The sequence below is a fragment of the Apodemus sylvaticus genome, chromosome 9 (genome assembly GCF_947179515.1).
Source record: "Apodemus sylvaticus chromosome 9, mApoSyl1.1, whole genome shotgun sequence".
Lineage (NCBI taxonomy): Eukaryota > Metazoa > Chordata > Mammalia > Rodentia > Muridae > Apodemus > Apodemus sylvaticus.
The window spans coordinates 67,432,553-67,576,731 of record NC_067480.1 but is presented as its reverse complement, the minus strand read 5'-3'; the positions used below and the strand labels follow the sequence as shown (position 1 = coordinate 67,576,731).

Genomic DNA, 144,179 nt, shown 5'->3' with positions numbered 1-144,179 from the left:
AAATCGAACATATAATTAGCTACAAGACAGACCTCAACAAATATAAAAAGTTCAAAATAATCACATGCCTTCTATCAGATCACTATAGAGTAAAAGTGGTCTTCAATAGCAACAAAAACAACAGAAAGTCCACATACACATGAAAACTGAACAATATTCTACTCATTGATACCTTGGTCAAGGAAGAAATAAAGAAAGAAATCAAAGACTTTTTAGAATTTCATGAAAATGAAGACACAACATACCCAAATCTATGGGACACAATGAAAGCAGTGCTAAGAGGAAGATTCATATCCCTGAGTGCCTCCAAAAAAAAAAAAAAAAAAAAAAAAAAGAAGAAAGAAAAAAAAAAAGAAAAAAAGAAAAAAATGGAGAGAGCATGCACTAGCAGCTTAATGACACACCTGAAAGTCCTAGAACAAAAAGAAGCTATTTCACCCAGGAGGAGTAGAAGGCAGGAAATCATAAAACTCAGGGCTGAAATCAATCAAGCAGAAACAAAGAGAACCATTCAAAGAATCAACAAATCCAGGAGCTGGTTCTTTGAGAAAATCAACAAGATAGACAAACCCTTAGCAAGACTAACCAAGGGGCAGAGAGACAGTATCCAGATTAACAAAATTAGAAATGAAAAGTAAGATATAACAAAAGAAACTGAGGAAATTCAAAAAATCATCAGATCCTACAACAAAAGCATATACTCAACACAACTGGAGAATCTGGAGGAAATGGACAGTTTCCTAGACAGTTATCAAACACAAAAATTAAATCAGGATCAAATAGATCATCTAAAATGTCCCATAACCCCTAAAGAAATAAAAGGGTTCATAGAAAGTCTCCCAACCAAAAAAAAGCAGGGAACAGGGTGGCTTCAGTGCAGAATTCTATCAGACCTTCAAAGAAGACCTAACACCAATACTCTTCAAACTATTCCACAAAATAGAAACAGAAGGAACACTACCCAACTTGTTCTATGAATCCACAATTATGCTGGTACCAAAACCACACAAAGATCCAACAAAGAAAGAGAACTTCCAGCCAATTTCCCTTATGAATATCAATGCAAAAATACTTATTAAAATTCTTGCCGACTAAATCCAAGAACACATCAAAATGATCATCCACCATGATCGAGTAGGCTTTATCCCAGGGATGCAGGGATGGTTCAATATAAGGAAATCCATCATGCTATCCACTACATAAACAAACTCAAAGAAAAAAACCATATGATCATTTCAATAGATGCTGAAAAAGCATTTGACAAAATTCAGCATCCTTTCATGCTTAAAGTCTTGGAGAGAACAGGAATTCAAGGCCCATACCTAAACATAGTTAAAGCAATATACAGCAAACTGGTAGCCAACATCAAACTAAATGGAGAGAAACTTGAAGCAATCCCACTAAAATCAGGGACTAGACAAGGCTGTCCTCTCTCTCGGTATCTTTTCAATATAGTACTTGAAGTTCTAGCTAGAGCAATTAGACAACATAAGAAAGTCAAAGGGATACAAATTGGAAAGGAGGAAGTTAAATTATCACTATTTGCAGATTGTCTACTTAAGTAGTCTACTTAAGATAGACATGATAGTCTATTTAAGTGACCTGAAAACCTCCACCAGAGAACTCCTACAGCAGATAAACAACTTCAGCAAAGTGGCTGGGTATAAAATCAATTCAAGCAAATCAGTTGCCTTCCTATACTCAAAGGATAAGCAGGCTGTGAAAGAAGTTAGGGAAATGACACCCTTCAAAATAGCCACAAACAATAGAAAGTATCTTGGTGTGACTCTGACCAAAAAAGTGAAAGATCTATACGACAAGAACTTCAGGTCCCTGAAGAAGGAAATTGAAGAAGACCTCAGAAAATAGAAAACTCTTCCATGCTCCTGGATTGGCAGGATTAATATAGTTAAAAATGGCCATCTTGCCAAAAGCAATCTACAGATTCAACACAATCCCCATCAAAAATCCCAACTCAGTTTTTATCAGATTTAGAAAAAGCAATTCTCAAATTCATCTGGAATAACAAAAAACCTAGGATAGCTGAAACTATTCTAAACAGTAAAAGAACTTCAGGGAGATTCAATATCCCAGACCTCAAGCAATACTACAGAGCAATAGTGTTAAAAACTGCATGATATTGGCACAGTGATAGGCAAGTGGACCAATGGAATACAACTGAAGACCCAGAAATGAATCCACACACCTATGGTCACTTGATCTTTGACAAAGGAGCAGAAAACATCCAGTGGAAAAAAAGATAGCCTTTTCAACAAATGGTGCAGGTTCAACTGGAGGTCAGCATGCAGAAGAATTGGAATTGATCCATTCTTATCTCCTTGTACTAAACTCAACTCCAAGTGGATCAAGGACCTCCATGTAAAACCAGAAACACTGAAACTAATAGAAAAGAAACTGGGGAAAACACTTGAGGACATGGGCACAGGGGAAAAGGTCCTGAACAGAATTCCAATAGCCTATGCTCTTAGATCAAGAATTGACAAATGGAACCTCATAAAATTACAAAGTTTCTGTAAGGCAAAGGACACTGTTAAAAGGACAAAATGGCTACCATCAAATTGGGGGAAAAATCTTCACCAACCCTACATCTGATAGAGGGCTAATATCCAGTATATACAAAGAACTCAAGAAGTTAGACCTCAGGGAAGCAAATAACCCTATTAAAAATGGGGTACAGATCTAAACAAAGAATTTTCACCGGAAGAAATTCGGATGGCCGAGAAGCACCTTAAGAATTGCTCAACATCATTAGTCATAAGAGAAATGCAAATCAAAACAACTCTGAAATTTCACCTCACACCAGTCAGAATGGCTAAGGTTAAAAACTCAGGAGACAGCAGGTGTTGGCAAGGATGTGGAGAATGAGGAACACTCCTCCACTGCTGGTGGGGTTGTAAGATGGTACAAACACTTTGGAAATTAGTCTGGTGGTTCCTCAGAAAACTGGACATAACACTTCCAGAGGACCCTGCTATACTTCTCCTGGGCATATACCCAAAGGATTTACCGGCATGCAATAAAGACACATGCTCCATTATGTTCATAGCAGCCTTATTTATAATAGCCAGAAGCCAGAAAGAACCCAGATGTCCCTCAATGGAGGAATGTATATAAAAAAATGTGGTATATTTACACAATGGAATACTATCCAGAAATTATAAACAATGAGTTCATGAAATTTTTAGGCAAATAGTTGGATCTAGAAAATATCATCCTAAGTGAGGTAACCCAATTACAAAAGAATACACATGGAATGCAATCTCTGATAAGTGGATATTAATTTGTCAAGAAGCTCTGAATACCCAAGGCACAATTAGCATAAGAAATGACTCCCATGAAGAAGTAAGGAGAACGTCCTGATTCTGGAAAGGATTGATCTAGCATTGGAGGGGAGTACCAGGATAGAGAAAAAGGAGAGAGGTGATTGGAGAATTGGGTGGAGAGAAGAAGGTTTATGGGACATATGGGGAGGGGGGAACTGGGAAAGGGGAAATCATTTGGAATGTAAACAAAAAATATAGAAAATTTTAAAAAGGAATGAAAAAATACAAAAGAAATATGCAGATAAACAGGTCGTTGCCCTTAAAGAGGAAATAAAATTACCCAAAAGTATCACAGAGAAGCAAAAGCAAGCAGGTGAGGGAATTGAACAAACTCATCCGGTATCAAAAAACGGAAATAGAAACAATAAGGAAATCATAAGGGGAGAAAACCCTGGAGATAGCAAACCTAGGAAAGAGATCAGAATATAAGAGGTAGGATTGAGAATCTCAAAGGCAGAAGATAATATTGAAAACTTAGACACAACAGTCAAAGTAAATGGAAAATTCAAAAGCTTCTACACCAAAACATTCAGGAAATCCAGGACACAATGAGAATATCAAACCTAAAGATAATAGGTATAGAAGATAGCAAAGATTCCCAGCTCAAAAAGCCAGCAAATATCTTCAACAAAATTGTGGAAAAAAAACTTTGCAAACCTCAAAAAAGAGATGCCCATGAACATACAAGAAACCTACAAAATCCAAATAGATTGGACCAGAAAAGAAATTCCTCTGGTCTCATAATAATCACACCACAAAAGGCACAAAACAAAGAATATTAAAAGCAGTAAGGAAAAAAGGTCAAGTAACATATGAAGGCAGACCTATCAGAATTAGAGCAGACTATTCAGCTATTAAAAACAATGAATTCATGAAATTCTTAGGCAAATGGATGGAACTAGAAAGTGTCATCCTGAGGGAGGTAACCCAATCACAAAAGAACACACATGGTAGGCACTCATTGATGAGTGTATGTTAGCCCAAAAGCTCAAAATAAACAAGTTACAATTCACCCCGCACAAGAAGCTCAAGAAGAAGGAGGACTTAAGCGAGGGTGCTTTGTTTCCTCTGAGAAAGGGAACAAAATACTCACAGGAACAGAAAAGGAGACAAAGTGTGGAGCAAAGACTGAAGGAATGGCCACCCAGAGACTGCCCTACCTCGGGATTCATCCTATAAACAGTCACCAAACCCCTGACACTATTGTGGACAAGAAGAAGTGCACACCAAAAGGAGCATTTGATGGTTGTCTCTGGAGGGGCCCTGCCAGAACCTTACACATACAGAGGCAAATGGTAGCAGCCAGCCATTGGACTGGGTGTGAGGTTCCCAATGGAGGAGTTGGAGGGTGGTCCAGAGGAGCTGAAGGGGTTTACAGCCCCATGAGAAGAACAATTATGTCAGTCACCCAAATGCCCCAGAACTCTCAAGGACTAAACCATCAACCAATAGGTATACAAGGTTCCAGCCAAAACTGTGGCAGAGGAACACCTGGGCATCAGTGGGAGGAGTGGTGCTTGATCAGGTGAAGGCTCAATAGATGCCACAACAAAGGAAAATTGAGGGGGGAGGGGGTAGTGGGTTGAGTAGAGTGACATATACTTGGAGGCAGGAGGTGGGAGGAAGGGTTGGGACTTTTCAGGGAGGGGGAAACCTGGAAAGGTTTTAGTATTTAAAATGTTAATGAAGATAATATTTAAAAAAAATGAATTAGAGCAGATATCTTACCAGAGCCTCTAAAAGCCAGAAGAACCTGGAAAGGTTTTAGCATTTAAAATGTTAATGAAGATTATATTCAATTAAAAAAAATGAATTAGAGCAGCCATCTTACCAGAGCCTCAAAAAGCCAGATATCATACAGACCCTAAGAGAACACAAATGCCAACACAGACTATAATACACAACAAAACTCTCAATTACCATAGATGCACAAACCAAGATATTCCATAACAAAACAAAATTTACACAATATCTTTCCACAAACCCAGCCCTGCAAAGGATAATAGATGGAAAACTCAAACATAAGGAGGGGAACTACGCCTTAGCAAAAGCAAGAAAATAATCTTTCAACAAACACAAAAGAAAATGCTCACACAAACATTATTCCAACTCTAACAACAATAACTTTTCCTTAATATCTCTTAACATCAATTGACTCAATTCCCCAATTTAAAAACAAAACAAAGACTAACAGACTGGATATATAAGCAGGACCCAGCATTTTGCTACATACAAGAAATGCCCCTCAATGACAAAGACGGATACTACCTCAGAGTAAAAGGCTGGAAAAAATTTTTCCAAGAAAATGGTCCCAGGAAACAAGCTGAAGTAGCCATTCTAGTATCAAATAAAATCAACATTCAACCTAAGTTATCAAAAAAAAAAAATAAATAAGGAAGAACACTTATACTTGTCAAATGAAGAATCTACCAAGAGGAACTTTCAATTCTGAAAATCTATGTACCAAATGTAAGGACATCTATATTCCTAAAAGAAACTTTACTAAAGTTTCAAGCACACATTGGACCTCACACAATAATAGTGGGAGATTTTAATACCCCACTCTCAGCAATGGACAGATCATGGAAACAGAGTCTAAACGGAGATGCAGTGAAACTAAGTGAAGTTATAAACTAAATGTATTTAACAGATCTCTGTAGAACATTTCATCCTAAAGCAAAAGAATATGCCTCCTTCTCAGTACCTCATGGTACCTTCTCCAAAATTGACCATATAATTGGTCACTAAACAAGCCTCAACAGATACAAGAAGATTAAAATAATCCCATTCATCCTATCATATCACCACAACCTAAGATTGGTCTTAACAACAAAACAAATGAAAGCCTACATACACATATAAGCTGAACAACTCTCTACTCAATAATACATTGGGCAGGGAAAAAAATAAAGAAATTAAAAATTTTTAAGAATTTAATGAAAATGAAGTCAAAGCATACCAAAACGTATGGAACACAATGAAAGAGGTGTTAAAAGGAAAAACTCATAGCTCTGAGCACCTCCAAAAAGAAACTGGAGAGAGCACACAACTTGACAATACATCTGAAAGCTCTAGAATAAAAAGAAGCAAATAATCCCAAAAGGAGCAGAGGGCAGGAAATAATTAAACTCAGGGTTGAATCAACCAAGTAGAAACAAAAAAAAAAACAAACAAACAAAAACAAAACCCTATACAAAGAATAAAGAAAAATAGGAACTGGTTCTTTGATAAAATCAACAAGATAGATAAACCGTTAGCCAGACTAACCAGAGGGCACAGAGACAGCATCCAATCTAACAAAATCAGAAATGAAAAGGGAGACATAAAAACAGAAACAAAGGAAATTCAAAAAATCTTCAGATCCTACTACAAAAGCATATACTCAACAAAACTGGAAAATCCAGATGAAATGTACAATTTTCAAGACAGATACCAGGTAGGAAAGTTAAATCAGGATCAGATAAATGATCTAAGCATTCCCATAACCTTTAAAGAAATAGAAGCAGTCATTAAAGTCTTCCAACCAAAAAAGTCCAGGACCAGATTTGTTTACTGCAGGATTTTTATCAAACCTTCAAAGAAGACCTAATACCAATACTTTTCAAACTATTCCACAAAAAACCAAAAAACAAAAAACCAGAATAAACACTATCAATTCATTCTATGAAGCCACCATTGTTCTTATACCTAAATACAAATACACTGCAAAGAAAGAGTACTTCAGACCTATTTCCCTTATGAATATTGATGCAAAAATTCTCAATAAAATTCTCACAAACTGAATCCAAGAGTACAATAAAATGATCATCCATCATGATCAAGTAGGCTTCATCCTAGGGATGCAGGAATGGTTCAATATACTTAAATCCACCAACTTAGTCAACTATATATACAAACCCCCCAAAAAAAAACCTCACATGATCATCTCATTAAATAATGAGAAAGCATTTGAATAAATTCAGTCCCACTTCATGTTAGAAGCCTTGGGAAGATCAGGAATTAAAGGTCCATACTCAAACATAATAAAAACAATATAAAGCAATCCAATAGCTAACATCAAACTAAATGGAGAGAAACTTGAAGCAATCCCACTAAAATCAGGGACTAGACAAGGCTGTCCACCACTTTCTCTCTCTCCTCCCTCTCTCCCTCTCTCCCTCTCTCACCCCCTCTCTCCTTCTCTCTCTCTCTTCTTATTCAATATAGTACTTGAAGTCCTAGCAAGTGCAATTAGAAAACAAAAGGATGTCAAAGGAATAAATTTGGAAAGGAAGAATTCAAACTATCACTATTTACAGATGATATGATAATATACTTAAGTGACCTCCAAAATTCTACCAGAGAAATCCTAAACCTCATAAACAACTTTACCAAAGTGGCTGGATAAAAAAAAAAAATTTAACTCAAATTAGTAGTCTTCCTCTATTCAAAGGATAAACAGGCTGAGAAAGGAATTAAAGAAATGACCCATGTCACAATAGTCACAAACCATATAAAATATCTTGGTGTGACTCTCACAAAACAAGTAAACTATCTGTACAAAAAGAAATTCAAGACTCTGAAGAAAGAAATGAAAGAAGACCTGTGGAATAAAAGGTCTCCTATGCTCATGGACTGGAAGGGTTAATATAGTTGGGATGGGGTTTTACAGAGGGGAAACCAGAAAAGGGGATAATATTTGAAATGTAATTCAAATTAAATTAAATGTCCAGTTAAAAAAATAAAAATAAAAAAGAAATCTTCAACATCTTTAGTCATCAGGGAAATGTAAATCAAAACAACCCTGAGATCCCACCTTACACCAATCAGAATGGCTAAGATCAAAAACTCAGGTGACAGCAGATGCTGGTAAGTATGTCGAAAAAGAGGAATACTCCTCCATTGTTGGTGAGGTTGCAAGCTGATCAAAGGATTCTGGAAATCAGTCTGGATGTTCAAAAGATTGGACATAGTACTTCCTGAAGACCCAGCTATACCACTTTGGCCATATACCCAAAAGAAGCTCCAACATATAACATGGTCATATGCTCCACTATATTCATAGCATCCCTATAATAGCCAAGTGCTGGAAACAGCCCAGATGTCCTTCAGCAGAGGAATGGATACAGAAAATGTGGTGCATTTACACAATTGAGCACTACTCAGCAATTAAAAACAATGAATTCATGAAATTCTCAGGTAAATAGATGGATCTAGAAAATATCATCCTGAATGAGGTAACCCAGTCACAAAATAACACATATGGTATGCACTCACTGATAAGTGGATATTAACACAAAAGTTTGGAATAACCAAGATACAATTTGCAGACCATATGAAGCTCAAGAAAAAGGAAAAGCAAAGTGTGAATGCTTCAGTCCTTCTCAGAATGGGGAACAAAATACTCAAGGCAGCAAATATGGAGATAAAGATTGGAGCAGAGTCTGAAGGAAAGGCCACTCGGAGACTGCCCTACATGGAGATCCATCCCATTTAAGTCACCAAAGGCAGACACTATTGCTGATGTCAAGAAGTGCTTGCTGACAGGAGCCTGATATAGTTGTCTCCTGAGAGGCTCTGCCAGAGGTGGATATTCGCAGACAACCATTGGACTGAGCATGGGGTCGCCAATGGAGGAGTTAGAGAAAGGACTGAAGGAGCTGAAGGGATTAACCAGCAACCAGACTCCCCTTTCCCCAGAGCTCCCAGGAACTAAACCACCAACCAAAGAGTACACAATGGAGTGACTCATGGCTCCAGCTGCATATGTAGAAGAAGGTGGCCCTGTCGGGCATCAATGGAAGGAGAAGCCCTTGGTCTTGTGAAGGCTAGATGCCCAAATGTAGGGGAACACCATGGTGGAGAGTCTGGAGTAGGTAGGTAGGTGAGGGAATACCTTCATTGAAGCAGGGGAATGGGGGATGGGATGGGGGGTTCCACAGGGAAGCTGGAAAAGGGGATAACATTTGAAATGTAAATCAAGAAAATAACAAAATCAACAAAAGAAATAGAAGTATCATATCCTTTATATTTTAATATTACTACTTAATTTGTCCCTTTACTTTTCTCCCCCATCTGCTCCCATTTAACCCTATTCCATTGCTGTCTCAGATTCAATGCCTTTTCTCTTTAACTGTTAGCTTGAGTGTGTGTGTGTGTGTGTGTGTGTGTGCATGTGTGTATATATATATCCTACTCAGTTTGTAAATTATGAATTATAAGTTTATGATTTTAAGGGTTGGCTACTCTTTCCTCTGAAGATTATTTCTATCACTCTTGACAACCCTTTTTTTGCCTATAGTGCTTTGTCATATTTTGATGAGATAAATAAGAATTTTTTTAAAATGAGTTGCAAATGTCTGTATTTGATTCCAATGTGGAACTAAATTTGAAAAATACTTTTGCAGAGGAACAGAAAAAGTTTACTTAATTGATGCATCTTCTTAAATTTTAAAATGTTTATTTGTTAATTATTACTATGTGTTGTTACTATGGTGGAGGTCACAGTGTAACATAGAACACACATAGAGTTCAGAAGAAAACTTTGTGGAGTAAAGTTTTTTCTTCTCCTTTTTGTGAGTTCTCACAGGTCCTTGCTAATATGTCCTAAAAGCCAGAGCTAAACTTAAAGAGTTGATGAAAATAAAGATAATTGATTTGATCAGTTTTAGAATTTCTGAGAGAATAATTATTAATATTTAGGTTCCTTAATCCCAATAAGTTAAAGACTATTTTCAAACCACAGGAGAATTTTAAATGTGTCTTAGTCAGTGTTCTATTACTGTGAAGAAACTCTATGACATTACAACTCTTACAAAAGAAGACATTTAACTGTGGCTGGTGTATAGTTTCAAAGTTTCAGTCCATGATCATGGCAAGAGCATGGCAGCATGGAGGCAGACATGGTACTGGAGAAGAGCTGAGAGCTACATCCTGTGACACAGGAGGAGAGAGATGGGTGAGGGAGAGGGAGAAGGAGGGGGAGGGAGGGGAGGCGAAGGGGAGGGAGAGGAGGAAGAAGTGGGGGAGGGGGAAGGGAGGAGAGAGAGAGAGAGGGAGAGGGAGAGGAGAGAGAGAGAGAGAGAGAGAGAGAGAGAGAGAGAGAGAGAGAGAGAGAATCTGGGCTTGATATGACTTTTTGAAACCCCAAAGCCCATCCCTAATGACACACTTCAATAAGACTACACTTTCTAATCCTTCCAAATAGTGACACTCCATAGTGACTAAATATTCAAATCTCTGAGCCTAGAGGGCCCATTCTCATTGAAACCACCACAAAGTATTTTCACAGTTCTATGATAGGACAAAATGTATATTAAATATGAAAGAAGTTCCCTGGATTTTGGAGGACTCCAAATAACTGAGCATATTGGTTTCTCATCTATTACAATGCCAGGATGAAGGCAGAAAATCTTCACTTTTATATTCAGCCCCACAGTATTATCTAGAACTGATTTAATAGGTGTATTAAGTTATCACTTTAAATATTTTCTAAAATATACAACTTTTCATTTGAGAAACAGACCAATGGTAGATATAGAAATCCTTTGTTTTATACTTAAGAACTCCATTAAGTAAGAAAAATAAATCAATCTTTATTAGGTTCAGCAAAACCTTTTTCTTGGCTCAAGTTCTTTAAATTGATTCAAGTTACCAAAATTACTACCCATAGTCCACACAAATCATTCCAACAATGCTGGCTGCTGTGAATGGCTCTGTGAATCATATTTAATGGAGTAATATTAATTTTGAGAAATCCCTGAGAACTGAAGATAACTATCATAATTAATTCTAGGTGATAGAGACCTATAAAGATACTACATGGAAATTTTATGGTGCAACCCCTTCCCCAGAAAATTGTTGAAAATCTCCCTCTGACCATTACATTTAATCTTCTGTTTTTTCTATTTGTACAACTGTTAATTGGGGTAATTACTTCATACCAGCCTGATATACTTCTTGGTTTCTCATTTTCTTCATGTATACCTTAATACTTAAAAAGTCCATGGGGCTCTAAATATTTTTTTAAATAATTAAATAAGAAGGGTAAGGTTAAAGGTTACAAGAAATTCAACACCCTGTGCACCGTCTATTCAGAGTCAAGGCTATATCCTGTAATTTTTTTTTATTTCAAAGAATTCTTTTCTATGCCTCTATGACAAGAGACTATTACTCATATTACTTCTTATGTTTATTAGCATGCTAGTAGTTTTTAATTTTCTGTACAGTGACAACTTAATGATATTATTTTATGATAAAATAAATACAATCATAATTTGAAACTTCTGTAGTTAGAGGCATCAGAGATGATGTTAGCAATGTTAAAATTTATCAAAGGAAATATAATTCTGTGGTCAGAGATAGGAACTCTAGTCTAATCCCCCATTAATGAATATATCGTATTATACTAGTCATAACTTCTTTGAATAATTATTTAAATTTTAATGAGGTCTATGGGGAGCAGCGTTTTCTGTTTTACTTTCAATTTTTAAATATTAATTATATGCCTGCTAAGAACATAGATACCATTAAATATAATCGTGTTATTTCAATTTTCTTTTGAAATAATACAGAAATCAGATAAATATTTTTCTTATAGTGAATAGATATTACTACTATGATTCAAGTATGTTATGTGGCACAGTTGACTCTGAGAAAGTTAAATCATCCCAATGGTCCCACAAAGAAATATAAGCTACCTATAATTATGATTAAAAGCCGAAATATGCTTGTGAATTTTTACTACAGAGAAAGTCACAAACTCAAAACACACAAAAAAATCTTTACAATGCCATTGTTGGTTTGGAAATGTCAAAGATCATTCAGCCAATAATGACCATGACCTGTACAACCTGAACTCGACAGTGGAAAATGAAGTTCTACTGCTTAGGAAACAAGGATGAGTTTAGACATATTTCCACCAACACCCCAGAAGAAAATTAGACATTAGCTTTATGCACTATGATATAATTTGAGGGTAAAATCAAAGATTTTTTGATTGACTAAATTTTTCCTATTATGTATATTGTCTTAAGCCTTTTCTTGTTACAATAGAACTTGAAAACTAGTGAAACCAATCTTGACCCCAATCTTCTTTTGGTAAAACCAGTAGTTTAGTGTCTCTTCCCCCCTCCAGCATTGAGCTAGGCTTTTTAGCCTCTCAGGTCAACCTGTAACATTCCTGGCCACCAGCCTTGCCCCTACCTCCCCAACCCCCCCACCCCCCACCCCCCCCACCCTGCTTTGGTGTTATTCCTGGCCTGTGTTCTTCAGAGAACAATACAGCTGCTTTCACTTGGAAGTCATGGCAGCCTCAGGCCAGTCTCACCTGGAAGCATCCTGGACCTGTTAGATGTGAAGTGCTCTGATCTTAGAAGGTGACCTGCTGAGATTGGAGCCAATGAGTTCTTGGATCTCTCCTTGAAGTCTGGAGGGCAGGGATTTATTCCGAAGGCTATATATTGACTAAATATTATTAAAGCTTCTGTCATGATCGGCTAATGTCATCTTGACTCAGTTCTCTTTCATCGCTTCCCTGTATATCCCCAGAATTCTTTCAGGTCTCCGGTTCACCTGTAGCTGCAGGCAGCAACAGTTTAGATGGATACTTCATGGAAAATTGCTATTAAAAATGAATAAAATATATTTTCCATGTTAGAGACTAGTCTGGCTGGCATTCTTTCAAACTTTCTTTGGGCGAACATTTTCTAACATACTCCCTAAAAAGGATAAACTATTCCACTTCAAAACCATGCCAGAAACTCTTTTCCTAATGCAATTTTGCATGAAATATTCCTCACTCCAAATTTTTCTTAGTCTTTAGTTGCATACAGTGATAATTATCAGAATGAGTGCATATTGCTCTATATTTCCTAATACTCCCACTGCTTCTATCTTTCTTTTGAATATTTTTATAGTAGAAAAATGAGAAAAGATAACATTATTTAATTTAATATAACCTATTAGGTCCCAATGAGGCAACAATAAAAGATGCTTAAACAACAAAGTATTATATTTCCAAAGTATCATATATGTTCTAAATGTATCATATATGTTATATATGCATTTTATGTGAGCAGTCTATGAATATAATCACATCTTTAGTTGTAGATTAATGCAAACCTTCTATAATCATCAAAATGCAAATGAATAGTATAAGGACAATCTTTTAAATCTATAATAATTTTACATGTATTTTTTGGAATGTCAGGTGGTAAACCAGGTTGTAATGCTCCCTAAATTTCACAGTTTCATTAACCTTTTGCAAACCTTGCAAAAACCTTATTTTTTTCTTAATTACAAATATGGGTGAGTTCCAGGAGGAGTTAGAATCTTGAGCTTATGGTTGAATTGCAAACTGCCAATGTTCCATTAGCTTTATATATATTTAACTATAATTTTTAAAAGTTTAATTTTCAATATCAGAGCATAACTATAATTTGGGAAGGCAAACCCATTTTTAACAGTATAAACAATCCAGTCTCTCTAAAATAAATGCCAAGTGCTTTATTTTCATGTTACAAAGTTTCACTGCCAGTTCTTGTATATGAATGCATGATGGAGCAGCTTTTAATATCTCATTAGAGAAACATTGTTTTAAATCCTATCTTTTATAAGCCTGGTTTCTAGGACAGGGATTTCATAAAATATTATCCTAATTTAGAGATATTTTTAGAGACCTGTTTCCCTGGGTTTGCTCATGCCATGTGTTCTTGCCCAGAATGACTCCAACCCTGAGTTACCAGTTTTAAGCCAACTTTCTGTTACCAATGTTATAAATTTCTAAGCATACAGAGTAGTTTATCAGCCAATAATGTATAACTAAGACATGCAGAACAAGTTTATATATTTAAGACCAGTCAGAAACAAACACAAGCTGTCTACACACATTAACGTATCTAGACTAATCAGACAAATTTTTTTCTTACTTTTTCTAGCTGTAATTTCAAGAGAGGAGCACCCTGCCACTTGCCGAACCCAAATGTTCCAGCAGATAAACTTTAAGCTATTTTTTCTTTTGAATATGAAACACAGAGCAGCAATCAAACAATGAAATGAAACCACAGATGTGTTCTGACAGACATGAACAGACTGGCACACCAAGGACAGACAATAGACAGAGAGGGAAGAGAACCAGATGTTCCACCAAAGAGACCCAGAACCAAGACTGGGCAATTACCCAGAGGGTGCCAGAAAGGAAGCAGAATGTCTTCTGAACTCCTATTGACTTTAGCACAACTCTGAAAGCATATGTACTAAAAGCAGTTCTACCATTATCTTATCCCATTTTTACATAGTTTACTCACTGCTGTTCCAAACTTTCCGTTGAACGTGCTTCCTTTCCCTGTAGTTTCCTTCACTGTATGCCTTGTACTTGAAACTCAAAGTTGAAGTTACCAACTGACCAAGTTAACTCAGTCAGTCAACAGGGTCTCAATAGAGGGAGTGAGGATTAAAGAAAGAAAAGACAGTTAGACAACATTATAGCATGACACCAGCAAGAGGTAAGGTGGTTTTAATTTCTTCCAGTCTGCTTTTATATCATTCTAGGTACTTTCAAATAATATGGTTAGTCCTAAAGCATAAAAAAGTAGTCAGAGAACAAACAAGGCATAAATAAACTGAGCCATAATTCCTGGGGTCACTGTTTCTTGGGACTTATAAAGGTGATCAAGAGTCAAGGAATACATTCTCTGGTTGTATTTTCTTGAGCTTACTTCCTTGCCCTAGCCCAATGTCAAATATTCTCATCAAATTCCTAGAAACAGCCCCAAGAGCTCTCCATGCTTTCTCTTCTCTTAAAGGTCTTAATAGAAATTACCTGATAAAGTATTATACAGCATTTTCAGTGGAAACTAAAGACTATAGAACTTTCAATTTTCAGTACCAGTAAAGACAAATATATCCACATATCTATGTCATATTTAGTTTTACATATCAGTGTTTCAAAATTATCATATAAACAGTACATCAGCTATTTGTATATGTATACAGCTAATCTAGAGAGGAATATTTACTAACATTAGTCATATTTTCACTTTTACTTTGAAATTTTTGAAATTGCTTTTAAAGACCAATAGTTTACATATATTTCTTTGATCTACTTTGAGTTGAATGTGTACAGTGTGGGATATGTCTGAGGCTTATATATATATATGTATATATATATATATATATATATGCATTAGGATATCTTAATATTCTTTTAAATTTTATTTGAGATTATAAAATGATTACAACATTTCTCCCTTTCCTTTCTTCCCTCTAACCCCTCTATGTACTCATCTCAGTTTTTCTTTAAATTCATGGTCTCAATTGTTTTAGTAATTGCTATTGAATGCATATAGATATATGTATTTATATAAATATAAGCATATATATATATATATATATATATATAACATAACCTAAGCATAACAATCCACAAATATAACCTGTATGGTTATATAATGTTCCATATATACTATATACATACACACACACACACACACACACACACACACACATTTTCAAAGTTAACCCATGTGTCCTTGTGTCCATGTGGCACTGAACAAATAATTGATGTGCCCTCATCTGAGGAGGACCACATGACCAGCATCTCAAAAAAGGACTTTTATATTTTGTATTGGGATTTTAGTTAATTGGTCCTGAATCTTGGAGAAATAACCATCAGCTAAGATTAAAGTTAATTAAAACTGCATATGTATAATTAGAGTTCAAATTATGTGTACTATAGGGTGTTTTGTTAAATAGTTCATAATATGACTCCTCATATCTTTTTGAGGCATAATTATTATTATTTTATCACCTTCCAATTTTTTATTTACCCATCACTAAAGAGCCTTTTTTTCCCTTGTACATTTATACATGTAATAACAATTACTCAAAATAGGCTTGATGAAGTTGTAGCAGATCAAGGAGGGATATATGTTTAAGTCTGGATAAGTGAAAGTGTAGGAAGAAAAATGACTATAATCAAAAAATTAAACTGAACAATATGATATTGTATGATATATATATCACTTTATACATTGTTAACCCAAAACCAAAGATTGCTCTTGTATCTGTCAGATCCAAAGTAAATTCCAATACCCCAAAAAGCAGTTCAAATATCCAGAAATGAGCTACACCTGAACTATAGAAGGATTTTTGTTCCTTAGGTAACCTATAGTTGACCCTTCTGCCAGAGGTAAGGAAAATGACTTCTTTGGTAGATGATAACAAATTCCATACATTTCTGAGGAATGCTGATTTTTATCTAAGTAAGCATCATCAGCATATAAAAGTTCATGATACCCTCCAGACTCCTCCAAGATCACTGCACCATATTTCAAAATCCAAGTTAGTAGCGTCCTCACCCTTCCCACCTTTCCTCAACACAAAGTCCCTCCAGCTCACAGCTTCTTTTCCTCTAGCTCCTCATTTGCTTTAAAACCCTGATATTCTCAATATTCTCTCTGTCTCTTGTCTTTCTCTGTTTACATCTTTCTCTGGGTCTCTGTGTCTGTCTGTCTGTCTGTCTCTCTCTCTCTCTCTCTCTCTCTCTCTCTCTCAATGTCTCTCCTTCTCCCCTCCCCCACTGGCTCCTGCTCCTCTCACTATATTTTTCCACTCCCTATCCTGTAGAACCTTGAAAGGAAGTCTGGTTCCTGGTTGAGCTAAGAATAGAAACCCTGAGGCAAAATGTTTTCCATATCTTTAGGGCCACACCTTCTGCTAGAGACCTACATAAGGAGTTGTAAGAAGAAAGAATCATTCTCTCTTCCTCATCTGCTTGCCTTGTGGGACTGAGCAACTGCTAGATCCTTGGATTTCCACTCATAGCTTCTGCTGACTATTGTTGGGAGTTGGACTACAGACTGTAAATCATCAACAATTTTCCTTACAATTTAGAGACTACCCATAAGTTCTGTGACTCCAGAGAACCCTGATTAATGCAGGTACCTAAAGGTCTGGAGGACTTAGCCAATCTACTCTCCTTCCAAGACACTCCTCCCTGCAAAAGGTATTTAACCTCAGACCCCCTCTGAGAGGTGGGATACTCATCCACTATCTGCCATGACTACAAATGCCTTAAAACTATGAACTGTCTTTTTTCATCAGGATCCACCATGTGGAGCAATGGAGAAGGCTTTCACCTAAAGAGCCACCGTCTAATCTCCTGTAGAAGGCCTCTCTGTGCTTCCAGCCAGGAACAAGCCAAGCCTGCTGCCATTGACAAGCCAAGGACTCATTCCCTAAGGTTCAAGTTGAAGGCCCCTCTTTATTCCCCTTGGCCCTTGGCTAGATCCAGCCTGTGTATGTGTGTGTGTGGGGGGGGGGGGGGCTCCACTCCATTCTCAGCTCTTCTGTGGCTCTCAGTTATACCTAGATGACCAAGAGCCTGAGAATCAGATGGCTCTGGACTCTTTGAAGGCCTGAGGATCCCGCCCAAGTTAGCTCCAGCTGTCCCCAGGACCTCAGACTGCGTTTTCCCACTCTGAGCAATGTTTCTAAGTCTGCACTAGAGCCCAACACCTGCCTGGTGAAGGCATTGGGTAACCATGGTCAAAACTCCCATGTACTGCCTCCGCAAGCAATTTGAGCCCTGTAGAAGAGCAGATGAGAGACCCCGGTAACCCTACACTACCCCTCTTCTGTTCTCCCCTCTCTTACAGTCATGACTGTGTCCAGTCTGCTGGACATGTTCAGCCTCCTTCTTTTCCCTCTCCTCTGTACTCTTATACATGCTTGTAGCTGTTTGTTGATTTATATCTAAAATAAAACCTTCCTGTCAACTATACTATAGAGTGGTCATGCCATCAGTTTATACATCTGGTGCTGAATACTCAGGAGGGGCAAAAATGAACCCTTTTGCAAAGGTCTTGTCCTTTTATAATCAAACAAAGCTGTTGGTTAACTTCTCTGAGAATAAGGATTATTTGTTTCTGGGGCTCTGCTCTCCAGCTGTTTCTTTCCTCCACCTCCTCTGCTCAGGAAAGTGTCCCCTCGGAGCTGTCTATTCTATCTCCATCTACTCCTGGAGTCTACTACTACCACAAAAATCAATTTGTTGGTTGCCATTTTGTCTGCTTGACAGTGTCCTTTGCCTTACAGAAACTTTGTAATTTTATGAGGTCTCATATGTCAATTCTTGATCTTAGAGAATTGGCTATTGGTGTTCTATTCAGGAACATTTCCCCTATGCCCATGTCCTCAAAGGTCTTCCCCAATTTCTTTTCTATTAGTTTCAATATGACTAGTTTTATGTGGAGGTCCTTGATCCACTTGGATCTCTAACAAAGAAAGTCAAAGATCTACATGACAAGAACCTCAAGTATCTGAGGAAAGAAATGAAAGAAGACATCAGAAGATGGGAAGATTTCCCATACTCAAGGACTGGAAGGATCAACATGGTAAAAATGACCATCTTGCAGAAAGCAATCTACAGATTCAATACAATCCCTATGAAAATTCCAACTCAATTCTTGATAGAGTTGGTAAGAACAATTTGCAAATTCATGTGAAAAACACAGGATAGCAAAACCTATTATCAACAATAAAAGAAATTCTGTAGATTTACCATCCCTAACCTCAAGCTGTACTACAGAGTAACAATCATACTAAAAACTGCAAGATATTGATACAAAGACGGGCATGTAGATCAATGGACTAGAGTTGTAGACCCAGAAATGAACCCAAAAACCTATGGCCACTTGATCTTTAACAAAGGAGCTAAACCATCCAGAGGAGAAAAGACAGCATTTTCAGCAAATGGTGCCAGTTCAACTGCCAGTCAATATGTAGAAGAATGCAAATCGAACCATTCTTATTTCCTTGTACAAAGGTCAAGTCCAAATGGATCAAGGACCTCCACTAATAAACAGATATGATGAATCTAATAGGAGAGAAAGTGGGAAAGATGTTTGAACACTTTGCACAGGGGAAAATTTCTTGAAAAGGATACCAATGGGTTATGCTCTAAGAACAAGAATAGACAAATAGGACCTCATAAAATTGAAATGCTTCTGTAAGGCAAAGAACACTGTCAATAGGATAAAATGGCAACCCACAGATTGGGAAAAGATCTTTACCAGTCCTACATCTGATAGAGGGCTAATATCCCAAATATACAAAGAACTCAAGAAGTTAGACTCCAGAGAACCAAATAACCCTATTAAAAATGGGGTACAGAGCTAAACAAAGAATTCTCAACTGAGAAATATCAAATAGCCTAGAAGCACCTAAGGAAATGTTCAACTTCTTTGTCACCAGGGAAATGCAAATCAAAATGACCCTGAGATTATACCTCACACCAGTCTGAATGGCTAAGATAAAAACTCAGGTGACAGCAGATGCTGGCAACAATGTGAAAAAAGAGGAACACTCCTCCATTTTGCTACATATGTGGCTGTATGGGTGCCTCCATGTGTACTCTTTGGTTGGTGGTTTAGTTGCTGGGAACTCTAGGGGTACTGGCTGGTTAATATTGTTGATCCTCTTATGGAGTTGCAAACCCCTTCAGCTCCTTTGGTCCTTTCTCTACATCCTCCATAAGGGATCTTGTGCTCAGTAGAATGGCTGCCTGTGAGCATCCACCTCTATATTTGTCAGGTACTGATAGAGCCTCTCAGGAAACAGCCATATCAGGCTCCTGTCAGCAAGTACTAGAAAATAAAAGAACAAAATGGGCTCAGGAATTACCTATTCAATCCAAAGAACAAAAGGTAAGATTAAGAATACTTTGTAACACCAAAACCATATAAAACCTATAAATTGCCTTTGAGCATGGAGCAAACTTGAGGTGTAAAATCAATAATTCTACTCAGGCTCAGTGAGTTTAAACAAATGTCTCATTTTAAACAGTGTCCATAGAACCTAAAATCAAGAACAGAACAGCAGGAGAGAAAAAAATAAGTATGGAAACACATGAACCTTGTAGTTTAGAGAACTGTTGCAAAAAAAAAAGTTCCCAATCCATTAATTAGCCCAAGGCTTTATTTAGAATCAGATAATAATTTTATAGAAATTTTTGAGAGAATAGTACTTTCAAAGGAGCCAGTGGCCTGTTTTTTAGACATTAAGTTCCTTCTATATCCAGTCATGTGTCAGCAGGAAATGGGTTAAGGGATAGCATTGACTGTTTCCCAGTACTCACTTAAGATGTGGTAAAAAGTATTTTGAAAAGAAGTATCTTTCCAGAGGTTAGAGCAACAGAGGAGTTCTTTCCAAGGCATAGGGTCAGAGTATAACTAAGAACCATTCCATAGCTGTGGGGTAGACAACCTAATCATTCCTTCCCAATGGGGTTTTTGAAGGCTGTGACTCATACATAGTCAGCAGACAATCCCTTTTTCTTTCCCTTTAGAATGAGACTGTTCACTCTTTTTCTTTCTCATCATTGCATATGATCTGTCTATGTGCAGCTGGTTATACAGGTGATGCATTTCAGTTCAGTATCAATCTGTACTCTCCAGATAAGGCTAAGCCACACTCAGACACGAAGATCCAGAGAACATCAGAGATCCTGTCTTTTAAGGCCCATCTTTTGTCACTTTGGATTGGTGCTATGTTCTTCTGTGGTAAAGGAAGATCAGAATAATTGTTGGGGGCTGGAGAGATGATTCAGGGGTTAAGAACACTGACTGCTCTTCCAAAGGTCTTGAGTTCAATTTCCAGCAACCACATGGTGGCACACAACCATCTGTAATGGGATCTGATGCCCTCTGCTGGTGTGTCTGAAGAAAGCTGCAGTGTACTCATATACATAAAATAAATCTTTTTTTTTTCTTTAAAAAAGAAAAATTGTTGATCCAAAAGGCAAACTCTGGTAGATACAATTAATGTTTTTACCCATTGCTCAGCTTCCCCATTTGGAGATGACCTATTTGTTTAAGCCTAGTACAGGATTTTCTCTGGTCAGAAAAAAAATGTGAGCAGAAATGAAATGTCACAGAAATATGGAAGCAATTGAGCATGTATTATTACCTTACTACTGATGAAGCTGAACTTTCCTATTTTGGGGGTTCAGGGCTACTCCAGTGTCCAGTCTCTACTTAGAGATAGATATTATATTAATAAATGAGATATAGAAAGTTTATTGAATTGAAAATAGAAAGACAGGATAATTTCCCATAATTACTGTGCCAGACAAATGACATTTGACATTTTGCCAGAAATAAATCTAATAACTTTATAAATAAAATAGTCCAGATCATATATAAAAGAGTAAGAGGTGGAAATAACTTAGTATCCATGTCCATTTAAGGCACAGGATTTCAAGTATTTACTCAAGAAGACAGAGATCTGGAGTTAGGAAATCTAGCCACACTTGGTTTCTGAATTTTCCCATTTTATGTGAATAAATTGAGATATTCCTAATCAGTCCTCTCCGCCACAACCCACTAAGAACATTGTTTATCCAACATGGAACACAATAGGTAGAGAGTCAGGTTATATAAAAATGGAGGTACCATTTGGAGTTAGTAGAAATTGTGTGCACCATTTGCTTTGAAAATCTTGGAGAAAACCATGTTGGATATGAAAATTATGATGAACTTTAGATTCCTAGAACCAGGATTCCATCATATTTTTTGTACTAGCCTTTCTCATAAACCCTATTTTATTTTTCCCTTTACATATTCTCTTGCTATGCCTTTGAGATGGTAGTTTTCAACTGAAATGCAGAAACATGACATGACATCAGGAAAAAAATATACAGTGGTATGATCTTCTAGAGTACTTTCCCCAAAAGAAACATATTTTAAGGTGTCTGATACACAAGTGTCAGAACAAACTTCATTTTAGCAGCTGTAAATTAATGTGTGCTATTTTTAGATGGTAGAAATTGCTATGCTTAAATGATGATATAGAACCTCAGATTACATAAGCCCTGTCTGTGTCAGTTACTATAGTAAGGATATTTACTAAATGTTAGAGGCAACATTACTGTTTACTACAAATGACAGCAGCTGCTTTATAAACGACCACCTCATTTTTCAGTTCTCAAGAATACTATTTTCCAGTCAACCATTTTCTTGTTGAATTCTTAAGACTGTACCATAACTATAATTCCTAATATTTTCAGCTATGAGAACTTAAAGGCTTAATATACTAATTTTCAATAAAAATTAGCAAATACTTGTGTATGCATAGTATCATGTCCAGCATCAACTCAGTGCCAAAGGGCCTGAATATTGATTCTGATAAATATAACTTTAAAAGTATAAGTAAAAATCTACAAACCTAAAATGTGTCAACCCAAAGTATTCAGGGCAAAGTAGCACCGTCCATGGAGAGCATTTTAATCTCTGAGAAATATGTCTCCAGGGTCAGACCACTCTGAGTCCTTTTTTCCGTGGCTGTGACGAAAGTCAGCTGTACCACTAATGACCTCCTCTGGGAGCTGGCAAGTAAAAAGGGGATTGCTGTAACTGAATTCCCCATTCCCACCCTTATGTCACTGCCCTTTGTGAAACTGGCTGTCTGGGAAGACAAAAGTGAACTGACAGAGAGTTTAATATCAAGTTTAAAACACTGCCAAAACCCACTTTATTTAATGTAGACAGTGAATTTCCACCCACGACTTCCATCTCCTCTCCAGTGTTGCAGTCCCATTGGCTCATGAATAATCTTTCCTGTGGATAACTGCCAGTTACTTGATTGTTATACTTTTCTTTCTAACTTTGAACTTGAATTATCTTCTGCTGGCTGAAAATCTTTCAGAAATATCCCCAAATAAAATTTAGCTCTGGGGTTCTCATCTTTTTGTCTCTTATGTCAAACTCAAAAATAAAAGCCTGGTTTAACACTAAATTAAACTTGAAAGATCAAATCAAGTCTGCATATTCTCTTGGTACAGGAGATGAATAATTGCTGAAGGGGACGTGACTGAACTTTGATACTGACTGCTTTTCAAACCTCCAACTCTGAGACCTTAAATATGTTTTTTAGATTTTTTTTCAGATATGTACATTTAGTATCTTCTCATGCTTATTCCAATTAAAAGTGGGCTGTAGAGCCCACTTTTGCCTTTTAGTAGGTTGTCTCAGCATTAGTAATCATAGTTCATCATCAGAGTAGAAGATACCTCATGTGACTGTCTATAATTTAACATGACTCTAAATAGACAAACAAAAATGAAACATTAATTATTTTTAATGCAATGTTACAAAAACCATGGTAAGAATATGGCAGGAGTGGCAAGTGGTTCAAGCATGCAACATAATTAGCCAATCAGGTGATACCACACTAACATTCTTGAATTTCCAACCTCTATGAAAAATTGTAAAAGTACATTAAGGTTTCCTTAACCTAAACCCCTTGAAATTTACTGCATGATGAATGTCAAGTTTTTTTTTTATTAGATATTAGATATATTCTTTATTTACTTTTCAAATGATTTTCCCTTTCTTGGTTCCCCCCTCCCCGAAAGTCCCTTAAGCCCTCTTCCCTCCCCCTGTTCTCCAATCAATCCCCTCTCACTTCCCTGTCCTGGTATTCCCCTACACTGCTGCATTGAGCATTTCCAGGACCAGGGGCCTTTCCTTCCTTTTTCTTGGGCATCATTTGATATGTGAATTGTGTCTTGGGTATTTCGAGCTTCTGGGCTATTATCCACTTATCAGTGAGTTCATACCAAGTATGTTCTTTTGTGATTGGATTACCTCACTTAGATACTCCTCAGGACTTCCTTCCACCGCAATTACCGGAGTTGGTGGGTGATGATGCAGGCAGGATCATTCTGCAGTTATCTTCGAGACAATGGCTAAACCAATGCCCGCGGGAGAGGCTCTAGTTAATTGTTCTTATATTTTAGCAGCCACCACCTTAGGGCCATGAGTAAGCAATAGTCCGAATAGCTCAGGATGGCTTCCCACACTCCTGGGCATATACCCAGAGGATTCCCTGGCATGCAATAAGGACACATACTCCACTATGTTCATAGCAGCCTTATTTATAATAGCCAGAAGCTGGAAAGAACTCAGATGTCCCTCAATGGGGGAATGGATACAGAAAATGTGGTATATTTACACTATGGAATAGTACTCAGCTATTTAAAAAATGCATTCATGAAATTCTTAGGCAAATGGGTGGAAATGGAATTTCAAGTTTCAAAACTCTATTTAATTAAGAAAGTAATTGTTTGCTACAAATCTCATAATGAGTACCTAAATTGTTAATTTTCTTACATGTCTACATATATATTGATCCAAAGTTGTGAAAATATCCAATCAACAAAGACAGGAATATAAATGTATCATACTCATTAAGTAAAAATATTGAAATAATCAGTAGTCAACCTTTAAAGATAAGTAATACCCCCAACATTCTGTGTCATGTTCTTATGACACACATACTAAATTCAATTCCCATATAACATGTACCATATAAAGTCTCAAGTGGAGTAAGAACTAGATACTATTACATTCTGACAGCAATAAACATGATGTCTGGATGAAAAAAAAAAGAGAAGATAGTGTATTTCCATCTAGAATATCACTTTTAAACTGCCTTTGATGATGGTTGCAACTGGGTGGGGAGGAGCAGCATGGTTTTCTTTTGATTGGTACTTTTCAGTGTTTCAATAACATACACATTCTTCTAAATAAATCACTCAGTTTTCTTACAGCATTAGAGAAATCCGAAAATTTGAATAACAAGCTTTACTTGGAAAAATCTAAAAGAAAATACTAGCTTTCAATAAAGAATAAAGGCATTAAATTGGTAAAGACAGTGTTATATTTGTCAAGAGAAGCACTCAAAAAAGTTCTTAGCAATCTGAACTTGCTTGAGAAGCCATTTCTTTTCCTTGGAAGGTAGCAGGATGTTCTATATTTATAAAAATTGAGCATTTTTTTTAAAAAAATCAAAACTATAAAGCAACAAAAATAGTTGTCTCCTAACTTTTTTAAGCAATTAAAAGATTTTGAATAATGTCAAAATTTTTCATTTTGCTTTTTTATTAGCTCATAAACTTCTGTGTAATGGAAGTAGGTTATCTGGACAAATATTTAGAGAATATTATGATCATTGCATATAATTGCCTTTCTACAAACTCATTCATGATATATAGTTCAATGTCATATTTGCATTGATTTTTAAGTTGCCAGAAAGCACAGAGAGTATTTTTATTGATGTCAATACTCTATACCAGTTTTCAATAATTTCTATAAAATATGCACTATTATCTTATGATTCCAAAGATCAAAAGTCCCTTATGGGTCACAGGCTGAAATTCAGATGTCAAAGAGCTGTGACTCACTTAGGATCATCTTGGATAAGCTGTGACTTCATAGTATTCAGGAGTTTGATCTAACCATGTGTTTCTGGGTATCTCAAGCACAGTCCTGGGCAGACTCGATGCCCAGGAGTAGCTTATTGACATAAAGTAGACTTTGTGTTTTATTTATGGGATTGTTTCATTTTTTTAGATATTTGTTTTATTGATTTTTCACTTGTTTTTATTTGCCTTTGAGAAAATAAACAAATAAATATGAAAAAGAACATGAATTTGGCTGCTGAAGGAGGGTAAATCTAGGAGGAGTTAGGGGAAAGGAAATCCATGATCAAATATTTTGTAGGGAAAATGAGAGGACATAAAAAAGCTACACAAAGAATTTAAAAGTGCTGTGTAATCTCACATGTTTATAAAACAGTCAAAACTGTTAAAGTGGGATACAGGGGACAGAGATTGTAAAGGAGAAGAGGCTGGCCCATTGATAAAAAAGATCAGCTTGGTCATAGAAACAAGGTCAAGGACTCTGTTTTCAACATGGTAATGATAGTGAACAATATCTAAAAAATTATAAAAAGAGTATAATTTAAATGTGCCTACTACAAAAATATTACATGTAATTAGAAGTCAATTAGGTGACTTAATCATTAAAAATTGAATATATATATCAAAACAATTTTATACAATTATAGGAGTCAACATTTGTTTTTAAATAAATTTAAATTTAAAAATTTATATTCTCCCATAAGAATAAATGTATGCATATTCAATAGAAATAAATCCACACAGTAGGTCTCTATTATATTTTAATATATTCAGACATTTAATATTATTTTTATAATTTTATAAGCAGTGTTATGAAACTTTGTATTTATGTGAACATCTATTTTTATATTCATAGTTGGAATAAGATGCATTTTAGCAATGCTTGGTAACAAAGATATGTCATTTCAGCTACTCAGGTTAAGTATCTGCTTGACATATGCAAGGAATTAGGTTCAGTCCTTAGTAACACACACACATGCACACAACACTCAAAAAAAAAAACCCACTGATTTAAAATGTATATGTTTCATCTGCTTTTTGAGTGCAGTAATTCATGGATCTCAGATTTGTACTTTTGTGTCTAAAACAATAATTTACATGTTTATTAATGTTTATGCAGAATGTTAGGGAATTTTCTTAATTTCTTATGCTTATAATGCTGAAATCATTAGTGAAATAAATAAATCAGCTAAAAAAGATTAAGATAAAGCCATGGGAATGCTCATTCCTATAATGCTGCCCAAGGGAAAGGAAATCAAAGCTTAACTTGCTTATTACGTGTTCATAATTTATCTTTTTTCTGTTTCTATAATAGACTTTTTTAAACAATAAGAAAAAATCTCTACGAAAATAAGTAATTATTAGCTACAATTACCCATATTAAGAAAATGCTTTGGTTTTGGGAAAATAATGAAAAGTTATTTATTTTTTTAATTTTATCTAATCTTTCATTTTATACTCCAGATTTTATCCCACTACAGGTCCATTGTCTGACTGTTCCATATACAATATCTTTTCCCCACCCCTAACCCCTACCCAACCAGACCTCTAAACTCCCTGGGGTCTCCAGTCTCTTTAGGGTTAGGTATATCTTCTCTGACAGAATCCAGACCAGGCAGGCCTCCTCTGTGTATGTGTTGGGAACCTCATAACAGCTGGTAAATGCTTGGTAAATGTTTGGTATGTGGTCCAGTGTCTGAGAGATCTTGGGGTCCAGGTTAATTGAGACTGCTTGTCCTCCTACAGTGTCACCCTTCTTCTTGACTTCTTCCAGCTTTTCCCTGGTTCAACCACAAGGGTCCACAGCTTCTGTCCACTTGTTGGGTGCAAATATCTGCATCTGACTCTTTCAGTTGCTTGTTGGGTCTTCCGGAGTGCAGTCATAAAGGGTTCCTTTTTGTGAGCGCTCCATCACCTCATTAATAGTGTCAGGCCTTGTGACCTCCCCTTGAGCTGGATCCCACTTTAGGCTTGTCTCTGGACCTCCTTTTCCTCAGGCTCTTTTCTATTTCTGTCCTTGCAGTTCTTTCATACAGAAAAAAATTATTGGTCAGAGTTTTTGGCTGTGGGATGTTAACCCCATCCCTCACTTCCTGTTGGAGTTGGACTCTACAAGTTCCCACTCCCCACTGTAGGGCATTTCATCTAAGGTCCCTCCCTTTGAGTCCTGAGAGTTTCTAACTGCCCTCCACCCTGTCTCTGGCTCACAGCCACCTGTAATGTGATCCAATACCCTCTCCTGAAGGAAAATTATTTTCTATATCTCTAGTATCTTCTCCCTATATTTGATGCAATTTACCTCAGGGATAAAATTTTTAATTTACTTGCACTTGCTTATGCCTCAATAGCTTTTAAAGATACAAGTACCACACATAGTCACTCAAAATCAATAAAATTGAACTATTTCTCCTGAATTCTAAATTGTCAGTCTCTCAAAAGGAACTCTACATATCCCTGTGACCTCATTTGTGTCTAGAACATTACCATATGTCATAGGATGGACATACAATGACTAAGCTGAAGCAAAACATATTGTAATAAAATTAACTTAGCTATAATTTTAAAATAATCAATTATCCTTATTACAAAAATATATAGTCCATTCTGAAAGGCTAAAGAACAGATCGGGAGAGGGATAAGTTGTGATCTTATACTAGCTTAAAGTTCACATTAAGAGTTTAACTTTTCATTCATTATTAGCTCTCTAATGAAAGAATAATGTGCATACTACAAAGATGAGATGCTGTACTTATAATTACCAAACTCCCTTTTGTTTCCTAATTTTCCACTTAATCCATACACTTAAGGTATGCTAGTCAAATACTGTGAGTACCTACTCTGAAAGAAGTGAAAGGTGAACATTAAATTATTGATTTCACCTGTTAAAAAATCAGTTTAACTCTGTCTATTTCTGTTGGTTTTCTTTTATTTTAGGAACCTGAAATAGAACATTTCTGACAAAATATAGTATTATTAGAATCAAGGAAATAATCAAGGGGCATATAATAACTCACAATTGTGATTTAAGAACATCATGTTCCTTCTGAAAATGTAAGCCCTCCACAAGCATTCTCAACACATTTTTCTCGAATTAACAGTGTCAAATTGAAATTTTTATTGAAAATAATTTAAATCATGTAAATTACAATCTACGCAAGTGCAATAGTATACGCTATGCACTCCAACTATTCTATTCTTGGATACACACAAAGGAAATAAAATCAATATTCAAAAGAGATATCTGACTGTCTATGCCTACTTTAGCCTAAACAGTCGTATGAAGGGAGTCAGCCCAGGTGTCCATTGACCAAAAGCGTTTAGCATATGTATACAATGGCGGATTAGTCAGCCATATGGAAGAATAGTCATGTCTTTTTCATGACCATGAATAATACTGGATATTGTGTTAAGTAAAATAAACCAGACACAGAAAGACAAATGCTGTATATTTTCTTTCTTATGTGGTAAATACAAAATCAAAGAAATAGATAACTTATATAAGAGTAATTTAAATCTGGAAAGGAAATTAAGAAGAGGGAAGTGGATTGGAGGAACATATGGTGTATTTATGAATGGAAAAATCTCAGTAAATCCCAATAGAAAATATGTATAAGCAACATGTTAATAATTATAAGAAAAAAACAAAGAAAAATTAAATGTAAGGTAAAAATTGGCAGAACCATGTGTGCTTAGTATATGTAAAACACTGGATTCGATGCAAAAGTAAAATGCAAAACAAAACAGGAAACTTGTTATCAATGTTCCCCAAATTGCTTGGCAAAATGTCACTTTGATATGGTACAAAGTGCCAGTGTATATTGGGTTTGATTTGAATTTTAACATTGCTGAAACTGAACTTTCAATCCACATATTGTAAAAATAGCTATATCTTCCATGTGCTACCTATAAAGTGACTGAGTGTAAACATAAAGATAAGGTCAGTGGTGTTCATTAAGGGATCTGAAGTGGGCAAGGAATGTCCTTGTGTGTTTTTCTACATTTAAATCTCAAAAGTAGTTCTGTATTCTTATCCCATTAGTTTCTCTAAATCATCCTGTGTTTTAATTTAAATCATTATGTTCCAATAGAGGCAATGTCTTTGAGATTCTAAATTTCCTCACAGTTTTATTGGTAACAAAATAATGGATGCTTAATGATTTTTTTTAAAATTTGTTTTTAAACAACATTGATTTGTATTTTACTCAAGTACATACATTCAACCTATAGAGCAATCTCCCCTGTGTGCATGCATGCACACACACACACACACACAAACACACATATACCACCCTACATACAGGCTCACAAACAAAGTGCTTTTTTGTCATCTGTGTCATGATCACTTCTTGGTCTTCAATACCTCCTGGAAATCCCCTGGAGAATTAGGCTCTTATCCCACCTAATGTATTCAGATCTATTATTTGTAAAGTATTAGCCTAGAGATTGAACAGAGGCCAACAAAGCATAGCATAGTGATAAACACTTAAAGATTGTAAATAAAGTTGACAAAGTGTTAATAGATTATATTTTATCCTGTATCATTAACAAATTATTCACTATAATTATTATTAATAAACAGCCATGTATGATAAGTCCATATCTGTCATGGTTTATATATGCTCCTCCCAGGGAGTAGCACTATTAGAAGGTGTGGCCTTGGAGATCTTCCTCCTAGATACCTAAGCATGCCCTGTTTGTTCCTGGCTTCCTTTGGATAAAGATATAGACCCCCCTCAGCTCCTTCTGCACCATGTCTGTGTGGCTGCTGCCATGCCATCCTTGATGACAATGGACTGAACCGCTAAACCTGTAAGTCAGCCCCAATTAAATGTTGTCTTTTATAAAACTTGCCTTGGTCAGTGTGTCTGTTCACAGCAGTAAAACCCTAACTAAGACAGAAGTTGGTATCAGGAGTGGGGTATTGCTGTGATAGGCCTGACCATGATTTTGTTTGGAAGAATGTGGATTTTGGAACTTTGGATTTGGAAAGCCATGGAATTCTCTAAGTCGAACTTAATGGGCCAGCCTTGTAGGAATATGCAGGACAGTGGTGCTGAGCGTCATTTGAACCCTAGAGGCCTAATGGCTCAAGAGGTTTCAGTGGAGAACTTTAATATGTGGCCAAGAAACTTTATTGTGATGTTTTGGTGAAGAACATGGTTGCTTTTATGCCATTGTCTGAAGAGACTGCCTAAGGCTAAGATAAGAGATTTAAATTAATTGCATTGACAAAGGAAGTCTCAAAAATGCGCAACAGAGACTTTGCTCTCTGGTTAAGTCTGACGAAGAACATTTTGAACAAACATAGTAAAATGAGAAAGGAAAAATACAAAATATATAGTTTGGGTATTAAAGGGGTGAAATGAAGTGAAATGAAGCAGAATTCAAGAATATTAAATTGAATTAAGGGAGTGGTGAACTTGGGGCAAGATTCTACCCAGCTAAATTTGGGCCTATGTGTAGTTGGTAATACAAGCCTTTAATCCTAGGAGGCAAAGATAAGCAGATCTCTGAGTTCAAGGCCAGCCTAGAACAGAGCAAATTCTAGGCAAAGAAAAACTTAAATCTAGGCTTGGTGGATCACACCTTTAATGCCAGTGCTTAGGAGACTGGCATGTAGATCTCTGAAGTCAAAGTCAGGTTAGGTAGCAAGATCCAGGACATCCAAGCTTAGGCAATGAGGGAGTTAGAAAAAAGGAAGCTGGTGACATGATAATGTAATAGAACAAGGGGGACAATGTTCCAGCTCCTGCAGGCAGCATAACTCAGCAGCTTTGGCCATGTGTCTCTGGCTTTATATTCAAGAAGAGAAGGAGACTACTGGGACAATTGAAGCTGGTTTGCTGGAGCTAAGAAATTACCTGTGATTAAGAGACCAGCATCACTTAGGTGAAATCTACTGGGAAGTGTTTTCTGAGAGCACAAAGAAGCTGTGTTCCAGAGATAGCCAAGTTTTACCTCATGCTGCAGCTGTACTTGGTAGTGGGTAAGAAGTACCCAGGTGGTATTGGTTTTGAAGGCATGAAGGCATCTTGAAGAACAACTGAGGCTTGGCACTGTGAGAGGCCATGGAAGGCCACTGGTGAAAGTTCAGCCTCAATTTTAATTGAAAGCCCAGGACTGAAGGGGTCATGCAAAGGAGTTGAGACTTGGCACAGTGAAGAAAGCCTATGAAAGGTGTTGGTGAAGCCTAGTTGTGGTGGAAGACCCCAGCATATTGTAGATGACAATACCATGGGATGACCACCAAGAACAGCAATGGCAGAGGAGTGAATTAACCTGAAATCTTCGGAGATGCACAGAAGACCGTGTGTGGATCTCAAATTGGAGCAAGAAGCTATGAAGCTGAAGTTGACTTGGGGACCCCAAGATATTAAAGATGCCAGAGCCACAGGATGCCTGCCAAGGAAAGCTGCAAACGGGGAGTAGAACCAGCCCAAGAGACAGAAGCTTGTTGCAGTCAACAAAGATGAAAAAGGAGTTGAAGATCTGAAGACTGCATTGCCATCAGACATGAAGATGCAGAGTCTGGAGTTTGCCCAGCTCATTTCCTGTCTTTCTTGAGATGAGTAATTGGATTAATCTCAGAATAGAACTTGAACTGTTTTTTGTTGTTGTTGTTGTTGTTGTTGTTGTTGTTGTTTGTTTTTGTTTTTTTTTTGTTTTTTTTGGGGGGAAACAGTTTTATTTATTTGCATTATCCAGAGGTTGCACTGCTAAAAGACAGAAGAAGGTGATACAGAAATCTGCTGGGCCAATCTGCATTTAGATGGCACTGAGCTCACCTCTGCCTGCCTTCCACCTACTGTTTTTTTCTTATATTTTTATTTTATTAGACATTTGCTTTATTTACATTTCAAATGGTATCCCCTTTCCTCATTACCCTTCCAAAAAACCCCTATCACATCCTCTCTCCCCCTACTTACCAACTATCCCCTTCCCCTTTCCTGGTGTGGCATTCCACTACACTGGGTCATTGAGCCTTCATAGGACCAATGGCATCTCCTCTCATTGATGTCTGGAAAGGCCACATAGGCTACATATGAAACTGCAGCCATGGGTCTCTCCATGTGTACTGTTTGGTTGGTGGTTTTTCCGTAGGAGCTCTGGAGGTACTGATTAGTACATATTGTAGCTCCTCCTATGGGGTTTCAAACCTCTTCAATTCCTTGGGTCCTTTCTATAGCTCCTCCATTGGGGACCCTATACTCAGTCTATTGGTTGTGTGAGCCATGGATATTGGCTAAGATAAAAAAAAAAAAAAACTCAGGGGACAGCAGATCCTGGAGGGGATGTGGAGAAAGAGGAACACTTGTCCATTGCTGGTGAGATTGCAAGCTGGTAAAACCACCCTGGAAATCAGTTTGGCAGATCCTCAGAAAATTGGACATAGTAATACCTGAGGAACCAGCTCTACCACTCCTGGGCATATACCCAGAAGATGCTCCAGCATGTCATAAGGACATGTGCTACACTATGTTCATAGCAGCCTTATTTATAATAGCCAGAAGCAAGAAAGAGCCCAGATATCCCACAATAGAGGAATGGTTACAGAAAATATGGTACATTTACACAATGGAGTACTACTCAGCTACTAAAAACAATGAATTCAAAAAATTCTTAGGCAAATGTATGGAACTAGAAACTATTATCCTGAGTGAGGTAACCCAATCACCAAAGAACACACATGATATGCACTCCATTGTGTATATATAACACATTTTCTGTATCCATTCCTCCATTGAGGGATGTCTGGATTCTTTCCAGCTTCTGGATATTATAAATAAGGCTTCTACGAACATAGTGGAGCATGTGTCCTTATTACATGCCGGGGAATATGCTGGGTATATGCCCAGGAGTGGTATAGCAGGGTCCTCCGGTAGTATCACGTTCAATTTTGTGAGGAACCTCCAGACTTATTTCCAGAGTGGTTGTACCTTCTTGCAATCCCACCAGCAGTGGAGGAGTATTCCTCTTTCTCCACATCCTCGCCAACACCTGTGGTTTCCTGAGTTTTTAACCTTAGCCATTCTGACTGGTGTGAGGTGAAATCTCAGGGTTGTTTTGATTTGCATTTCCCTAATGACTAGTGATGGTGAGCATTTCTTAAGGTGCTTCTCAGCCATCCGAATTTCTTCAGGTGAAAATTCTTTGTTTAGATATGCACCCATTTTTTGATAGGGTTATTTGGTTCCCTGGGGTCTAACTTCTTGAGTTCCTTGTATATATTGGATATTAGTCCTCTATCAGATGTAGGGTTGGTGAAGATCTTTTCCCAGTTTGTTGGTTGCCATTTTGTCCTTTTGACAGTGTCCTTTGCCTTACAGAAACTTTGTAATTTTATGAGGTCCCATTTGACAATTCTTGATCTTAGAGCATAAACTATTGGTGTTCTGTACAGGAACTTTTCCCCTGTGCCCATGTCCTCAAGGGTTTTCCCCAGTTTCTTTTCTATTAATTTCAGTGTGTCTGGTTTTACGTGGAGGTCCTTGATCCACTTGGGGTTGAGCTTAGTACAAGGAGATAAGAATGGATCAATTCACAATCTTCTGCATGCTGACCTCCAGTTGAACCTGCACCATTTGTTGAAAAGGCTATCTTTTTTCCATTGAATGTTTTCAGCTCCTTTGTCGAAGATCAAGTGACCATAAGTGTGTGAATTCATTTCTGGGTCTTCAATTCTATTCCATTGGTCCACTTGTCTGTTGCTGTGTCAATACCATGCAGTTTTTAACACTATTGCTCTGTAGTATTGCTTGAGGTCTGGGATATTGATTCCCCCAGAAGTGCTTTTACTGTTGAGAATAGTTTTAGCTATCCTGGGTTTTTTGTTATTCCAGATGAATTTGAGAATTGCTTTTTCTAACTCTAAGAAGAACTGAGTTGGGATTTTGATGGGGATTGCATTGAATCTGTAGATTGCTTTTGGCAAGATGGCCATTTTAACTATATTAATCCTGCCAATCCAAGAGCATGGCAGATTTTTCCGCTTTCTGAGGTCTTCTTCGATTTCCTTCTTCAGAGACCTAAAGTTCTTCTCATACAGATCTTTTTTATGTTTGGTTAGAGTCACACCAAGATTCTTTATATTGTTTGTGGCTATTGTGAAGAATGTCATTTCCCTAACTTCTTTCTCAGCCTGTTTATCCTTTGAGTGTAGGAAGGCAACTGATTTGCTTGAGTTGATTTTATAACCAGCCACTTTGCTGAAGTTGTTTATCAGCTGTAGAAGTTCTCTTGTGGAGTTTTTTTGGGGGGTCACTTAAGTATACTATCATATCATCTGCAAATAGTAATAATTTGAATTCTTCCTTTCCATTTTGTATGACTTTGACGTCCTTATGTTGTCTAATTGCTCTAGTGAGAACTTCAAGTACTATATTGAAAAGATATGGAGAGAGAGGGCAGGCTTGTCTAGTCCCTGATTTTAGTGGGATTCTTCAAGTTGCTCTCCATTTAGTTTGATGTTGGCTACCAGTTTGCTGTATATTCCTTTAATTATGTTTAGGTATGGGCCTTGAATTCCTGTTCTTTCCAAGACTTTTCGAATGAAAGGATGCTGAATTTTGTCAAATGCTTTTTCAGCATCTAATGAAATGATCATGTGTTTTTTCTTTGAGTTTGTTTATGTAGTGGATTACATTGATGGATTTCCTTATATTGAACGATCCCTGCATTCGTGGGGGCATCCCTGCCTACTTGATCATGGTGGATGATCATTTTGTTGTGTTCTTGGATTCGGTTGGCAAGAATTTTATTTAGTATTTTTGCATTGATATTCATAAGGGAAATCGACCTGAAGTTCTCTTTCTTTGTTGCATCTTTGTGTGGTTTTGGTATCAGTGTAATTGTGGCTTCATGGAAAGAGTTGGCAAGTGTTCCTTCGGTTTCTATTTTGTGGAATAGTTTGAAGAGTATTGGTGTTAGGTATTGTTTGAAGGTCTGATAGAATTCTGCACTAAAACCATCTGGTCCCGTGCTTTTTTTGGTTGGGAGACTTTCTATGACCCCTTTTATCTCTTTAGGGGTTATGGGACTGTTTACATGGTCTATTTGATCCTGATTTAATTTTGGTGTTTGATATCTGTCCAGAAAACTATCCATTTCCTCCAGATTCTCCAGTTGTGTTGAGTATAGGCTTTTGTAGTAGGATCTGATGACTTTTTGAATTTCCTCCGTTTCCATTGTTATATCTCCTTTTTCATTTCTAATTTTGTTAATCTGGATACTGTTTCTGTGCCCCTTGGTTAGTCTGACCAAGTGCTTATCTATCTTGTTGATTTTTTCAAAGAACCAGCTCCTGGTTTTGTTGATTCTTTGTATGGGTCTCTTTGTTTCTACTTGATTGATTTCAGCCCTGAATTTGATGATTTCCTGTCTTCTACTCCTCCTGGGTGAATTAGCTTCTTCTTGTTCCAGGGCTTTCAGGTGTGTCGTTAAGCAGCTAGTGTATGCTCTCTCCATTTTCTTTTTGGAGGCACTCAGGACTATAAGTTTTCCTCTTAGCACTGCTTTCATTGTGTCCCATAGATTTGGGTATGTTGTGTGTTCATTTTCATTAAATTCTAAAAAGTCTTTGATTTCTTTCTGTATTTCTTCCTTGACCAAGGTATCATTGAGTAGAGTATTGTTCAGTTTCCATGTGTATGTGGGCTTTCTGTTGATTTTGTTGCTATTGAAGACCACTTTTACTCCATAGTGATCTGATAGGAGGCATGGGATTATTTCAATCTTCATATATTTGTTTAGGTCTGTCTTGTGACCACTTATATGATCAATTTTGGAGAAGGTCCCATGAGGTGCTGAGAAAAAGGTATGTTCTTTTGCTTTAGGATGAAGTGTTATATATATATATATATCTGTTAACTCTAATTGGTCCAAAGCTTCAATTAATTTCACTGTGTCCCTGTTTAGTTTCTGTTTTCTTGTTCAGTCCATTGATGAGAGTGGAGTGTTGAAGTCACCCACAATTATTGTGTTAGGTGCAATGCGTGCTTTGAGCTTTAGTAAAGTTTCTTTTATGAAAGAGGGTGCTTTTGCATTTGGAGCATAGATGTTCAGGATTGAGAGTTCTTCTTGGTGTATTTTTCTCTTTTGATGACTTCAGGTGAAAGTCAATTTTATCTGATATTAGAATGGTTATTCCGGCTTGTTTCCTGAGACCATTTGCCTGTAAAATCGTCTTCCAGGCTTTTACTCTAAGGTAGTGTTTGTCTTTGACACTGAGGTGTGTTTCCTGTATGCAGCAAAATGTAGGGTCCTGTTTACATATCCAGTCTGCTAGTCTATGTCTTTTTATTGGGGAATTGAGTCCATTGACATTAAGAGATATTAAGGAATAGTGATTATTACTTCCTGTCATTTTTGATGTTGGTTTTTATATTTGATTGGCTATCTTCTTTTGGGTTTGATGAAAGAAGGTTACTATCCTGCTTTTTCCAGGGTGAAGTTTCCCTCCTTTTACTGGTGTTTTCCTCCTATTATCCTTTGTAGGGCTGGGTTTGTGGAAAGATATTGGTTAAACTTGGTTTTCTCATGGAATATCTTGGTTTCTCCTTCTATAGTGATTGAGAGTTTTGCTGGGTATCATACTTTTGGCTGGCATTTGTGTTCTCTTAGAGTCTGCATGAGATCTGCCCAGGATCTTGTAGCTTTCATAGTCTCTGGTGAGAAATCTGGTGTGATTCTGATAGGTCTTCCTTTATATGTTACTTGGCCTTTTCTCTTACTGCCTTTAATATTCTTTCATTGTTTAGTATATTTTGGGTTTTTATTATTATGTGAGAGGAGGTATTTCTGTTCTGATCCAGTCTGTTTGGAGTTCTGTAGGCTTCTTGTATATTCAAGGGATCTCTCTCTTAGGTTAGGGAAGTTTTCTTCCATAATTTTATTGAAGATATTTGCTGGCCCTTTAAGTTGTAAATCTTCACTCTCACCTATGCCTATGATCCTTAGGTTTGGCCTTCTCATTGTGTCCTGGATTTCCTGGATGTTTTGGGTTATAAACTTTTTGCATTTTGCATTTCTTTGACTGTTGAGTCCATGGTTTCTTTCTTTCTTTCTTTCTTTCTTTCTTTCTTTCTTTCTTTCTTTCTTTCTTTCTTTCTTTCTTTCTTTTTATTCGATATATTTTTTATTTACATTTCAGATGATTTCCCCTTTCTTAGCCCCCCCACTCCCAGAAAGTCCCGTAAGCCCCCATCTCTCCCCCTGTCCTCCCACCCACCCCTTCCCACTTCCCCATTCTGGTTTTGCTGAATACTGCTTCAATGAGTCTTTCCAGAACAAGGGGCCACTCCTCCTTTCTTCTTGTACCTCATTTGATGTATACATTATGTTTTGGGTATTCCAGGTTTCTAGGTTAGTATCCACTTATTAGTGAGTGCATACCATGATTCACCTTTTGAGTCTGGGTTACCTCACTTAGTATGATGTTCTCTAGCTCCATCCATTTGCCTAAGAATTTCATGAATTCATTGTTTCTAATGGCTGAATAGTACTCCATTGTGTAGATATACCACATTTTTTGCATCCACTCTTCTGTTGAGGGATACCGGGGTTCTTTCCAGCATCTGGCAATTATAAATAGGGCTGCTATGAACATAGTAGAGCATGTATCCTTATTACATGGTGGGGAATCCTCTGGGTATATGCCCAGGAGTGGTATAGCAGGATCTTCTGGAAGTAAGGTGCCCAGTTTTCGGAGGAACCGCCAGACTGATTTCCAGAGTGGTTGTACCAATTTGCAACCCCACCAGCAGTGGAGGAGTGTTCCTCTTTCTCCACACCCTCTCCAACACCTGCTATCTCCTGAATTTTTAATCTTAGCCATTCTGACTGGTGTAAGGTGAAATCTCAGGGATGTGTTGATTTGCATTTCCCTAATGACTAATGAAGTTGAGCATTTTTTAAGATGCTTCTCCACTATCCGAAGTTCTTCAGGTGAGAATTCTTTGTTTAACTCGGTACCCCCATTTTTTAATAGGGTTGTTTGGTTTTCTGGAGTGTAATTTCTTGAGTTCTTTATATATATTGGATATCTGATGTAGGATTGGTGAAGATCTTTTCCCAATTAGTTGGTTGCCGATTTGTCTTCTTGATGGTGTCCTTTGCCTTACAGAAACTTTGTAATTTTATGAGGTCCCATTTGTCAATTCTTGCTCTTAGAGCATACGCTATTGGTGTTCTGTTCAGAAACTTTCTCCCTGTACCGATGTCCTCAACGGTCTTCCCCAGTTTCTTTTATATTAACTTCAGAGTGTCTGGCTTTATGTGGAGGTCCTTGCTCCATTTGGATTTGAGCTTAGTACAAGGAGACAAGGATGGATCAATTCTCATTTTCTGCATGCTGACCTCCAGTTGAAGCAGCACCATTTGTTGAAAAGGCTATCTTTTTTCCATTGGATGTTTTCAGCCTCTTTGTTGAGGATCAAGTGGCCATAGGTGTGTGGGTTCATTTCTGGATCTTCAATCCCGTGCCATTGCTCCTCCTGCCTGTCACTGTACCAATACCATGCAGTTTTTAACACTATTGCTCTGTAGTATTGCTTGAGGTCAGGGATACTGATTCCCCCAGACTTTCTTTTGTTGCTGAGAATAGTTTTAGCTATCCTGGGTTTTTTGTTATTCCAGATGAATTTGAGAATTGCTCTTTCTAACTCTGTGAAGAATTGAGTTGGGATTTTGATGGGTATTGCATTGAATCTGTATATTGCTTTTGGCAAAATGGCCATTTTAACTATATTGATTCTACCGATCCAGGAGCATGGGAGGTTTTCCCATTTTTTGAGGTCTTCTTCCATTTCCTTCTTCAGAGTCTTGAAGTTCTTGTCATACAGATCTTTCACATGTTTGGTAAGAGTCACGCCAAGATACTTTATACTGTTTGTGGCTATTGTGAAGGGGGTCATTTCCCTAATTTCGTTCTCAGCCTGCTTATCCTTTGAGTATAGGAAGGCCACTGATTTGCTTGAGTTGATTTTATAACCTGCCACTTTGCTGAAGTTGTTTATCAGCTGTAGAAGTTCTCTAGTGGAGTTTTTTGGGTCACTTAGGTAGACTATCATGTCATCTGCAAATAATGATAGTTTGACTTCTTCCTTTCCAATTTGTATCCCTTTGACCTCCTTATGTTGTCGAATTGCCCGAGCTAGTACCTCAAGTACAATATTGAAAAGATAAGGAGAAAGGGTCAGCCCTGTCTAGTCCCTGATTTTAGTGGAATTGCTTCAAGTTTCTCTCCATTTAGTTTGATGCTGGCTACCGGTTTGCTGTATATTGCTTTTACTATGTTTAGGTATGGGCCTTGAATTCCTGTTCTCTCCAAGACTTTAAGCATGAAAGGATGCTGAATTTTGTCAAATGCTTTTTTAGCATCCACTGAAATGACCATGTGGTTTTTTTCTTTGAGTTTGTTTATGTAGTGGATTGCATTGATGGATTTCCATATATTGAACCAACCCTGCATTCCCGGGATAAAGCCTACTTGATATTGGTGGATGATCGTTTTGATGTGTTTTTGGATTTGGTTGGCAAGAATTTTATTGAGTATTTTTGCATCGATGTTCATAAGGGAAATTGGTCTGAAGTTCTCCTTCTTTGTTGGATCTTTGTGTGGTTTAAGTATCAGCGTAATTGTGGCTTCATAGAAGGAATTGGGTAGTGTTCCTTCTGTTTCTATTTTGTGGAATAATTTGAAGAGTATTGGTGTTAACTCTTCTTTGAACGTCTGATAGAATTCTGCACTGAAACCATCTGGTCCTGTGCTTTTTTTGGTTGGAAGACTTTCTATGAGTCCTTCAATTTCTTTAGGCATTATGGGACTGTTTAGATGATCTATTTAGTCCTGATTTAATTTTGGTATTTGGTATCTGTCAAGGAAATTGTCCATTTCCTCCAGATTCTCCAGTTGTGTTGAGTACAGGCTCTTGTAGTAGGATCTGATGATTTTTTGGATTTCCTCAGTTTCAGTTGTTATATCTCCCTTTTCAGTTCTAAGTTTTTTAATTTGGATACTTTCTCTGTGCCCTTTGGTCAGTATGGCTAAGGTTTTATCTATCTTGTTGATTTTCTCAAAGAACCAGCTCCTGGTTTTGTTGATTCTTTGTATGGTTCTCTTTGTTTCTACTTGATTGGTTTCAGCCCTGAGCTTGATGATTTCCTGCCTTCTACTCCTCCTGGGTGAAATAGCTTCTTTTTGTTCCAGGGCTTTCAGGTGTGTCATTAAGGTGGTAATGTATGCTCTCTCCATTTTCTTTTGGAGGCACTCGGGGCTATGAGTTTTCCTCTTAGCACTGCTTTCATTGTGTCCCATAGATTTGGGTATGTTGTGTCTTCATTTTCATTGTGTTCTAAAAAGTCTTTAATTTCTTTCTTTATTTCTTCCTTGACCAATGTATCATTGAGTAGAATATTGTTCAATTTCCACGTATATGTGGGTTTTCTGTTGTTTTTGTTGGTATTGAAGACCACTTTTACTCCATAGTGATCTGATAGGAGGCATGGGATTAGTTCGATCTTCTTATATATGTTGAGGTCTGTCTTGTGACCAATTATATGGTCGATTTTGGAGAAGGTACCATGAGGTGCTGAGAAAAAGGTATATTCTTTTGCTTTAGGATAGAATGTTCTATATATATCTGTTAAATCTAATTGGTCCAAAGCTTCAATTAGTTTCATTATGTCCCTGTTTAGTTTCTGTTTTCCTGATCAGTCCATTGAGGAAAGTGCAGTGTTGAAGTCACCCACAATTATTGTGTTAGGTGCAATGTGTGCTTTGAGCTTTAATAAAGTTTCTTTTACGAAAGAGGGTGCCCTTGCATTTGGAGCATAGATGTTCAGGATTGAGAGTTCTTCTTTTTGTATTTTTCCTTTGACCAGCAAGAAGTGTCCCTCAGAGTCTCTTTTGATGACTTTGGGTTGAAAGTCAATTTTATCTGATATTAGAATGGCTACTCCAGCTTGTTTCCTGAGACCATTTGCTTGTAAAATTGTCTTCCAGCCTTTTACTCTAAGGTAGTATTTGTCTTTGACCCTTAGGTGTGTTTCCTGTAAGCAGCAAAATGTAGGGTCCTGTTTACGTATCCAGTCAGTTAGTCTATGTCTTTTTATTGGGGCATTGAGTCCATTGATGTTAAGAGATATTAAGCAATAGTGATTGTTACTTCCTGTCATTTTTGACGTTATTTTCTAAATTTGATTGGTTAACTCCTTTTGGGTTTGATGAAAGGTTACTATCTTGCTTTTTCCAGGGTGAAGTTTCCCTCCTTTTACTGGTGTTTTCCTCCTATAATCCTTTGTAGGGCTGGGTTTGTGGATAGATATTGGGTAAACTTGGTTTTGTCATGGAATATCTTAGTTTCTCCATCTACAGTGATTGAGAGTTTTGCTGGATATAGTAGTTTTGGCTGGCATTTGTGTTCTCTTAGAGTCTGCATGAGATCAGCCCAGGATCTTCTAGCCTTCATAGTCTCAGGTGAGAAGTCTGCTGTGATGCTGATAGGTCTTCCTTTATATGTTACTTGGCCTTTTTCTCTTACTGCCTTTAATATTCTTTCTTTGTTTAGTACATTTGGTGTTTTGATTATTATGTGATGGGAAGTATTTCTGTTCTGGTCCAGTCTGTTTGGAGTTCTGTAGGCTTCTTGTATATTCATGGGCATCTCTCTCTTTAGGTTAGGGAAGTTTTCTTCCATAATTTTATTGAAGATATTTGCTGGCCGTTTAAGCTGTAAATCTTCACTCTCATCTATGCCTATAATCCTTAGGTTTGGTCTTCCCATTGTGTCCTGGATTTCCTGGATGTTTTGGGTTACAAGCTTTTTGCTTTTTGCATTTTCTTTAACTGTTGAGTCCATGGTTTCTATGGTATCTTCAGCGTCTGAGATTCTTTCTTCTAGCTCTTGTATTCTGTTGTTGATATTTGCATCTATGTCCACTGATTTCTTCCCAAGGCTTCTATCTCCAAAGTCCCTTTGAGTTTTCTTAGTTGTTTCTTCTTCTGATTTTAGATCCTGGATTGTTTTGCTTAGCTCCTTCACTTGCTTGTTTGTGCTTTCATGTAATTCTTTAAGAGATTTTTGTGTTTCCTCTTTCATGACCTCAGCCTGTTTACCAAAGTTCTCCTGTATTTCTTTAAGTGTTTTTTGTGTTTCCTCATTATTGGCTTTTGTATTCTCCTGGATTTCTTTCAATGATTTTTGTGTTTCCCTTGCAAGGGCTTCTAACTTTTGATCCATTTTCTCCTGAATTTCTTTCAGTATGTCCTTCATGTGTTCCTGTACCAGCATCAGGACCAGTGATTTTAAATCCAAATCTTGTTTTACTGGTGTGATAGGGTATCCAGGACATGCTTTTTCAGGACCTGGAGATGTGGTGTTGCTGCTCAGGCTGATCTGGATCCGGAAGCGGAGAGGTCTGAGGGCTACTGCCAGAGGCCTCAGGACTGAAGCCTAAGCTCTGTGCCACAGGAACAAGCTGTGCTGTTAGCTCCCAGACTGCCTCTGGGTGCACACCAGGTCTCCTGCACTTCCTGGAATTCGAGTGCTGTGGCCCAGGCTGTTCAGATCCCAAAGCAGGCGCCTGAAGGCTCCTGCTGGGGCCTGCTGGATTCACAGGAGCACACAGACTTCTCCCCGCTGGCTGCTGGGAAGCCCCACTTGCCTCTTTCAGGACCTGGAGATGTGGTGTTGCTGCTCAGGCTGATCTTGATCCGGAATAAGAGAGGTCTGAGGGCTACCGCCAGAGGCCTTAGGACTGAAGCCTAAGCTCTGTGCCACAGGAACGAGCTGTGCTGTGAACTCCCAGACTGCCTCTGGGTGCACACCAGGTCTCCCGGCGAGTCCATGGTTTCTATGGTATCTTCGGCATCTGAGATTCTTTCTTCTATGTTTTGTATTCTGTTGTTGATATTTGCATCTATGGCTCCTGATTTCTTCCCAAGATTTTCTATCTCCATAGTTGTCTCCCTTTGTGATTTCTTAGTTGTTTTTAGATCCTGGATGGTTTTGCTTAGCTCCTTCACTTGCTTGTTTGTTTTTTCCTATAATTATTTAAGAGACTTTTGTGTTTCCTCTTTCATGATCTCAGCCTGTTGACCAAAGTTCTTCTGTATTTCTTCAAATGATTTTTGCATTGCCTCCTTATTGGCTTCTATCTGTTGACCATATTCTCCTGAATTTCTTTTAATGATTTTTGTGTTTCCCTTGTAAGGGCTTCTAACTTTTGATCCATTTCCTCCTGAATTTCTCTAAGAAATATATTTATGTCCTTCATGTGTTCCTGTAACAGCATCATGACCAGTGCTTTTACATCCAAATCTTGTTTTTCTCTTGTTTTGGGGTATCCTGGACTTGCTGTTAATGGAGAATTGGGTTCAGATGCTGCCATATTGCCTTGATTTCTGTTAGTAAGCTTCCTATGTTTGCCTTTTGCCATCTAGTTCTCACTGGTGTTATTTGATCTAGTCACTGGCTGGTGCTTCAACCTCCTTTGAGCCTATAAGGCTAATTCTGCAACACTGGATGGCTGGGTTTCTGCTGTCACAGATTGCTGATGTGCTGATGTGCCCTCCTCTTGGGTGCAGTTGGAGCCCTGGTGTGTCCTGCCCCAAGCAATGTTATGCTTTGGCTGTCTCTGTGGACTGAACCTGGTACTGCCTGTCTGCTCTGTCAGACAGGGAGAATGGCAGTGGGGATCCCTCAGGGCACCGGCCCCACGCCTGGCTGGCACACAGAGGAACCACTGCTTTCCCAGTTCCTGGGCACAGGTGGCAGCCAGAAGCTCAGTTGCCTGCATCACCCGAGGTCTTCCACTCGGTATAGCTCAGTACCTGTGGTGGCCTGTCTTCACTGGCTGGGAACAAAGATGGCAACTCTGCCTCAGAGGAACTGCTGCTCTCCCAGTTCCTAGGCAGCCCGCAGCTCGGTTATCTGTGTCCTCCGAGGTTTTACACTCGGGTTAGCTCAGTACCTTGGGTGGCCTGTCTGGTCCTGCTGGGGACAAAGATGGAGACTGTGCCTTCTCTGCAGGTCTGGCCCATGGAGGTACCGACTGTCTCCCAATTCCTAGGTGCAGGCCGCAGACCACAGCTTGGTTGTCTGCGTCCCTGGAGGTCTTACACTCGGGACAGCTCATTACCTGGGGTGGCCTGTCTTCACTGATTGGGGACAAAGATGGCAACTCCGCCTTCTCCACAGGGCAGAGTACCCAGGTCAGGCTGGCCCTCAGAGCTAATATTTTGTTAATAAATAACGTCTGGATATAATTAATTCATTATCTTATATAAGGTCCATGAAATTTTCTTTATTTATTTACATATCAGCACAATCAATATTATGTGACATCAAAACGTAAAATAAAATTTAATTGTAATACAAAAATATTCTTTACATTAAAACATAACTTCTCCCTTATATTTTTTCTTATACAATATATCTTGGTTACAGTTTATACATCATCTACTCATTATAACTCCTCCCTACATCCCTTCCCATCTGAATCTCATCTTTTTTTATCTCTCATTAAAAGAAGAATAGATTTCTAAGAGATAGCAACAACACAGCAAAATAAAATATAGTAAGATAAAACAAAACCCATCATATCAAAGTTATACAAGGCAAACCAACAGGAAAAAAAGAGCCCAAGAGAAAGTACAAAAACCAGAGACCCTCTCATTCACACCCTCAGCACACTAATGAATCCCATGAAAACACTAAACTGAAAGCTACAACATATATGCAGAGGACATGATGCAAACCTGTAGGAAGGAAGGCCCTCTACTTGATGCTTCAAGTCTCTACGAGTTCATATGAGTGATTCAGAGGCTCAGTTGATTCAGAGGGCCTTTTTTTCCCTGGTATCCTAATCCTCAATTTCCGCTGACTCTTACAGGCTTCTCTTCCATGGGTTTTCCTGACCTCTGAGCTCTGAGGAGAGGGATTTGATAAAGTCAACCCACCTAGGGCTGTTTGCTCCAAGATCTCTCTCTCTGTCTCTCTCTGTCTCTCTCTGTCTCTCTCTGTCTCTCTCTGTCTCTCTCTCTCTCTCTCTCTCTCTCTCTCTCTCTCTCTCTCTCTCTCTCTCTCTCTCTCTCTCTCTCTGTAATGTCTGGCTGTAGGTCTCTGTATTTATTCCCCATCTGCTGCTTCTGGAGGAAACTTTTCTGATGATGTTTGAATAAGGTACTGATCTGTGAATATAGCAGAATATCATTAGGATTTACATTATCCCTGCTTGGTTTTTTTGTTTGTTTTATGGGTTTTTTTTTTTTTTTTTTTTTTTTTTTAGCAGCAGTATTTGTATTTACTCAAGATATCTGGGGTATATTGAGAGGTTTCTCAGCAGATGTCAGACAGTGAAATGGACTGTGAAGATGTGAGATTAAAATCCTAGTTCAGATTAATTTTGTAAACCTAGATCAAAAATTCTAAAGACTGATAAAAAGTTTCCTGATATAATACAGGATGGATCAATTTGTATTCTTCTGCATGCTGACCTCCAGTTGAACCAGCACCATTTGTTGAAAAGGCTATCTTTTTTCCACTGAATGGTTTTAGCTCCTTTGTAAAAGATTAAATGACCATGGGTGTGGGTTCATTTCTGGGTCTTCAATTCTATTCCATAGATCACTGTGCCAATACCATGCAGTTTGTGTCACTATTTCTCTGTAATACAGCTTGAGGTCAGGGATGGTGATTCCCTAGAAGTTGTTTTATCGTTGAGAATAGTTTTAGCTATTCTATCCAATTATATGGTCAATTTTGGAGCATGTACCATGTGGTGCTAAGAAGGTATATTCTTTTGACTTAGGATGAAATGCTTTGAGCTTTAGTAAAGTTTCTTTTATGAATGTGGGTGCCCGTGCATTTGGAGCATACATGTTCAGAATTTAGAGTTCTTCTTAGTAAATTTTTCCTTTGATGACTATGAAGTGTCCTTCCTTATCTTTTTTGATGACTTTTGGTTGAAAGTCGATTTTATCTGATCTTAGAATGGCTACTCCAGCATGTTTCCTGGGACTGTTTGCTTGGAAAATTGTTTTCCAGCCTTTTACTCTGAGGAGGTGTTTGTCTTTGACATTGAGGTTCAATTTCCTGTATGTAGCAAAACACTGGGCCCTGTTTACATATCCAGTCTGTTAGTCTATGTCTTTTTATTGGAGAATTGAGTCCATTAATGTTAAGAGATATTAAGGAACAATGATTGTTGCTTCCTGTTATTTTTGAGGTTAATTTTATGTTTGTGTGGTTATCTTCTTTTGGGTTTGTTGAAAGATTATTTTCTTTTTCTAGTGTGTAGTTTCCCTCCTTGTATTGGCATTTTCTTGTATTATCCATTGTAGGGCTGACTCTGTGGAAAGATATTTTGTAAATTTAGTTTTGTCTTGGAATATCTTGTTTTCTCCATCTATGTTAATTGAGAGTTTTGCTGAGCATAGTACTCTGGGCTGTCATTTGTGTTCTCTTATGGTCTGTATGAAATCTACCCAGGATCTTCTAGTTTTCATGGTCTCTGGTGAGAAGTTTGGAGTAATTCTGATAGGTCTGCCTTTATATGTTACTTGACATTTTTCCTTTAACTGCTTTTAATAATACTTCTTTGTTTAGTACATTTGGTGTTTTGATTATTACATTACATGAGGAATTTCTTTTCTGGTCCAATGTATTTGGAGTTCTGTAGGCTTCTTGTAGGCTCATGAGTATCTCTTTCTTTAGGGAAGTTTTCTTCTATAATTTTGTTGAAGATACTTACTGGCCCTTTAAGCTGGAAATCTTCACTCTTGTCTATACCTATAAGCTAATGTTCTGGGTTAAGAGCTTTTCGCAATTTGCATTTTCTTGGACTGTTGTGTCAATGTTTTCTATGGTATCTTCTGCATCTGAGATTCTCTACTATTCTTGTATTCTGTTGTTGATAGCTATGACTCTTGATTTCTTTCCTAGGTTTTCTATCTCCAGTGGTGTCCCTGTTTTTGATTTCTTTATTATTTCTACTTCCATTTTTAGGTCCTGGATAGATTTGTTCAGTTCCTTCACTTGTTTTTTTGTGTTTTCTTATAAATCTTTAACAGATTTTTGTGTTTTGTCTTTAAGGGATTCTACCTGTGTATCTGTATTCTCCTGTATTTCTTTAAGGGACTTATTTATGTCCTTCTGGAGTCCTCTATCAGCACTGTGAGATGTGATTTAAATTGAAAATCTTGCTTTTCTGGTGTGTTGGGGGTATCCAGGACTTGCTGCTGTGGGAGAATTGGGTTCAGATGATGCCATGTTGCCTTCGTTTCTATTGGTAATGATTTTGTGTTTGCCTTTTGTCATATCTCTGATGTTAACTGGTCTTGATCTCTCTGACTGGCTTATCTGTCCCACAAGTCAGTTTATCAGTACTCCTGGGAGACCAGTTCTCTCTGGGGAGATTTTGGTATGTAAAGCTGTGGTACATGGTCAGCTCAGGGGTGCAGACAGAAACCACAAGGATCCTGTCCACAGCTGATCTTTGGTTTCTATGTCCTGGTGGCTCTGAGCAGTTCCCTCTTGGGGCAGGAATTTGAAGAGAAATGGTGGTCTTACCTGTGCACACAGGTGTGTGCTCTCTGGTGGTGGTATTTGTGCATGTAGCTCTGTGGACCAGGATCAGCTCTGGGCTCAGATGAAAATCAGAAGACTCCTGTACCAGGCTGTCCCTGTGTTCTTGTGTCCTCAGGGTTTTGCTGTCTAGGGGTGGGTTCCTCTGAGCAGCAGGGGTGATCCTACCTGTGCTCCCAGGCCTGTCCACACTCCTGGGAGGCTAGCTATTTCCCTGTGCCACCTGGATATGGAGCCCTGTGGCAAAAGATCCATATTGTTTCTAAAATACTTTATCTACATTATCAATATCATTAGCACTTAGAGGCAGAGTACGATTATATTAATTCTATTTGAATTCACACAAACTGCCAGAACACAAAAGACTTTACAGGTTCAAGCCAATAGTGCGCCAGCACTGAGAGAGAAGTGGATGCTCAGTCCTACACCTAATCAAAAAGTTGTTTACAATTGACATCATTTAGCAAAGGGTAAATCAGTTTTCTCCAAAAGAGTGTCACTGGGGTATATCCACCACAAGAAAAACAAAATAAATAAATAACAAAATTCAAATTGGATATAATCACTTAATATATATCTAATTGCTTAAAGAGTAATAGCATGTTCCCATCTAGTTCTATAAAAAGCGAATAGAGCAATATGACTTGTTTGAAATTTCATGATATCACTCAGCTGACATGCATATCATTTATGAAGACTAATAGTTGGGGAATGATTGCAAAATAGCATTCTAGAATACAAATGGAAACAATATGAAAATATTAGCACTACTTAGAAAAACCACTATGTTAGACTAGGATATGTTTCAAGTACGTTATTTTCATAAGAAAATGATAAACTGACCTTTTTTTTTTGTCTATACTCTGCTTTTCAATTTCTTTGAGTATCCCAGAGTTTTATAGGTTCTCAGCTATGGCACCACACAAAGCAAGGTGTGAAACATTGAAGATAGGTTGACTTTCATTTCCCAAGCTTAAGGCTGCATATACCCAGATTTTCTGTAGTGTGAAAAAAGTTGGTAAGTTTATGAAGACTTGGCAAAATTAGTATACCACTTATATGGTGGTAAATGCTTAGTCCACGAGACTCAAGTATTTCCTTTTTTTCTATTTTTTTTTTACACTCTAGCTTTTATTACCCTCTTGCTGTCCACCCGGCAACTGTTCCACATCCCATACTTCCTCACCACCCTCATGTCTCCACGTGGATGTCCTCAAACATCATTTGACCTCTAAACTCCCTTGGGCCTCTGGTCTCTTGAGGGTTAGGTGCATCATCTCTGATTGAACACAGACACAGCAGTCCTCTGCCGTATATGTGTTGGGGGCTTCACATCAGATGATATGCTGCCTGTTTGCTGACCCATAATTGTTCCTGTCTGAAAGAACTACAGGGATGGAAAGGGAGAGGAGCCTGAGGAAAAGAAAGCCCAGCAAAAGGCACAAAATGGAATCCTGCTGAAGGGGAAGTCCCAAGGTCTGACACTATTAATGAGACTATGGAGCACTCACAAAAATGGACTTAGCATGACTGCACTTCAGAAGACCCAAGAACTAGCTGAAAGAGTTAGATGCAGATATTTGCACCCAACCAATGGACAGAAGCTGCTGACCCCTGTGGTTGAAGTAGCGAAAGGCAGAAAGAAGCTGAGGATGAGGGTGACCCTGTAGGAAAAACAGCAGTCTCAATTCATCTGAATGCTGGAGATCTATCAAGTATTTCTTAATGCACAGTAAAGAAACAATTTTAACTGAACATGTATCTGGTTCTCATTCTTAAGTTCTGGGAATTAATCTCCAAATCACCAAATAAGAATGTCTCTATTTTTCTTCTTTTTATACACACACACACACACAATTTGTTGAGTCAGTTTAGCTGTGGCATGTGCTTTAGCTGCAGGCATTTGAGATTTAAGACCCTCTATAGAAGTCTGTCCATAGAAAAGACTGGTTCTCCCTATCTTAGCACCACTGGCCTACTGTAATTCTTCCTTCAGAGGCAGGATTACATGGTATTTCCCTTATCTTCACTGGAATGTCAAATGGTTCTATCATTTTGCTGTTCTTGCTCAGGCTATCATATTGTTCATGAATACATTTTCCCTGTCATGTCTGGGGCACAAGATCTTTCAACAAGCATCCTTAGCCTCTGGCTCTTAGAATCTTAAAGCCTTTCTTCCCTCTGTCCAATGATTTTCCCAGTGTAGTAAGTGAAAGGTTCCATTATACATGTATGAATTGCGCTTGGACATCCAAAAATCACTTGTATTTCATTCTCTGTATAAAATTCTCTGTATTTTATTATTATGTTTCTGTAACCATCTCCATCTGCTGCAGAAAAAAATCTCCTTTGATGAAAGTGACAGTTGCTCTTCTCCAGAAACCATAACTATTATCATAGTGCTTTGAAATGTAACGCAAGAGAATTTCAAGTTTGAGGCCAGTCTGGGCTATATAATAAATTACCGTAAGCAATGGCCTATGGATCCCTTTCCAATTCTCCTTTATTGTCTTTATTCTCTCTTTATCAGAAAATTAATTAGTTGCTTTGTAATTTGTAGATGAGCTAGCATTTTATAAAAGCTTATATAAATGAAATGAAAAGTCTAGATTCTTTCTTCCAACATTCTCATACTGGTATCTATCAATTGATTAGTGATACTTCAGCTCTTTAATTTTACACAGAGTTATTTGGATATACAAAATACCCATGTTTGTATGTTAACCATTAGCCTGGCATTGTGGACCTTTTAAAATTAATTAAAAATATTATTATTGTTGTTATAAATAAGCACAGGTGCATGTTTTCAATGTAATTGAGTTAAACTGCTACATGTAGACATAATAAATATTTAACTCCTTAAAATTTAGAAAAATCTTCAAAGAAGTTGTGTTCATGATGTAAGAACCTTTCAATGGCTAATCATACTAAACTATTTAAATTTTATCATAGTATGTGTTTAATTATTGCGTAAGGCCTTTTTCAGGTAGGACACTGATCACAGATTAAAAAATTGATTCTAAAATGTTCAGTTTGAGTAATCATTCTGTTTCTTGAGTTAACTTGCAAGGGTGTAAGTACGGAGTCACTTACAGGATTGCAGAGGACTTGAAGCAACTGTATCATCAAAAAGCCTACTCTGGTAAAGATGAATGTTTGGTAAAACACAACACTGTAGCTCTCTTCACAACTTGCCTTTGGATCTGGGGCAGTCAGTCTCTGCTTATGCAATCACGAGGAAAAGGGAGCCTTGTGAGTTTTTTTGAAAATTTAGTGGCTTCCTGAGAGACTGTTAGTTGTCCCATGTTTGAGTATTAGGAGCATCCCTTCAGGAGGGAAAATATTGCTATACACTATTTTCTAATCATTTTTGTATTTGTGTTTCTCCAGTGACTAATGATATTGTTCATTATTTCGTATGACTCTGGCTATCACTATGTATCACTTGGAAAATTGTTCTAATGCTTAAATTTTTAAAAATTGAGATGCTAATTATCTTTCTAGCGTTTAGCATTCTTTAGTAGACATGAGGTTTAAAAATAGCACCACTCCATACTAGAAAGATAGTCCAGTGATAAAGAACATAGGCTGCTGTTCTAGAGAACCCCAGCTTTGATTTCCAGGACCCACATGCTGACTCACAACCATCTGTAACTCCAGGCCCAGGTGATTTGCCACCCTCTTTGTCATCCTCCGGTATTATATGCACATGGTACACTGATGTGCATGCAGACAAAATACCCAAACACCAAACAAATGGAGCGGGGGTCCATAAAGCCAAGTGTCTTCCCTATGTAAGATTTCTTTTACAATTTCTTTAATAATATTGTTTAAAGATCCAAAGTCCTTAACTTTGATGGTTTTCCATTCTTTCATTCTATTCTTAATGTATTGTGATTCAAGAAGTAATAGTATATTTAGGAGCCATTTATTCAATAAAACAAAAAGAAAAGTTTCCTCCATCTTTTCCTTCAGTTGTTGTAGAATTGGAGGATTACTTTTGGGTAAAAAAATTCTTTCAGTGTTCTTTCAGGTCTTTAATTACATTTTCCTATTTGTACTGATTTAGTTTTCAGATATTTAAGGTATTATATACTGTCAGTATCAAAGCTATACAAAAGGACACAAGAAAGCACCTCTCTCACACATGCCCCTCCCACTGTCCTCACAAGTTCTGCCACCTGAACTCCTGTCTTCTGAACTCTGAAGAAATTTTGACTCAGTGGCAGTTCTGATCACATGTGAATAAGATTGCTCCTTGGTATAATTCAGTTATGAAAAGGTGGTACACCCTAGTCAGAGAATAAATATATGTATATATGGGCCCATGTTTATCCTCAAAATGAAAACATAAGCCTAAGAAGTCTCATATGGAATTGTCTGATTTCTGAGAAGCAAAATGCAGATCTATGAACAGAGAACATGTAAACTTTTCCAACATCTTTAAGGAACCATGGTGCAGTAGAACAAAAGAAAAGAAAGAAAAGAACAGAGAAGGAAGAGGAGAAGGAGGAGCAAAAAGAGGGAAGAGTGGGAAGAGAGAGAAGAAGGAACAGAGATAAGAAAGGGACACTGGGTACAGATACAGATAGAAGAAGCATTGAGAGATGAAGGATGGAAAGGGAACACATAGAGAAAAAGATGATACTGCTGCCTTGGTTAGTTTTCATAGAAACTATTGTTCACCATTCTGCTACAGGATACTTTTAATGGCCACACAAAGCATTTTAATTTGAAGGAAGAGTAAGAAAGCAAAATGTAAATATGTTCTCTCTAGAAAATTCTCATTGGTAATATATGGAAGCTCCACATCAGCACATTTAGTGTAAGCATGAATATCAAGTTAATTCTCTAATAATACCAGATGGTCTACTATCCTGATGCATTAGCTCATGGTCTGCAGAGAATTACAACACGTAGCAGGCTCAGAAACAGATGTATTCCAAATCCTTTGCAGAGTTCTGTTAGATGGGAATAATAATTTGACAAAGAAAAATTATGCACATGGCCTTGGCAGCAGTCTCTCCAGCTCAAGTTAGTCCCACCCTTTCCTAAACTGAATCCCAACATCATTTCACAAAGATCGCTGCAATTCTGAAATGAGCGAACAAAGAAAAGACATACACAGCCAAAAACATAAAGACCTGTGAGGCTATAACTGCTTACCACTGCCCTGTTCCCTGTCCATATCCAATACAGATTAATAATTGAAAATATCTCCCTAACAGTAGATAATAAAAATCTTAAAGTTAGGGGAAAATAAGAGGGAAGCTAAGAAGGTTCAGTTTTGGAGTTGTTCAGAAACTCTGGAATATTTCAAAAATCAATGATCTCAAAGCTTGAAGTAGAAGTTTACAAAAATTAGAACATTCAAATAAGACAAAACTAGTGACTAGGGTACTGGGTTATTCAAGATCCTGAGCTGCATGCGCACTCAGCAATTGCTCCCCTTGCCTGCAAAGACGATAAGTTTACTCAACCAATAATCTGCATGTTTTCACAAAGATTATATTTTATCTGACTGCAGAAGGAACAGACACATCTGGTACTTAACAGATACTTTGGTGGTATCTGCTCTTGACAAGAGAGTATTTGTTTTACTGCCAGAGTGACATAAAATAACTATTCAAATGTTTTCAGCTGTGCTTTGGATAATCATTTATTTTCAACTGACAATGCAAAGATAAGATAATGTGGGAACCAGGGGCAATATAGGCTGTGTGTTCCCTTACTGAAAAAACAACACCTACGTCTGTCATACTACAACTATTCATTATTACCTTTCCTGTTATATTTGATAACTCTTTATAGCACTGGCTCTCTTTGTTGGTAGGTTCTATACCAGCATATCAATTTATGGATAAAAATTATTTATAAAAATCACATGTATATTAGAGATACATGGATTTTTTGTCATTTAACTCCTAAACAATACAGAACAGAAACTATAACATAACATTTATTGTCTCTGAGGTACTTTGACAATCCAAAATTATGCAAAATATTCATGATGGAAAGTAATTGATTAATATATTCTATATTACATTGTGGTAATAGCAAATAATTCTGATGCACTGTTGGAAAATTTGCTACAAATAGGTTTAGAGATATATCAAATACTTACAAATTTAAAATGCTTGCTGCACAAACATAAGGATCTGGGTTCCTATTTCCAGTACCTATATAAATGCAAAGCACAGTAACATATGTCTCTTACCACAGCTCTGGGACAGGAGGATTTAGATAAGTAGATATCAAAAGCTCACTGGTTAGCTGGAATGAGAAGTTCCAAGTACTGAAAGACTCTGTATGTGAGTTGTGTCTTGGGTACTCAGAGCTTCTGGGCTAATATCCACATATCAGTGACTGTATTCCATGTGTGTTCTTTTGTGAATGAGTTACTAGGACAGAGAGGGGGTCCTAGTAGGAGGGGGTTGATTGGGGAATGGGCAGAGGGAAGAGGGCTTATGGGTCTTATGGGGAGGGGGCAACTGGGAAAGGGAAAATCATTTGAAATGTAAACAAAAAGGATAGAAAATAATAAATAAATAAATAAATAAATAAATACATAAATACATAAATAAATAAATAAATAAATAAAAGACTCTGTATCAAACTGTAGTGGAGGACTCACTGAGGAAAGCATCCTGGCATCAATATCTACATGTGCTAATTGGTTAAGTATGTGCTCATGTGTGCTTGAACACACACACACACACACAGAAAAACACACACACACCACATATACCCATGACTAGAAATAATAAACTATATGAAAGACAAATGGAAAGGTAATTCCTCAATAAAAATGTCTTCTTTCTTTGTCTAACCCTATTTATTGTGTCTTAGCTAAATGGATAAAAAGTATCTGCCAATGAAAGATGAGTAACAATTGCTTTTAAACAATTGTTTGAATTGTGGAGGCTTTATCAGGCAGCTGATGAAAACAGATGCAGAGACCCAAAGTCAAACATGAGGCACAGCTTGGGGAATCCTGCAATTAGAGGAAGGAATGACAGGAGGCACTGGAGGAGTCAGAAACACCAAAGAAATCCCACAGGATCGACTAATCTAGGGGCAAAGGAGCTCACAGAGACTGAACCCACAATTTGGGGGCTGGCCTGGGTGTCACCTAGGTCCTCTACATACATGTAATGCTAGTGTACCTTTATCCTCTTGTGGGACACCTAACAGTGGGAGTGGAAAGTGTCTCTGTACCTTTTGACTGCTTTTGAGATTCTTTTTCTCCTCACACTGTCTTGCCTTATTCAACCTTAATATGAGGGCTGGTGCTTAGTCTTATTGCAACTTGATACACCATATTTCGTTGATGTCTATGGGAGACCTGCCCATTTCCGAAGGAATAAACAGGAGGTGTAGGGGGAGGAACTAGAAGGGGATAAAGGAGGAGTAACTGCATTCAGAATACAAAATATGAGAAAATAAGAAAAAAAGTTTAAAAAGGAAAGAAAAAAAAAACATGTTCTATGACTGCCTGCTATTGGGACTCTTTCCCTCCTTCTAGGTTTCTGTATCCAAGTTTAGTATGAACGTTTTTGCTTCGTGTTATTATATTTGATTGTGTCATGTTTAGCTGTTATCTTATAATGATTTCTTATGTAATGATATGGGGAATAAATTTAAAATTGAGAAAATATTAGTTTCAACACTAGACACTGAAAGGATGGTCCACAAATATAGGCAAAAGGCAGGATGTAGTGACTATCTTAGGAATAGAGAGACAGGTTTGCATTAATGGATGCTTCTGTTCGAGCATAGTTGCTTATGTGTTTTCCAAAATGTAAGAGGCAATATATACCTACTGAGAACAAAGTGTCTAGGTAGGTAAAGTATCAGAGATTATACAGTAGAGGAGAATTAGGAAAATAGAGGAAGACAGAGGGAAAGAATAAAAGAAAGTAAATATCTTTTTTTCTTAAGTAAATGATAATAATTTTGTAGTCTCCCATTTATCTGTAGTTTTATTGTCTGAGATTTTAATAACTCTTGTTCAACTTTGGAAAGTATCAAATAGGAAATTCAAAACACAGAAAATTCAAGTTTCAAATTGGGCTTTATACTAGAAAGCACAATGAAACAGCATATTATTTTGCTGTCCTGGCATGATAGTGATCCTCATATTCATCTACAATTTCCATGCTTTATTTGTTACTCTTCCATATAGTCACTTAGTAGTCCTCTTTTTTTGTCAAATCTTCATGCATGTGCTCAACAGTAACTTTTATTTTATCTGCCAGTGCCACAACAGTACAGGAGTATTGATGCTGCCAATCTGAATACACCAAGGAGAAGCTGAAAATGTCCTCTCTTGTAAGTTTAATAAAAAGAGTTTGAGGAAACCTACAGGAAGCATGAATCTTGCATTCATGAATGTAAGAATAATGACTAAAGTCATGCGACGTTTGTAGCTGCATTTCAAACTGCAAATATTGCAGCAATGGCTCCTGACTGATTGCTGCATGTGGAAAAAGCATTAAATATGTGGAAAGAAGATAAAAGGAGGAGATATGTTTATGTTTGTATCAATGTATTATGGATCATTGATGCTGCCAGAAAGCCTCAACCAGAGATTTTCTGAAGCAAATGACACCAAACCAGGTATCTGAAATAAGGAACAATTAAACTAAGGAAATAATGGGTTTGAACTAAAAAAATGCAAAAAATTACTGGAATTCTTCACATCCTATTGAAGATTTGAAGAATGTGATGATACAGAATCCTTCTAAAGCAATCTTTTGATTACTTAGAAGTCAAACTCTTCAAGAAGATGCCTGGTAGATTCTAACTTCAAAAGAATCAACTGGAAATATTAAAGCATAAGACAAGGAGAAAAGTGTGGGGCTCTGCTACCATGTGACAACCTTACACTGCTTGTGATAAAGTTAGATACGGTGCAAAGGGAAAAAGAGGGTACTTTCCAAGGCAACAACAGAAGTTATATTCTGAGACATCATTCTCATAACTTTTATTCTAATATGTTTTAAATTTTTTTCTAGTTGACTAGTAGTGGTTGTTAATCATATGATTTAAATACATACACATATGTATACAAAAAGTAAACATTATGGCTTTCATACTCTTTAAGATTTCAGCCATCCTATTAGGATCTTCATTGTATCTGTCACAAATCATTGCTAGCAAACACTTAGAACTCTTTTTCAAACGTACCACTCTCATCTTTAACATTTTATCTTTACTTAAATATTATTGATTAGATCATAATATAAAGGTTGCTAAGAGACAAGAGCTTTTATAACTTTATTCCAATTCTGAAAATGGTAGAGATGTTGGATTATGAACTAAAGATAGAAAAACAACAACAAAGCACTGTGCCTTTTTGTGTGCTCTTATTTGTCACCTCTTCTACTTTATCCCATAGAAAACTGTGTCATGCCTTACATGAATATAATGCTAGTATTATATATAATATATACAAGTTTATATAATATATAAAATTTTATTTTATATATATATAAATTTGGTGAGAGAAATGTATCATCAAGTCTCTGCTTCTCAGAAACTTTCATTAAACAACTGCATATTCATAAGGTCACTAAGGATGGTTGAAGAACTTAGGAACAATACTATGTTCAAATTTTTCAAATAGCATAGAGGATAAAGATGAGCAAACTATTATAGAGGTGGCAAAGGTCGTGCTGTACATATAATTATATGAATTACTTTGTATGTCACTGAAAGAGTATATGAATTGTCACCTTAGACAAATTTCCTCTAGATGACATATTTCATTTTGACAGAGCTGTCATTTTATACAAGTCCATAACTCCTCTACACTGTAGATTTTATCATTCTTATTCAAAACTATTTGTTAGCCCTCTGAATCATTCTGTGGAATATGTTATGGAAATGTATGCCAGGTTAATTCCTCTTCCTGTTACTGGAATGAGCACACAAGAAGCTCTCAGCAATCATATGACCAAATGCAGAAATACGATCTTAGATATGACCAAAGGCAGAAGCCAAGAGTTGACAACAGTTACATGTTGGGATAAGCTAAAATCTACCCACTCTTTTTTTCACATAAACTAATAAGACAGCATATTTTCTTTGCTTTTATCTTGTAGATCAACTTTTCCTACCAATTCTTCACTTTAGATACAGCTTTACTGTTTTTGATTTATCATCATCTAATAATTTGCTACATATCTCTGTAATGTTTTTTATTCAGCATTCTATAGGAATGTTAGTAAAACTTCTTTCTGTATCAAATCATTACAAAATAATGTGTTTTTAAGGTGAACTTAAAAAAAGTACAACAAACAGCCTGAATCCACCATCATCAGTTTTGACACTTCAGAAACTGAGCTCTACTTAGCTCTACTTAGCCCTCAAAATATGAATTTATCTGAACAGCATGGCAAATATATAAATGATAATATTATTTATGCTCTGAAATTTTAGTACATTTATTCTACACAAATTAGAACTATAGTATTTTTCAAAACCTTTCTGGATTACTTAAGTTAAAAAATAATATGCAGATAACACTTTGGTTCCTCAGTTCAGCTTTAGTGTTTGTCCCCACCAAACCAAATAATATTGGTGCTTGACTTTTAACACTGGGATTTTGAGATGTGCAGGAGACTCTAAGAGCCATAGCTGACTATGAATGAGTTCAGAGTTGAATTAGTGATGGTTGTCTCACTGGCTCCATTGTTCTGTAGCTGCCACTTTGCTTTTGCGCTTTCGTTGCTATGTGTGGAACAGCACATAGCCTTCACAATGGCTGAATACAAAGGGCTTCCAGAAGAGTGAGAACACTAAACTTCACTCCTTTACAAATTTCTTGTTCCCAAGTGTTCTGTTAAAGAAAAAACATTATCAAGACACGCTCCTATTGAACAGTGTAAGACCCAGATTCTGTGTCTGACAGTGTGGCCAAATGGCATTTTCATAACCTCCATCTTTTTTTTAAATATTTTTATTTTCTATATTCTTTGTTTACATTCCAAATGATTTCCCCTTTCCCGGATCCCCCCTCCCCGTATGTCCCATAAACCTGGCACACGAAATATTATAGTGGAGTGCAAAGAAAAGAACTACACTTCTTTCTCACCTTATTCTAGTAAGCCATTCCAATGGGGAAAGGTTTAAGTCATTATGAGTGAGAATTGTTTTATTCTGAAGTATCTTATTTAAAATTAAACTTATCAAATACTCAAATCTATGTAATAGAAAATAAAGGCTATCTCAGCCGAAGAAAATTGGTAACAAATAAAAGAATGTAGCCTGAATGTATATAGCATGTTTTGTGGTTAAAAACACATCTATAAGTCTCCATTTACTCACTTAAGATTTACACTTGTACAATGTAGCATTTCTAACTTGAGGCACAGAATATATTGAGCAGCATAACTAAATAACTCATTAAAATTGTTTGAATTATAGGTTAGATAACAATGTTTATGTAAGATGCATTTACATAAACAATTGGAAATTAATTTTGAGATAATATAAAAAGTGTCCATGAAAATCCAGATTTATAAAGTCAGAGCATATGGTATATATTTCAGATATGTAATGTAAAACATAAATGAATGAAGAAAATTTGGAATTTGATAAGCTGCCTTGATTTATTTTACTGTCAGTAATTGACAGTACCCCATACAGTCACTTCTTTGAAGTATTGCAGTTGCTTTGGGACACTGAGTAAATATTTCCATGCAAATGCAATAGTTAGATTTTTCTTTACATGAGCTAATTATTGCATAAGAATACTTGTAAAGATATGAAAAAGACAGAAAGTGATAACAAGGATGGTCACATTGAGAAATGTTGAAACATTTAGGGAATCATGATGAAAAAAAAAGACCATGATCCCTTGGAAAATACTTGCATAAGGATGTCATTTCGGGATAGCTTCATGCCACATAATGTAAGTTTTTCTGGAAAATGTGTTCATTTCTGCACTGTCAGGATGGGATCATTTTATATGGTTTACAGCATGAACAAACCCTCGGGGTAGGGAAAACTTAACTTTTCACTTTCTGATTTAACTTGGCTAAGACAAGCTAAACACTAACTGTAATATGTGAATTATAATATGTGGATTGTAATATATGATTGTACATAGACAATCAAAGAAAATTAAGAAACTCAAATTAAGGGAATGAAATTATATTTAGATTACTGATGTTTGTTGCCTAGTATATATTTACACACTTTTGGCCCTAAGTAAAGAGTTATGAGATTTCTAAGTCCTATAGTCTACTGCATTTTTTTTTTTACTTTTATTTTTTTAACTGCTACAGAAACAATGTATCTTTGGTTAAATCCCTCACATGAGCCTTTCTTCCTGCTACAGGATTTCTCTTAAAATCACTTAAGATATGCAAGAAGACTGGAGTCATCGTTCCCACTTTTTCTTTGTAGTTTCACAACGTATGCATCCCTTTTATTTGTTTTGCTATTTTAAAAAATTAAGCTTACCTACATGTATCACAAGAAAACCACAAATGTCTCTAATTAAATATATATATATGAGAATAAAACTTAGCTAAATATATGTATAAAAATGTTCAAAATTATTTCACTGAAGAGTCATTTAAACAAGCGAATTCGAAGCATGTATTCTGGAAGTAGATTTCTGGGAATTGCCTCCTACTTCTGCCGTTTGCTGACCTGTGATCTTGGACAAGTATTACTCATCTGTAAAACAGGTATATAAGTTTTGCATGCTCCTGAGCCATAGTGAAGGATCAATAAAAAGCATGCGTGTGTATGTCGTGTATATTTGTACATGTATATACACGTATATCTAAAACATATGTAGTACCATCCATGTGAGCCATACTTTATATATACATTTACACATACTTTATTAGACTGGCACAAAGAAATTACTGCATGAGAATTTCTATTTCTACCCTACTATTAAGAGTAGTTTTTTGTTTTAATTACATGGAGCTGGAGAGATGGTGCAACATGTAAGAATACTTGCTGCTCTTCCAGATGATCTAAGTTTAGTTCCTAGCACCCAGATCAGGTCAGTCACAACACAACCATCTGTAACACCATCTCTAAGAAACCCAATGTGTCTGGCCTCATAGGGCACTTGCACTCATGTACACATACCTACATACAGCCATACATATTTACACGTCAATAAGAATATAAAAATCAATCTTAAATTATGGAAATGCACTTCACATATATTTTTTGTAATTGTTTTATTTTTTTCTTTGAGACACAGCCTATTTCCTACAATTCTTGGTTTTACCTGGCTTTCTATGACAAATGTTTGTTTCATACTAATAAAATCAAAACATGTAACCTATTTCATAGTTTATTACACTGGCATTCTTAGACTACCATTCACTCATGGCTCAGTGAGTGAATGTACTTGTTGCACAAAACAGGTACCAGGACTCAATTCCTGGATTCAATGGTGGAAAGACAAATCTAAATCCTAAGGGCTGTCATCTTACTGCTACATACATGTTTTGTCATGTGTGTGCTCACTCACATGCAGGTATCACATATACATACACAAATAGGGAAACCCATAGTCCTTGTCTGAGAACCCTAATTGTCAGGAACCGCATCTGGCCTTAATATGTCAGACTGCATAATGAGGTAGTTAAGGCTGTAAAGGACATGTCACTGCTTAAATTTCAAACAATAAAACAATTTCTGAGACTATTTTAATTGTGGGAGACTCTCTTCTTCTTCCTTACTTAATCCAACTCTTTGCTTTTATCTGTTCGAATTGACATTTACTAGCCAAGTATTTTCTTACAAGTTTTTGAGAAAACAATTTCTCTTGAGCAGTGTTCCAAAATAAGCAGTTCAAATAAGATATGCTTTGGGAAAATGTTAATAAACTCGCCTTTAGCAAATGTTTTGAGTTTCCTTGTATTTCCTTGACTTGGCAGTGATTTTATTTTGTGTTTCTATAATGAAGAAAAAATTGTGACTTTAAAAGTGGATACTGCTATTATAGTGACAATTTTCTTATAAAACCAATATCTAATACTGAGGGTTGGAGGCCTTTAATTAAAATTTGTTGTTTAAGTTAGGCAGGAAAACAGTAAATTCAAATTTTAAAAAATGAACCATGAATATTAACTAGAATCTGAACATGTCACTGGTCATCAGTTCCATCTTTTGCTCCATCGATTATTTGTTAAACAAGACAGAAACCCTAAAACACTGTCTCCATCCTTGCAACCAAAAGCAAACTAAAACCTTGCAAGCAAAATAAAACATTGGCGGTGGGCCACCAAGTCAACTGTCATAATAAATGAGCATAAGTAACCAAAGAAGGACATGTTGAAATGTGGGTGGCCCATATCTTGGCAATGTTCTTTTTGTGTTTGTTCTATATCTTTGCAGTCATCTATGTTTAAAATATTGAGATTAATTTTCCTTGAACTTTTCCTCTAAGTTCTAGGACATTAGCTAAAAAAAGAAAGGGAGAAATGCTATCTCAAATCTCTTTTTTACCAAAGAGAAGAAAAGTTAATCACACCAGTGCAGTGTTAGGGATAGTAACAAAGAAACCCAGCACAGTGGTGGGTGTATATGGCACTGGAGACTGAATGGTTGTTATTGTTACTGTTGTTCCCTCTGTTTCACATAGCACCTATTTTCTTAATGACAGCTAGGAGTAATGTTGCTAACTAGGGTAACTATAGTCATTAATGATTTGATGAGAATCCAAAATCAACAACCACTAGGAATTTTCCTGGATCCTCTACTTGGAGAACATTACAAGCAACTTACAGCACACTAAATCAGCAAGGTTGGCCTGGAAAACACTTTATGTAATTGCCCTGCTTTTGTTTTGGAGAATCTTCCAAAAGAAGTGTCTAGAGAATCAGATATAATTTGAGCAGGGTATGCTAACGTGGCTTCAACAATGATCTTACTTTTCTTGTAACTGTATCCTAGCCAGTCATTTTTTCCAGTGGTGTGTCATACTGTCCCAATTGGCTGTCTGGCCGTATTTTGTTCTGGTATTTTCTGTACCAAAAAAGCTGAAGATATAAAATTGCCATCTTAGATTTTGTGTAAATTTCAGTGAAATTTCTCCAGTTATATCCCCTCCCATTTCCACTTCTAAATCTATATGGTTCTTTGAAGGGTCTGTCAGGGGTTTATCTTATTCTGAGAAATTTGAAAAAAAAAACCAGTTGATTGTCCTAAAATAAATCTTAATTTAGCTATGAATTTCTTCCCAGTTAGTCATCATAATAAATAATCAACAAGCAATCATTTCTTTCTTCTTGCACATCTCACCATAAGTGGATGTGGTACATTATCAATTTAGTCTGAGAAACAGAAGTTAGGGAAATAAGCCCTTCTCAACTGGAGCACAATTTAATCTGATTGCTTTCTACTGTTGACCTACCCTTAACAACGACATTCAAGTTAGTGTTTTACTCTGATTGCATGGGCTGGACTCTTGGCAGTCATAAGGGTGACACAACCCTGATGCTGAATGTAGGTCAATGTGCATGTCCCTTACAGGCTAACCTTCCCCTAATAACCAAAAATGTGAACTGGAACTCCTACACCCAAGAGCCTTCACCAGAAAAATATTACCTGCCTTGTAAATATCCTTGGCATACTCAACTAAATCAGTTGAAGTTTCCACAGTTCTCTAGGAGATTTAAGCCAAGAAATCTAGTCACAAAAGAAAGCTTTAAACATTACTAATTCATGTAAAGTGTCTTAATTTGAGTGATAATAAGGTAATTTTTAATACTTTGATTTGAGAGTTTGTATTTTTGTTGCTGTTGTTTTGTTTTGTTTTTCCCTTTTAGAATGTTTTAACCCCAAGGAAATTTGGTTAAGAGTATTTAAAACAATTTGAACAAAAGGTGTAAAACTTGTATTTAATTCATTATATTTTCATAGTATTCTTTGTACTCCCCATTTAATTTTTAGTCTTAAAATAGGTTTTAATATAGACACTTTTGTGTTTAATGTGCAATTTATTTTGAAATCAACAAAAGTTTTGTGTCTTTTAAGTGGTCCTTCATTTGACACACTTGTGAAAACAAGTTTTATTGCTTTCAATTTGTTTGTGAACCAGCCCTATTGTTTACTTTTTCCTATGTTAAAAAAATAAATTTATAACATCTGGAAGGCTTTTCTTTTTAATTGAAAAGGGAAGTAAAATACTTTATGATAAAATTAAAAATTTACATGTAAAATATTTCACAAAACATAGAAGAGATACATAGAAAAACACATTAAAATTGACAATTTTCACGGAAAATTAAAGAGTAGAGTGGTAGATATGTAAAACATTGCAAAATTAATTGAAATATGAAATAGAAACACTTTTTGATAGAATTGAAGATTTATATGGAAAATATTTCTGATAAAATTGTAGAAAAATTTTAGGTGTTTAAAATTTTTAAACATGTTAGAATCGAAGATTATCATGGAAAGTGTTATACAGATGTAATAGTGGTAGGCATGAAAGTATTCCTAAGTTGATTGAAAGTGGAATTACAAACATATTCTGATAAACTTGAAGATTTACATGGAAAATATTTCTGATAAATTTGAAGAAATATGTAGGAAAAACATCTTAAAATTAATGGAAGGTTTTTCTTTGATTGATTTTATTTATTTAATTTTACATTTATTTTTATTAGATATTTTCTTTATTTACATTTTAAATGTTATCCCCTTTCCTGGTTTCCCCTCTAAAAACCCACTATCTGATCTCTACTCACACTGCTCATCAACACACCCACTCCCTCTTCCTCGTCCTCGAATCCCCCTACACTTGGACATGGAGCCTTCACAGGACCAAGGGCCTCTCCTCTCATTGATGTCTCACCAGGACATCCTCTGCTACATATGTGGCTGGAGTCATGGGTCCCTCCATAGGTAGTCTTTGGTTGGTGGTTTAGTCCCTTGGAACTCTGGGCATACTGCTTAGTTCATATTACTGTTCCTCCAATGGGGCTATAAATCTCTTCAGCTTCTTGGGACCTTTCTCTAGCTCCTCCATTAGAGGCCCTGTGCTCAGTCAAATGGTTGGCTAATAACATACCCCTCTGTATTTGTCAGGCACTGGCAGAGCCTCTGAGGAGACAGATAAGTCAGGCTCCTGTCAGCAAGCACTTGTTGGTATCCAAAATAATTTCTGGATTTGGTAACTGTATATGGGCTGGATCCCCAGGTGGGGCAGTCTCTAGATGGTCTTTCCATAAGTTGCGTCTCCAACCTTTGCTCTGTATCTCCTTCTATTGGTATTTTGTTCCCCCTCTTAAGAATGACCAAAGTATCTAAACTTTGGTCTTCCTTCTTCTTGAGCTTCATGTGGTCTGTAAATTATATCTTGGGTATTAGAGCTTCTGGCCTAATATCCACTTCTCAGTGAGTGCATACTATGAGTGGTTTTGTGTGTGTGTGTGTGTGTGTGTGTGTGTGTGTGTGTGTGTGTGTGTGTGTGTGTGATTTGGGTACCTCACTCAGAATATTTTCTAGTTCTATCCATTTGCCTAAGAATTTCATGAGTTCAATGTTTTTAATAGCCGAGTAGTACTTCATTATGTAAATGTACAATATTCTGTATCCATTGCTTTATTGAGGGACATCAGGATTCTTTCCAGATTCTGGCAATTATAAATAAGGATGCTATGAACATAGTGGAGCATATTACATAGTGAAGCATGTAATAAGGAACATAGTGTCCTTATTACATGTTGGAACATCTTCTGGGTATATGCCTAGGAGTAGTGTAGCTGGGTCTTCAACCAGTACGATGCACAATTTTCTGAGGAACTGCCAAAATAATTTCCCAAGTGGTTGTACCAGCTTGTAATCCCACCAGCAGGGGAGGAGTGTTCTTTCTTCACATCCTTGTCAGCATTTACTGTCACCTGAGTTTTTGAACTTAGCCATTCTGACTGGTTTGTGAGGTAAAATCTCAGGGTTGTTTTGATTTGCATTTCCCTGATGCCTAATGATGTTGAACATTTCTTTAGGTGCTTCTTAGCCATTCCATATTCGTCATTTTAGAATTCTTTGTTTAGTGCTGTACCCCATTTTGTAATAGGATTATTTTATTCTCGGGAGTCTATCTTCTTTAGTTCTTTGTACATATTGGATATTAGCCCTCTATGAGATGTGGGGTTGGTAAAGATGTTTTCCAAATCTTTTGGCTGCCATTTTGTCCTATTGATAGTGTCCTTTGTCTTACAGAAGCTTTGTAATTTTATGAAGTCCCATTTGTCAATTCTTGAATTTAGGACATAAGCTAACGGCTTTCAGTTCAGGAAATATTCCCCTGTGCCCATGTGCTCAAGGTTCTTCCCTACTTTCTTCTCTATTAGTTTCAGTGTCTCGTGTTTTATGTTGAGTTCCTGGATCTACTTGGACTTGACCATTGTAAATGGGATAAGAATGGATCAATTTACATTCTTCTACATGATAACTGCCAGTTGGACCAGCACCATTTGTTGAAAAGTGCTAAACAATTCTTGATCTTAGAGCATAAGCTATTGGTATTCTGTTGAGGAAATTTTCCCCATGCTAATGTCCTCAAGGGTATTCTCCAGTTTCTTTTCTATTAGTTTCAATGTATCTAGTTTTATGTGGAGGTTCTTGATCCACTTGGACTTGAGCTTAGTACAAGGAGATAAGAATGAATCAATTTGCATTATTTTGAATGCTGACCTTCAGTTGAACCAGCACCATTTGTTGAAAAGGCTATTTTTTCCACTGGATGGTTGTAGCTCCTTTATCAAAAATCAAGTGATCATAATTATGGGGCTTCAATTCTATTCCATTGATCTACTTGCCTGTCACTCTACCAATACCATGCAGTTTTAAACACAATTTTTCTGTAGTACTGCTTGAGGTCAGGGATGCTGATTCCTCCAGAATTTCTTTTAGAGTTGAGAATAGTTTTAGCTATCCTGGGTTTTTTGTTATTCCAGATGAATTTGAGAATTGCTCTTTCTAAGTCTATGAAGAATTGAGTTGGGATTTTGATGGGAATTGCACTGAATCTGTAGATTACTGTTAAAAGATGGGCATTGTTTATCAGCTGTAGGAGTTCTCTAGTGGAGTTTTTTGGGTCACTTAAGTAGATTATCATATCATCAGTAAATAGTGATAGTTTCACTTCTTCTTTTGCAATTTGTATCCCTTTGACATCTTTATGTTGTCTAATTGCCCGAGCTAGTACCTCAAGTACAATATTGAAAAGATATGGAAAGAGGGGGCAGCCTTGTCTAGTCCCTGATTTTATTGGGATTGCTTCAAGTTTCTCTCCATTTAGTTTGATGTTGGCTACCAGTTTGCTGTATATTGTTTTAACTATGTTTTGGTATGGGCCTTGAATTCCTGTTCTTTCTAAGACTTTAAGCATGAAAGGATGCTGAATTTTATCAAATACTTTTTCAGCATCCAATGAAATGACCATGTGTTTTTTTTTTCCTTTGAGTTTGTTTATGTAGTGGATCGCATTGATGGATTTCCATATATTGAACCATCCCTGTACTCCTGGGATAAAGCCTACTTGATCATGGTGGATGATCGTTTTTATGTGTTCTTGGATTCAGTTGGCAAGAATTTTATTGAGTATTTTTGCATCGATGTTCATAAGGAAAATTGGTCTGAAGTTCTCTTTCTTTGTTGGATCTTTGTGTGGTTTTAGTATCAGCTTAATTGTGGCTTCATAGAAGGAGTTGGGTAGTGTTCCTTCCATTTCTATTTTGTAGAATAATCTGAAGAGTATTGGTGTTAGGTCTTCTTTGAACGTCTGATAAGAATTCTGCACTGAAACCATCTGGTCCTGTGCTTTTTTTGGTTGGAAGACTTTGTATGACCCCTTCTATTTCTTTAGGGGTTATGGGACTGTTTAGATGATCTATTTGGTCCTGATTTAATTTTGGTATTTGGTATCTGTCTAGGAAATTGTCCATTTACTCCAGATTCTCCAGTTGTGTTGAGTATAGGCTTTTGTAGTAGGATCTGATGATTTTTTTGAATTTCCTTAGAATCTGTTGTTATATCCCCATTTTCATTTCTAATTTTGTAAAATCAACTCAAGCAAATCAGTAGCCTTCCTATACTCAAAGAATAAGCAGACTAAGAAAGAAAGTAGGGAAATGACACCCTTCACAATAGCCACAAACAGTATAAGGTACCTTAGTGTGACTCTGACCAAACAAGTAAAAGATCTGTATGACAAGAACTTCAAGACTCTGAAGAAGGAAATGGAAGAAGACCTCAGAAAATGGAAAAATCTCCCATGCTCATGGACTGGCAGGATTAATATAGTTAAAATGGCCATTTTGCCAAAAGCAATATACAGATTCAACGCAATACCCATCAAAATCCCAACTCAGTTCTTCATAGAGTTAGAAAGAGCAATTCTCAAATTCATCTGGAATAACAAAAAACTCAGGATAGCTAAAACTATTCTCAACAACAAAAGAAACTCTGGGGGAATCAGTATCCCTGACCTCAAGCAATACTACAGAGCAATAGTAGTATTTAAAACTGCATGGTATTGGTACAGTGACAGGCAGGCAGATCAATGGAACAGGATTGAAGATCCAGAAATGAACCCACACACCTATGGCCACTTGATCCTCAACAAAGGAGCTGAAAACATCCAATGGAAAAAAGATAGCCTTTTCAACAAATGGTGCTGGTTCAATTGGAGGTCAGCATGCAGAAAATGTGAATTGATCCATCCTTGTCTCCTTGTATTAAACTCAACTCCAAATGGATCAAGGACATCCACATAAAGCCAGACACTCTGAACCTTATAGAAAAGTAACTGGGGAAGACCCTTGAGGACATCAGTACAGGGGGAAAGTTCCTGAATAGAATACCAATAGCGTATGCTCTAAGATCAAGAACAGACAAATGGGACCTCATAAAATTACAAAGTTTCTGTAAGGCAAAGGACACCATCAAAAGGACAAATCGGCAACCAACAAATTGGGAAAAGATCTTCAGAAACCCTAAATCAGATAGAGGGCTAATATCCAATATACAACGAACTCAAGAAGTTAGACCCCAGAAAGCCAAATAACCCTATTAAAAATGGGGTACAGAGCGAAACAAAGAATTTTCACCTGAAGAACTTCAGATGGCTAAGAAGCATCTTAAAAAATGCTCAACTTCATTAGTCATTAGGGAAATGCAAATTAAAACAACCCTGAGATTTCACCTTATACCTGTCAGAATGGCTAAGATTAAAAACTCAGGAGACAGCAGGTGTTGGTAAGGATGTGGAGAAAGAGGAACACTCCTCCACTGCTGGTGGGGTTGCAAATTGGTACAACCACTCTGGAAATCAGTCTGGCGGTTCCTCAGAAAACTGGGCACGTCACTTCTGGAGGATCCTGCTATACCACTCCTGGGCATATACCCAGAGTATTCCCCAGCACGTAATAAGGATACGTGCTCCACTATGTTCATAGCATCCTTATTTATAATAGCCAGAACCTGGAAAGAACCCAGGTATCCCTCAACGAATGAATGGATGCAAATAATGTGGTATATATACACAATGGAGTACTATTCAGCCATTAGAAACAATGAATTCATGAAATTCTTAAGCAAAAGGATGGAGCTGGAGAACATCATACTAAGTGAGGTAACCCAGTCTCAAAAGGTGAATCATGGTATGCACTCACTAATAAGTGGATTTTAGCGTAGAAAATTGGAATACCCAAAACATAATCCACACATCAAATGATGTACAAGAAGAATGGAGGAGTAGCCTGGTTCTGGAAAGACTCAGTGTAGCAGTATAGTGCAAAAGCAGAACAGGGAAGTGGGAAGAGGTAGATGGGAGAACAGGGGGAAGGAAGAGGGCTTATTGGACTTTCAGGGACTGGAGGGCCAGAAAAGGAGAAATCATTTGAAATGTAAATAAAAAATATATCAAATAAAAAAATATATTAAAAAAAGAAGAGTCATTCTCACAACCATGGCTCTTAAATAAATAAATAAATAAAATAAAGATGGGCATTTTTTACTATATTAATCCTGCCAATCCAAGAGCATGGAAGATTTTTCCATCTTCATAGGTCTTCTTCAATTTCTTTCTTCAAAGGCTTGTAGTTCCTGTCATACAGATCTTTCACTTGTTTGGTTAGAGTCACACCACGATACTTTATATTGTTTGTGTCTATTGTGAAGGGTGTCATTTCCCTAATTTCTTTCTCAGCCTGTTTATCCTTTGAATATAGGAAGGCTACTGATTTGCTTGAGTTAAGACTCAGTGCAGCAGTGTAGGAGAATACCAGGATAGGGAAGTGGGAAGGGGTAGATTGGGGAACAGAGGGAGGGTTGAGGGATTATGGGACTTTTGGGGAGGAGGGATCCAGCAAAGGGAAAATCACTTGAAATGTAAATAAAGAATATATTGAATAAAAAATGAAAGAAAGAAAAGAGCTAAACAAAGAATTTTCACCTGAAGAATTTTGAATGCCTGAGAAGCACCTTAAGAAATGTTCAACATCATTAGTCATTAGGGAAATGCACATCAAAACAACCCTGAGATTTTACCTCACACCAGTCAGAATGGCTAAGATTAAAAATTCAAGAGACAGCAGGTATTGGGGAGGATGTGGAGAAAGAGTAACCTTCCTCCACTGCTGGTGGGAATGCAAGCTGGTAAACCACTTGGATATCAATCTGGCAGTTCCTCAGAAAACTTGGCATGACACTTCCGGAGGACCCTGCAATACCACTCCTGGTCATATACCCAGAGGATTCCCTGGCATGCAATATGGACACATGGACTATGTTTATAGCAGCCTTATTTATACTAGCCAGAAGCTGGAAAGAACCCAGATGTCCCTCAATGGAGGAATGGATACAGAAAATGTGGTATATTTACACAATGGAATACTACTCAGCAATTAAAAACAATGAATTCATGAAATTCTTAGGCAAATGGTTGGAACTTGAAAATATCATCTTAAGTGAGGCAACCAAATCACAAAAGAACACACATGGAATGCAGTCACTGATAAGTGGATATTAACTCAAGAAGCTTTTAATACCCAAGACACAATTCACATAGCAAATGATTCCCTTTCCTGGAAAGGCTTGATGCAGCAATGTAGGGGATTACCAGGACAGAGAAGTGGGAGGGGGTTGATTGGGGAATGAGCAGAGGGAAGAGGGCTTATGGGAAGGGGGGAGCCAGGAAAGAGGAGATCTTTGGAATGTAAACAAAGAATATAGGAAATTTAAAAAAAAATAGAAAAGAAAATGCTGTCTTTTTTTTTTTTTTTAACAGTGGATGGTTTTAGCTCTTTTGTCAAAAATCAAGTGACTATAGGTGTATGGGTTCATTTCTGGGTCTTCAATTCTATTCCATTGATCTACCTGCCTGTCACTGTATTAATATCATGTAGTTTTATCATGATTGCTCTGTAATGCAGCTTGAGGTCAGGGATGGCTATTCCCCAAGAAGTTATTTTATTGTTGAGAATAGTTTTTGATATCCTGGTTTTTTTTTATTCAAAATGAATTTGCAAATTGCTCTTTCTTAATCTATGAAGAATTGATTTGGAATTTTGATGGGGATTGCATTGAATCTGTAGATTGCTTTAGGCAAGATGGCCATTTTTACTATATTAATCCTGCCAATCTATGAGCATGGGAGGTCTTTCCATCTTCTGAGATCTTCAATTTCTTTCTTCAGAGACTTGAAGTTCTTGTCTTACAGATCTTTCATTTGTTTAGTTAGAACCACACCAAGATATTTTATATTATTTGTGACTATTGTGAAGAGTGCTGTTTTTCTAATTTCTTTCTCAGCCTGTTTATCCTTTGAGTAGAGGAAGGCCACTGATTTGCTTGAGTTAATTTGATATTCAGTCATTTTGCTGAAGTTCTTTATGAGGTTGAGGAGTTCTCTGGTGGAATTTTTGGGGTCACTTAAGTATACTATCATATCATCTGCAAATAGTTATATTTTTTCTTCTTCCTTTCTGATTTGTATCCCTTTGACCACCTTTTTTTGTCTAATTGCTCTAGCTAGGACTTTGAATATTATATTGAATAGGTATGGGGATAGTTGGCAGCCTTGCCTAGTCCCTTATTTTAATGAGATTGCTTCAAGTATCTCTGCATTTAGTTTAAAATACAGTTTGCTGTATATTGCTTTTACTACGTTTAAGTATTGGCCTTGAATTCCTGAAATTTAGAAGACTTTTTTTATGAAGGTGTGTTGGATTTTGCCACATGCTTTCTCAGAATCCAACAAAATGATCATGTGTTTTTTTTCTTTGAGTTAGTTTACATAATGGATTACCTTGATGGATTTCTGTATATGGAACCATCCCTGCATCCCTGGTATGAAGCCTTCTTGATCATGATGGATGATCATTTGGATGGGTTCTTGGCTTTGGTTAGGGAGACTTTTATTGCATGTGTTTGCATCTATACATATAAGGTCTGAAGTTCTCCTTCTTTGTTGGGTCATTGTGTGGTTTAGGTATCAGACTAACTGTGACTTCACAGAACAAATTAGGTATTGCTCCTTCTGTTTCTATTTTGTTGAATAATTTGAATAGTATGGTATTATGTCTCCTTTGAAGGTCTAATAGAACTCTGCACTAAACCCATCTGGTCCTGGGCTTTTAATGGTTGGGGGATTGTTAATGACTGCTTCTATTTCATTAGGAGTTATGGGACTGTTCAGATTGTTTAATCTGATCCTGATTTAAGTTTGATATCTGGTATCTCTCTAGAAACTTGTCCATTTCATCCAGATTTTCCAGGTTTGTTGAGTAAGTCTTTTGTAGTAGGATCTGATGTTTTATTGAATTCCCTCAGTTTCTGTTGTTATGTCTCCCTTTTCTGATTTTGTTAATTTGTATACTGACTCTGCGATCTCTGGTTTGTCTGGCTAAGGGTTTATCTATCTTGTTGATTTTCTCAAAGAACCAGCTCCTGGTTTTGTTGATTTTTTGTATACTTCTTTTTGCTTCTACTTGATTGATTTCAGCCCTGAGTTTGATTATTTCCTACTGTCAATTCCTCTTGGGTATATTTGCTTCTTTTTGTTCTAGAGCTCTCAGGTGTGCTGTCAAGCTGCTATTGTATGCTCTCTCTAGTTTCTTTTTGTAGGCACTCAGAGCTATGAGTTTCCCTCTTAGCACTGTTTTCATTGTGTCCCATAAGTTTGGATATGTTGTTCCTTCATTTTCATTAAATTACAAAAACTCTTCAATGTCTTTCTTTATTTATTCCTTGACGAAGTTATCATTGAATAGAGTGTTCTTAAGCTTCCATGTGCATGTGGGCTTTCTATTGCTTTATTGTTACTAAAGAACAGTCTTAGTCCATAGTGATTTGATAGGATATATGGAATTATTCTTCTTGTTTCTGTTGAAGCCTGTTTTGTGTCAATTTTGGAAAAGGTACCATGAGATGAAGAAGTATATTCTTTTGATTTAGAAGAAAATGTTCTATAGATATCTGTTAAATCCATTTGCTTCATAACTTCTATTACTTTCATTGTTTCTCTGTTTTGTTTCTGTGTCCATGATGTGTCCATTGATGAGAGTTGGGTGTTGAACCTGATCCACTATTATTGTGTGAGGTGCAATGTGTGCCTTGAGATTTAGTAAAGTTTTTAATGAATGTGGGCACCCTTGTATTTGGAGCACACATGTTCAGAATTGAATGTTCTTTGAAGATTTTTCCTTTCATAAGTATAAAGTGTCCTTCTTTCTCTTTTTTGATAACTTCAGGCTGAAAGTTGATTTTATTTGATATTTTCTTGGGACCATTAAGCTTTCCACTTTCTCTTCAATAACTGTCCAGAAAGGAACCAGCTACAAGCACATATGTTGTAGGAATGGTGGAGCATCTGGGATAGGATCTGTTAGCCTCCATCTGCACCCAGGAGCTGGGGATATTCCAAGGCCCACTGTACACAGGTCCCACAAGAAGAGAGCTGGTTTACCAGGAGTGCTGACACAGGCTTATAGGCCCACAAGAGGAACAAGCTCCAGCAAGTGACAGCAAGACCAGCTAACACCAGATATAACCAGAGGGTGAAATGCAAGCTCATGAACCTTATCAACAGAAACCAAGGTTACTTGGCATCATCAAAACCCAGTTCTCCCACCACAGCAAGTTCTGGATACTCCAACACATTGCAAAAGCAAGATTTGGATTTAAAAATCTATTTTCATAATGCTGATAGAGGACATTAAGAAGGACATAAGTAACTCCCTTAAAGAAATACAGGAGAATGTGGCTAATCAGGTAGATTAAGCCCTTAAAGAGGAAACGCAATAATCTTTTAAAGAATTACAGGAAAACACAACCAAACAGGTGAAGGAATTGAACAAAACCATCCAGAATCTAAAAACAGAGGTAGAAACAATAAAGAAATCACAAAGAGAGACAACTCTGGAGATAGAAAACCTAGGATAGAGATCAGGAGTCATAGATGCAAGCATCACCAACAGAATACAAGAGATAGAAGAGAATCTCAGGTTCAGATATACCATAGAAAACATTGACACAACAGTCAAAGAAAATGCAAAATGCAAAAAGTTCCTGATCCGAAACCTCCAGGAAGTCCAAGACACAATGAGAAGACCAAACCTAAGGATAATAGATATAGAAGAGAGCAAAGATTCCCAACTTAAAGAGCCAGTAAATATCTTCAACAAAATTATAGAATAAAAGTTCCCTAACTTAAAGAAGGAGATTCCCATAAACATACAAAAGGTCTACAGAACTCTAGATTGGACCAGAAAAGAAATTCTTCTTGTCACATAATAGTCAAAACACCAAATGCATGAAACAAGATGGAATATTAAAAGCAGTAAGAGAAAAAGTCAGGTAATGTATAAAGGCACACCTATCAGAATTAAATCAGATATCTTGCCAGATACTGGGAAAGCCAGAAGATCTAGGGCAGATGTCATACAGATCTTAATAGAGCATAAACGGGAGCCTAGGCTACTATATGCAACAAAACTTTGAATTACCATAGATGGAGAAACCAAGATATTCCATAACAAAAACAAATTTACACAATAGCTTTGCACAAATCCAGCCCTTCAAAGGATAATAAATGGAAAACTCGAACACAAGGAGAGAAACTACATCCTAGAAATAACAAGAAAATAATCTTTCAATAAATCAAAAAGAAGATAACCACAGAAACATAATTGCACCTCTAACAACAAAAGTAGCAGGAAACAACAATAATATTTTCTTAATATGTCTTTATATTTGACATTCCCCAATATGACTGACATTCCCTTTATATGAGTGAATTCCCCAATAAAAAGACAAAGACTAAAAAACTGCATATATAAACAGGACCCAACATTTTGTTGTATACCAGAAAGCCAAGTCAGTGACAAAGATAGACACTACCTCAAAGTAAAAAGACATCTAGAATTTTTTTAATGCATTATAAATCCAAGAACTTCCTATGCTAGAAAGAGTAATCATTCATTTGTAGAGAAATGAAAATCCTGAGAATAGTTAAACTATTGAAAATTTATAGGCACTCTAAATCAGGGGCATAAGAGGAATGCATTAATTTCAGATGTGTACTGCTTAATTAATGGCTGCAGTTCATGCCAGTTAGTGTTTTTGTAGCATCTATGTGCAAGGTCATGGTCCAAGTACCAAAGGTTATTTTATAAAGGATGTAGGCTAACCTTAAATTGCAGTAGCATTCAGTCTTGAAAAGAAGTCTTTTAAAAATGTATTAAGATATACTAAAAGCTATGAGAAACAAGAGTAAAAGAGGATTCACCTTTCAACAAAAAAAAATCAGATTTTCTAGACTTCTTATCAGAAAAACAACAATAGCAAAAGCATGGAAACCACTCACTATAAACAATGCATGATCAAAAGATAGCCCTTAGACTTACTGAAGACACTGCTGAATCCAAATAGATGGTATACCAGGTGGCATATAAAAGAGCATTTAGTATTTTATTATGGCGGTAGTAGGAAATGGAGAGGTTAGCTGGTGATAAGAATATAAAGTAATATTCAACTATTCATTATAGTCATCCAAGATTAGCACAGTGAACTATCAATATAGCAACTTCTCATTTCTACCATCAGTTCATATGTGCACTGTAATTCTCCTCTCTGTTTATCCTCATATATTTCACCCAATTGAATGGTTTCTGTGTTCTGAAGTTAATCCAGGTTATAGACACATTGGAAGATTTTGTAGCTAGAAATATCACATGAGAGAGAACTTATGACTTTTTTCTAATTTGACAAAAGGGAGGGCATTAAATAGAAAAAGGGAGAAGATAAATACAGAAAAAAAGTGGGAAGATAACTGTAGGGACCTCTGAACAATTCATGAGGAACCATATTATTTATTATATTGCTTAAAATAAATTATAATACAGATAAGCCTGTATATAAATATACATATATAGTTTATGTTATGTATACACATACACATATGTGTGTGTGTGTGAAATTTCTCATCTATGCTGATAATGCCCCTTCAATGAGCCAAATCAAAGACTACAAAAATTATTTATTAAACAGACTTCATAGACTTACCTAGACTTCATAGGAAAATACAGTATATATCAAGGTTTTCTCTTGATTGCTTGTTTATATAGCATTTAAGGTATGTTGGACATAATAAAGTACATTTATATATATATCATAAGGTGGTAAGTCCCTGAGCTTTCATTATACTAGAAGATGCCATGTAAGCATCCAAGAGAGGCAAGATACCCATAGTTCTACAGTTATGATGTTGATTAATCATAACAAAAACAATTATGGCATGATAACCTTAAGTGTGCAATGATAGCAATCACACTTTTCAGATAACCAATAGCTCTCTAATTAGACTTAAGTCCCACTCAACAAGATAAAAATTATGGCTGGTACTGGAAACATAACCAAACATTCAGGGCTAGTGAAGTCATAGATCTTGGAGGAGAACCTATCAATACCACTTTAATAATAATCCCTAACTGCATTCTAAATATCTGGCCTTATATCCACAGATAAATATAGCTCTCACTTCTCACCAAGCATAGTTCTATCTGTGACATTACAGAAAATTACAATCAAAACACAGAGTTGTGGAGCCCAGTCCCACTGGATACATCTACAAAACACTGCTTCACCTAAGGTTTAGGTAATATTGAAGAAGAGGAGTGGATATATTGTTTTTGTTTGTTTGTTTGTTTGTTTGTTTGTTTTCGATACAGGGTTTCTCTGTGTAGCCCTGGCTGTCCTGGAACTTACTCTGTAGACCAGGATGGCCTCGAACTCAGAAATCCACCTGCCTTTGCCTCCTAAGTGCTGGGATTAAAGGTGTGCGCCACCCAACCCGGCACGAGGAGTGGATATATTGTAAGAGCCAAAAGATTGGAGGCTTTCCTGTGAAATAATGTCTTCTATTAATATGACAAGCTACACTCACTAAGTATCACCAACACGACTGCCTAGACATGAGCTGAACAAGGATGAAACCAACAGACATGCCAATGTAGATGGGAGAAAGACTCCGAGTCCTCAACCTACACAAAGAATTACAGACAATTGAGGAATGCCGAGAATGGGAAAAATAGTCTTCTTGAGGGAATAGCACACCAATTAGTTATCGAATAGCAAATGTACAGCCTTCAAAAACATGCAAACAACATTATATAAACAGATCAGGTTGTATTTATGTATTTAGGAATAGATGATAGATAGATAGATAGATAGATAGATAGATAGATAGATAGACAGATAGATAGATAGACTAACAATAATCATTATAAAAAGGGCATAAATTTGAAGGAGAGTAAGGTGTGTATAATATGAAATGCTTTGAAAGGAGGAAAGAAAATGTAAAATAATTAAATTATATTATAATCTCAAGAGTAAAAGACAAAATAGCATAAATTTTGTCCAAAATTTTATTTGGAACTTTCTACGTGGATTGATTTATTTAATATTTGATTCAACCCCTTCAATAAATGGTTCATAAAATCTTTTAAAAGGGGAGATGATTATAAGGACTGATTTATGATCTTAATCTTATATATGTCTAGAAATATTTATATATTAATTTGATATATCAATTCTAGTAAATATTGATTTTTACTAGTATTGAAAGTACTACTATCTCAATTTACTTCCTACATTTATCATCACCTATATATTTACTAGAGTGTACCTTCTCATAACTTTTAAAGCAGATTGGAACAGAAAAATCATAAAATAAATATATAGATTAAAGTATAAATATAAATGAAGGCAAAACTACCACCATGGCCATTGCCATTTGAAAGTGAGACTCTGGATTAGTGGTTTTCTCCCTGTGAGAAACCTCTGTCTCCAAAAAATGTTTACATTATGATTGATAAAAATAGCAAAATTATAGTTATGAAGTAGCAACAAAAAAAATTTTATGGTTGTTAGTCATGACAGCATGAGGAACTGCCTTAAAGTACTGAAGCATTATGAAGGTTGAAAACACGCTCTAGGTGGTCACACTACTAAGATCCTGAAAAGAAAGTCCCATTTGACATGTTTCTAGCACCAAGAATCTAATCTTGACATCAATTAATATAAGAGTAGCATATATAAATGTGCACTTATTTAAGCATAATAAACACCCATACCTCCATATACACAGATATATACACATACATAACATTATATAGACAGTGTAATTTACATAATTACATTTATGTGTATTCAAGTATATTAAACTCAGTTCCCACTTCAAGCGTGAAAATTCAGTTAGTTTTTGGCCTACCTCATACTTCTATCAGAAGACTGTGTTTTGGCCTTGTATTTATCTTCAGACACAGTTGGCTATATTTGAAGAGCTGTTGCAGCTGTGTTGGATACTGGTGAAAATTCCTAAGTATGACTCAGATGACAAATTACATTTGATAGGGAGTCTAGTGGAATTTTTAGAGTGGAGCTTCCATTATGAGAATGGTTGAGTTAGCCAAAAGCCCAACAAAGAGACCCTGGAATCTTACAAGAAGATGTTTTCCAGTATTTGTCAGTGTGTAACACACATAGTCACACTGCTCAAGAATAAATTGTCATGGTAAAAAAAAGAGATTAATTAAAATTTATAAGAAACTTCAAACATAATCACATAAATTATGATAATGGTAAATAATGCCACCACATAAACATGGATGAAGACTTCATTTCAGGTAGCACAATTATAGTACTTCTGGAATGTCACAATTAGATAAGTAAAAGTCTATAGCTTTTCTATCAACGATTATAAGTCAAATAAATAAAAGACTGGTGATAGCCACATAAAAAGAAAGTCATATTCATCCACTTCTATAAAGAGAAAATTAACATAGAAAAGATGAAATATACCTATTAAGGAAGTTTCTAGAAACTTCCCTTGATTTTCTTCATACTTTAAGACTATATATTCATATATATCTAATTACTGGATACAGTATAAAAAACGCAGGAGGAAATAGGGGAAGTCAAAGTGCTGTAGATACAGTACTTATGTACAAAACTCTCAAAATTATAGAGAAATAAGAACTTACATCATAACATTATCAATTCTTAATCCTTATAACAAATAGCCATTGTTGGGAATTTTTCTCCTATAAGTCATATAAAATTGATTTTTTGGCAATCTTAATGTCAATAGAATATACAACACTAACCTTATGGATGGCAATTTAACTTGCCTAATGTTGACTAGTAAAGCCTTGGTTCAAAACTCAATAACCATGTTTTTATGATTATAAACAAAATAGAACAGCAAAAACAGACACTTACAAAGATGTACACATTCTTTCATACCTTTCAAGCCTTTTTTCTAAAGTTAAGTATAAATTACTAGATATTTAATTCATTTAAAGTCTACTCAAAAGTTGGTGGGTTCTTAACACTTGGTAATTAAAGGGATTTTCCACCAAGCCTGATGACCTGGGTTCTAGTCATGGAACACATGAGATTGGGAGAGAAATAAGTCCTACAGCTTGTCCTCTTAACTGTGTATATAAACTACAGTTCACACACATACACACACAACCACACACACACACAACCACAGAAATTAAACTAAAATAAAATTTACTTAAATGAAATACTAATATTCATTAACTCAAACATTAATAATAAAGTTGGAAATCCAAATAATGATGATTTCTTAAACAAAACTGATTACTTACTCCGACTTTATTCCTTTCTTTCCATCTATTTTAGTTTCTCAAAGACAAACACAAAATTATGTGCTGGATTTGTATTCACACAATTTCTAAACTGAAAAAAAAAGAGTATACTTGCCACCATCAGTGACTAATTCAAGTGGAAAACATTTTGAAAACTGTGGAAAATATGTAGTTAATTCCAATTCTAGTTAGTAAATTGGAGAGGCACACAACCTATTTGAACTTTCTTTTCAAAATGAGGTAAATTTTATCAAACTAAAAGTCATATATTTAGAATCTTGGGTATAATTCAAATAATAGATCACCATGGAGTTTCTTAATATTTCCAAACTATTTGACCAATATCAAGGCAATGTAAGATTTGTGCAAAAGAGTCCCAGAGAAGAGACCCTTAACACAGTTCTATAGACACAAAATAAGAGCACAATATTCTGTACCACGGGGAACAAGTTAGTTACCAAACTATTGGTTGTCATGCCCAGAATTACTTATTTGCTGTGTTTTGAAAACATTGTTTAATTTTGGAAACTTTATGATCCGGTATATTCAAGTTTTTCAGTTACAATATGGGTTTTTCAAGACAATCTCTGGATTTAATAAGCACATATTATTATTCAAATTCTTTTCAAATTTCCCAAAGATAGTAGCACCCATGAACACTGAATAGATAGTTCCATTCCTTAGAAACAACAAAAGCTTACAATCCACTCCACTCCACAGCTGTGTAGGTAATTAGCAGCTCATTCTAACCATTCTGCTGAAGATTTGGCATATTTTATGAATGATGTGACAGGTACATTTTAAAGGGTCATATAGTGATTCAAACTGATCATAAAAATAAATAAAGTATACAAGGTCATGAAGCTGAAAAGGAGTGACAAGGCACAGAAGACATTTAAGGGTGGGAGTTTTGAGTAGAAATGATATAAATATAGTATGTATATGATCTACACATAGTATGACATTTTTCCTCACAAAGATAATATGAGTAAAATATTTCCTTATTCGCTAGTGTCACAAATAAAACTTCAGACAAAGGATGTGGAAGAAAAGGAGAGAACAGAAAGTCATGGGCAGAGGGAAAAAGAAAGAAACAGAATGGAGAGAGTGGAGGGAGAGTGGAGGGAGAGAGACAGGGAAGAAGGGAGAGGAGACACAAGTTTCATGTGTTTTGAAGGATGGAAACAATTGATTTTCTTATTGCAATCCATTGCTGAGAACACTGCTGACATTCCTTAGCGTGCAAAGTTCATCACAGCTGGGCTTACAGAATCTCCCCCAAGCTCAGCTTTCCACTGAAGATTTGAATTCTTGGTTGATAACCAGCCGCACCCTTGCTTTGAGTCATCTTTCCAGCCATTCTTGCCCAGAGACAGATTGAGCACTGATTTAGCTGGTGCAGAAACTTATGTTTTTGACATGATTCCAGATGTAAATAATAAACTAACTTTTTAATGCATCTTGTTAATATCAGACAAATGTATTTGTTAAGTCACAAATGTATAGGAAGAAATTTGTGTAGGTCACAACAGTGCTGGATTTGCCTGATATAGTTTTCCAGGACACATGTTTCAGCTATTGTAACAACAGCTCAGATCCACACCCATCTGGACACTGCATCATGAAACACTTGGATAGGAGGAGACCAAAACTCTAGGACATAGAATACAAAGACTTGTGAAGCAGAACTTCCAAACACACTCAAAGTAGAGAAGCTTGATAAATTAGCTGATCTGGAGGATTAGTTCTCCGGGTCTCTCCCAAAGCCTTAAAATGGAGCAAGGCCTTTATCTGTAATCATCAGCCATATGTCTGTAGTGAGCATATCAATCAGGATTTTTTCTTATGCATGAAATGCTACTTTAAGTTTTTTTAGAAACTTAAAAATATGATAGGAATCATGTATAATATTTATGAAATGTGCATACAAAATTTTAAATTAGTACAAAATAGTATTTCTTTTTTTAACTCAGAAAAAGAAATCTCCTGACAATTTTCAATATACCTCAATGTTTATATTCTCCATTTAGAATAAAGAGAGATGTACTTATATATATATATATATATATATATATATATTTGTTTTTGTATACTGCAAGTATAAGAAAAACTTATGTTTCTGACATGGCTTGAAGAGAAAGAAACAATGAGGTAAAGGATGAAGACTGATAACAAGAAGACACACACATGTTTGTCCCCAGCTCCTTCTCCCTGACCTGAGCCCAGCCAATCTCAGTTCTCTTCTCTGCCTCTACCGGCAGCTCTCCTCCAATCCAAAATCAGAAGACACACAAGGGGTGCATTTTGTCCTGTTTTCTTGCTTCTTGTCACCAAATGACATCACTTTTTTACCTTGAACATCTCAGTGTGGGCAGAGACATATGGAGGAAGGCATAGCATGATCCATGCTTATAGCATTGATGTCTATAAAACACAAATTTAAAAAAATAGTATTACACATTAAGAAAAAGAAAATGATAAAAAGGAATTCTAAGTGAGATCGTTTTCCTAAAGAGGAAAGTTTTGAGCTGGACCATTAAGAAAGAACATTAATGAATTGATATAATGGGAGAAATTTTTAAGTGTACATGCACAGAAAGGGCACAAATCTATGAAGTTATGTAAAAAAGAATATATTTAATAAAAGAAAAAAGACTAAAGAAATAAATGTATGTGACCTTGATTAGGATCAAAATATATAGATTTTAAAGATAAATGAAGGAATAAGGGACTGAAGGATAGGGTATCAAGACATAAGTTGGTCATCAAAATAAGAGTAACAAATACATTTTTCTGCAGAGATTTAATCTGAGATATAGTGGTATTTATTCCTCAGCTAGATCTAGAAATACATAGAAAATGTTTCAGATGAGGACTTGGAACATAAACAGAAAAAACTGAATGTAGACATATTTGTAGTAATTGTTACATTAGAAATTAGAAATTCTATTTTACACATTGAACTTGCTCTTGTAGTTTCTTACAAGGACAAGACTTGAAAAGTTACATTTTTTTCTTTAGTAAGGCCTGTTCTGATTTCTCCACATAACACAAAAACTGGAAATTTTACAAGGAAGCAGCCAGGTTTTCTAAAGAAATTTGTGAGAAATGGAAAAAGGGTAACAACAACAGATAAGAATCTTTTAAGATCTGTTCAAACATTGCTAAAAGACAGTTTTGTGACAATTGCCTCCAGTCTAACATTCAGAATGCAAAGTCAGTGGTGAGTTCAGGGCCTGCAGAGGATTTCCCTTTATTGGTCTCTTACAGTTTCCTGTTAAAATTGAGTCAGGGTGGACTCTGGCAAAACTCAAGTATAAAAGTTCTCTAGAAAGATAAAGTTTACAAAATGACCATGCCAGAGAATGGGAGTCAAACACTTTTTCAAATTCAAGCCGGTTTTTACTGTTTCAGAGAGAAATTTAAAAAACACACAATTGTTGTAGACTATCACAAAGCACATTCCTATGTGTTTCTGTCATGCAAATATGTATTTAAGACTAATGCATGTTATAAACATATACATAGGCTGATGTGCACACACTCCAGATGTGCTGTTTCTCTAAGTCTGTGGGTTGTGTCCTCTATACGCAGGGAAAAAAATATTAATCATTGCTTTTACTGCTGAGGGGATGGGTTCGGCTCTCATATTTCAGAAAGGGGCTGGAAAGCAAGGGAAGCCAAACTTTTTCCTATTTAAGGCCAGAGCAGAGGGAAGCGAGTGGCTGAGTTTTATGACGGGCCCGGTGCTGAAGGGCAGGGAACAACTGATGGTGCTACTCTGAGCTGCTTCTTCCTTTCTCCTCCTTTGCACAAAGAGTCTCATGTCTGATATTTAGACATGATGAGCTTTGTGCAAAGTGGAACCTGGTTTCTTCTCACCCTTCTTCATCCCACTCTTGTTTTGGCACAGCAGTCCAATGTAGGTAAGTAGGTCGTGATTTCAACAGGCTTTCTGGGTTAATTTTGCCTTAACTTCTTACAAAGAGTAAGATAGGGAGAAAAAATCAGTCTCCTAAGAATTTCCTGTCTAGCCTTTCTGACTGTGGAATGTTTTGCTAACCTTAATTTTGTTTTCTATATTTGTTTTTTTTTTTAAGTAAATGTACATGTATAATATTCTCTAGTTGCTCAAAGAAAAAACTGTTCTTAAATTAACTTGATTTCATGTACACCTTTTTAAAAAACTGTTTTCAAGTACTTCCCTTCTGCATTGTGAACATTTTGGAATGCTCCCAAGACATCTGGAATTTATTGGTCTCTTGTAATAATTTCACGTTCTCCTTTGTACACTGCTCTCTTCGCAAAGATAGTATATTTAGCCTTGTTTTTTCAAAGAAAATAATGTACTAGAAATGTCTCTGGCATGAATAGCCCATAAGAAGATACTAGAAGATAAGTAAAATCTCTTTTGTGTTTCTGTAAAACTGTAACTGTGGATTATCTATAGACCTTCCAGAAATGAGCCCAGGCTGCTAAAACATGTCATTGTTTCTGTTTTTATCACATTCCATGACTGCACATTTTCGATGTGCTCAGTGTTTTGCCAAAAGTTGTTTTATGTTCTACATGTTCTGTGTAGCTGGAGTTCCACTAGTGAAGATAACATGTTTCAACAGGGATATTTTTGCTTTCCCCAAAACAAGGTAAAGATACAAGTTTTGCTCAAAAAGACTGACTGGAAATAGTGTTGGTAGCCAAATATAGGGATCTTTATTTTCTTGTTCCTCAAATTAAATCAATTGTCTCATTATTTACTTAAATACTTTTAAAAGTGCATATGTTCCTCCTCATCATGAAAAATTGGGGTGCACCCTTTCCTCAAAACAATTGTGTTGATGTCAATCTTATCTGTGGCTAAAAGAAGTTGTTGGCAATTACTTTTATACATTATCACACATGTTTGTCTTTAAACCTTTAATTTTGGCAAGTGTTTCATAAGTATTCATTTTTCCACTTTATTATTTTCATAAATTATTTATGCAAGAGTAGGTGAAGGGGATACATGATATTTCTCTATGTTCAGTCCATAGATACACAGAGAAAGAACTTCCAGATTTCTTGTTTCTTAATTCTCTTCCCCTTAACCCACCCTTCCAACCCCCCTCCATCTTTTCCCTCTCCTTATCTCTCCACCCCTTTTGGCTCCTTAGAAACTCCCCTCCCAGTTCTTCTTCCTCACTCATCACCCCACCCCCATCCTAGGCTTATCCACCTCCCTCCCCCCAACCCCACCACCACCCCTCCCTGTTCCCAGTGAGTCACCCTCTGCTTCCCATCTTCATTTTCATCCTCTCTCCTCCCCAGCTAACCTCACATTTTCTTTTCTTTGGATAGTCAAATCCTTTTCAGCTTTCTGTTTTCACTTTCTCCCCCCATCCTGCCCTCCTGGAAGAAGTAACAATCCCAAGCTTTCCCTAGAAATACAAGACATGGTCCAAAGGAATGCTAATTCCTTAGCAGCCCAAACTTATATTCTGATTTCTAGTCGAAGAATCATAGGATCTTATTTAAAATACAAAACAAAACAAAAAAAAACACCTATGTCTTTGGGACATTAATTAAAATATCTGCATAGTATCTGTAGTTTCTTAACAGTTATACGACTATGAGAAATAGTGTTGGCACAGTGAGTGTGTTTCTTCACAATCTAACTCCAGTAAGAAAAGAGCATGTTTGGTTCTCACCATTATCCTAAGCTCATTTGCTTCCACCTTTGTGCTATGGTCTTTGAAACTCCAAGAAGGATAAAGGAGATTTAAAATCATATATTTCACATTCCTTGTAGGTTTTTAGTAAAAAATCTGCTGTACAATTAACTTTGGGAAGACTTCAGTAAGAAGCAGATATTCAGCACACTGGGGACATTCAGAGAATTCTAAAGGGGTTATCACCTATATTCTCTAGAAATCCTAGTTATTGGACAATAACTTATGGGAGTTTTCTGGGATATAAAACATGTCTCCACAAATAATTCTTGTCCCCTTACAAATCTGTGCAAGTCTTACTTTATTCATGCCTTTTATTTCAGCTATGGAAAAAACATGGTCTGTTTTATATTTCCTGTGGTTTTTAAGCATGCTGGATTTTTAAGTGCTAAACCATGCCACCTAGTGGCTAACAAAGACACCATTTCCATTACCAGTGCCAACATGACTCTTGAGCCACAGGATCCTCCCTGTGTGTTTGTGTGTGTGTGTGTGTGTGTGTGTGTGTGTGTGTGTGTGTGTGTGAAAGAGAGAGATATAGAAGAGAGATAAAGAGAGAAGAAGGGAGAGAGAATTTTAAAAATTAAATATTTCTTTTATAAGTAAAACAATTAGATAATGAAATGTTACCAGACATACAAATACACAAACTAGTAATATATTGTAAGACTTTTGAAAAATGAATGTAAAAATTATAGACACTTCCAGTTAGACATGGTGACACAGACCTTCATTCCCAGCTACTTGGGAGGGTGAGTGTAGGTGCATACAAGTTGAAAATCTGTCTGAGTTCAATGTGAGCCTCTGAATGGGAGTGAAACTCTTGTCTCAAAATGAAAAGTTTACAGAAGTCTGAGGATATAGTTCACTGGTGGACAGTTTGTCCAAAACATATGAGACCCTAGTTTCAATCTCCAATACTGCCAAAGAAAAAGTATAGGTTATCTAAATTCATTGTGCCATTTAAATGGATTACTCCTACTCATAAGCTAATTCCATTCTCACTTATTACTTGCAGTTTGCTGACTACAGGTCCATATATAGATGTTAGTAATATCGCTTTCTTAAGACAGGGACAAAAGAACTAAATGTCTTCTAAAGTTTAAGCTTCTACATTTGCTATGTTGATAATTTCACAAAAATTAACTGTGAATCATGAAGTAATTTTTTATTTCAAAACTGTAAATGGACTGAGAAAATGAATTCTTGTTTCATACTTTTGAGTTGTATTTCCCATTATGTTTAAAAAGGGAAGTTATAGCTAAGATTAACATTTGAATTTTCTCTGGTTTATATTGTCCCAATTACTAACCACACAGAACCAATGGAATGAAATGTATTATAAAGTCACTGTAGTAACCTTACTTCTAACAAGAAAAAATGCACAATTATGTACATATCTCAATATCAGCCATATAATCAACCATGTGTTTGTAAAGCTTAAAAACAGGAAAGGACATGGTTAATACTGGAACTGAAATTTAATGAAATGTTATATGATTTGAGAGCAAAAGCATAAATCTTAAACATCTGCACTCTTTTGCTTTTTTTAAGTATTTGTAAATAAAACAGAGGTTCCAAGTTCCATACCATTCTAGAAAATTTATTCATAAAGCTTTTTAAAAAATGGTAGTCCTTTTTTCTATTTAGTATTCAATTTTTAACAGAGTAATCTGGCATTTTAAGCAAAAGGCTCATAAGCTAATGACTTAACCAGAAATTATCATCCTTTCTGTATCACTGTACATCGTAAATAAATAAAGTTTTACCAATTCAAGATTTTGTGTTTCTCTTCATGACCCCTTTTATTTCCTCAGCACTCCACAGTGCTCAGAACGAAGGGTGAAGGGCCTATAACTGACCCTGCATCACATTTAGATCTAGGATGGACCAGTTGAACATTGTAGAAGAGAGCAAATCTTCTGAAACCATGCTGGGAAGGAGAAGTGGAGAGGAAAGGCCTATTAATGAATGAAGAATCTTTGGTGTCTTGCCTTTGGATTTCTTTTTAAAAGGATTTGTCCAGAAATGTAGTAAATGCTAAAAGAGAGCAGGGCCTTTTTAGAAACGTCTGTTTCATACCTACTGGCTCAGGCCAGGCCTGGATAACTCAGAAAAGACTGCCACCTACTGAAGTTCTATGGTGTCCACTGAGGATGACTGTAGTGCAGGGTTCCTATGTCTACATTGTGACAGACAATAACTGATAGCTCCATCTTGAAGCCATTAAAGTGGATTGCTTGCAAGTCAGATCTGGGAAGATGAAAGACAAGCTAGCCTTTGCTGGACCTGGCAGACATTGAAGCTTCGGGTCCGCTGTGACTTTCTGGCAATGTGGGTGAGCTAATTCTCATAAAATGTTTCATTCTGTTTCTTAGGGCTAAAAGCTTAGTGTTGTTATTTTCCATGCTTAGAAAAAAAAAAGCCACATTGTATTTTTTTTTTTATCCAAAAGTTTTAAAGGAGGAAACTGCCTGTCAGGAAAGCAGTGGAAACTCTGATCTAGCACAGCACAGCAGTCATTTGTTAGCTGCACTTTGGAGAGTTACATTAACCACTAAGAGTTCTGTCTATGCCTAACAAAAACACAGCCCAAGTGGATTCCTTTCCGATTAACTAATCAAAGCCTTGCTTTTTCCATGGCTGAGGTCAATGTAATTTAAAATGCAATCTCAATGAACAGAATGGAAAGTTCAACCAGGAGAAATACTAAAATTGCTCCAAAGAAGTAAGATAAAAACACAATTAACCCAAAACTTATTAATAGTTCAATTAGCTTTGATAATTAGCACCGAGAGATGACTTTTTCAGTTAACACAATTTTGAGACTTTTTTCTTGTGTTTGTTATTGTAGAGGCAGGCAAACTACGTTTCTCACAGGAACACTTTATGATGTTGCATAGAATTTATAGTGCCCAAGTAACATTCAAAGGATACTTGTGCTCAAATTAGAAGTTATCAAATGTGAATCATGCAGAAACTATAATTTCTGAATTGTAGTGCCTTAGCCATCCTAAATACATCTATGTATCTGATGCAGAAAGTTTATTTTTGATTTTGTCAAGTCTCAGTGCCTGGCTTCCAAATCGCACGTTCATCTCGGTGGTGGTCTGGATTCCATCAGGGTGGCCTTGGAAATACAAACCTTTTTCATAAGGTCAAGAGAAATAAACAGTAAGATTCAACTCCAGATGGTATCTTCCCATTTTAAGATTAGAGAAAAAAAAGACATTTTGCAGATCACTGTTATTCCTTTTAAAAAAAATTGTCTTCATACTTGTGAGGGTACAGAGTTTACAAACCATATGGGACATGGTATTGAAACTGGTTTCTTTCATTCTATATTATTCTTGAAAGCAGAAAAAAATATAATGAAGTTAGGAGTATTAGAATCCAGAAAAGCATTCAAATCTTATTTCTTTAACTATTTTACCTGGATTATGACTTAGTTTGTCCCAAGTTCTTTGTGTGCATTGAGGATTGTGACAGCATTTAGCTGAAATGTCCTTCATATGCAGGAAGGGAATAATAAAACTGATATAAAGCAACAGGTATAGTGGCACACACATGCATTCCCAGTAGTCTAATGCAGTGATACATAAGTGCATTTCCAGCAGTTTGACATTAGGGATGCACACTTGCATTCCTAGCAGGCTGCCTCGGTGATGCATACCTGCACCTATGTTCCCAGAAATCTGAAAACTCAGAGCAAGGATGTGGTTTTAGGGCTAGCCTGGGTTACGGGTGGCAGCCATAATCTGAAAGAAAACAACAAGATGTCAGCCACTCAAGAGTCGTTTCTAGAACACAGGCTTGAACTAGCATTAGTTTGCCAAACATTGTCAACTACCATGACATGTTGAAAGAAATTAAAATACTGTGTAGTGATTGAAAAGATTACATGAAGATCTGCATTCTCAAAGCATAAAACTAAAGTTGCTATACAATAAATTAAATATATTAAATATTTTCATAATTTGGTAGGTTATATTATAGATGAGTTTGATGATTATACATACTTGAATTTTCCATTTATCTGTTTTTTATTTTGGCAAAAGAGATATCAATCAAGTCGTAGAAAAATTTTAGAAACATAAAAAGCATGTGCCTGTATAGAATAAAACAAAGAAATGCCTAAACATCATTCATGAAGTTGTCTTTGTGGGAAGTAGAGTGATCAGAATTTACCCATCCATGTAAAACAACACGTAAAAATAAAACTCATTTCTATTTCCAAATACTGTCTCTTCAGCACCTCTGTGCCGATGCTAGACAGGTGTCTCAGGAGTGCAGAGGACATCCTGCACTTGCAAAGATCCCAGCTTCAGCTCTGAGCAGCTTCCTCTATTACTGTGTACAGAATTGAAAATACGATAGTCTTTTATTTAATAATTTTTACAAAAGTATTCAGCTTCCCTTTTTATCAAAGCTTCTGTGAACACAGGACCCTAATAACTGAAAGGGACATTGTGAGTTAACTTAGTCCTGAATGTCAGGTGTTGTCCTATCTTTAAATGCTGCAAAGCATAGAGCATTCCAGGAAATGTCCTCTTTCCCTGCTTTACAATGGCTTCCCAGGCTGGTACTGAAGTCAGGGTCATGACGTATATATATCAGAGGCCCAGCTTCTGGTATACTACTTTGATAACAGTAGACAGTCACATATGAGGTGATAAATTCGACCCCCTTTTCAGCAAAGATGACTAAGAGAAAGAGGAAATGCTAGTTTTCAGATGCAATATCTACTTGTGACTTTTCAGAATCTGATGTTTCAAGCATGCCATCTTTGTTCCAAGTGGATATGAGGTAAATTTTGGCAACAAATTAGAGTTATTAGTTCTTATTTTTTTTAGACGTTCCAAGTTTATTTATAGAGAACAACACAACTTTCTAAAGCAAAAGAACACATGCAATATCATTTTAAATGTTCTAAACAGATTAAAAGAAAGAACTCACCCCAAAAAATGATGCCACATTAGGATTAGAATGGTGGTCTTTAGAGGCAAAGGACAGCAGAAGAACTAAGGATTATGCAGAATGGGTACCAATGAAACTGACCATTAGATAACACTAAAAAATTCTGTTATAGTATTGCACAGTAGGACAACTATTGGCAATAAAAGTGTGTGATGCATTTTAAGAGCTAGGTAGAAGAATTCTGAAAGGTTTTACCATAAATTACAAATTTTTGAAGAGATAAATATGCTTAATCTGGATTAAACATAGTATTTGTTTATATGTGTCAATATAATACATGAAACCCCATTAAAGTGTAGAATTTTTACAATTTGATATATTAATTAGAGAAAAGTAAAAATATTTTTAAAATATAAGAAGTAAAGATATACTACAATCCCCTCACTGGTCATTAGACTAAAGTCTCCACACTTTAAAAAACACTCAGTATGATTTCTAAGAAAAACTTAGAAACAGGAAGCCAAATAACAGTTTCATTAGGTAACCCTAGGTTTAACATATCCATTTAAGCTTTTAATGAGTCAATATCAGTCTTACAAATAATAAACACCGTTATTCTTCTGATGTGAGAATATTCTCAATGAGGTATGTACTTAGGAAGAAGAATGGAAGAGAGAAAAGTTTTAATAATTCCAAGATCATATAAAAATACTATGTTTTTAAAATATGAGGACTGTAAATCTATTTTAATTATATTTTTAAATAAAAAATAATTTTACTAATAATTATAATGAAATAATAAAATAATTTTAAATTTATTGTAATGTATTTTATTGTATCTTTACTTTAGCATTAGTAGCCAGTAGTTCCTCTTAATAACCTACACACTTTATTAACTGTAGAAAGATATTTCTGATGCAAAGATAAATTGCTGAAGGAATCATTTGCACAATCTACCATTATTTTCAACGAGTTGAGATCAGGTGGTTTGATGTCCACATGTTCAAAGAGAATATCCGAAGTTGAAGCTAATCAAATGAGAATGTGTCCATCTAATTCAAAGTATCATACATTTTTGATTCACATTAAGAAAGGGGGACCCATGCAAAGATTTTAGTGATTTCACTGATAATCTTCCATCTCAGCACTTTAATTTCATTTTTTTCCTTAAATACAAAATATCAGTTCTAGGTAAATACAAATGGGATTAGGATTTTGTTCTTTCTTTAAACAGCACCCCAGACAGCCCTACATCAATCACTCAGAGGTAACCAGTTTGGTATTTAGCTTTTATAATCTCTGAGAATGAAGTTGTGTTCTTTAAGGCCTTGGGAAGATCTGTCCTGTCCTCACAGTCTGCTACAGATACAGGAGGATTTAAGACAATTTTGCTACCGAACACTGCTTTGGATTGGTTTGGTTTGGTTTGGTTTGGTTTGGTTTGGTTTGGTTTGGTTTGGTTGATTTGACTTCATAATCTTTGTTCCCTATTGAAAAATGTCAGTAGAACTCTCATGTTTTGTCTTTGGTTGGCTGTTAAATCAGTAAATAGTTAAGATTAAAAGACAAAGACTTAACTCATATGAGAAGCTTGAGCTATTTCATAAGATGATTACATACATACATACATACATACATGCATACATACATACATAAATGAGAATTGGAAGCAACTGCATAGTCTGTGCAGACTAGATGTTCTGAAATTTCTCTTAATGGTAAAGTTTTAGATTTTTTCAAAGTATCTAAATATGATAATAGGGTATCTGAAATTTTAAATTACAATTGTGCTTATGAGAAAATAAAAGTTTTACTGTCTGAGAAAATGTAAAAGAACTCAACAAGACATCATTTATGTTCAAAATTATTTGCAGATGTTTCAAAACCTATTATTTATTCATTCATTATTGGCAAATTCTCATAGTAATTTTCAAGCTGTATTTAACCATACTTCACAGTTAATGCTTCGAGAATTCAGACCACGTTTTATTTTGGCATGACCTAAGTTGATTCACTATAAATGACTGCTGAAATTTCAATTCCTTATATATAATTAAGAACCAAGTCTAAAATTTTGGTTGAAGTTATTTCTCTTACCATAGTAAGCCACAAATACACAAGCCATCAACTATACTTCACCTATTAATTTTACTTATTCATTGTCAATATTTGTTTTAAAGTATCAATTTATTTTGGGCATTTGGAAAAGTCATTCTTTCTATGTTTGACATACAGTACATTATGTGATATAGTGTTGACCCACTAATGTCCAACAGAGTGAGCAGTGACATTCAATACACAATCAGGTTTGTTAGTTCTCCCAGGACAATACGGAAGAGGTTTATACTGCCAAGATTAGCTCAAATTTTCCATGGATTTCTGAAGTAGGTTAATAAAATCCAGAAGGTCCCAGAATTAGTAACAAAAGGCATCCTTTTAGTTGAATGTTCCCATATGCTATTAGAACATAGACTAGTAATTGGGTAAAAGTGCTTATTTCCAGCTGCATAAGTAATAAACAAGATTTTTAATGTTATCTACTGGTGTTAAGCATTTTAATGTAAATAACATTAAAACAATTGATTTTATGAAAATTGCAATGTGCCAATTTTATGTTAATAAGTACTATCTTGGTATATAGACATTATAGAGGGGAAACATAATTTATTCTTAATAAAAGAAGAAAATTGCTTGTCCCAAACCTTCTTCATTTTGATTCTTCTTTGCAAATAGTCATTACTGCATAACCAAAAACAAAAGCACATTTTATCAAAACATATTTTTAAATGTCATATCTTCTCATTTATCTTTCCACAGATGAATTGGGATGTACCCACCTTGGTCAGGCCTATGAGTCTAGAGATGTCTGGAAGCCAGAACCGTGTCAAATATGTGTTTGTGACTCAGGATCTGTCCTTTGCGATGACATAATATGTGATGAAGAGCCACTAGACTGCCCCAACCCAGAGATCCCATTTGGAGAATGTTGTCCAATATGCCCACAACCTTCTACACCTGTGAGTTTGTAGAATATATAAACTCTTCAAATACTACATCTTCAATAATCATATTTAAACACATAAATGGCATCTATAAGACAGAGGCCTGATAGAAATGCAAGCTATGTCTGTTGCCAGGACGAATGAATGATGTCACTTTTAACAGAAAGTCAGAGATTGGGTATAATCAGAGTTAAGAATTTAAGGTGTAAGTTGTGCTACAGTTTACATATGTTGATCTCTAAATCCTTTATATGTTATAGGCTCCTGCCCTTCCTGATGGTCGTGGACCTCAAGGACCCAAGGGAGATACAGTAAGTAACATTTCCCCAAGGACAATGGTTGCTAATGACATTTGGAGAAAAGGCTGGTTTTCCTTGTTCCAATTGAATTTTCATCATTCTGAATTTTCTTCTGTCCTACATATTTGAAAATTATGCCAAACTCACACTAAAAGTCTATAACTGATCATGTAAAGATTCAGTTTTCCCAAATTTGTAAGTCTTCAACCCTTTTTAAGATTTTTTAAAAAAGAAAATGTAGGTCAAGAAAATAATTAACTTCAGTTATTCATAAGACAATTTGAAATATACTTTGGCACAAGGATAGATCATTTTACCTATAATTAGTTTGATAAAGCATAGAAAAAATTCTTAATAATGATTCTGAACCACTTCATATTTTCCATGTTTTGTTGTTTTGTTTTCTTTATTTTGTTAGGGCCCTCCTGGCATTCCTGGGAGAAATGGTGACCCTGGCCTTCCAGGACAACCAGGTCTCCCTGGTCCTCCTGGCTCCCCTGGAATCTGTGAATCATGTCCAACTGGTGGCCAGGTAAGAAATTACAGAATTAAAATATTTTCTTTATAAGTGGTTTAGTTTGTCTTTGGCCAATATTTTATCTCATAATGCAAACGTCTGTCCTCTGGTTTTCTATGTTCATCAAACCCTAACTTAGTGTTTCTATATGCTAAGAGCCTTAAAAGTATTCCACTGTCCCCATGTAATATTATTGCTACTATAGCCTTTTAAAATTTCCCAATTTCTCAACATTTACATGTTACACACACTATGTTGTATAAACAGAATATTATTTCCTAAAATAGGTAAAGTATTTAGAAAATGCAGTAATTATAGGCTATTCCCTAATTCTATCCTAGCACCAATGACAAAGACTTTCCAAGTTAGGCACTAAACAGTTAGCAGCTCCAAAAAACTGCCTGTTAGATTCATATAAACAGAGTTGCCCATGCTTCTGTTCAGACATCAATGCACATCTTTTTTCCTTCTGCGTCAGGGCAACCAATCAGTCTGGAAATAAAATAAATAGCCAACAATACAATTATTGCAAAATTCTGCTGTGTGGGTTTAAATGAACTTAGAAAACTATACAAACCAATATGTATGATTTATAAAAGCTTATTTCCAAAAAAATTCAGCAGCAAGGAGCATCCTAGAAATCAAATAGAGCCTAGCAAGCCCTAGAACTCAAAGCAAGCTCTGAGTCTTTCTGATTTGTCTTCTTGTTTACAATGATTCATGACTGTTTGGGGTTTCGGCTTTTATTATATTTTATTACATTAAATCAGATGATACACACACACACACACACACACACATAATTTTATTGACTTCTTGAAAAATAATTTTATCACCCAACTAAACTTAGTTGGAGATTAGAAACTTGGATTTTGTGACTTCAAAGTTATTTTGTTCTCAAATATTTCATGATTCTGTGTATAATGCTGCAATTGTGTAGAAATAATGGTTTCAGTAATAGCATTTGAGGCCAAATTGAAAGGACAGTTTTTATTTAATACAGTTGGTTAAAATCTCCATACATTATACAAGCAAACATGTCTGCAGTGGGTCTAATATTTAAAGTCTTAAAAAGACAGAATAAGCAAGATATACATATCACATATAGCAGGCAGAAATATCAGCAAACAGTACATATTGCATGCACTAACCACAAATGCTTTGGAAAATAACTATAATCATTATATTAATGTGTTTAATCTATGTACTTGACCCTTTTGCTGCAGAATTATTCTCCCCAATTCGATTCATATGATGTCAAGTCTGGAGTAGGAGGAATGGGTGGCTATCCTGGGCCGGCTGTAAGTACAAAAGTTTCTAGGCATTTTGAAGTATTACATTGCCTTTGTTTCTTCTAGAAACACAATATTATCATGCAATTTTATAAAAATGACCATTGACTACCATGACTGGAAGAGAAAACAGCAACCTATCGATGATTCTTCTATCCTAACTCATTCCTTCCCTGTGGTGTTCTATGTCATTCCATGTTGCTGCTTCCTGCTGCAGATCCTTTCCCACAGCCATCCTCTGGTCCATACTTTTCTCATCTACTGTCTAACTGAACGTAGTTTTGTTAGGGATTTCTTCTACTTTGCATCTTCTCATCTAAGATGCATCTTCTTTTGATCTTGTTCAGTGACTTTTATATTCTAAATGGAGTTTGAGTCATGAATGTTCAATATCACAGTCCATTTTTCTTTCAAGTTTTAAATCCAGTATTAATATCTTTAGAATGTATTGATCTTTTATGTTCTACTACATTAAGCAATGCTAATCCACCTTGAAAGTAAAGGACTTTCAAAACTTTCTAAATGGCCTAGAATTTTAATAATAGAAAAGAACAAAAAGACCAAAAGCTGGATTTGAAGTCATCTATTTGGTGTCTTTTGCTTTGGAATAGCTCTCAGGAAGTACAAGAGTATTGAAGCCTATAATTCACTGCATGTAACAGAAAGATTAGTATTAATAAACACAATATGGCAACGTATTTGTGACTCTTCAAATTAAAGAAAAAACTTTTATCAGTAGATCCAAAGTACCTATAAAAAAGTGTTGTAATTGGCATAAAAGGAATTGAAATATATGTTCATATTTTCTATAATTTTTGATATGATTCTTAAAACTATTTGAAAATTATATGGAGATTCAACTACTTTGTGAATATTGGATATTATTACACTCAGGTTATAAATCCCCCTCTATAAGATTAACACAACCAAATAAAACTAAAATTTATTGACATTTCAGAAAGATAACCTAAAAGTAACTTAAAATTTTGTTATCAGAATATAAGAATAATATAAATCTGTTTTTCTAGGTTAGTGTGAATTTGTGAATAATGTCTAGATCAATGTGTTTTAAGTTGTGAGTGCCTCAAGCATAATGATTCATATTTAAATCTAAATCTTTACATCAACATGACTGTGGTATATCAATATAGCTATGAGGTTTGGAGTTGACTGGCATGGTTATTTTAGAAACTTGCATCATATGATCTACAGTATAAAGATATTTTCCCAACATGGTTAGCCAAAAACATTGTTTATAACCTAGAGATATATTATAAATATCATCACATTTTATACTGACTTTCACTGAATTCCCTTTCTTAAGTGTTAAGGCTAACATATTTAACAATGATTGGAAATCTAGATTGTCTCTCTAATTTCATTTGAAGTAAAGTTTTCATGTAAAAATCTATTGAAAATGTCTCAGAACTAAACATATTCAAGTATATTATCAGATAACAAGATATGAAGTTGTTTATATTCTAATACATATTTGTATTATGTGTGAATAGACATCACTCTGCAATGTGGGAGTTTATCTACTGTGTTTGTTTATCATTCAAATTTACATTCCAGGGTCCACCAGGCCCTCCAGGACCCCCTGGCTCTTCTGGACACCCTGGATCTCCTGTAAGTAATATTCCTTCTGGTGTTTTCTTCTTCATGAATATGTGAAGCAAGCTAACATAGTTATGGATGTAATTCAGCTATTTCAAGCATTCATAATCCCTGAAAATAAACAATTCACTCCCCAACAATTATTAGAAATTAAAACTTTGGTAAAATTAAAATACATATTACATTTGTATATAACAGGCCTTGGAGTTCATAACCACTCAATTTCTGTGAAATAAAATAAAACTAATTGAATGTACTAACTTTAGTCCAATCCTGAAAACCTATTAAAACATCATAAAATATAATAAAATTACTACTTACATTCACTAATCATGACTTCTTATAATAATCCAGATGTAATTTACTCATGTGAAGCTCTTGTTACTCTAAATATATTTACAATATTGTTCTATTTTAGGGTTCTCCTGGATACCAAGGTCCCCCTGGTGAACCTGGTCAAGCTGGTCCTGCAGTAAGTAACACTTAAGTATTACTGAACACATTGAAAATTCATTTCTCACATGAATTCTATCATCAGTTTCTAAGTCACCATGGGTTCATCTAGAGTGTAGATTGCACATGTTCTTGAGTTTTTCTATGACAATTTAGCTTTTTTTGTGAAGTATGAGGTAAACGCAAAGATCTTAGAGATTCTTGACTGGTTAGCCAACAAAACCATTCATTTCCCAGACATATCAAAATTTCCTCTCTATAAAATACATGTCTAATTTTTCTGTAGATTTATTTTATATGTATTCTACCATGGTGTCTACATATATACATCCATCTGCATAGAGCAGAAAGATAAGAATATCCCAGAATAATATGCCATATAAGTATCCAAAAGTAAAATAAATGGGTTTTTTGTTTGTTTTTGTTTTTGTTTTTTTTTCGAAACATGTTTTTTCTGTATAGCCCTGGCTGTCCTGGAACTCACTCTGTAGACCAGGCTGGTCTGGAACTCAGAAATCTGTCTGCCTCTGCCTCCCAAGTGCTGGGATTAAAGGCGTGAGCCACCACCGCCTGGCCATAATGTTATTTTAACACAATATTTTGAAATGTTGAGGAATGTTTTTATATTTTTATATAGTCAATATCTCAAAATGTAGAAATACAAATACAAATATACATATTTAGTATGACATAGATAAATGATATTTAAATATTTCACTAAAATTTAATCAACACTAAAACTTAAAAATAATAAAGGTATAATATTAATTCAGAGTAATTTTCATGATGAGAACAGAGGAGTGTTTCAAAGATACATTTGCTTTCAGAATGCATATATCATACAACAACAAAATGTACACAAAATATTCATTATTTCTGTTTCTGTTTTCTTATTTCAGGGCCCTCCAGGACCTCCTGGTGCTATTGGTCCATCTGGTCCTGCTGGAAAGGATGTAAGTAACTATAAGTTGATTAGAAATATAGCAACATTCAAAAACTACCTTAAATGCATCCACTACAGAGGAATCATAGAAATGCAAACCCTTTTCAAAAAAAGTGTACCAACAAACATTTTAGCTCATATTAGAGGCTGGGAGGATTCCCACAGCATTTAAAACTGGATGTCTTAGCTTCAAGTACCTTTCTTAATGGTTATGTCTAGCACTGATTAGTACTTCTTATTACTTCTAGGATAATTTGATGGAGAGTCACATTCTCTTACTGAAATCTTCATTAGAAATCTTGTAAAATGTATTGTATCTCTGAATCACCATGTGAGGAGATGGCTGTTTTTTTTTACTTTTCAGGATATTATCATTGCATTTGAGTAGTAACCTCTGAGTTGTACTAACAGAGTTATATATCATTTGATAAGTTCTAAACTAATAGAAGCCTCAGATCCACTTTATTTTCATTCCAGGTTTTTTTCTTTATATTCTGACACATAGACTCAATATATTAATATCACGTCTCTATAAACATAAATTTATAAATGTTAAATATTCTCCCTTGTTCCTTACTTAGCTTCCAATGGTAAATTCTTTTTACTGATTTGGGAAAGATCTGAACAATTCAGAAATGTGAGACATTTGTACTATTTCTTCATAGGTTTATGCAAAGGTGGGAGAAGCCTCCCTCAGTCCTTCTATTGTGAAAACTGATGTTACACTGAGCAGGTGACACTCACCTGTTATGTGAGCACTCTAGAGATGTGGCTGGAAGGTTCAGGAGTACAGCACTAGCCAGGGTTACCTAGGGAGAGTGTGTCTTAAATAAATAAATAATTGAAAAAATATGATCTCACAACTATATGCTCAGTCCTACCAGATTACTCTCTGTTCCACATTTCCCCCTATATAATCCCATATATATTCTTTCTTTCTCTGCCTAGGGAGAATCAGGAAGACCCGGACGCCCTGGAGAGCGTGGACTGCCTGGACCCCCAGTAAGTCTTCAGTAAATAATCTACCTAGAACAGTCACAGTATTTTAATCTTAACTCCAAAAAAACCCCAAATAATCAAATTGAAATAAACATCAAAATAAAATGCATTTTATCATTCAATGTTGATTTGAATGAGAGTTAACATTTTCCCATTCATTACTTTTAGGGTATCAAAGGCCCAGCTGGCATGCCTGGATTCCCTGGTATGAAAGGGCACAGGGTAAGTGACCCTAATCCTAAACCTGTATTCATGAATTTAGGTATAATTTATAAATGGACTAAGAACTTTTAGTTTTAACAAACGTTAGGTAAAGTCAATCCATCCAAAATCTATCAGCCTAAGAACAACATCCACCAAACTAGGTGTTATTCTCCTATACTTAAGGCAACTTTTAATTGTACTAAGCTGAACATTCTCATTAGCTTTACTTCTTTTATAATACTATGACAAATGTCTCCATCAGTTCAAAACACTTTACATGACTTAAATATCATTACAGGTAGCCAAATATAATAAAAATAGTAATGACAATTCAATGTAAAATTTACCAACTACACAGAGTTGTTAACAAATATTAATAATTTTTTAAAAATATTTCTAGGGCTTTGATGGACGCAATGGAGAAAAGGGAGAAACAGGTGCTCCTGGATTGAAGGTAATTTCAGCACACTCTGTTCACGCGTAAACTCCTTTCGAGTCTGGAACTGTGTTAAGATTTATCTTATGGGACCTAACTTTGTCTTACAACTGTTCTTTTTACATAGCCAATGTTTAGCTATATGTAAATATTAAATCTTCCATGAAAGCTAATAACAAAGAATCTGGCATAAAATGTTTGCATATTTCATTGTGTCTAATAAAATGTTTAGCCCTTGTGTATTAAAATGAAAGAACTTAAATATCTGGTAATTAAAATCAAATTCATTCAGCAAATTGATATTACTAAACTACACATTTTTTCTTAGTATTTTCTGTGATACAATGTTAGTAATGCCAAGGTGTCTGTTGCACAAAATAGTAACATTTTGCATATCCCTAGGGTGAAAATGGTCTCCCGGGAGACAACGGAGCTCCTGGCCCCATGGTAATTATGTTTCCTTTCATGTGATTATCAATATTAGTATTAACCTTTCTCCTTTCTAGCTGTTCTCACACATGTCACATTTACAATAAGACTGTACTTTCAATTTTGGTTATAGGGTCCCAGAGGAGCTCCTGGTGAGCGAGGACGGCCAGGCCTTCCTGGAGCCGCAGTGAGTATTGGCATAGCATACCCAGATGAAAGTAGGAGTTGTCTTTAATGAAAAACTGTACTAAAATTGAGCCCAGTCAAACTTAGGATATAATGATATAGAAAAGAATGTCTTGCAGATGCTCTCTCTAGTCATAATTTAGATTGCTGTTAGGGTGTTAGTTTCATATATTCATTAGAGACACATATTCATGTTCAATTCTAAAAGCCCACAATCTAGTCCCGACACATGCCACTAATGTGGTGCCTCAACATTCTAACACTGACTCTAAAAATGTGTGATGAGTAAGTGAATATATTAAATATATTATATATATTTATTAAAATATATCTGAGGCAAATTCAACTCAACTGAACTTGTAGTTATGTTACTTGTAACTAAACTTTTGTAACAAAGAAAATGTTTGAGACAAACTTTACTTTCTATAATATATTTGAGAAAAATTCAGTTTAATTGATCTTGAATCGTAGTCTAATGTTACTTTTAATTAATCTTTCATGAGGTTATTTCATAAGAAAATATTGAGACAAACTTCTCCTTGTAGGGTGCTCGAGGCAATGATGGTGCTAGGGGCAGTGACGGACAACCAGTGAGTAACTGCATCCAATCTTGCTTTGTTTTACAGTGCTTAGAAATTGTGAATTACACATTATATTATACTGCATTATATTATATTGTTATATAGCAAATCCATATTGCTTCTAGATGATTATTTTTAACCTTGAAAATGGAAACAATTTGTAGGTGTCATACTAGATAGTAACTATCAAAATGCAATTCACAGTGATACTGACCCTATAAACTATACCTCCTCCCAGCCATGCCCATGATTTTCAGTCATTTGCTGTCATGTGTATGGCACTTGTGTTTAATATCCAATATTGTACATGTCAATTAAGATAAATAAAAAATAGATTTTGATATTATCTCTATGAGGTAAATAGTACAAAAGCTCAGAGGTAAGTATCCCGTAAGTCACTTTTAGGAAAAAGTGGATAGGAATGCTGGTGTTCTAACTTAAGATTTAATCCTTTTCTTAACTTATACAGCTTTCATTATGTGAAAAATTGTACATTGTTTTTAGGGTCCTCCTGGTCCTCCTGGAACTGCAGGATTCCCTGGATCCCCTGGTGCTAAAGTAAGCATATGGTTCTTTAGAAGAATGTGAAAATATAGACAAAAAAATCATTGGATTGCTTCTCAAAATTGACCAGTAAAAAATAATCAAATGTGTATTTTCATCCACAGAGAACTTTTTAAAGCCCCAATCTAGTCTCTATTCTCTCTCTCATACATATGTGTTTATGCATATGTAGTATATGATATATAATATATATGATGCATAATATAGTCTCATTAGCATTCTACCATCCTGATATCTCTTTGAGGCTTCAACTTTTTCCAACGTCTTTTCTGGGGAACACCTAGAACGTGGGCAGACCCATATTTACTTTTGTCCTTTGTTCTTATGATTAATAATTCTTTGTTTTAATTGCAGTATATAACTGTAGTAATACAGCTTTAGGGAAATGAGTTTAAACGGAGCTGAAGGCTTATTAAAAGTGGAAAGGAAAACTGATGTGATGGAATTTGTCTCTTTAGGGTGAAGTTGGACCTGCAGGGTCCCCTGGCTCAAATGGATCTCCAGGACAAAGAGGGGAACCTGGACCGCAGGGACATGCTGGTGCTCAAGGACCTCCTGTAAGTAGCATAGGAGAAGCCAAACTGCTAGGCTTAGTCCATCCGTGCAGGTTGCTTACACGAACCACCAAGCAGAAAATAAACAAAACTAAAATTCTCTTTTTCTTGTATTTTTTATAATTACATGTATATATATACATAATATATATATACATATATATATACATGTAATTATATATATATATTACTTCTGTTGGAGAAATAATATATTCTCTATAATTCATAATACCTGTCAGTAAATATATTCTGACAGAGAACTCCAAATACGTGTGCTCTTGGTATTTCTGATAATATGCTCTCTTACCTGTGTGCCTAGGGCCCTCCTGGGAATAATGGCAGTCCTGGTGGAAAAGGTGAAATGGTAAGCGGCCTCACCCTCCGCTCATCCTCACACAGAATTAATTATTTAAGCCAGAGAGTAGAAACAAAGGCCCGACCTCGACTAATGATAGCGTTTGTGTTGTTTTAGGGTCCAGCTGGCATTCCTGGAGCCCCTGGACTACTAGGAGCTAGGGGGCCCCCTGGACCAGCAGGAACTAATGGTGTGCCCGGACAACGAGGTCCTTCAGTAAGTTTGTCTCTCCTTGAATGCCTGGAAGTTTATGTTTAATTCTTACACCAAAATATTGGCATTCCTTTTGCTCCTTCTCAGTTTAATTTACAAAACTCTCGCTCTAGCTGTATCCTGTCTCGCTAATTATGATTTTGTGAGTCAAATCCTTGTTATTTTTACATGGAGATTTTGTTTCATTTTAGGGAGAACCCGGCAAGAACGGTGCAAAGGGAGAGCCAGGAGCTCGCGGTGAACGGGTCAGTACTAAGCCAACAGGACTTCGCTACTCAGAAGACAGCAGAGATGAGAAAGTAAGGAGTTAGTTTCTCAATGAAATCTAGCCACAATTCTTTATGTCACTAGGGTGAAGCTGGTTCCCCAGGAATTCCAGGACCTAAGGGCGAAGATGGCAAAGATGGATCACCTGGAGAACCTGGTGCAAACGGACTTCCTGGAGCCGCAGGAGAAAGGGTAGGTTTCAGTTTTACCAGCTTCACTATTGAAACAGAGTAACCTTTGATAATATTTTGCTGTTTATTGAAAACAGGGTCTTACTTATAGACTAGGCTGGCTTGGCCTTTACTCTGTAGCCACAGCTATTCAAAAACTCATAGCAATCCTCCTGCCTTAGCTCCCCCTAGCACTTCGGTTAGAGGTATGAACCACCACAACAGTCTAAGAGACCACAAAAGCTTGTGATAGTGAATTGCTTTACGCAATGACTCACTACAGGCTGGCTGCAAATTTAGGGATTCTCCTAACAAATTTAGAGATTAAAGGTGTTAACAAGGGATATAAAGTGTGAACAACTCTGCCCTTCTCTCCAGTGCTTTTCTTGGCCTGTCTAGTTAAACTTAAAATCTGAGTTTTAAACAAGGTTGGTTGATTGGTTTTCCTGTGATTCAGTATATTTCACTGTTTAGAAGTTTTTGGTTTGTCTTTTGTTTTATTTTTTCAGTGCTGGAAACTGATCCCATGACCTGTCTTGTGGCAATGCTCTACCACTAAATTAGTTCCCATTTAAAGAACTTAGTAATACAAGAATAACTATATTGCAATCTATGAAGTATCAACAGGTTTTAATCTTTTAAACTGAAATATTTAATTGTGGTTGTTTCCAGGGTGCTCCTGGCTTCCGAGGACCTGCAGGGCCAAATGGCATCCCAGGAGAAAAGGTAAATACTTCAGCTCCTAAATGCCATTACTGCAAATAGGTATTTCTTTCATATGTTTTACCATTAATGGGAGAATAAATATCTGAAGGAAATGTATCAGGATAATAAAATACAAATCATCATCTTGTGGCTTTGCTCCTACTTTGATACTTCCATGGCTATGTGATGAACTAAAGCCACCTGTATGTCATGTCATGAGTGAGAAGTCACTAACCTTGGGGTCATTGCAAGAATCATAGAAATTATCAGCACATAGGGTGGAAGCTCCAAAGGAACTTCTAATCATTAAATTTCCTTAATTAAGTGCAAATAAGAGATAAGTCCAATTGATAATGTTGATCGTGAGCATGGAATATTCATCATAGTTCCCTCAATTTTTCTTCAAGATGAAAACCCAACTAAAACAGATGATTTGTACTGAGCAGAACTCTGCAACACACAAACTATCCTTGAGAGGCCAAAAACTCCAAAAGTTTCAGATTAAGTATTGTCAATGTCTAAGTCAATCAAAAAGCTTTAAGATTTATTATCTCACAACTTAGGGTCCTGCTGGAGAGCGTGGTGGCCCAGGTCCTGCGGGGCCCAGAGGAGTGGCTGGAGAACCTGGCCGAGATGGAGCCCCTGGAGTTCAAGGGTTACGGGTAAGGAGACACATGTGTTTGAATAATGCTGTGATGTAGTAAGAAGAAAGACAATACAAATAATAACAGGTTAAAGACAACTTCAACCAAAAGTCTAAAAGAAAACAGACCAAATTCCTTTAAGAAAATATGGGTCAAGACAGATTAAGGAAGAAAATAAAATAAAATATTCAACCAGGATAAGTTTTTAAACAGAAAATAGAGAGTACATTTACAAAGATACATACAAACACTGGAATCTCAAAGTTAAGTATGTTGTACTTTCAGATTTTAAGTCACCTGACTGCTATATTTCTCATTTAGGGTATGCCCGGAAGTCCAGGTGGACCAGGCAATGATGGAAAACCAGGACCTCCTGTATGTACAATTATGATATTTCTTTTAACTACCCAGTTAAAAAAATGGAAAGCACACGATGGCCAGATTTGAGTGTGTGTATATGTATGTATATTATAATTAAATTATTTATTCACCAAGTCCTGTTGTTTTTCTTACTAGGGAAGTCAAGGAGAAAGTGGTCGCCCTGGTCCTCCTGGCCCATCTGGCCCAAGAGGTCAGCCTGGTGTCATGGGTTTCCCTGGTCCTAAAGGAAATGATGTAAGTTCTATAATTACTTTCGTCAATAAATATTTCACAGATGAATAGTCTTTAACCTCTATATGAAAATGCAAAAACACCCAGTACTTAGCCTCTCCTCTAAGCACGAAAGAATATGTGACAATTGAGTGGCATGTAAGAATAGAGACAATTATACAATTGGCAATGGGTGTGTGTATGTGTGCGGCTTCGCATGTGTAGCAGGATCAAAAAATGGGGTTTGGACTTTGATAAATGAATTGTGTTTGAGTATGTAAACCCTTGATTTTTTTCTTTAGGGTGCACCTGGCAAGAATGGAGAACGGGGTGGCCCCGGAGGACCTGGCCTTCCAGTATGTGCCTTTCTATTTCAGGCTTTCTAATCATTTCAGTCCTCTTCAGTCTCAATACTTCCTTGTTATGTGTATTCATTCTGTTTTCCTGACTGTCATTTTTGTAGGGTCCTGCTGGAAAGAACGGGGAGACTGGACCTCAGGGTCCCCCAGGACCTACTGTAAGTATTCATATAATTAAGATAGAGGTAGGGTGGAGATAGAACAAGGTCAAGAGTTTAGAAAGTATGGTATCTCTATCACTCTGCCATAATATTTCACAAAGCAGTTACTAGACTTTCATATTTTATTATCAAGTTAAATGTTGGCATTAATTATATGTTGTATTAATATGCTTGAATATCTTCTATAGACCAAGATTTCCTTAATCTTAATATTCTTACCTTTTAAAGTAAGCAATAGGCCTGCTGAGAAGTGCACTGCAGACTAACAAATGACAATTTTACAATGGAGTATATAATTGTGCTTCTGAATATAGGGCCCATCTGGTGACAAAGGAGACTCTGGCCCCCCTGGTCCACAAGGATTACAAGTAAGAGCTTATTCTTCAAATGTTATTAGTTTTGAACAGAAAAGTCCATATTTCCTTTTTATACCTATTTTTATTGCATAAATATAAGTCAAAATTTTATGAGCAGGTTACATGTTCATCTGAAACTTAATTTTTAAGTTTTTCTTCCATCCTGAAATAAAACATTAATAGTAGTTTTCTTCTATTGGTATTCTAGAATGCACATATAAACTTATAAAAACTGATTTGAACTCCTAAAGTTCTACATGCACATACTTTTCTATTATAATAAAAACTCATATAGCTAAATTCATCTGTTCTTATCTGTCAGCTCATCTGTGTACATAGAAAACAAAAAATACAGATGTGAGCATAGGTTTCTAAGGTATAAATATCCTCTATCTGTCACTGGATTGAAGAATGCAAACATTTGTACCTTAAAATCATGAAAATCATGTCATTAACTATCTGGAAAAATACATTTACCTATAAAACCTTTCACATAGGTTTTACCAAACACATAGGTGTTTGACATGATCACACACAATGTAATTCTGTTTATTTATAGGGCATACCCGGTACCAGTGGTCCTCCAGGAGAAAATGGAAAACCAGGTGAACCAGTAAGTTGAATATTATTTTTTTTAAAAAGAGCAACTAAGTGAAAAAATAAAAATCCATTTATCTATTATTAAGTTTGTATGTTCTAATAGCTGAGGTTTGATTGTGTGGGTCAATTGGTAGAGTGCTTGCTAGCATGCATAAAACACTTGGTAAGACCTCTAGCAGAATATAAATCAAATGTCTGCCTGCCTTTCATTTCCTTTGGGGAGGAATGCAGCATTATCAGAAGGTCAAGGTCATCCTTGGCTAAATGAGTTTAAGTTGAATGAGACCCTGTCTCAGAAATCACAACAAAACCAACAAGAGTTACTTATAATGTCACATACAGAAAGTTTAAATTTCATATAAAACAACAGAACTAAGATGCATAGCTTCATGATTTAAACAATTGCACAACATACAGGCATGACAGATGTCAATGTTGTTTATACCTGTGCAGTGCATACTGACGAATGCTTACCATATATAATGTCGACCTCCTAGGGTCCAAAGGGTGAAGCCGGTGCACCTGGAGCTCCTGGAGGCAAGGTAGTTTCTTTCATTTTTTAACATGTTATGGAGCAACTTGATTAGAGGAAATTTTTAAAGTACATTGAACTAAAGAGCACTTTGCTTAGAAAAATGAGATTGCAAATGTTTAGTTAATCCATATAAGCAAACTGCAAGTACTTCCAATGCATTAATTTTTCTCCCTTTGAATATTCTAACATTAATAAGCACCATAGACTGTGCCACTCAAAAGGAAATACATTTGATGCGTGGGTTCCCTGCAGAGAACTGTCCTGGTGGCAGAAGCATAAATTTTACCTTTCTGAATAATAACAGTAATTACTTTACAGACATTTCTATTTTAATCAGGACAAATACACATTTCGTTTCTCTATGCTTTCTAAATGATTCCTGTTCTCAAACAACAAATCAAAGATTTATACTCATAAAATTTTCAAAACCATTAAAATTTCTAACTTAAACCTAGTAGACATAATCAAAAGAGCATAATTTCCAGTGCTTTTATTTTCTGACAATGTGATTCTAATATGGACATTATATTTTCAATGATAGGGTGATTCTGGAGCCCCTGGGGAACGTGGACCTCCTGGAGTCGCAGGAAGCCCTGGCTTGAGAGGTGGAGCTGGACCCCCTGGCCCTGAGGGAGGAAAGGTAACTGTAGTTTCTAATTCCCCTAAATGTTAGAAGATACACTTCAATTGCTTTCTTGTCATCTGTCATGTACTTCTTTATTGCAGGGCCCTGCTGGTCCCCCTGGTCCCCCTGGTACTGCTGGTTCTCCGGGTCTGCAAGGGATGCCAGGGGAGAGAGGAGGTCCTGGGAGTCCTGGCCCAAAGGGTGAAAAGGTGCTTATAGTTTTATCTTGATTCTACAATAAAACAGAGCTCTTCAATTAAAAGGAAGTCCCATCACTACAAACTATTTTTAATATTTTTATCGATTTAAGTGAATTTTGACTTAGAGTTCTATAACAAATATCAATCAAAATATCAGTTCTAACCTCAGCAAATCCTGAGGATCCCTATGCTAGGCTGACTTTTCCTGGGGATGTTGTTATCTGATGACACTTGCTTTTAATTGGCAGGGTGAACCAGGAGGTGCAGGTGCTGACGGAGTTCCAGGAAAGGATGGGCCAAGGGTGAGTATTCACATCAGTGAGAAATGAGTCCTGATTATATGCAATATATCATAGACTCTTCTTTAGCTTTCACTGTCTCATTAAATGAGACCGTATGTTACCATGCTCTGAATATTAAAACAATAGTGACCACTTCACTGCTTAAATTCTTAGCTTCTATCTACCACTCCCCAATAGTTCTACAATGACCTACGTATGAAGATAACCCTTACTAATATGATTAAATCAAAGAAAGACTACCATAATGTATCAGTGAAATCCAAAGTAATTAATACTGCAAAGAAATACAGTTTTAAAAAAGATGTTACCATAGGATATTTCATCACATCCTATTTATCTTCTCAAATTAAAGTTTTAAAAAAAGAACTAATCAATAAAAATCACTTAATTCAATCACCTTCTTCAGTCATACTTACAGAATAGTGAACTTATTAGACTCTCATATTTATACATAGAAATGAACAAATTATTTGAGCCCTGAGAGAACAAAAATCTATCCACTTTAGTAAATAAATGTCTGCACACTCTGATTCATACAAGAAATGATGTTTATTTTTTCAAAACTAAAGATACTTCTTCCTGCAGGGTCCTACTGGTCCTATTGGTCCCCCTGGCCCAGCTGGTCAGCCTGGAGATAAGGTACCAACACTGCTGGAAACAAAATTCAGTCTTTGTTTTAATAGACATAGAACAGTAACAATATCATTTGATCTTTTCTCAGGGTGAAGGTGGTGCCCCTGGACTTCCTGGTATAGCCGGACCTCGAGGTGGCCCTGTAAGTGTTAAAGGCATTTTTATCATTCTCTCAACCCCACACAGTCCATAGCTTTAGTGACTTTGCCCCTGTATTCTGATCTTCATGCTTAAGGCTCTATGTTTAAAATACATGGGATGCAAGAAAATATTTTAAAATGTTAAAGTCCTCATGAGATTATTTAATATACCTTATTTACTGAAAGACTCTGGGGAAAGTACATAAATTGAAAATTATTATACATTTCTAAATGAACATCTCTTAAATGTTACCAAAAGCTTCTTCCAAATCAAAAATCCTTTGCCCCTTTTTAAAAGGCTTGGCCATCAAGATAAAGATACAGCAAGTGTGTTTGTTTAATCAACATAATATTAGATATTTTACCCTTCTGACAAATTTTAAATACTTTACACTTGGAAGTTATATATTTAAGTGTACTAAATATTTGAAAACTTTGATGATATGGTCCTTTCAAGTTATATCCCAGTTCAGAGGCAGAAGAAATCAACAGTTGTAGTGCTGTTCCTTTCTTATGTTGATAAAAAGTAAAAAAGACTTTGAGATACAGAGACACATAATGCCTGTGGAGAAGGCCTTCACTGTGACTAACAATGTACCTTTCTTCAGGGTGAGAGAGGTGAACATGGCCCTCCTGGACCTGCTGGCTTTCCGGGTGCTCCTGTAAGTATGGACTTCTAAGCATGAATGTTAAAATGCCAATTTTACAAAATTCCTGAAAACCAGCAGATACAAGTTACTCTGTTTACAGTATTTCTTTAGCTACTTTACCTTTTGAAATTATTTTATCCCATTTTTAGGCAGCTTAACACCAGTCCTTCTTTATGCAGCATCGTGATGCTCATTTTCAAATACCCTTAGGAAGATGTTCTTCCTCATGGCAAAATTTTATCTTCTCCTTCTCCTTCTCCTTCACTTTCTCTCCTCCTCCTCCTCCTCCTCCTCCTCCTCCTCCTCCTCCTCCTCCTCCTCCTCCTCCTCCTCCTCCTCCTCTTCCTCCTCCTCCTCTTCCTCTTCCTCCTCTTCCTCCTCCTCCTCTTCCTCCTCCTCCTCTTCCTCCTCCCCCTCCTCCTCCTCTTCCTCCTCCTCCTCCTCCTCCTTCTGTATTTTGACTGATTTTGCTTTGGCATATCTTCGGGGAGCCTCCTAACTTTATTTGATGACAATGACTTCCCAATTTTAAAAAATGTTCCATGTTTTGAAGAGAAACAATGATCAGTTAAGCATGATGTAAAAGAACTTGACTCACAGATGGTTATTGTTGCTATGTGCAGGGACAGAATGGTGAACCAGGTGCTAAAGGAGAAAGAGGTGCTCCTGGAGAGAAAGGTGAAGGAGGCCCTCCTGGAGCTGCAGGACCCCCTGGTGGTTCTGGACCTGCTGTAAGTCTTATTGTTAAACCATTAAGTAAGACATTTTGGTTTATTACTAAGTTAATATTTCATGTAAGATTTCTCATGTTATCAGAGGAGAATATAATCTTCATAGGAATATAGTCCTTAATTTTAATTTTCATTTCAGTAATTTATATAATCATAGAAGAGCTTATTTAATCTCTTCAGGGAGCATTGCTGGTGTCCCAATGCTTAATGCTTTTCTCGAATTTTTATTTTGTTACTCTACTCAATATTCCTTTCCTCTCATTTGTGTTTAGGGTCCTCCTGGTCCTCAGGGTGTAAAGGGTGAACGCGGTAGCCCTGGTGGTCCTGTGAGTATGGATTCTTAGTCATCACTCTATGACTTTTATTGAACATATTTATTGATTCCAATCTGTGTGAAGACCACATAATGACACTAAACCCACAGAAAGAATATGATAGTCAGGGTTTATTTTTTGTTTTTTTTTTTGTTTGTTTGTTTGTTTGGTTGGTTGGTTTTGGTTTGGTTTGGTTTGGTAGTTGTGTGTAAATTCAAAGGAAGCAGGCAAACCCTAAATGACTTCAAGATAGAATTCATTTCCTGGTTCATTCCTTATATTCATATTTATGTGTTTACAGATTTTTGTTCTAGTTTTGCACTAATTAGTCCATTGACATTTCACAGGGTGCTGCTGGTTTTCCTGGTGGGCGTGGTCTTCCTGGTCCTCCTGGCAACAATGTAAGCTCTCTCCAGTTTTTTGTTTTGTTTTGTTTTGTTTTTTGTTTTTTTGTCAATGTAACTTACAGAAAGACTTCATGTGTCTAGAATAAGAAAGTGATATTTTGATACATACCAAATTTGGCATCTATCAAATCCCACATAATATTGAAAATAAGTAAAAGGCAAGAAAAACAAAATGATCTTTTCCACCATGTTAAAATTTAAATTATTTGCAGGGTAATCCAGGGCCCCCAGGACCCAGTGGTGCTCCTGGCAAGGATGGCCCTCCAGGTCCTGCAGGTAACAGTGGTTCTCCTGGCAACCCTGGAGTAGCTGGACCAAAAGGTGATGCAGGACAACCTGGAGAGAAGGGGCCACCTGGAGCTCAGGGTCCTCCGGTGAGAGCTTTTACTGCTTTATTGGTAGATCACATATTCTGATAACAAACATAATAAGGGAAATAGAACTCTGCAGAAATAAACTGAACCTTCCTTATCTGTTGCAACAGGGATCCCCAGGTCCACTTGGAATTGCAGGGCTGACTGGAGCACGAGGTCTTGCTGGACCACCAGGCATGCCAGGTCCACGGGGTAGCCCTGGACCTCAGGGTATCAAGGTAAGCCTAATGACCTCACATCTGATGTTTGCATCCCTTCATAGGTATAGAGATTTCTTCACCACATCAGATATAAAAAGGTTTCTGATCAAGGTATAAATTATCAAAGACCTTATCTTCTTGACATTCTTAGGCTTGCCAAAACTAAACTTTCATTAAATCTTCCCAAAACACACAGGCAAAGGAGGTCATAAACAAACTTTGAATATATACACAAGCAAGCCAACATCACAGAAGAACAACGTTGCTTTCTCTAACATCACTGTTAGGAAACTTGTGAGCATTATTCACTATAACTATGAAGGGAGAAACTCATAAATATACGAGACGTTAATTGATGTAAATTACACATCTATTGAAGTCAAATTACCAGAACATGATAGTGCTTAGTATCTGAAATGTCCATTCAATAAATAAGTTAACATAATTCCATTTGCACCATATTTCATAGTACAACAATTTATGCACCTTTTTCAAAATATGTCAGAAAATAGTAGCAGGAAATTTAACAGTAATTAGCATATCTAGCAGGTTTCTAATAAGTCGTGATTTTAAGGGTCACTGAGATGATTAGCTTATCATTATTTTTCTTGCTGTACTCATAATCTTCTGTCCTTCACAATCAACTGTGCTCTGATTAAGAGAGCATTGTACTATTCTGAATCCCTGAGCAATTAGGAAAATCCAAAGCCATTGCTCCCTGTTTTTCACTTATGAAGGGCATAGTTTCAAGAAAAGTAAACATTAATAGAAATTGACTAAATCACATTTCACTCTTCAATCTGATAACATCTCACTAATTAGAATCTAAAAGTAAAATGTGTTTTCTTTGTCCACAGGGTGAAAGTGGAAAACCAGGAGCTAGTGGCCATAATGGGGAACGTGGTCCTCCTGGACCCCAAGGTCTTCCTGGTCAGCCTGGTACAGCTGGTGAACCTGGAAGGGATGTAAGTAGTGATTCTTCAATAATGTTCAACCAGTGAGCAAACACTCAAATTGTTTGTTATATTTTTAAAATTATATATACACATATATATTTAAATTTATATATATATAAAATTGTGTTTGTTAGTGTGTATCATATAAGCACATAGGAACTATGGTGCACATATGGAGGTCAGAGGACAGCTTTCAAGAGTTTCCCCCTTTTACCCTATAGCAACAAGGACATTGAACTCAAATCATGAGGCTTAGTTCGAAGAACCTCTAGCCATTGAAATATCTCTCCAGTCTGAAATTCAAGTATTAGTTAAATAAAGCTCCACACATAAATAAATGAGACTTTTATTTACCACATTTACTTAAATAAATGTATGATATTTAAATAAAATGTGTCCATGTAGCCGAGTTCTCCTTCCCTCTCTGATAATCAATCTTTTGTAAGTTAAGATAATATAAAGGCCTACAACCAAGAACATTTTCCAATATATTCAGTAATGAAGAGAATGTAACCACAAATTAATTCAGAAAATGAGTTAATAAGCAAAATTACAAGATTCAATTTCACATAAAAATATTCATTATTAATTTGTGATTATTCTTAACTTTTCTATTAACATTTTATATCAATAAAATATATTTAAACAAGGTACTATGTGATTTTGAGAGATATATTTAGTGTAGAAATATTAAATGAAGTTTAATTTTAGATTTTCATAACAAATTTAGATTTCCCCACTTCTCAAAAATTATTTATTAGCTATCCTTAACAACAATTTTAGGCTTTCTTTTTATTAGTACTCTCCTCATATTCTTTTGTGAAATTTTAAGAAAATAGAAATATCTCCTAAAGGATTATGGTTCTTCAAAGAGTTAAGCCACATTGTAATATGTGTGATTTCTTGTCACAAGAATTATCTTTGGCTTCCACTAGGATGGAAGGGCAGCAAGGGAATGGGGATATGACAGGGAAGAACATTTTACTAAAATATCCTTTGTTCAAAAGTTCCGAAATGGTATATGATATTTTGTACCCAAACTATAAATTATCTTTCAAAATGGTAAAAGGCTCTCTTTTAACTCTCTTCTAACCAGGGAAACCCTGGATCAGATGGTCAGCCAGGTCGAGATGGATCTCCTGGTGGCAAGGTATTACAAATTCATGTACAGTAGTCATGTGTACGTAAATCCGATGCTAGTCATGCTTATGTAAGATCCATGAATTTATTCCAGGGTGATCGTGGTGAAAATGGTTCTCCTGGTGCTCCAGGTGCTCCTGGTCATCCAGGCCCACCTGGTCCTGTTGGTCCATCTGGTAAAAGTGGTGACAGAGGAGAAACAGTGAGTTCTAATACAATACTTCTCTCTATATATGCCCTCATCCCTCAAAAAGAGGCTGGGGTGGGGCAATAGAATGGCACTCTTGCCATCGTGATATATCTGTGCTGATTTCCTTTGCTATTAATTGGGCAGCTTTCTGCTTGCTGTGGGAATGAAGTCAAAATTCACAGAATGCTAGCTTCCAATAACAGTTGTGTACTGTGATCTCACTTCTTTGAAGTTAGCGCTTTTTAAAAAAACTATTTTCATTTTTGAAAAAATTTCGGAAATGTTTATTGTATTTAATTTTTAAAATTAATTTAATTATTAATTAATCATTTATACAGTATTTCCTTTCCCCCATTGCTCTCACATCTTCCTGTCCTCCCTACACAATCAACTTTTTAATATGGAATTGAATCAATGACAAGATTCAGTTCAAAGTTCAGTTGTTCAATTGCCTGCTTGTGTTCTAGGGTCCTGCTGGTCCTGCTGGTGCTCCAGGTCCTGCTGGAGCTCGGGGTGCTCCTGTAAGTATCAGACATCTAATCTGTTGTATTTCAAAATTTATTTTAGAGTATAAGAAGCACCCTGTGCTTTATAAAATCCCTAGAAAGTAGTTAGGATAACAGATATGTAACTATGGAGAAAATATAAACTTTTATTTGATGATACAGAAAAATATCAGTGTCTAAAAGTTCTATACAGATAATAATATGAGAATTACAATTATCAATCCAAAATTAAAGCAGAAACAATCTTTGTTATTATATTTGTGAAGTCTCTTTTGATAGGGATTTCTAAGATAATATAATACATTTGTTACTATAAGTCTAATAGAATGCTATATAATATTCATTATACAGATAACAATATTTTATATATTATAATAGATTTATTATGAGCAAATATTTTTCAGTATGTTTGTACAGTAAATGACCTTAATTTAAAACCTATTTTTAAAGGGTCCCCAAGGCCCACGAGGTGACAAAGGTGAAACTGGTGAACGTGGCTCTAATGGCATCAAAGGACATCGAGGATTCCCTGGCAATCCAGGTCCCCCAGGTTCTCCTGTAAGTGCATCATCCACTGTTCAGAGTTCTCCTTCACTGCATGACTAATGAGATGGACTGGAGAGAGGAGACATGAACTCAAGGGCATAGTTGAAGTAATTGTTTGACTTGAAACAATGAATGAAAGAGAAATGTTTGTTTCACCTTGACCATTTAGTTCTGCAGAGATTATGAACAGTCCCGTCCCTAAGCCCTGGAGTTCTTCCTTGGTCTTTATCCCTTCTTGTTTTCCAGGGTGCTGCTGGCCACCAGGGTGCAGTTGGTAGTCCAGGACCTGCAGGTCCCAGAGTAAGTGTCATACAAGTATACTGGAAGGTGAAAATTTCAGAATGTTTGCCCAGCAGGAATATATTTTAGCATTATAACATCATCATGTTCATTTCTTAAGGGACCAGTTGGACCACATGGACCTCCTGGAAAAGATGGATCAAGTGGGCATCCAGGTCCCATTGGACCACCGGGGCCTAGAGGCAACAGAGGTGAAAGAGGATCTGAGGTAAAAATGCTTATACATACACAATTTAATTTGCTGTGATACAATGTTTCACCAACATTGCATTCTCTGTAAACTGAAGTAGACAGTATAGTCACTTACTTTAAAAAGTGAAAGCTAATTTAATGCATTCTCGATTGCATTAAGATGGTTTATGCCAGAATAACATGGATGGAGATTGTATATATATATGCTTTGCTGAGTGACATATCAATAAAATGGCACATACACTACCAACCAAATAAATTATGCTATGCTTCTCACATCAGCGAACTCACAGATATAATTTTATGTCTGTAGAAGTTTTACTGATTAAACTACCTATAAAACTTGTGCATTGCTACTGATAAAATCATGGCTAATGTCTACTGACTGTACAGTGTTGGGACAAAAGTAATTACAAATCATTGTATCAACAAATATACATGAAACAAATGAAAAACCATTAAGTCACAAGCGTAATTCAAGCCCTAAAGATGAAGCCCCTATGTTATTCCTTCTCATGTCAGTATTGTGCCTTCTGGGCTATTTGTTTACATCTTTATACAGAGGAAATGATGAAGTTTGTGCTCAAAACTACTTATTCCTATGTAACAAAATAACATATTTGTATGTAACAATCGTATTTGTTATAAATTGACAATCATGAAACTACAAAACATTCCAAATATTTTTAATCAAACTAAATTATCACAACATATGTGAATTAATTGCTTATGGTTCATTTTTCTACACAAATGACATGGTCCTTCAGTGGAGGCCAAAGGAAAACACTTCTATGCTCCTTATTTTTACTTCTCTAGGGCTCGCCAGGCCACCCCGGACAGCCAGGACCCCCTGGACCCCCTGGTGCCCCTGGTCCCTGCTGTGGGGGAGGTGCTGCTGCCATTGCTGGAGTTGGAGGTGAAAAGTCTGGTGGCTTTTCACCATATTATGGAGATGAACCAATGGATTTCAAGATCAACACTGAGGAGATTATGTCTTCACTCAAGTCTGTTAATGGACAAATAGAGAGCCTTATCAGCCCTGATGGTTCTCGCAAAAACCCTGCTCGGAACTGCAGAGACCTGAAATTCTGCCACCCTGAGCTCAAGAGTGGTATGTCCAACTCTTTATCTCTCATGCTGTACACTTACTGAGAAATCTGCCTATATTAGAATTTGAACAAGAAAACTTTTCTATTGAAATTCTTAAACTATCAGAACATTGTTAATTGAGTTGAAAATGCTTGATAGCGAAGAGGAAAAACAATATTTGAAGGAGTATTTAAGGTATAACATAATTAACTGCAAAATATTTCAAATATAAAAAACTTTAGACATGGTTCTATAGAAATCTTAACACAAATATTTCTAAATAACAAATCAAAATGATTTAAGTGAGTAAATAGCATATATCATCTTACTCCCATAGTTAGGCCAGCAGAATTTTACTATGTTTATTATTATATTGCATATTTAAATAATTCATTTTAATGAACTAATGATTAAATTTCAAACTCCTTTTTTAAGTCACTCTTGTTTTCTACTGTGCCATGTTTAATTTTATTTTTCATTCTCAAAAATGTTTATTATATAAAATTAGTCTTTATATTTTCAAATTTTGAAATACTATTTTAAATTATTTCAAAATTTTAAATATCTTAAGATAGACCACTGTTTTTACTCAGACTATCTTCTGGGCATTAGTTCAAATAGGAAATAAGTATGAATTAAGTTAAAATGTCATAAATCTGGACTATAGTGTTATCTTTAAAGTAAAAGATAATATTTAGACAAATAAAGCACACCAATCTGTAGATCATCAGTCAATGGTAACATTGTATTTTTCTATTTTACTGCTTTTATGGTGCTTACTAGCTTTTTACTTCAGAAATATCAACCAGTTTTTCTATACCATTCAAACAGATCCATTAGTACTCCATATACTGCACCAAGTAACAAACAAGTCTGGTTCAGCCTCCACTTCTCAGTTTTATAACCAATTCCCATTATCTCTTTGGCGACATTTCAGGAGAATACTGGGTTGATCCTAACCAAGGCTGCAAGATGGATGCGATCAAAGTATTCTGTAACATGGAAACCGGGGAAACATGCGTAAATGCCAGTCCCATGACTGTCCCACGGAAGCACTGGTGGACAGATTCTGGTGCTGAGAAGAAACATGTCTGGTTTGGAGAATCTATGAATGGTGGTTTTCAGGTATTAAAAGATATAACTTTTAAACTGAAATACGCCTATTACTTAACACTTTTTTCCTTTTACTTGTTTATGGTTATTAAGTAGAGCACCCCAAACACTTGTGTGGTTAAAAAATTATTATTCCTATGAAAGGCTAAATTATACCAGGTCAGTTGTATGTAAACACCTTTCTTTAATTTGTTAAGGCATTTACCTCTGCACATAATAAAGTATCATATGATGTATGTTATACTAAAGTTATACTAAATACTATATACAAGTTATACTAAAACACCCATACTTACGTTATATGCATCCCTTACCCTAGGTTTCGGTCACAAGCTTAGTTGTAGTATTTATTTTTTTTAATAGTTCAGCTATGGCACTCCTGATCTTCCTGAAGATGTCCTTGACGTACAGCTAGCATTCCTCAGACTTCTTTCCAGCCGGGCCTCCCAGAACATTACCTACCACTGCAAAAACAGTATTGCCTACATGGATCAGGCCAGTGGCAATGTAAAGAAGTCTCTGAAGCTGATGGGATCGAATGAAGGAGAATTCAAGGCTGAAGGAAATAGCAAATTCACTTACACAGTTCTAGAGGACGGTTGCACTGTAAGTAATAACGTCATTCAAGGTAGCATGGAAAATAAACTCGGAATTTATTGCTTAATCATCCAAGCTATTTTGAGAAGAAATAAAACCATTAAGTGAGACAAAAGCTGCCTGGGGACAGGAATTATATATCTACTGTTATATATATTATATAATATATATCTACTGTTATAGAAAATGTTGAATATCCAAAACATTGAATAGCCCTTAACTTCTAGATGGAAAACAGTTGAAATGAAAATGATTAAAATTTAAACTCATAAAAACAACTTTGATAACTGGGATATTTACTGTAAATTACACATACTATTAATTATATAACATCTGTCAAATATAACTATGGCTTTAAAAATGTAAAGTCTACCTTAAGATCTATTCTTTTTTCTTATACCTCATTAAAAGGGGAGCTTACTTCTCATGCTAGCCACTCCTATTGTGGGTGACTCAACTACTTCTTTGTAAGTCAACTATAGTGCAGCAGCAATAACCAGACCCAGACTTCAGAATGAACTACCCTGTGGCCATCTCCCTTCTGGGTTAACTTCTGAGTCTTGCCAGACTTTGATTAACAATCTTATTTATCAATTGAGAATATTTAAAACTTTAAATACAGAAGTTTTCCAATGTCTAGAAGTTTCCATGTATACTAACTGCTTTGTTTTCCAATGTCATCAGTTAAGGAAAATATGTGGGTAACAAGGATGTCATGACTTTTTTCTTACACATCTTTTTCTCTTTTGAATAGAAACACACTGGGGAGTGGAGCAAGACAGTTTTTGAATATCGAACACGGAAGGCCATGAGACTACCCATCATCGATATCGCACCCTATGACATTGGGGGTCCTGATCAAGAATTTGGTGTGGACATTGGCCCTGTTTGCTTTTTATAAAGCAAATTCTCTGAAACCCCAGCAAAACAAAAACCACATCCATGTGTTCCTCTTGTTTTAATCTTGTCAACCAGTGCAAGTGACCAACTAAATTCCAGTTATTTATTTCCAAACTTTTGGAAAAAGCATAATTTGATAAAAAAAATTCAATTTTTTGCTGTTTCAACCACCCAATACAGCTCAAATGCTTTTGTTTTATTTTTTTACCAATTCCAACTTCAAAATGTCTCAATGGTGCTATAATAAATAAACGTCAACACTTTTATGATAACATTGTGTTAAATTCTTTGAACTCTAGCCCATCAGCAGAGCAATGGTCATACTCACCAGCATAAAATATCTTTATTTCCCAAACAGGTAAAAACAAAATTAGACATGACCTCCCTATGTTAACTACCTCAACTGGTCAGAACAGAGAAATTCTGAGTCCAGAAGACTAAACAATTATGTAAAACTTGACAAAACTTATGAATTTCATTGGTTAACGATACAGAATGTTGATGAAAATTAGACTATAGAGCAGGAATTTAAAGGAGTACTTTCGGTTCATAATTGTCTTCATCATAGGTATAAATGCTTTTAAAGGTGCTTCTCTTCTGCCATTGCTGGTGAACATGCAAATATTTGGGAGGGCTTTAAAGACACACGTAAGGTGCTAATGTATTTTCACATTTAGAACTCCAGATCAAAATCGGGACCTTCATTCAAGCCATACATTCACAGTATCTGTATTTGTCTTCTGCCAGAAAGATTGACTGGCATGCCACAGCATCCTTGCTTCTTTAATCCTATAAAAATAAACAACAAAATACAAGTTTGGGGCTTTTGGTCACAATAACACAGAGACTGTTTTAAACTTTTTCTTTTATAAGCTTGTATGTAGTTGTTGATCTTTTTTTCTTTCAGTCACATAATAAAATATCATAATAAAACATTCCTGGTTTTGTTGCTTTTCACAGATTTAACAATGACATGTTTACATGTAAGAACTTCAGTAATTTTCTAGAAAAAAAATCTAATTTTGTATTTCAGTGAAACAAAGATTTAAAAATATGGCATATCACAATTTTAGAATAAATATATGTTCCCTAATTAATACTGTATATTTTATCATAATTAGTAGAGGCCTTGACATTATTTCAAACAAAGCACAACAGATTTGAGGGAACCAGTCTCTGGAAAGGATCACAGAGAAAACTTAGTGTCTTTGAAATGAGAATAAGAAAGAAGATGCTGGAAAATTATCAGGAAGCCTAAGTACCAGCAAAACATAAACACTGGATTCTTTAATCTGAATGTAGAATTTAAAAATTTTGGAAAATAATAGATATAGATTATTAGGAACTGTGAGTGGGGCAATAATGTGGTTATTTTATCAATAGGTATAAAATAAAAATTAATGGGAGTAAACTCAAATATCTGTTGGTAACTGTTGTTAATAATAATATACACTTATTATTAAAGTTATTTTTCCATTTTGGTGACCAATCCAAAATGAACCACTAATCATTAATTTTTGGAATTAAGTTTAATTCTTTAACAAGTCTCTTGAGCTTATTCTGCAAGTTAACTGCTCTAAAACATATGATCCTCCTGTACCAGCCTCCTGGGAATATTTGTTATAGGCATGGCTATCATGTTCAACAAATGACAGATTTCATTATGAAACTTCCATAGTTTAATATATTTTGTTCATTTCCATTTTCAGTTTGAAATGCTTTGCTTAGTAATATAGAGTGGGTAATATTCAAATTATAAACCCAAATGTACAAATCAATTCTATTGTTTCTTTTGGTAACTAAAACAGTAATAACAATACACAAACGAGAGTCCAACTGAGCAGTCAGCAAGGCAACATGTAGTGCTAGGATTAGAGTCCAGGGTAATGTTTGCTGAGCAGGCACAAAGTCCCAGGTTCAATCCTAGCTACAAAACAGAAAGGAATAGGAAGAAAACCCTATACTTTGGACAATCAATATACTCTTCTAAGAAATATCTAATAATGACCAGGGATTGTAGATACTTTTTCCCCTCCATGTTTTTTTCCAATAGGGTTTATATCAGAAAAGAAATGATATTGAGATTGTTATTACTCTTTTGGCCCTTATTAACTTCTTTAAAGTATCTTCCAAGTTTAGTAATCACAAGGTCATTAGGAACATGCTAAGGATATACACTTAGGAGATCATTTTACCCCCTACAAACAGGTTTATTCACATAAAGTTAACACTGGCCATTTGATAGATTTAGAAAATCACCTGGAAGAGCAATAAAAGAGCAAGTAAATAATTTTAATACAGTCTTACCATGTTGGTACAAAAAGGAATGCCATGGGCCATTCAGTTACAGATCAACAATTGAAGTCCCATAGGACTAGGTAGCTAGTCTCAAGGAGGTGATGACTTACTTGAAATCTTAAGTCACTTCTGTTAGTTTTATAATGATAAGAGATGTTGAGTCCCTCTTGTCAAAGATACTACTTACCTGGTTACAGGACATGGAGAAATTGAGCTCGGAATAGGTTTGAAGCTCCTTCCCTCTTGGTTGTTTTTGGAGTGATAAAAGGCATGAAAACAAACCCACATTTTAAGATGGTATTAAAATTAGTTAGTTGCTGTTGTGTTGTTCATCATACTAGATTGATAGATTGATGGATACATAGTTAGATAGATAGATAGATAGATAGATAGATAGGAGCCATTGCTGACTAAGAAACAAAACTAGAAATATAATCAAGACTTAGAGTCTATGTCCAGTCTCATCAGTGAGTCATTAATAAAAACAGGGGTCAGTGCAAAGCTAAGTACAAGATTCAGGGAGAATCATGGTATTTAGCAAAAACATGGTGACTCACATACTCACACCAGAAGACTCAGCAAAAATTGGAATAGAGAAATTCAAAGCAATAGAAAGAAGCGAGGAAGGAACAAGCATGTTTAATTTGAGTACTCATACAGTGAGTAGCAAACAAGGATAATTTTTATATAACACTGTGTTTTCTTATTTTTATTCATAGTCAAATGATCTTTAATAGTAAAATAATATCCAATACCATATTCCGTAGATCTCTGCTGCTTTTGAAGACTATCTATATACACATAGCATATGTGAATTTTTAAACATTGTTTATTCTCAGCTATACAATATTTAAGTAGTCTTGAAATCACTTGTTATAATTAACTAAATTAGAACCTAGTATGACCATTATTTTCACTATCTCACTATTTTAACTTGCATTAATTAATCATACTAAATAATTAGTAATAGCAGTTATTAAAGGGACTGTGTCTGAAAATTGTATTCCTTTTTTAAAATTAATCATACTATTCCTTTACATCTCAAATGATATCCCCCCTTCCCGGTTACCCACCACAAAGCCCTCATCCCATATCTTCCATCTCCCCTCTCCCCTTTGCCTCTATGAGGGTGCTATCCTACCTACTCACTCTCTCCTGCCCCACCGCTCCAGCACCCCCCTATGCTGGGACATCAAACCTCCACAGGATCCAGGGCCTCCACTCCCATTGACATCAAACAAGGCCATCCTCTGCTATATATGTATCTGGAGCCACGAATCCCTCCCTGTAACTCATTGGTTAGTAGTATAGTCCCTGGGAGCACTGGGTGGTCTGGCCAGCTGACATTGTTCTTCCTATGGGGCTGCAATCTCCCTCGACTCCTCCAGTCTTTCCTCCAGCTCCCCCACCAGAGTCTCCAAAGTCAGTCTGATGGTTGGCTCCAATCATCCACAACTTCATTAGTCAAGTGATGGCAGAACATCAGATTCCTGTCAGCAAACACCTCTTGACAGCATCAACAGTGTTGGGGTTTGGTATGTGCAAACAGGATGGATCCCCAAATGGAGTGGTCCCCAGATGGCCCTTCCTTCAATCTCTGTTATATTTTTTGTCCCCATCTTTCCTTTGGACAGGAACATTTCTGGTTTAAAAATTTTGAGATGGGAGGGTGGCCCCATCCCTTGAGTGGGGGCTGTGCCTATCTACTGGATATGGTCTCCATAGGTTCTATCTCCTCTTCAGTACACACATTTCAGTTAAATGATCCCCTTTGGCTCCTGGGAGGCTCTCACTTCCCTGATGTCTGGGACCCTCCAGTGGCTACCCCCAGTTCCTCATCCCCCAATGCTACACATTTTTATTTGATTTCCTGACCCTCTGTACCTCTCTTGAGACCCCTCCATGGCCTGATACTGCCCTACCTTTTTTCCTCCTTCTCCTCTCTCCCTCCAACGTCACCCCTCTCTCCACCTCACTCAATCATCCTGTTCTTCCCTCAATGCAAGACTGAAGCATGTATAGCCTGGTCTTCCTTCTAAGCTCAATATGGTCTGTGGGTTGTATTGTGGGCACTGTGAGCTTTTGGTCTAATATACACTAATCAATGAGTATATACCATGTATGTTTTTTGTGTCTGTGTTACCCCACTCAGAATGATGCTTTTTAGTTCCATTCATTTGCCTGCAAATTTCAAGAAGTTGTTTTTAATAGCTGAGTCATTGTTTTTAATAGCTCCATTGTGTAAATGTACCACTTTTTGTGTATCCATTCTTCTGGTGACGGACATCTTGGTTGTACCCACCTTCTGGCTATTATAAATAAGGCTGATATAAACATCCCTGACCTCAACCTGTACTATAGAGCAATAGTGATAAAAACTGCATGGTACACAGATAGTTTGGTAGGTCAATAAAATACAATTGAAGACCCAGAAATGAAGCCACATACCTAGGGTCACTTGATCTTTGACAAAAAAACTAAAAACATCCAGTGGAAAAAAGACCCCATTTTCAACAAATGGTGCTGATTCTACAATCAGCTTGTAGAAGAGTGCAAATTGATTCATTCATATATTCTTGTATAAAGCTCGAATCCAAGTGGGTCAAGGACCTCCACATAAAACCAGATACGATGAATCTAATAAAAGAGAAAGTGGGGAAGATCCTCAAACACATGGGCACAGGGGAAATTTTCCTGAACAGAACATCAATGGCTCATGCTCTAAGATCAAGAATTGACAAACGGGGCCTCATAAAATTTCAAAGTTTTTGTAAGGGACACTGTCAGTCAAACAAAACAGCATCCCACAGATTGGAAAAAGATCTTTACCAATCCTATATCCAATAGAGGACTAGTATCCAATATATACAAAGAACTCAAGAAGTTAGACTCCAGAGAACCAAATAACCCTATTAAAAATGGGCACAGAGTTAAACAGAGAATTTTCAACTGAGGAATCTTGAATGGTTGAGAAGCACTTAAGGAAATGTTCAACATTCTTAGTCATCAGAGAAATGCAAATAAAAATGACCCAGATATTCCACCTCACAACTATCAGAATGGCTAAGATCAAAAACTCAGGTTACAGCAGATGCTGGTGAGGATGTGGAAAAAGAGAAACACTCTTCCATTGCTGGATTGCAAGCTGGTAAAACCACTTTCGAAAACAATCTGGTGATTCCTGAAAAACTTGAAAATAGTCCTACCTGAAGACCCAGCTATGCCACTACATGGCATATACCCAAAAGATGCTCCAACATATAACACTACATTTTCAATTAGAGGAAGAAATTAAGAAATGGGTGAGTCCAGAGCTTTGAGGCTTCATTTTCAATTTAAATATTCTCATATCAAGATGGATATAGTTTTTATAAGAATAGCAGAGATTCTACAACATAGGGTCATATGAAGGTTTCATTTTGTTGTATGGCGTGTTGCTAAAGATAGAACCCACAGCCTGGTTCATGCATGAAGTCAAATTATCTGGCAATGAACCACCTCTACAGACTCTAGGTAAAGGTTTTTTGGGTTTTTTAACATAATTTTTTATTAAGTTCTTGGAAATTTCTCATCACACACCACAATCTCACACATCTCCCAGTTCTTCCATATCTGCCTTCTACCACTGTAACTTCCCCCCAAAAGAAAACAAAAAATAAAATTAAGAATTAGAAAAAAGAGACCCTAAAATAAACAAACACATAAATAAATAAATGCATATATACATACAAATATACATACATACATACATACATACATAAATACAACAAACCACTGCTCCCCACCTACCCAAAAAATCTGTTCCTCTATCAACCTCAGTCCTCTGTGCAAGTACCACCCCTGTCCTCCATTTTGGCTTTGGAAGTTTTATCTCACACTGGCCACTCAAGTGGTGAGGTGGATTTTCCCAAATTGATACCTCCATGGCTAGCTCTCCTGCATAGTCCACTAGAGAGTTTACCTATGGAAAAATATTGCTTGAAAAAAAAGCACAAACTCAAGGACACAAGAGGAACCATGATCCCCTTTCTGGCAACAAAAGACACCATATCTGTCCCTTTTCTGTCGCTTATAACAACAACAATTGGCTAGCTTATAAGGAAAACATGTTTGTTTTGGCTAATAGTTTTGACTCTAGGAAGAATGTTCACAGCAGGTGACTTCCTCCATGCTAACAACATAATGAGCTAGAATATTTACAAGATAAGAAGCACTGAACAATTACACTTTGAACATAACCACTAACACAATTATGAATTAATCATATAATGATTCCTCTCATGAGAATGGAAGCCTGGTACTTTATTAATGGTACCAACTGGGCCCTGATTCTTTGCTTTGTAAAACTAAGTTTTTGAGGTTTTATTCATATCAATCAACTTAAATACAATTATTAAAGATATTTTAGGACTATGAAAAAGTGTAAAAAGCAAATCTCCTATTTCAATCTATTTTTACATGCCCACATGGTAAAAACCAGTAAGATGGTACTTAGTTTGCATTAAATAATGAGTGCAAAACTCTAACAGTTTTTTTTTTTTTTGAACAACCAGTCTTGCACCAAAAACATTGTTTCACAGTACACCTTCTCATTCTCTGGGTTTTGCATTTTTCCTTTCTATGACATTCCCAAATTTTGTAGGGGCTCATAGAGATATTCTATTTATTGCTAAGTATTCAGCAATTACTTATTCTTCGCAATTTAAATAGTTTTAGGTCTTTGAAGTGACTTCTTTCCTTTTCAAATAGAAGCTTCTCTTACCAAAACTGGTATCACCAATAATAAATAGCTATAAATGTTATCATTTACCCTGCTTCATAACTTATGGGTCACAACTCTCAAAGGGATCACATATCAAATATCCTGCAAAGCATTATGATTCATACCACAAGCAAAATTATAGTTATGAAGTTGCAATGAAATAATTTTATGATTGGGGGATACCACAACATGAGGAGCTGGGTTAAAGAGTCACAGCATTAGAAAGGTTGAGAACCACTGATTTGGAAAGTAATTTGACTTAACCTCATCTTTTAGTATTACACATCGGGGATTCAGAATGAGTTTCAAAGGGAACAAAGCATAAAACCAGCAATGTTTATAATGGAAGAAAGAAACACAAAGAACAATTTACAGGAAAAAAATGAGACAAACCTCACAGCACATTTCTTCAAGGACTTACTCTGAGAAAGAGTCAAAAAGTATAGAGACATATGCTGTAAAACAAGGTGAATGAGAAAAGAGTAGGCAGCTGAAGTCCTGCTTCAACAGCCAGTTGGGAGAGGTCTCCTTAAAGAAAACATTCCGTGCAAAGTTGCTCCACTCTAGGCATTCTCCCAGCCTCCTACGTGGCACTTAGACACAAAAGTGATTCATTTGGAAGGGTGGCTGAACATGATGAAATGTGTGACTGATTAGAGAATAGTAGGTCAGGGGTGGCTAAGTACATGTGGAAACTATCCTTGTACAGATGGCTGATGAAATCAGATGTCTCCAAAACAATGACCTCAGAGAACAGAACATACAATTTTGGGGAAAGGTGCTTAAGAAAGGGAAATATGGACAAAGTTGGATTGTGACTGCAGAGGGTGTTTAACTTAAAAACTGAAAGATTTAATTTTGAAAGCTGACAAAGACTATAGGGACAAAAAGGAAATGAAATGGGAGGCGGATACCATTGCTATTGTGATAAAACAAATGAGTCTGATTTACAAAACTTGTATTGAATTTGCCATCACTCGAGCCAGCAAAATCTGTCTGCAGGCAAGAAGGTCATAACTGTACTTCAGAGCCATCCAGGGTCAACATCACCATCACACGAAGAAACCTGTATGAGGACTCACAGTGCTCGGGACCTCGGCATTCTCTTGAACTTTACAGGCCCAATTGTAAATACAGATGTTTCCAATTCACGTTACATTTTTTCACATTAAACTAATAATTGTAGTCATTCTGTATCTCCAACTGCCTCATTATAAGTGAGAAAACAGTTCACATTACTACCCACAGTCCTGTCTTCCTCTACTTGAATCTCCATTACTTTTTTCATTTTTTTTTAAATTTGTTTACATTTCATATGGTATCACCATTCCCAATTTCCCCTCCACAAGCTCCCATCCTCTCCACCCCTCCTCCCTGCCTCTGTGAGGTTGTTCCCCCACCTGCTCACCCACTCCTGCCTCAGTGCCTTAGTATTCCCCTCATCTGGGTCATTGAGCCTCCAAAGGACCAAGGGGTCCCCCTCCCAGTGACAACAGCTAAGGCAGTCCTCTGGTTCATATATAGCAACCACACACAGAAGCGGCTTGAATCTGAATGTATTTTCCTAGTCCAGTCAAGTTAACATCTCAAATTAAACATCACATTCATCTGTTAAAGCTTCAGTTTTCTCGGGCAATACAGGGTGTTTACCCATAGGCCAGCCATAGTCCGGTTCGCCAATTGGCTCATGTGGTTAAATTGCTTCTTCATCTTGGCTCTGCTGCTGTGCTAGCCCTGGAGCTGGGGAAGAACGGCTCCCAGGCCTAGCTTCCTGGTGATGATGGCGGCATTGCACAGCTTGGGAAGCTGCCTGGCCCACGCTGTCCTGCAAGAGTATTTTCGCCTAGGCTGCCTGCTGCATTTTACCTTTTGCCATGCCCAGGGCCACCATAGGCCCCTGGCAATCAGCTCCGGTAGCAGCCTCTAGCCCCCAGCCTGGTGAACTAACTGGCTGCAGCCCTTAGGCCCAGCTCGGTGAGCTAACTAACTCCTACTCAGAGTGTCTCTCTGAGTAAAAAGTGTCTACTGTGTCCTGAATCACACCTAGATAAGTTAAAAATGTTGTTTTGCCCAAGACTCCCTAGGTGGGGTCTGCAAACTGTAGTTTCTCACAGGCTTCCATTGTTATCCAGGTGAGCCTGGGTAGAGATAGCCTGTCAGCATAACAAGGAAGCTCAAGGGTTAAAGGTGGAACAGGATTAACTTGTCTGCAGATGTCCCCTGAGGTATTCAATTCAGTTGCAAGGCAGAAAGCCTGGCCTATGGGGTGGGGGAGGTAGCTATGAGCTATGCACCAACTCAAATGTAAATTTTTTCTACCTTGCCCAACACCCACTTGTAGGGCAAGGACATTGTATAAGGTTCTTCAGATGTAAATATCCTTAGTCTGGGTCTATTGTTTGGAATCCATCTGCCCTGCAAGAAATGACTGAAACAACAAGAAAGAACCTGTGACTCAGAGTTCCTGGAAACTTCTACAGTCTGCTAAAAATGCTTTTTCCACCATACTTGGAACCACACTACACATATATCCTGTTGGGAGGCAAATGCAACCACACAAACAATTGGAGCAAAGTATTGTAGAATATTCTGGCTACAAGATGGATTCTTTTACATCTTAATATGCTCCATATTCTTAGTTCCGGCCACTAGGAAGGAGTTTCAGAAATATAGTAAATTGCCAAGTGAGATTTTCTGCTTCTGAATTTACAGGGTATTCTGCTTTCCCAGGAGACATTTCTTGCCTCTTTCCCAAGAGACATTTCTCGCCTCTGTCTGTAAAATATTTTTTACAGATTACACTGGGCCACTGCGGCAGTAGTCCAAGCTTCTGTATGGACAATGACATAAAATGTGTCTTCTTTTGTGTCTAGATTCCCTCACTCAGGATGATATTTTCTACTTCCATCCAATTGTTTGTGAATTTCATGAAGACATTGTTTTATTGAGTTCTACTCCATTGTGTAAATGTGCCACATTTTCTATATCCATTTCTCTGTTAAGGGATAGCTGGGTGGTTTCCAGCTTGTGGCTATTATAAGTATGACTGCTATGGCTATGAGCATAGTGAAGTAGGTGTCCTTGTTATATTTTGGATATACTTTTGGGTATATGCCTAGGAGTTGTATAGCTGGGTCTTCAGGTAGATCTATTTCCAGTTTCCTGAGGAACCTCCAGATTGATTCTAGAGTGGTTGTCCCAGTTTGCAATTCCACCAGCAATGGAGGAGTGTTGCTCTTTCACCACATCCTCACCAACATGTGCTGTCGCCTTTGATCTTAGCCATTCTGATTGGTGTGAAGTGGAATCTCAGGATCATTTTGATTTGCATTTCTCTTATTACTAAGTACTGTGAACATTTCTTTAGGTGTTTCTCAGTTATTCCAGATTTCTCTGTTGTTAATACTCAGTTTAGTTCTATACCCCATTTTTTGATTGTGGTTGTTTGGTTTATTCATGATTAGCTTTTTGAGTTCTTTATATATTTTGGATATTAGCCCTCTATCAGATGTGGGGTTAGTAAAGATTTTTTTTTCCAATCTGTAGGTTGCTGATCTGTCTTATTAGCTTGTCTTTTGCCTTATAGAAGCTTTCCAGTTTCATCAGGTTCAAATTATTAAATCTTATTCTTAGAGTGTGAACCATTGGACTTCTGTTCACTAAATTTCCTCCTGTGCCAATGAGTTCAAGGTTCCTTCCCATTTTCTCTTCTATTAGATTTAGTGTATCTGGTTTTATGTTAAGGTCCTTGATCCACTTGGATTTGAGCTCTGTAAAAGGTGACAAATATGGGTCTATTTTCATTTTTCTACATATCAAGAACCAGTTAAACCAGCACCATCCCTGACCTCAAGCTTTACTACAGAGCAATAGTGATAAAAACTGCATGGCACTGGTACAGAGACAGACACGTTGATCAATGGAATAGAACTGAAGACCCAGAAATAAAATCACACACTTACAGCCACTTGATTTTTGACAAAGAATAAAAAAGAAAGTATCTTCAACAAATGGAGCTGGTCTGTGCTCCATTTTTAATAGGGTTATATGGTTCTCTGGAGACTAACATCTTCAATTCTTTGTATATTTAGGATGTTAGTCCTCTATCATATATTTTATACTATTTGGTACTATTGTAAAGGGTACCGTTTCCCTAATTTCTTTCTCAGCCTATTTACTCTTTTAATAGAAGCAATCAACTAATTTATTTGAGTTAATTTTGTATTCAATCACTTTGCTAAAGTTGCTTATCAGCTGTAGGAGTTCTCTTGTGGACTTTTTTTGGGGGGATCACTGAAGTATACTATCATATCATCCACAAATAGTGATACATTGACATCCTTCTTTCTAATTTTTATCCCTTTCATCTCCTTTGGTTGCCTAATTGCTCTGGCTAGAACTTCAAGTACTATATTGAATACATAGGGGAGAGTAGGCAGCCTTGTCTTGTCTCTGCTTTTAGTGGGATTGTTTCAGTTTCTCTTCATTTAGTTTGATGTTGACTATTGGCTTGCTGTATATTGCTCATATTATATTTAGATCTGCACCTTGAACTCCTATTCTCTCCATAATTTTAGCATGAAGGAGTATTGTATTTTGTCAAGAGTTTTTCAGCATCTAATAAGATGATCATGTGTTTTATTTCTTTGAGTTTGTTTATAAAGTGGATTATGTTGATAGATAAAGATTTCCTTATATTGAATCATCTCTGCATCCGTGGGATGAAGCCAATTTGATCATGGTGAATGATTGTTTTGATGTGTTCTTGGATTCAGTTTTTGAGAATTTTATTGAGTATTTTTGCATCAATATTCATGAGGGAAAGTGGTCTGAAGTTCTCTTTCTTTATTGGGTCTTTGTGTGGCTTGTATTAATGTATCTGTGGCTTCATAGAATGTATTGGGCAGTGTTCCTTTTGTTTCTATTTTATGAAATAGTTTGATAAGTCTTGGTATTAGGTCTTCTTTAAAGGTCTGATAGAATTCTTCACTAAAACAATCTAGTCCTGGGGATATTTTGGTTGGAAGACTTTCAAAAACTCCTTTTATTTCCTTATCAGTTATAGGACTGCTTAGATGGAATCCTAATTTAACTTTGGTACCTGATACCTAGAAAATCAACCATTTCATTGAGATCTTCCAGTTTTGTTGAGTGTAGGCTTTTATAGGATAATCTGATATTTTGAATTTCTTCAGTTTCTGTTGTTATATATCCCTTTTCATTTCTGATTTTGTTAATTTGGATATTGTCTCTGTGCACTTTGGTTAGTCTAGCTAAGGGTTTATCTATCTTGATGATTTTCTCAAAGAACCTACTTCTGGTTTTGTTGAATCTTTGTATTCAAAAAAATCTTTTTTTTTTTAACTTGGTTGATTTCATCCTTATTGCCTGACACCTACTCCTCTTGGGTGCATTTGCTTCTTTTTGTTCTAAAGCTTTCAGATGTGCTGTTAAGCTGCTAGTGTATGCTTTCTCCAACTTCTTTAGGGGAGCACTAAGAACACTCTTAGTTTTCCTCTTAGCACTGCTTTCATTGAGTCCCATTTGTTTGGGTATGTTGTGCCTTCATTTTCATTAAATTCTAAAATGTCTTTAATTTCTTTCTTTTTTCTTCTCTGACAAAGTTATCATTAAGTAGATTGTTGCTCAGCTGGCATGTATATGTATGTTTCCTGTTGGTCTGTTGTTGTTTAAGACCAGCCATAATCCATGTTGATCTGATAGCATGCATGGGATTATTTCAAAATTCTTTTATTGGTTGAGGTTTGTTTTGTGTCTGATTATATGGACAGTTTTTGAGAAGGTACTTTAAGGTGCTGAGAAGAAGCACCTTTTTGTTTTAGGCTAAAATTCTCTGTAGATATGTTAAGTCCATATGGTTCATAACTTCTGTTAGTTTCACTGTGTTTCTGTTACATGATCTGTCCATTGGTGAAAGTGGGGTGTTAAAGTCTCCCACTATTATGGTTTGAGGTTCAATGTGAGCTTTGATCTTCAGTAGCATTTCTTTTACAAATGTGCTTGCCTATGCATTTGGGGCATAGATGTTCAGAATAGAAAATTCCTCTTAGTATATTTTTCTTTTGATTACTATGTAGTGTCCTCCCCCATCTTTTTGATAACATTTGGTTGAAAGTTTATTTTATTTGATACTAGAATTGCTATGCCAGTTTCTTTCTTGGGACCATTTTGTGGTGGATGTAGTAAAAAGAACGGCTTTATGTGGTTTGTAAATTATATCTTGGATATTCAGAGCTTTTGGGCTAATATCCACTTATCAGTGAGTTCATAGCAGGTTTATTCTTTTGTGATTGGGTTACCTCACTCAAGATAATATTTTCTAGGTCCATCTATCTGCCTAAGAGTTTCATGAATTTATCATGTTTAACAGCTGAGTAGTACTCCATTGTGTAAATTTACCACATTTTCTGTATCCATTCCTCTGTTGAAGGACATTTGGGTTCTTTCCAGTGTCTGGTATTATACATAATGCTCTATGACCATAGTGGAGCATGTGCCCTTGTTATACTTTGGAGAACATTTTGGGTATATGCTCAGGAGTGGTATAGCTGGGTGTTCAGGTAATACTATGTCCACTTTTCTGAGGAACAGCCAGACTGTTTTCCAGAGTTGTTGTATCAGCTTGCAATCCCACCAACAATGGAGGAGTATTCCTCTTTCTCCACATCCTCACCCGCATCTGATGTCACCTGAGTTTTTGACCTTAGTCATTGTGACTGGTGTGAGGTGGAATCTCAGGATTGTTTTGATTTGCATTTCCCTGATAACTAAGGATGTTAAACATTTCTTTACGTGCTTCTCAGCCATTCCAGTTTCCTCAATTGAGAATTCTCTGTTTAGCTTTGTTCCCCAATTTTTAATAGGGTTATTTGCTTCTCAAAAGTCTAACTTCTTGAGTTCTTTATATATATTGAATAATAGCCCTCTATCTCATATAGGATTGGTAAAGATCTTTTCCCAGTCTGTTGGTTGCCATTTTGTCCTATTGACAGTGTCCTTTGCCTTGCAGAAGCTTTGCAATTTTAAGAGGTCCCATTTGTCAATTCTTGAACATAAGCCATTGATGTTCTGTTCAGGAACTTTTCCCCTGTTATAGACCACATAAAGCTCAAATAAAGGAAGACCCAAGTGTGGGTGTTTCAGTCCTTCTTAGAAAGGGGAACAAAATACTCATGGGAACAATTATAGAGACAAACTACAGAGCAGAGACTGAAGTAAGGACCATCCAGAGACTTGCCTACCTGGGCATTCATCCCAGATACAGTCACCAAACCCCCACACTATTGTGGACACTAAGAAAGACTTGCTGAATGGAGACTGATATAGCTATGTACTGGCTGGTTTTGTGTGTCAGCTTGACACAAGCTGGAGTTATCACAGTGAAAGGAGCTTCAGGGGAGGAAAGGCTTCCATGAAATGCATCTGTAAGGCATTTTCTCAATTAGTGATCAAGGAGGAGGGCCCCTTGTGGGCGGTACCATCTCTGTGCTGGTAGTCTTGGGTACTATAAGAAAGCAAGCTAAGCAAGCCAGGGGAAGCAACCCAGTAAGAAACATCCCTCTATGACCTCTGCATCAGCTCCTGCTTCTTGGCCTGCTTGAGTTCCAGTCCTGACTTCCTTTAGTGATGAACAGCAATGTGGAAGTGTAAAACGAATAAACCCTTTCCTCCCCAACTTTCTTCCTGGTTATGATGTTTTGTCCAGAAATACAGACCCTGACTAAGACAAGCTGCCTCCTGAGAGGCCCTGCCAGAGCCTTACAAATACACAGTTGGATGCTCAAAGCCAACCATCACACTGAGTGCTGGGTCCCCAAAATAGGAGTTAGAAAAAGGACTGAAGGAGCTGATGGGGTTTACAATGCCACAGGAAAATCAATAATATCAACCAACCAGACCCCCCAGAGCTCCCAGGGACTAAGTCATCAACTAAGGAGTGCACATGGCTCCAGCTGCATATGTAGCAGAGGATGGTCTTGTTAGGCATCAGTGGGAGGAGAGGTCCTTGGTCCTATGATGGTTTGCTAGATGCCCCAGTGTAAGGGAAATGAGAGCAGAAAGGCAGGAGTGGGTGGTTTGAGGAATACCTTCAGAGAAGCAGGGGGAGGGGAGACGGAAGAGGGGGGTTCTGGGAGAGGGGATAGCACTTGAAATGTAAATAAATTTAAATAAATAAATAAATAAATAAATAAATAAATAAATATTTTTTTTTAAAAAAAGAACGGAAGTTACTGTGCTATGCCAGGCACCAGTGGGCCACATGGCTCCAGCAGGGTGTTCTCACCTCAGCAGACTCCCTGTCCTGGATCTCCTGAGATATCTCCACCCAACTAGCTAATTTCCCTTGGTGGGTCATTGCCATGCCAGCTCCGTGCAATGACCACCTGCCCTGCAGTTATCTGTCACAATTCTCAATAAATCAAAACTCTAGAAGCTTATAATTAACCAGTCTGATTTATATACCGATAAATTCTCAATTCACAAGATGCCCACACAATAACTTCAGAGCCAATTAATAATGATACAAGCTGCCCACCTAGATTAGACAAGTTATCTCAATTATTCTATCCTTTATGATATTTATAGCTACCTGTGGCAACTTAAAGCCAATCTGGATCATTTTCCTCTTGTTCCACCTTTCTTCCTCTCCTTCCTGTCTCCTCTGCCTCCCTCTCTGCAACTGTTTGCTCCACTTCCTTTTCCCCTGTCCAATCACAGGCTTTTCGTTTTAATATTTAAATCAATTTGGGGAAAATCCTGCTACACTATTTGCCTGGAAATAATGTTCTGGCCTTTTACTTTGAGGCAGTGTCTGTCTTTGTCACCGAGGTGTATCTTCTGTATGCTGCACCATGCTGGGTCCAAAAATGCTGGGTGCTTTTTACGTATCCAATCTGTCAGTCTGTCTTTTAATTGGGGAATTGAATCCACTGATGTTAAGAGATATTAAGGAATAGTGATTGTTGCTTCCTGTTATTTTCACTGTTAGAGGTAGAATTATGCTTGTGTGCTTCTCTTCTTTTTGGGTCTGTTGTGAAAAGATTATTTTCTTGCTTTTTCTTTGGTGTAGTTTTTTTTCCTTGTGTTGGGGTTTTCCATCTATTATCCTCTGTAGGGCTGGGATTGGTGGAAAGATATTATTTACATTTGATTTTTTTCATGGAATATTTTGGTTTCTTCCTTTATGGTAATTGAGAGTTTTGCTGGATATAGTAGCCGGGGGCATTTTTGTTCTCTTAGAGTCTGTATGATGTCTGCCCAAGATTGTCTGGCTTTTATAAGCTCTGTTGAAAAGACTGGTATAATTCCGATGGGTCTCTCTTTATATGTTACTTGACCTGTTCCTTTGCTATTTTCAATATTCTTTCTTTGTAATGTGCATTTTGTGTTTTAATTTTTATGTGATGGTAAGAATTTCTTTTCTTGTCTCATCTGTTCTGTAAGATTCTTGTATGTTTATGGGTGTCTCTTTCTTTAGGTTAGGAAAGTTTTCTTCTATAATTTTGTTGAAGATGTTTGCTGGCCCTTTGAGTTGGGAATCTTCACTCTCTTCTATAGAACCTTATTCTTAGGTTCAGTCTTTTCATTGTATCCTGGGTTTCTTGAAAGTTTTGAGTTAGGAACATTTTGCTTTCAGAATTTGCTTTCTGTATTTCTACACCTGAGATTCTCTCTTCTATCTCTTGTATTCTGTTGGTGATGCTTGCATTTATGACTCCTGATCTTTTTTTCTAGGTGTTTCATCTCCAGGGTTGTCTCCCTTTGTGTTTTATGTCTCCTTTAATGTTTCTATTTACAATTTTACATCCTAGACAGCTTTGTTCAATTCCTTCAACTATTTGATTGCTTTTCTCTATTTCTTTAAGAGATTTATTTGTTTCCTCTTTAAGGTCTTCTATTTGCTTATCTGTGTTTTCCTGTATTTCTTTATCTGAGTTATTTATGTGTTTCTTAAACTCCTCTATCATATCCATTAGGTGGGATATTTGATTTGAATCTTCTTTTTCAGGTGTGTTAGGGTAACTGGGGATTGGTATAATGGGAGAACTGGGTTCTGATGTTGTCAAGTAGCATTTGTTGTTGTTGTTGTTGCTTATGTCCCTATGCTTGCCTCTCACCATCTGGTTATCTCTAGTGCTAACTACAGTTGCTGCCTCTGACTGGAGTTTGTCCCTCCTGTGATCCTAGTTGTGTCAGCACTCCTCAGAGTGCAGCTTTCTCTGTGATCCTGTGATTCTGGGATCTTGTGATCCTGAGATCTTGTTGTGTCAGAACTCCTGGGAATCAAGATTTCTGAGTGTTGCAGGAGTGGGTGCGGAGCCAGTGCTCCAGGCACAGGTGCAGATGGAAGGAACCTATGTCTCTGACTGAGTGAGAATTCTTGCTTTCCTCATTCCTGTGGGTGGTCCCAGTTACAGCAGGTGTTAGGCCAGATGTTTTGACCTCAACTGTTGTCTTGGGTTTGTCAGAACTCCAGTCATCCTGAGTGTTTCAGATCTCCTGGGAGTAGGACTTCCTCTTTGATCCTGTGATCCTGGTGTCAGAGCACTTGGGAGTGGAGCTTTCTCTGGGTATTATAGGAGCTCCACAGGTCCACTCCAGGCACAGATTAAAACCAAAAGGAACCCATGAAACTTGCTGGGCAGTGGTCTGTGTCCCTGGATCCTAGGGGTACCAGTTACACTGGGTATTGGAGCAGATGCTGTAGCCTCACCTATGATTCTGGATGTGTCAGAGCACCTGGGAGTTGAGCTTTCTTTGGGTATTATAGGAGTAGGTATGGAGCCAGTACCCCAGCCCTGTTCTCAGCACAGTTTCAAACTGGAAGGACTTGAATATCCGTTTATATTTCACATGTCTGCTGCCCAATTACTTACAAAGTAGATAGCTTTTGACCCAACATTTTTATATTTGTATGTCCCCAATATGTTATCCCTTACTTTTTGGCAAATTATATTCTTACACAAAATTAGATACATTTTTCACTTTTAAAAATGTAAATTAAATCACTTAAGGTTATTTATTTATGGAAGTAAATGACAAGCAAACATAATATATAATTTTGCTCAATAGACATCATGAATTTTGTAGGCAAATTAATGGAACTAGAAAATATCATCCTGACTGAGGTAACTCAGATACAAAGACATATGTGATATGTACTCACTGATAAGTAGATTTTAGTCAAAAAGTTCAGATCATATGAAGCTTAACAAGAAGGAAGGCCCAAGTGTAGATGCTTAGTCCTACTTAGAAGTAGGAACAAAATAATCATGGAAGGTAGAAGGTGGGAGGGACCTAAAAGGGAGAGAGGTGGTGGAGGGAAAATGGGGAAGGATGAGGTGTGGGGAGACAGGAGAGGAGCCCTGAGGACCAGAAGAATAAATAGAAATATGCAGAAGTGTGTGGTGGGGATGGGTAAGGAGAACCTTTAGAAAGTCCCAGATAATAGGGATAAGAGTTTCCCAGGACCCAATGGGGATGACCTTATCGAAATGCCCAACGGTAGAGAAATGGAACCTAAACAGACAACTTCCAGTAGATAGACATGACACCTACTTGAGGTGTGGGGACACCTGCCCATCTGCAAAATTCTGACTGAGAATTGTTTCTGTCTAATAGAAATTCAGGAACAAAAATGGGGCAGAGACTGAAGGAAAGACCATCCAGTGACTAGGCCACCTTGGGATTCATCCCATGCAAGGTACAAAATCCCTACACTAATACTGATGCCATGTTGTACCCTCAAACAGGAGCCAAGCATGTCTGTTCTGAGAGGTTCTACCAGCAAGTGACTGAGACAGACTGAGGTCAGACTCCTAAAGAAGAATTAGGGGAAGGACAGAAGGAGATTGCAACCACATAGAAGAACAACAGACTGTAAATCTGTTCAACTAACCCAGACTCAGAGATCCCAAAGGCTGTCACCAACCAAAGAGCATTTATGGGCTGGTCTGTGGCCTCTAATTCAGAGATAGCAGAAGACAGAATTGTCTGGCTTCAGTAGGAAAGGATACCTTAATCCTTTAGAAACTTCATGCCGTATGGAAGGGGGAAGCTAGTACTAGTACCGTGACGTGGGATTGGGTGTGTGGATAGGAGTCAGTGGGTGGGTGGCGGAGCATTCTCTCAAAAGTAAACGGGAGGGGAAAGGGGTGAAGAACTTGTGGATGGGGAAATACAAAGGGGACAACATCTGGAATATAAAAATAATAATAAAGAACAATTTTATCATTATGGCTTCATAAGGACTAAATGCTTTAACTAGTTAATCTTCAATTAGAATTTTAAGCTTCCACCATGTTTACTTACATTTATTTTCAATAATTTAAACAGAAAATCTGTAAATGAGTGGACAAAAAAGAAAATTACATCATCACAGAATCAGAGGTGTGGTCAACCATTCTTCCTTTAAAGGTTCTCTTTCCTTCCCTTCTGATCAGCACTTTCTTGGGAGCAGATCAACCTGTCTCCCCCTTTCTCTCAAGACCACACAGTCTGGAAGGCTCCCAGGAGATCTGCTGCAGCCAGGACAATGGGTAGGATAGCTGTCCAGTTAACCACAGCATCTGGGAACCCCCAGGGGCCCAGCAGAGATGGGACCACTGCTACAGCCAGGACAATAGGTAGGATAGCTGTCCAGTTAACCACAGCATCTGGGAACCCCCAGGTATGCAGCAGAGATGGGAACCATCCCCTATTTAAGAAAGCCAAGAAAACCATCTCCCTTCCATTCTGCACTTGTGTCGGGGAAGATCAGCCTGTCTTCCCCTCTCTGGCAGATCTACAGAGTCTGCAGAGCTCTTAGCAGATCTAATGCAGCCAGGGTAATAGTCTGCAAGTCTACCAGGAGATACGCTGCAGCTAGGGCCATAGATTCCACAGGAAATCTGAAGCAAACCAGGGACCCAGGAGACAGGCTCCTGGAGATAAGCTGCAGCTAGGACCATAGATTCCACAGTAAATCTGAAGCAAACCAGGGACCCAGGAGACAGGCTCCTGGAGATAAGCTGCAGCTAGGACCATAGATTCCACAGTAAATCTGAAGCAAACCAGGGACCCAGGAGACAGGCTCCTGGAGATAAGCTGCAGCTAGGGCCATAGATTCCACAGGAAACCTGAAGCAAACCAGGGACCCAGGAGACAGGCTTGACACAGAGATGCCCAGACTAGCTAACACCAGAGATAACCAGATGGCAAGAGGCAATTACAAGATCATCAGGAACAGAAACCAATATACTTTGAAACCATCAGAACCCAGCTCTACCACCACAACAAGCCATGATATGCCAATAGACATGAAAAGCATGATGGTAACCTAAAATCATATCTCCTGAATATAATAGAGACCTTTAAGTAACTCACTTAAAGAAATACTGTAAGACACATTTAAACAAGTAGAGGGCAATGAAGAAGAAATAAATAAATCCCTAAAAGAAATACAGGGAAACACAAAGAAATGTTCAACATCCTTAGTCATCAGGGAAATGCAAATAAAAATGTCCCTGAGATTCCACCTTACAACAGCCAGAATAGCTAAAATCTAAAACCCAGGTGACAGTAAATGCTGGCAATGATGTGGAGAAAAAGAAACACTTCTCCATTGCTGGAAGGATTGAAAGCTGGTACAACTACTCAGGAAATCAGTCTGTCAGGTCCTCAGAAAATTGGAAATATTTCTATATGACACAGCTATACCACTACTAGGCATGTACCCAAATGATGATCCAACAGATAACAAGGATACCTGCTTCACTATGTTCAAAACAGCCTTATTTATACTAGCCAGAAAACCTAAATGCCCTCAACAGAAGAATGGATACAGAAAAATGTGGTACATTTACACAATGACAAAGGGGAAGGGGAATACTACTGAGCTATTAAAAAAAAAAAAACCGATGACTTCATAAACTTTGAAAGCAAATGGATGGAACTCGAAAATATCATCCTGAGTGAGGTAACCCAGACATAAAAGGACATACATGGTATGTACTCACTGATAAGTGGATATTAGGCAAAAAGCTCAGAATACCCATGATATAACTCACAGACCATGGGAAGCTTAACAAGAAGGAAGGCCCAAATGTGAATTATTATGGGGGAACAAAATAATCACTGGAGGCAGAGGAGGGAGGGTTCTGGGAGGGAAAGGGGACTTGAGGGAAAAAAGTGGATAGTTTCAGGTATAAGAAGAGATAGAAGAGAAGCCCAGAGAGCCAGGAGAATGAATAGAAATATGCAGCAGTAGGCATGGAGGAGAACTGGGGGAAGCACTAGAAAGTCCCAGATGCGAGGGATATGAGAGGGTCCCATGACCCAATGAAGATGATCTTACCAAAATATCTGACAGGGGAGATAGAATCTGAAAGGACTATCCCCAGAAGATAAGCATGGTCCCAGTTGAGGAAAGGGGCCACTCACCCAGCTTAAAATTTTAACCTACAATTGTTCCTGTCTAAAGGAAACATGGGGGTGGGGGTGGGGGAAATGGATCAGAGACTAAAGGAAAGGCCATCCAGAGACTGCACCACCTTAGGATCCATCATATCCACAGACACCAAACTCTGACACTAATACTGATGCCAAGAATGCTTGCAGACAGGAGCCCAAGAGCTGTCCTCTGAGAGGCTCTGCCAACACCTAACTAAGAGAGATGAAGACACTCATAGCCAACCATTGAACTGAGCCCAGTTGCTCCAATAGAAGAGTTAGGGAAGAACTGAAGGAGCTGAAGGGAATTGCAATCCCATAGGAAGAACAACAATATCAACTAACTGAACACCTCAGAGCTCCCAAAGATGAAGCCACCAACCAAACAATATACATAGGTGGGTCTATAACTCCAGCTACATATGTAGCAAAGAATTGCCTTATATGTGGCATCAGTGGGAGGGGAGGCAATTGCTCCTGTGGAGGCTTGTTGCCCCTTTCAAAAAGGGTTGCTAGAGGGGTAAGGTAGGGGTGGGTGGATAGGTAGGAGAGTACCCTCTTAGAGGCAAAGGGAAGGGAGAATACAATGGGGGATTTGAGAAGGGGAGACAGGGAAGGGGGACACAACATTAGAAATGTAAATAACATAATTAATTTTTTTACAGGTTTACACTATTTTTATTTCTTTCTTATTTTTTAATTTTTTAATTCGATATATTTTTTAATTACATTTCAAATGACTTCCTCTTTTCTGGCTTCCCACTCCCTGAAAGTCCCATAAGCCCTCTTCCCTCCCTCTGTTCCCCCATCCAAACCCTTCCCACTTCCCTGTTGTGGTATTGCCCTATACTGCTACACTGAGTCTTTCCATAACCAGGGTCCACTCCTCCATTCTTCTTAGACATCATTTGATGTGTGGATTATGTTTTGGGTATTCCAAATATTCTAGGCTAATATCCACTTATTAGTGAGTGGATTGATCTTTTGAGACTGGCTTACCTCACTTACTATGATGTTCTCCAGCTCCATCCATTTGTCTAAGAATTTCATGAATTCATTGTTTCTAATGGCTGAATAGTACTCCATTGTGTATATATACCACATTTTTTGTATTCACTCCTCCGTTGAGGGATACCTGGGTTCTGTCCAGCTTCTGGCTATTATAAATAGGGCTGCTATGAACATAGTGGAGCACATATCCTTATTACATGCTGGGGAATCTTCTGGGTATATTCTCAGGAGTGGTATAGCAGGGTCATCCGGAAGTAACATGCCCAGTTTTTGAGGAACTGCCAGACTGATTTCCAGAGTGGTTGTACCAATTTGCAACCCTACCAGCAGTGGAGGAGTGTTCCTCTTTCTCCACATCCAGGCCAACACCGGCTGCCTCCTGGGTTTTTAATGTTAGCCATTCTGACTGGTGTAAGGTGAAATCTCAGGATTGTTCTGATTTGCATTTCCCTAATGACAAATGAGGTTGAGCATTTTTTAAGATGTTTCTCAGCTATCTGAAGTTCTTCAGGTCAAAATTCTTTGTTTAGCTCTATACCCCATTTTTTAATAGTGTTATCTGGTTTTCTGGGGTCTAACTTCTTGAGTTCTTCATATATATTGGATATTAGCCCTCTGTCAGATGGAGGGTTGGTGAAGATCTTTTCCCAATTTGTTGGTGGCCGATTTGTCCTTTTGATGGTGTCCTTTGCCTTACAGAAACTCTGTAATTTTATGAGGTCCCATTTGTCAATTCTTGATCTTAGAGCAGAAGCTATTGGTGTTCTGTTCAGGAACTTTCCCCCTGTACCAATGTCCTCAAGGGTCTTCCCTAGTTTCTTTTCTATTAGCTTCAGAGTGTCTCGCTTTATGTGGAGGTCCTTGATCCATTTGGAATTGAGCTTAGTAAAAGGATATTAGGATGGATCGATTCGCATTCTTCTGCATACTGACCTCCAGTTGAACCAGCACCATTTGTTGAAAAGGTTATTTTTTTTCCACTGGATGTTTTCAGGCACTTTGTCGAGGATCAAGTGGCTATAGGTGTGTGGGTTCATTTCTGGATCTTCAATCCTATTCCATTGATCCTCCTGCCTGTCACTGTACCAATACCATGCAGTTTTTAACACTATAGCTCTGTAGTATTGCTTGAGGTCAGAGATACTGATTCCTCCAGAATTTCCTTTGTTGTTGAGAATAGTTTTAGCTATCCTGGGTTTTTTGTTATCAATCAAGTGGAAACAAAGAGAACCATACAAAGAATCAACAAATCCAGGAGCTGGTTCTTTGAGAAAATCAACAAGATAGATAAACCCTTAGCCAGACTTACCAAAGGGCACAGAGACAGTATCAAAAATTAACAAAATTAGAAATGAAAGGGGGATATGAAACTGAGGAAATTCAAAAAATCATCAGATCCTACTACAAAAGCCTACACTCAACACAACTGGAGAATCTGGAGGAAATGGACAATTTTCTAGACAGATACCAAATACCAAAATTAAATCAGGACCAAATAGATCATCTAAACAGTCCCATAACCCCTAAAGAAATAGAAGGGGTCATAGAAAGTCTTCCAAC

General features: G+C 36.7%; 1 protein-coding gene across 1 annotated transcript; it reads left to right on the top strand.

Moving 5' to 3' along the window:
• Positions 1 to 84,041: 84,041 nt before the first annotated feature.
• Positions 84,042 to 120,369, top strand: Col3a1 (collagen type III alpha 1 chain). The gene is made up of 51 exons (XM_052192505.1): positions 84,042 to 84,261; positions 93,778 to 93,977; positions 94,223 to 94,273; positions 94,680 to 94,793; positions 96,005 to 96,079; positions 97,646 to 97,699; positions 98,106 to 98,159; positions 99,040 to 99,093; positions 100,032 to 100,085; positions 100,251 to 100,304; positions 100,687 to 100,740; positions 101,125 to 101,169; positions 101,285 to 101,338; positions 101,883 to 101,927; positions 102,423 to 102,476; positions 102,941 to 103,039; positions 103,356 to 103,400; positions 103,509 to 103,607; positions 103,796 to 103,849; positions 103,956 to 104,063; positions 104,714 to 104,767; positions 105,310 to 105,408; positions 105,712 to 105,765; positions 105,907 to 106,005; positions 106,284 to 106,337; positions 106,445 to 106,498; positions 106,816 to 106,869; positions 107,417 to 107,470; positions 107,955 to 107,999; positions 108,534 to 108,632; positions 108,719 to 108,826; positions 109,066 to 109,119; positions 109,705 to 109,758; positions 109,841 to 109,894; positions 110,501 to 110,554; positions 111,166 to 111,273; positions 111,546 to 111,599; positions 111,935 to 111,988; positions 112,207 to 112,368; positions 112,479 to 112,586; positions 113,426 to 113,533; positions 114,621 to 114,674; positions 114,759 to 114,866; positions 115,322 to 115,375; positions 115,811 to 115,918; positions 116,153 to 116,206; positions 116,307 to 116,414; positions 117,215 to 117,509; positions 118,425 to 118,612; positions 118,964 to 119,206; positions 119,952 to 120,369. Exons 1-51 carry the CDS (start codon positions 84,177 to 84,179, stop codon positions 120,096 to 120,098), a joined length of 4,395 nt encoding a protein of 1,464 aa, XP_052048465.1. The 5' UTR covers positions 84,042 to 84,176; the 3' UTR covers positions 120,099 to 120,369.
• The last annotated feature ends 23,810 nt before the right edge of the window (positions 120,370 to 144,179 follow it).

Excerpts from the sequence above, each read along its gene's own strand:
- Col3a1 (XM_052192505.1), top strand. The coding sequence starts at position 84,177 with ATGATGAGCTTTGTGCAAAGTGGAACCTGGTTTCTTCTCACCCTTCTT. Across the intron at positions 94,274-94,679 it reads AAGGACCCAAGGGAGATACA|GGCCCTCCTGGCATTCCTGG; the intron begins GTAAGTAACATT and ends TTATTTTGTTAG. Across the intron at positions 115,919-116,152 it reads CAGGTCCCCCAGGTTCTCCT|GGTGCTGCTGGCCACCAGGG; the intron begins GTAAGTGCATCA and ends CTTGTTTTCCAG.